The sequence below is a fragment of the Corylus avellana genome, chromosome 1, assembly GCF_965113065.1.
Source record: "Corylus avellana chromosome 1, dhCorAvel1.hap1.2, whole genome shotgun sequence".
Taxonomy (NCBI): domain Eukaryota; kingdom Viridiplantae; phylum Streptophyta; class Magnoliopsida; order Fagales; family Betulaceae; genus Corylus; species Corylus avellana.
The window spans coordinates 21,573,428-21,682,872 of NC_142490.1; the positions used below are offsets into that span (position 1 = coordinate 21,573,428).

Here is a 109,445-nt window from a genome sequence, read left to right on the forward strand (position 1 = left end):
GTATTTGAATTTGGATAATTTGGTTTTAACAAATAGTTATTACTTCGTACTTGTTCGTAATTATCAGATTTTTTGTGTAATTACAGAAAGTTGGCCAATGTCGTTTTTTCCAATGGTATGACGAAGAAACTTGTGCTCGCGGAAGGGAGGTCCTACCTGCGTTGTATAAACAAGTTCATTCCCTGAAATGTGAAGTGTCATTACTTAGGGGACAACTAAAGATCCAAACATATTTGTTGGTGATTTGTGTACTGTTGATTTGTCTAAGGTTGATGGGGCATTGAGGCATGAGAATGAGGCAATTAGATTATTATCAGTGGAATAGACTATCTATTTTGTTGTTGTCAAGGATATTGTTTACTGAGCTATGTTGTCCACGTGGATATATGGTTATGGCTTCTATGTAACAATTATGTAAAAATCCAGATTGTTCGTAATTATCAGGTTGGCTGATTACTTTTTTGGAACAACTATTTCCATGCATTAGTTTTATTTGTATGCGGCGATTTATGATTATTTGTATGTTGCTCTTAAGTCTGAAATATTGAACCCTACAGTAGAATTTGCAGACAGAATTAATTTTATCCGTCCACTAATACAATCTGGAATTGGTAATTGCCATGACGAAATTCCAAAATATAATTCAATATACAACAGTGCACGTTTAATGCTTCATGAACAACATTGAATTTTACAAGCACATAAAGTCCCAAAATGAATCCCCCAATTGTTTTTTATATTACAAACATAAAACAAAAAAAGCCGACATATCACTTGATTATGAAATAGGTATACGGGAAAAAGGCAAAATCAAGAGATCTTGTAAGTGATAAATGTGATCATTGTGTGGCACCACTTCCTCGGCTTCTTAGTACACGTGTAGCCCTACGTGTACTACCATGATGTGATGATTCCGCTGCTGCTTCCGCCTGTGGTTCATGTTGGGATTCAAAGAATGCGTTAACAAAAATAATAATTAAGACAAATACCAACATATAAAAAAAAAAAAAAAACCGGAAATCATTGTGAATATTACAAATTAAGCACAAGTATATGAGTTTTTTAAGTGCAAAAAAAAAGCACAGACTAATTTACTAAATTACAACACCAATTTCAGCAAACTTTTAGATACTAGGGGCAGCTATGGAATCATCGGGAAATAAGAGTTTTCTTAATAAAAAAAAAAAAAACTTGAATTTTACCTGTGACTGAGTAGCCCTACGTGTACGTACACTTGGCTGTGATGACCCGGGGGCTTCTACCTCTGCCTGTCGTTCATGTTGGGATCCAAAAAATGCGTTAAAAAAAAAAAGGGGGGGGGGGGGGGGAATGATCGTGAAATAAGAGTTTTCTTAATCACAAAAAAAACTTGGATTTTACCTGTGACTGAGTAGCCCTACGTGTACGTACACTTGGCTGTGATGACCCGGGGGCCTCTACCTCTGCCTGTCGTTCATGTTGGGATCCAAAAAATGCGTTAAAAAAAAGGAAAAGATTATGACGCATTTCCAAATAATTATTATATTACTTCTACAAACACTTCTTTAAATAGACAATTTTCTAATAGAAATCAAAGATTAAAGCACCCTCCTTAACCTTAAACTTAAAGCACCCTCCCAAACTTCCAGCTTAGAGTTAGCTCCCATCACTTATTGATTATATTTTTTTGATAAGTAGAGTTAGCTTCTATTATAGTATCATCAATGTTTTCTGAAAAAATGCATACACCATCGGACCTTATCCTAAATAGCTATACTGAGTTCATCCATTACATAAGCAAAGACAAAATCACATCTCAATAACCAGTTTCTATTATAGTAAACTTAGCTTTTTTTGATAACAAGGATTATTGCTGGAGATGCAGAGCAAAATTAAAAGTTACAAGCCAACAACAGGACAAACCAATATTAAGTTATACCTTTTGGTTTTTCCTCATTTTAGAATGACAAGTAATATATATATTTTTCATTTTTTTGACAGCCGTAGAATTGAAGAACTTGGTGACAATATTGGGAATTAATGATGTGGGACACTTGTATGGTGATGACTTAGGACAATCCATTTGTAGTGCCCCAGAATTTTCAAAGCTATTTAAATAGATTATTCTGATGTTATTTTAATATCCATTGTAGCTAAGGATTTTAATTCTTGGGAAATTTATGAGAGTGGTAATTAGAGAATGGTAATTGGTGAAATAATAGGATAGTAAATATGTAGCACCTCAGATTTTGAAAGTCTTATTTTAGAGATATTAATTTGATGCTATGATTATGTTCATATTAGGCAATGATGTTAATTCTTGAGAAATTTATGATATTGTATGAATGGTAATTGGAAATTGGTAGGTAGAATAGTAAGTGGTAGGTGGAATAGTAAGTGGTAGGTGAAATAGTAAGTGGTAGGTAGAATAGTAAGTGGTAGGTGGAATAGTAGGTGGTAGGTGAAATAGTAAGTGGTAGGTAGAATAGTAAGTGGTAGGTGGAATAGTAGGTGGTAGGTGAAATAGTAAGTAGTAGGTAGAATAGTGAGTGGTAGGTGGAATAGTAGGTAGTAGGTGAAATAGTAAAATGAGGGTATAATTGTAAATTGAAGGTAGAATAGTGTTTGATTTTCTCCTATAAATAGAACTCTTCTCCTTCACAATTTTCACAACTCATCTCCTCTCCCATCTCTTGCATATATATTCTTCCTTCTTCCGCTTTTTACTCGGTCTTTCTTCTTTCTAAGAGTATTTACTCAAAACAGAGAGAGAAAGGGCGAGACCAAGCGCTACAAGAAAGAAAGAACACAAGAGATAGCGGACTTTAGAAATTAGTTTCAAAAGATATACTAGTGGTGTTAGTCATATTGGAGCAACTGGATTCCTTCATACCACTTTTAGCTTCAGTCTAGAGGTAAGTAAATTCACTACCCCTTCTAAAATTACTTCATGTCATGCTATTTATATATTCTTGTATTAAATTGTAAATGATTATTTTATTTACGTATTATGAAGTTATGTTGCATGCATGAAGGATTTCTAAAAGAATTATCTAGAAAGTTTCTATTTGTTTAAATGCTTTCTAAGCACAACAAGTTTATATTTGGAAAAGTCTTCCATTTTGAGAAAAGAAAGTTGAGAAATGATGATGATTATAAGAAAGAAAAATGATGATAAACCCTCCTACATGTTGCCCTAAGATGCATCAAAAGAAGTACAAAGAAAAGTACAAGAAATGAGATAAATGTTTATGAAATGAGGGCACATGTATGGAGGAGAGTATTTTTGGCCCCAAGATAAGATAAGATGAGAGTTCGGTACCGATACTCGGATGGAGGCGAAACCACTGAAGGAGGCTATGCCAGAAGGTGGTATTCCATCAACAGACCGTTGAGTGCACCAAGAAAAAGAGTTAATTGACGGTCGGGCATGGCTGAGGCCACAGTTCAGTGCCATGGTCACAAGGACCCGCAACCCTCGTACACAGGGGTAATAGTGTACATGGGCCTTATTATGAGAAAATGATACTATATTTTCAACGATGATATGCTATGATGATTTACAGAGATGATTTATAAAGATTATTTATAATGATGCATTATGATGATGATTTATAAAGATGATGTACAACGATGATCTATTACTAGATGTAATAGTATGTATATGTTACGGGAGATGCAACCGTACATACAGATATTATTATGGCTAGAATTATATTTATTTGCGAAAACGATTTTCAAAACTGAGAACAAGGAGTAAAACTATTTATGGTTATGGATTTTACTTGCTGGGCCCCCTTTGGGCTCATTCAGTTTTATTTCTTGTTTTCAGGTAGAAAGGATGCTGGAATAGGAGGCCGGAATGGGGTGGGAATAATTATTAATTTTCAAAGTCTTTTCATATAAGTTATTGTAACGATATGATATTCCGCAACTAAAGTTTAATGTTTTCTAATTTCGCTTGTAATAAAATCTCTTGAATAATGTTTTATACATTTTTCGTATCCTTTAAAATCAAGTACTCTGATAGACCTTATAGATCTTTGCAAGAACTTTTGTTGTAAAAGAAGAAAAGTGGCAAACTCAGCCTTAACGGGCTGGGGATGTTACAATTTTGGTATCAGAGCAAAGGTTATAAGGTTCTGGCAGACTTTTCAAAAAAAAAAAAAAAAAAAAAAAAAAAAAAAAATTTGGGGGGTTAATGAGAAGCCACATTCCGGCCAAATAGAGTATGTGTTTTTGAGTGGTCTCTAATATATGATGCATGAGCATTTTCTAATGGTTAATTTTTTTGTTAAAAATCATCTTAGTGTGATTAATCTGGATGATTTTATTATTGTGATCATGTTAATGACGGAGATGAATTTTTATTTTATAGATAGGTTGTGATCTATAGTATCTGCCTATTTGGATTTGCGGCAGTTTTCTAGAGTATCGATTGATAAGGGTATATTTTAAGGTGTCTCGAGGATTTAGAAAAGATTATTGATCATGATTTAAAAATCGTATGATGATTTTATAGATTTAGGTTGCGAGATGATTTGTGAAATTAACTTGTTGATAAAATGGTTTTATTGATTTAGGTTGTGAAACAAATTGTGTAAGTGACTTGGTAACGAATGATCTTATGGATGTCGGTTGTGAAAAGATTCTTGAACTGAATTAATGGTATAAGAGTTTATATGAGTTTTTTTTTTTTTTTTTTGTAATGGCTAAGGTTTAGTTGATGACAATAATGATACTATGATTGATGTTATAATATATGGATTGATGAATAAGGATTACGTAGTGGCATGAAGTGAATGCCTAAGTATTGCAGAGATAAATGCAAATGAGGGATACCCTAGAATCTATAAGATATTTTGATATATAAAGTCATGGTTTAAGGATTTTGATATTTTCAAATGATTGTGATGACTTTAAGGTACAATTCATGAAATCTTTGAGGTGATCCTTAGAATTTGAGGTGTTAGGTTTTCTGTAATTGAGGTAAATTATATTGAAGTGATGCTTAAAGTTTTGAGGATGAATTGATGCTCCTAGGTTGTGGATAATATTTAAATTTTGAGGCATTAGTGGATATGAAATTATGAGAAATTTTAGTTACATGCCAAAGCTTTTGATATAATTTTCTTTTACTAAGTAAAGATAATGGATTATTATTCTTGAGGTAAATTGAAGCATAAATGTAAGAGTTGAAAGACAATATGATACAGTGATATAATATAGTGACATGATCTAAATTTCTCTTATAAGATATATGTTCAATGATATTAAAGTATTTTAGAGGTTGATAACATGTGATGGTGCATACTTAGATGTTTTATTGAGTGATTAACTTGCTAAACAGATTGTTTGTTTAAAGGAAGTTATTACAATGACAGAATGATTTCATAATGAATATTAAATGAGTACTGAATGATTACGAAAAGAAATGTTTGGAGAACAAGCTCCTTATATTATTACATACCAGTGTCCAAAAAAAAAAAAAAAAAAAAAAAAAAAAAAAAGAGAATTTGTTGCATAAAGAGACACGTGGTAATGATGAGCAGATGATTCCTCAGAGCTGCTCCAGAAAAATTATTTCTGCATAGAGAAAACCTAGTATGAGCAGAATCGTATATATTTATATATTTGAATTATCAAAGGGAATATTTATTTCTAATGAGGTACCTGACTAGAGCGTATGCGGAGAGACTTGCAACACCCCTGAACATCGACCAGAAGTTTATCGTACCGTCGCTGGAGATGTTTGGTATTCTTCTCCATTTCTAGCATCTTTGGTCCCATGTATTCCGCATAAGATAACACCATCTTTTTCAGCTGAGCATTCTCCTGCTTCAAATCTATGTGTTTTCGTTTGTAGTATTTGAGCAGTCGCTGTAAGACCCCGATTTGGTTTCTTGAGACTTTCAGCTTTTTAGCTCTGGCACTCAAACGTCGTGCCAAGTCAGAAACTAAAGCAGCATCTTGGATACTGAACGCCAGTGAATCGTTAATAGCCTCAATATCCGATCTATCAGCTAACAATGTCTGATCCCGTGGAATTACGAAACCTTTGGCCACCGCTACAGCAGTAGAATCGTGGAGCATGACAGAATCGTGAATAGTAATAGGACGATTGTCAAAGGCAAAAGTTGGCTGCCATACATCAGGATTTGTAGCAAGTTCATTAGGGTGTGCAATAGGTACGACGGGATGTATAGTAGGCACTTCAGGGGGAACAATAGGCACATCCGGTTGCACGTCAGGCATAACAATGGGTTGTGCTGCAGGAGCAACATTCAAATCGAGGTTGTTAACGGATGATGATGATGCTCCCATATTTAGGAGAGTAAGGAAAAATAGTTGAGAATACGAAGAAATTTGGGAGAGATGAAGTATTGAAAAGAGACTGAGCGTCAGAAACTGAAGAGATTTTTTTTGAAGTTTCTGGAAGCAGCCGACGAGTGGCTTTAAATGAATTTTTCACTTCAGGTGAAATAAACAGTAAACGACAAAGCGTTAGGCGACCTCGGGCCGCGATGGAAACTTTGTCAAAAGATCCCGTGAAAGTAGGATCTTGTCTCCTGTCATAATTCGACTGAGCTCATTTTTCAAACCCACTGTTCAATCAACGACTTCGGATACCATGCGTGGGCAACTGAATGAAATGTCATGCCAACGCGCACCACGCGCTCGTTCGTTATCCAGAAACCCTTCATATAAATTCACACATCTTTCTCCATTGCAACGCATGCCTTCTGATCATACCCCTTCACCTGAAATCTTCTGTTAATAGCCTTCCATACAATGAAAGCTCGACTGTTCTCCTAGTTGAGCGTATCCTCAAGAGAAAAATACAGCATCACAACATGATTCACAAACCCAACACCTTATACTCTCAGTGGTAAACCATTGAAGCAAGATTATCCTTGATCATGCCTCTCAGGATAAGCATCTCTCTTTTCTTCATGTCTCCATACATGACAGAAGAGAGAGAGCTTCCGATGTGGGTATTTTGATAGTCTCAGAAGGAGTCACATGCACATCAGGTCCTGAAATGCTTATCAAATCTTTTTTTCTGGAAAACAACAGGACTATCAGTCTCTCTTTTTCTCTTCTTGACCTTGCAAGACCCAAGAGAGAGAGATTTTAGCATGTGTACTTTGGAACTTCCAGCTTGAAAACTTACCCATATCTTGCTTTGCTTGCTGATCAATTTAATTTCTAGAGCGTAGCAAGGCACCACATGTATTAGTCAAGAATGGATGAGAATCTTGCATTTCGAATTGAGTTGGACTAATAATTTCAAGTTTCTTTTGCTGAGTTACGAGTTATCAAGTAAAGATGTAGTACAGAGAGATTTTGCTGATATTGTAACATCGACGCAAGATTTGGGATGAGAAAATAGAAACGGTTGTGTATTTAGAATGAATTGAATTATGATGTCACTTCTGAGGTATATTCATGTAATGATGTTTGAATGTTGGTGCTATTTACTTTTACAGGTATATGATGGTGAGAAGTTAATAATTATTAGAGCATCATATTAAATTTCGTATGCATGATTTGGAATACTGAGATACTAAAGAGAATATAGGCAGGAATGATTTTTACACCTTTTTGATGAAATTGATTAAATTAGATCGAGAAAATTATTGCAGGCTTGAAATGAGGACTATGATGTTTGGAGGTATAAACTATTGATCACATGATTTATTAATTTGATGTTTAAACCTTGATTGTAGACTGTTGATGAATAACTCGATTGTTGTTATTGAGGTTGGAAAGAAACAATGGAAAAGATTTTGAGGTATGATTTTAGTGTGAACTGATGAATGATTGCAGAAATCGTGACTTTAGACTGTGAATAAGATTTACTCCTAGTAGAAGGAGATAAAATTTCAATATGATAAAAGAGAGTAGGCTTTGATGAAGGATTAAAAGGATTATTTAAATCTGAATCCCTCAACTTAAAGATTGGACGATAATATTATAGGTTTTAATTTCGAGGACGAAATTCTAATAAGGAGGGAAGATTGTAGTGCCCCAGAATTTTCAAAGCTATTTAAATAGATTATTCTGATGTTATTTTAATATCCATTGTAGCTAAGGATTTTAATTCTTGGGAAATTTATGAGAGTGGTAATTAGAGAATGGTAATTGGTGAAATAATAGGATAGTAAATATGTAGCACCTCAGATTTTGAAAGTCTTATTTTAGAGATATTAATTTGATGCTATGATTATGTTCATATTAGGCAATGATGTTAATTCTTGAGAAATTTATGATATTGTATGAATGGTAATTGGAAATTGGTAGGTAGAATAGTAAGTGGTAGGTGGAATAGTAAGTGGTAGGTGAAATAGTAAGTGGTAGGTAGAATAGTAAGTGGTAGGTGGAATAGTAGGTGGTAGGTGAAATAGTAAGTGGTAGGTAGAATAGTAAGTGGTAGGTGGAATAGTAGGTGGTAGGTGAAATAGTAAGTAGTAGGTAGAATAGTGAGTGGTAGGTGGAATAGTAGGTAGTAGGTGAAATAGTAAAATGAGGGTATAATTGTAAATTGAAGGTAGAATAGTGTTTGATTTTCTCCTATAAATAGAACTCTTCTCCTTCACAATTTTCACAACTCATCTCCTCTCCCATCTCTTGCATATATATTCTTCCTTCTTCCGCTTTTTACTCGGTCTTTCTTCTTTCTAAGAGTATTTACTCAAAACAGAGAGAGAAAGGGCGAGACCAAGCGCTACAAGAAAGAAAGAACACAAGAGATAGCGGACTTTAGAAATTAGTTTCAAAAGATATACTAGTGGTGTTAGTCATATTGGAGCAACTGGATTCCTTCATACCACTTTTAGCTTCAGTCTAGAGGTAAGTAAATTCACTACCCCTTCTAAAATTACTTCATGTCATGCTATTTATATATTCTTGTATTAAATTGTAAATGATTATTTTATTTACGTATTATGAAGTTATGTTGCATGCATGAAGGATTTCTAAAAGAATTATCTAGAAAGTTTCTATTTGTTTAAATGCTTTCTAAGCACAACAAGTTTATATTTGGAAAAGTCTTCCATTTTGAGAAAAGAAAGTTGAGAAATGATGATGATTATAAGAAAGAAAAATGATGATAAACCCTCCTACATGTTGCCCTAAGATGCATCAAAAGAAGTACAAAGAAAAGTACAAGAAATGAGATAAATGTTTATGAAATGAGGGCACATGTATGGAGGAGAGTATTTTTGGCCCCAAGATAAGATAAGATGAGAGTTCGGTACCGATACTCGGATGGAGGCGAAACCACTGAAGGAGGCTATGCCAGAAGGTGGTATTCCATCAACAGACCGTTGAGTGCACCAAGAAAAAGAGTTAATTGACGGTCGGGCATGGCTGAGGCCACAGTTCAGTGCCATGGTCACAAGGACCCGCAACCCTCGTACACAGGGGTAATAGTGTACATGGGCCTTATTATGAGAAAATGATACTATATTTTCAACGATGATATGCTATGATGATTTACAGAGATGATTTATAAAGATTATTTATAATGATGCATTATGATGATGATTTATAAAGATGATGTACAACGATGATCTATTACTAGATGTAATAGTATGTATATGTTACGGGAGATGCAACCGTACATACAGATATTATTATGGCTAGAATTATATTTATTTGCGAAAACGATTTTCAAAACTGAGAACAAGGAGTAAAACTATTTATGGTTATGGATTTTACTTGCTGGGCCCCCTTTGGGCTCATTCAGTTTTATTTCTTGTTTTCAGGTAGAAAGGATGCTGGAATAGGAGGCCGGAATGGGGTGGGAATAATTATTAATTTTCAAAGTCTTTTCATATAAGTTATTGTAACGATATGATATTCCGCAACTAAAGTTTAATGTTTTCTAATTTCGCTTGTAATAAAATCTCTTGAATAATGTTTTATACATTTTTCGTATCCTTTAAAATCAAGTACTCTGATAGACCTTATAGATCTTTGCAAGAACTTTTGTTGTAAAAGAAGAAAAGTGGCAAACTCAGCCTTAACGGGCTGGGGATGTTACACCATTGGTCGCCACATACACTTTACAATGCTGCAGCTCAAAGCAGCTTATTGAATGCACTTCACACTAACCCAAATTCGAGGTTAATTTAATTGAAATATACCATAATCTCAACCAGAATTGTGAATAGTACCCACCACCAATTTTAGCAAACTTTCATATGTTAGTGAGCAGCTATGGAATCATCAGGAAATAAGAGTTTTCTTAATAAAAAAAAAAAACTTGAATTTTACCTGTGACTGAGTAGCCCTACGTGTACGTACACTTGGCTGTGATGGTCCGTGGGCTTCTGCTTCTGGGTGGGGTTGAGCTTGTGATCCCTACAATAATTTAACCAAACATTCAGACAAATACCAACAATAATTATTATATTACTTGTACAATAATAATTAAGTTAACAAATTTTGGAATATGAACCTTATGTTGTAAAATGTATTTGTTTTACCTGTGCTTGAGTAGCATCTTTTTTCGGCTTATATTTCTTCGGTTTCCACCTCTTCCGGTCTGGGTTCAAAGGTAAATGACAACCTTTATAATTATGCCCTAAACCCCCACAATTTCCACATTTAACAATATATCCACTACGGGTTAGCTTGTAGGGGTTAGTTGGCTCATCCACAGCCTTTCGCCTACTAATCTTTGGTCGACCAGGAGCCCTTCTAATGATAGGTGGCTGGATTTCATCGCATGGATCATCAGCTGGCCATGTCTGTGGACCTTCCATGCCATACACTCGAGCTGCATATCCTTGCATATACTTGTCCATCTTGTAATAATCATCCAAATAATCCTCTGGTTTTTGTTTATGCATGTAAATTGCAGCACAAGCATGTGAGCAAGGGATCCCACTCACCTGCCATCGTCCACATGTGCATGTGCGATGATCTAACCGGACTAAACGCCGTGGCTCGTATATCTCCTCGATCTCAAACTCCAACTCATTCTGCCACCGACTAATACAATTCCTTGCACCACTTTTTGACCTCTCCAATTTTTTCTGGATCTTTGGGCATATTGTGTAGTGCGTCGACCGGATTCCATTCCTTTTCTGCTGGAATCGTGCCATTATTTGCAGACGAATTTCTTCAAGCATAGTCAGTATAGGCTTAATCCTAGCTTCCTTAATCCACGCGTTGAAGCTCTCGGCCAAGTTGTTTAATAACATATCACTTTTGGTTTGGCAGTTGAAAGCATGTCTGGACCATGATGCCTTCGGTACACCACTAAGGTAATCGTGTGCACCTTTATCCATTGACAATATATTCTGCATGTGATGGTCAAACGCATAAACATTGGCTGCACGTGCAGCCCCCCACAACTCATCCTTCATAGCTTTCCCGGTGTAGCCTTTCGCTTTGAGGTTCGCATGTAGATGCCGAACACAAAAGCGATGCTCAGCATGTGGCAACACAGCCTCAACTGCAATTCCAAGCCCCTACACACATAAATTTATGTTAAATTATATGGAACAACATAAAGGAATAAAAGGAATAAAATAACACAATAAGAACATAAATAGTATTTTACACTAAATACCTTCTGTCTGTCAGACATTATAGTCCAACCAAGTCCGCCTTCTGGCCCGCATAAGTCCTCCAATAAAATGGCAATGAACCACTGCCATGAATCTCTTGTCTCTGCCTCGGCCACAGCAATTGCAATGGGGAACATGTCGTCGTTGCCTATGGCACACAACAATTGCCCCCCATATTCCCCCTTTAGATGACAAGCATCTAAACAAATTATGGGCCGACAACCATGTCTGAACCCCTTCTTACATGCATCAAGACAAATATACATCCGCTGAAAGAATACTCCATCTCTGTGTACAAAAGCACTACTACCAGAGTTCGTGCTGAGTATTGCCATTGCGTATCTCCGTGTGAGGCGATATTGCTTAGAGTGCCTACCAAAAACTTGATGCAATGCCTCCTTCTTCGCTCTATAGCAACGGTCAATAGGAACATCGATGTTAAGGTCTCTCTTCACCCTCTGTTTCAATGCATATGGTGTCCACGTGGGGTCATCCTTGAAGTCCCTCTTATAAGCACGAACAAGATACTCAACATCGCATCTGGAGTTTTCGTACTGATTACCACAAATATGAACCGGGTAGTACGTCTTAATTTGAAAAGAAGTCCTGGTAGCATCAGTAGAGGCATGAATCCTCCATGAGCAATGGTCTAATTTACAGACTGCACTCACCCTACTCGTGTCATTGTGCTTGTAGTTGTAATCAAACCCTTTCTGCACAGCATGCGTCTTCAGTGCCATCTTGAAGGAACTTGAATCTGCAAATTGATCCCCAAGCTCAAACGTCACTGGAATCTTCAAGTCATGTTTCAGATTGAACTGTCTATACCGCTTCCTTTTTTTTCCAACCTCGGCAGCATCACTTTCTTGCAAACTTGCAAGACCATCACTTTCATCATCAGATTCCTCTTCCCCAAAATCGGCTCCTTTATCACCTATGTTAATGTCAACTTTTTCCCACCATTTGGACGTCCCATCATTCTCTTTATTGACCTCAGCAGCATCATAGAAAAGGTCCTCATCCTCGCCATCGGTTGCTTCGAAGTCAGTCAACAACTCCTTGATAACTTCATCAATATCCTCTTCCACTTTCTTCTTCCGTGGCCTACCACCACGTCCACTTTTTTTTTTACCAGTTTTGGGCACGGTGTCCGCACCAACATTCTGATTGTCTTCCTCGTCCTGCAAAACCGGTTGAGCAACCCGTCTTCTTCTTCTTCTACGTACTGAAAAATATATACAAATAAATTAAAATAAAAAACCTAAAACAAAAGAATCAACTAATAAAAACCATAAATAATTGTGACAACATAAGAGTCCAACTCAATTGCAATTTCTATGTACCTCCTCGGCTGGTGGTCGGTTGCCCGCTTGGTTTCTTGGATGGCGTAACAGAACGGGCAGCCTTAGTTTTAACTCGGGGGCTTTTGAAATGTTTTGATTGAGAATGTCCACCTTCTCCACCTTGTCCTTGTACATCTCCATCTTCACATGCAGCATTAGGTATGTCCTCCATCCCTAAAAGAAACAATCAAATTTGTTGTTAGTCATTCAGGAAGGGAAGGCTAAGTGCTCTCATGATATATTATTTGAAAAAACAATTAAGTTAACAAATAAGAAATAAGTATACTACCTTCAGCACGGGGTATTTCATCCACCCCGTCACCTTCTCCATCTCCATCATGAAGGGGAGGCCTAGGTATCTCACCCACCCCGCCACCACCTTCTGCATCTCCATCATGACGGGGAGCCCTAGGTATCTCACCCACCCCGCCACCACCTTCTCCATCTCCGTCATGCTGGGCAGTATTAGGTATCTCACCCACCCCGCTACCACCTTCTCCATGTTGTCCTTCAACAGCTTCAAGAAATAAATGCTCATCTACTATTATAGCACTGTCCACCATATGTTCAACGTATAAATGAACATCTTGTGCTCTGTACTCATCCATAATATTTACAAAATCTACAACGTCTGCATCACTATTTAAAGATATCACTTGATTATGTGGACCATCACCGACATTATACCAACATCTAACGTCGCTCATGTATCCTAAGTCACGAACCAACTCTTTGACTTCCCACATACTAAAATAGTCAACATCATAGCCTTTCACTTCATGGACGTCGCCACCAACGTAGTTAAATGGGGTATGGGTCATTGTTCCACCGTGGTGCATGATTATATTAACAGCCATATCTGTAAACATATAAACGAGTGTAAGAAAAAATATAAAAGAGTGTAAGAAAAAATATTTGTCAATACAAGAAAACACAAAAAACAATAATATCTATCTATTGCATGAAATGAAATGATTTAATGAGATATATATATATATATATATATATATATATATATATATATATATATATATATATATATATCATTAAAAATTATACATGCATGTTTTGGACTCAAGATGCCCAACTTAAGCTGATTTTGGAAGTTAGGTTGACATAGTTGGCAACCATTCAATTGGGAAAAAAGGACAAAACATAATAGTAATAATAAACATATACTTTTGCACATGCATGTTATAGGTGCAAAGTGCACTTTTCGCTCATTGTTATATGTGGAAAGATCAACAAATGCATACAATACATGTAAAAAATTTCTCTTTCTATAAAAACCATTAACCTATTCAATGCCTTAAATTATGCAAAAAATCATCAATATACGTAAAAGAGGCAGGTTTAAGTTACATTTGCTACTTAATAACTTTCCATAGGATCACTATTTTGCCAAAGTCACCATTACATTATATTAATATACATGTCCATCATGCTTGCTAAATATTAAGAGAATGAGAGATTAGAAACTGTCTAATCTGGAAATGTTATGGAAATGTTAAAGATAAAGTTTCTTTAAAAAGAATTTTAAACAAGCTTATAAATAAATAAGTTTTAGATTATAGTAAATCCCACCAGATTGACATGAAATTTACCATGCACAATAGCATGGAGGGCATGTAATCCAAGAAAGTAGTTGAATATAGGTACAATTATATACACTTGTGAGCGTGAGAGATTAAATCTCATATTGGAAAGCTATCACAAGAGGATATAGACAATTTATCCTAGAAGACAGCTCATGAGATAATAAAACCTTCTGTTTAAGGCAAAATGTGGTTGAGCTAACTACTAAAGGAAAAAAATTTTAAATATAAAGAACAGTATATATATATATATATATACCATCTTCAAATTACTATTTCATTATCAATGCCTCATCCAAATTAAATCCCATATTAAAATAACAGATAAATTAAACACCAAATTTGACTTCTACAAATTCAGAACATCAATCCCCTTCTAGAATGAGCACGGTGAGTTGTATATTGAGCAAGTTGAGTTGTACATTAAATGGAAGGAAATTAAGCCCCACAGAAAAAAATTGATAGAATCCTTTCTGCCTAACACGACAAAATCCCCCTTGACCAAACCTGCCAGTGCACGAAACAACAACTGTCTCATTCCAGGACCACAACCAAGGTGGACCACACCCACGGCCAATCAACACTAATATTGGCTCAAAAGTGCAATATTCGACAGATGTTGGACAAAAAACAAGTTGCGGATGGGGACAGATGTTGGACAAAAAACAGGTTGGGGATGGGGTTTCGACCAAATGCTTCCAACACAACAAAAAAATTCAAAAAACAACTATTAAAGGCTTCCATTTCAGTCAATCAACAAAACCCACAAAGAAATTTCGGAAAATACCTTCGTCGAAACCAGATTTTTTCCGATTCAAAATATTGTGATTTGACGGAAACCTAGCCGGAAAAGTGACGCCGAAATGGGTGATTTAACCGGTGGGTACTGTCGCCGGTGGCCTCTGTCGCCGGTGGTTCTGTCTCCGGTGGGTCCTGTCGCCGGCGGGGTCTGCGTCGGTGGCGTCTGCGTCGGTGGGTTGCCGCTTGAGGTGTATCGGGAGGCTGGTATTGTGACCGTATGAAACTTGAGGGTTTCAAAAAAGAAGCCCTCAAGTTTAAGCCAAACTCACCGTTTTGGATGGTCCAAAACGGTGAGTTTTATATCCTACGTGTCCAATGTGAACACGTAGGATACAAAATTCTACTGAGGTGGACTTAAGTAAAACGGTGCGTTTAACTCAAATAACGGAAGTTAACAAAAATTAACGGTAAGGAGTTTTTAAGTAGTCTCGAGTGACCCAGGGATTAAATTTCCGAAAAAAAAAATACCCAGGGAGTTTTTAAAAAAAGCGCGTTTACCTAAGGATTTTAGATATGATTTCCCAAATAAAAAATATAAGAGACAATGTTATTCGGAGAGATGTTGGGAATTTGCCAAATAAATGACCCGGCCCATCAAAGTAACAGGGGCCACCAAAAAAGGCAGTTAGCATAGACATGTTAGAAATAAAGATGTGGGAATTGCAGGGAAAAATAAACGTAGAATATAAACAAAATGGGAAGTAAATGAAATCTGGTCAGTAATGCGATTGTGACTATCTCTTAGATAAATATTGCCTCCCACTTGTATTAGAAGTTTTGCAAAAAGAAATCAACACAATCTTATCCTCAGGATACAATACTACTTGATGTAGTGTGCAGATTGCAAACTTTGAACACTATCCCGAGCAAAAAATGTTTTTGTAATAGCTCTTAATAATTGAGAGAAGAAGAGAGAGAAAATAAAATTATCTGTAAAATAATAAACTGCTAAAAAATTTTTATATATATTCGCAGAAGCACTTTATATAAGTTGAAATACCAGTTACAGATTATTTTAAAATCTAATGTTGAAAAAGCAAAACAAGATAATAGGATAAATAGTTATTTATTTAAAATAAATGACTATTTAAACATGATAATAGGAGATCAGTTATTTAGTTGAAATTCAAAATAATCATGAAATAATAATAAATAAGGAATTTTATTTATTTCATGATTGCGAGACAGAAGAAAGCTAGGAACGTGGAGGTATCTAATAGAAGTAGGGGTAGATAGATTAACCATTTATCGTCTACCGACTGCGACCGAACTAACATTAACTGCATATCTCCAGAAGTTGGTCGGTAATCGGTTAAAGATTCTTATGCCGAAGTCGGTTCGGTTCAGTTAATCAGTATAATTATTTTTTTATCGGTTAATCGATTAGCCGATAAGAAATTTTTTTTTTTGGTAGAACATATGTATGGTGGACTCTTTTTGTATTAATTGATGGGCCAATTTAAAAACATTTATGTTCAATAAGCTATTTTAGCCCAAAAAAGCAATTTGGGCCCCAAAACAATAAATTTTTAGCACAATGAAAAAAACTCACGATTAACCGATTAATCGAACTGTTATTAACCAATTAACTGTTTTAACCGAAATTTTTAGAATGATTTATTATTGAAATATTATTGTTTAAATAACTAATAAGTTCGATTAATTATTAAAAATAGGTTTACCTATACCGTTATAACTAATACCTACCCTTGAACAGAAGCCTCTTGGTCTCTAGGCACATGGATGAAGAAAGGCAGCAATGGAGAGTAAATTTTATATAGAGAGCCTTTTGTGCCACGAATTAGAAGGTGATGCCTAAGCCAATTTTACCAGTCTTATGTTTAGAAAAAAAACCTTGCTGCACCGGATTATACCAGGTTTGAGAAAAAAAAAAAAAAAACTTCAAAAATTAATTTTTTTGAAAAACAAATTAGAAGAGTGGTGGCTGCCGGTTGTGGGCGCGGCCCTTAGGCGAGGGATGACTTGCTTAGCCACCCCCTGAGGTTGGAAAAACCCTAGGTTTTTCCCCCTCCTCCCTCCCCGTTTTCGTCCTTCTTGGTTTCTTCAATCCCTTGTTCTTTAGTTTTTTTTGGTCTTGGGTTTTTCTTTGTAGGTTGCTGCTCATCTGTCACTTGCTAATTAATTGAAGTACGTAATAAAGATATTGAATAAAGCAATGGATTAATAAGATACGAATACAAGGAAATAACAAGACTTGATTACAAGGAAATAAGATGAAAATACAGGAAAATAGCCAGACATGAATACAGATAAATAAGTTGGCTATTCGAGGTGCCAGCCTCCAAGTACACACAAGATAATTCTTCTTCAGTAGTTAAACCCCACTCCACTTCCATCTTAAATAGAATAAGAGATATATGGTGAGAATAACTGCCACATCTCTTCCACGTCTCCCAACAGATCACCCACCACTTTTCTTAGCATAACTACCCACTAAGGCTTAACAATAGACGTGCAACCTTATCTCTTCATTATACTGGAGTGGCACATGGCAGGGGCTCCTGACAATTCCCCCCTTCTTTGAGAACCTTGTCCACAAGGTGAGGAAACAAATTTCTGAGCTGCTGTAGCTCCTCCCAAGTCGCACTATCGGCATCCATGGCTGTCCAACGCACCAATACTTCAGTCACCGCCTGATTTCCCTTCCGTTTTAGACGACGTTGGAGGATTTGCTCGGGCTTTGAATGAGGAATTCCACTTGAACTTATCGGAGGAAGGGATATCTGAACTAATGTAGTTCCGCCCAGCTTCTTCTTCAAACATGAGACATGGAACACGGGATGGAGCTTGGCGTCAGGCAGAAGAGCAAGGCGATACGCAACTTTCCCAATCCTGTTTGTAATTTCAAAGGGTCCATAGTAACGGGATGCCAGCTTGAGATTCTTCTTGTTGACAAGGGAGTGTTGTCGATAGGGCTGGAGGCGAAGGTAAACCCAGTCACCCACTGCGAATTCTCGTTTAGTACGATGCCGATCAGCATAAAATTTCATACGATTCTGGGCTGTGGTAATATTTTCTCTGAGAAGGGAGATGATCTGGTCTCTAGTACGGAGGGTCTCCTCAACAGCTGGAACGCGGGTGGTTCCTGGTGTGAAGTGAGCGAGGCGTGGGGGAGGACACCCATAGACCGCTTCATATGGACTGGTACGAGTGGAGCTATGTTGGCTGCTATTGTACCACCATTTAGCAAGTGGTAGCCATTTCGCCCATTCCTTCGGTTGTTGACTGCAGAAACATCTGAGGTAATTCTCCAAGCATTTGTTGACCACTTCGGATTGGCCATCCGTTTGGAGATGGTAGGCAGAGCTGAATTTGAGTTGTGTTCCTTGCAACCGGAAAAGCTCATTCCATAAGTGACTGGTGAAGATGGGGTCCCTATCTGTAACAATTGAGGATGGCATGCCATGCAATTTAAAAATGTTGTTGAGAAATTCCTGAGCGACAGTGGCAGTTGAATAGGGGTGCACCAGGGGCAGAAAATGGGCGTAGGAGAGTCGGTCGACCACTGTCATGATGGCATGCTTGCCGTGGAATGTAGGAAGGCCCTCAATGAAATCCATGCTAATATCATCCCAAATCCGATGAGGAATTGGTAAGGGTTGCAATAATCCTGCAGGTAATATATTTTCCCCTTTGTTCCTTTGACATGTATCACATTCTCTCACGAACTTCTTCACATCTTGTTTAAGCCCTGACAAAAAAAAATCTCGCTTCACTCTATGCAAGGTCTTGTGAAACCCCGAGTGTCCTGCTACTGGGCTGCAGTGGAGATGTTGCAGAATTTGCCCTTTGATTGCGACCTGGTCTCCAATAAAAATCCTTCCTCTATAAAACAAGACTCCATTGCACAAAGTATATTTGTCTGATAGAACTCCGTGGTTGAGTTGTGTCAAGATTTTCTGGGTTTTGATATCAGATGCATAGCTGGACTTCAATTCATCTATCCAAGTTGCTATAGGAGTAGAGATAGCAGTAATACTTCCCTGGTCTGTGGAATTGTCAGTGAGCTCAACTTCCCGTCTAGAGAGGGCATCGGCTACCTTGTTCTCTTGTCCTTTTTTGTATTCCACCAGCATGTCATACCCTAGAAGTTTGGAAATCCACCGTTGCTGCATTGGAGTCCCTATTCTTTGCTCCAGGAGATGTTTGAGGCTTTGCTGGTCTGTCTTTACTTTAAAGGCTTGGCCAAGGATATATGGTCTCCACTTCTTGACTACGTACACCAAGGCCAGTAGTTCATTCTCATATGTTGATAGGTGCAGCGTCCTTCCTTTCAAGGCTTGACTCATGTAGGCTATAGGTCTCCCTTCTTGCATAAGAACAGCCCCAATCCCAGTTCCAGAGGCATCACATTCAATAACAAATTGTTTAGAGAAGTCAGGAAGGGCTAGGACAGGGGGTTGAGTGACTGCTTGTTTAAGTTCGTCAAAGGCTTTTTGTCCTGCTTTACTCCACTGGAAGCAGTTTTTCTTAAGCAGGGCAGTGAGTGGGGAAGCAATTTGGCCATAGCCTTTGATAAATTTTCTATAGTACCCCGTTAAACCCAAGAATCCTCTAAGAGATCTTATAGTCTTAGGTATGGGCCAATTAACCATTGATTCTAGTTTGGCTGGCTCAGCTCGTACTCCTTCCCAAGATATGATATGCCCCAAGTAATCTACCTCCGTACACCCAAACTTACACTTTGAGGCTTTAGCATAGAACTCATGTTTCTTTAAGGTTTCCAAAGTAGTCCTAAGATGTTCTAAATGATCAGCCCAGTTTTTACTGTAAACTAAGATGTCATCAAAGAAAACTAGATGAATTTTCTCAAGAAAGGTCGAAATATATCATTCATACAACTTTGGAAAGTGGCTGGGGCATTTGTGAGTCCAAAGGGCATCACTAGGAATTCATAGTGACCCTGGTGAGTTCTAAATGCTGTTTTGGGAATATCTGATGGGTAGACTCTAATTTGGTGATATCCTGCCCTTAAATATAGCTTAGAGTAGATTGCAGCCCCTTGTAATTCATCTAACAACTCATCCACCACCGGGATAGGGCATTTAGCCTTCACAGTATCCTGATTCAAAGCCCGATAATCAACACAGAACCGCCAACTTCCATCAGTCTTTCGTACTAGGAGTACGGGGGATGAAAAAGGAATTTGGCTGGGTCGGATCACTCCAGTTTCTAAAATCTCTTCCACCAATTTCTCTATTTCTTGCTTTTGAAAATAGGGGTACCTATAGGGTCGAACTGAAATAGGTTTCCCCTCTTCTTTAAGGACAATTCTGTGGTCATGGTTCCTAGAGGGTGGTAAGCCTTTAGGTTCCGAAAAAATATTGCCATATTGGAGGAGTAACCTCTGCAGTTGAGGAGGTGACGGACCAGGGGAAGGGGTGGTCGGAGCTTCAGCAGTTAATAATTGGAGAATGACTCCTCGGGCTCTAGAAGTGGTTAATTTATGGGCCTTTTTATCCATTACTATGGAGTTTCCAGAAGGAGACATCCCTACCAACTCCCTTTCTTTCCCATCTATTGTAAATTTCATATTGAGCAACCCAAAATCCCAAAGAATTGGCCCTAAAGTTCTCAACATTCTACACCTAACACCACATCACAACCTCCCAATGGTAATACTAGAAAATCAGTTACATACCTTTGACTTTGCATGTGGAGTGTCACAGTAGAACAATATCTTGTACTCCGCAATTTCTCCCCATTTGCCACCATAACCGTAAAAGGCCTTCAAATTTATACTGTTAGTTGACCCATTTGAAGCACCCTAGGGTCTAGGAAGTTGTGGGTAAACCCTGAGTCAATTAAAATCACCACCCAATGTCTGCTCACACGTCCCTGCAACCTCATTGTTTTTGGAGAAGGTGTGCCAGTAATTGCACTCAAGGAAATTTGGGCTTGTTCCCCTTTAATTGTTGTTGGCTCCTCTTCCTTAGTTGTTCTCAGATGCTGCATTTCCTGCTGATCTAAGGGCTGTCCAGCTGCCTCCTCCTCTTGGATCTTCCCTTATCCTGGGTCCCATAATGTATTATCTTAAATACAGTTGCTTTCAACCTCGGCATTGATGGGATGGATTCCACTTCTCATTACAATAGTAGCACAATCCCTTAGTTCTTCGTTCCTTCATTTGGGTGGGAGTGATTCGTTGAATAGGTAGGTTTCCCTTAGTAGGTTCAGGTGCGGGTTTAGCTAAGGGAAAATTTCCATTTCCCCGGTCAGCCCCCATGCCCTTATCTACTCTTGGACCCCTTCTAGTCATCATGTACTCCTCTTGTAGCTTTGTCACATACTCCTCTTGTATCTTTGCCAACCCAAAAGCCGTAATTAAAGTATTAGGCCTTAATAAACGGACTGGGTATCTTATGTCACCCCTAAGCCCACTAAGGAAACAACTAAGTTTATAGGACTCAGCTAAGCCCCTAAGCCGATTGGAAAGTGCCTCAAACTGAGACTTATAGGCAGTCACTGTGGAAGTTTGCCTAAGGCGACTAAGGGACTCCATCGAATCATCATAGGCAGTTGGCCCAAATCGGGTGTTTAAAGCCTGTGTAAAGGCCTCCCAACTTGTCATTCCTCCTGATGTTTCAAAATCTTGGAACCATGTCAACGCATCGCCGTCCATATGGTAAGAGGCAATTAAAATCCGTTGTAAGGGATTAGTATTGTTGAAGGAAAAATACTGATTTGCCTTGTAGATCCAAGTGTTTAGGATCCTCCCCCCCAAACCTAGGAAAATCAAAACATTTGAACTTGGTTTGACTTCCATTGTATGGTTCCCCGTTGTTGTCTTCTTCGTGTCCTCCACTAGTTTCCGCTTCAAGTTGTTTCCCTTGAGTGCGAAGAAGTATCTCCATGCCAGTTGTGATTGACTCTAATATCTGGAATATCTGATCATTAACCTTCTGTTGGTCTTCTATTTGACGTTGCTGCCTATCTTGGTAAGCTTGTTGTCTTTCTTGAACTTGTCGAAGATTAGCCATTGTCTCATTTAACTGTGCGTAGCACGTGCCCTCTGCCATGCCAAGAACGCTGCTCTGATACCAATTGTCACATGCTAATTAATTGAAGTACGTAATAAAGAGATTGAATAAAGCAATGGATTAATAAGATATGAATACAAGGAAATAACAAGACTTGATTACAAGGAAATAAGATGAAAATACAGAAAAATAACCAAACATGAATACAAATAAATAAGTTGGCTATTCGAGGTGCTAGCCTCCAAGTACTCAAACCCCACTCCACTTCCTTCTTAAATAGAATAAGAGATATATGGTGAGAATAACTGCCACATCTCTTCCCACATCTCTTCCACGTCTCCCAACATATCACCCACCACTTCTCTTAGCATAACTACCCACTAAGGCTTAACAATAGACGTGCAACCTTATCTCTTCATTATACTGGAGTGGCACGTGGCAGGGGCTCCTGACATTATCTTCGTCGCCGATCTTCGGGTTCCTCTTCATCGCCACCGTTCAACCTCGCATCCCGCTGTCCCCCCCAACAGTCACCTAGCCCCAGCCCGTTGCCCTGCACTAGCCCGTTTTCCCAGGCCGTCGAACCGTCCCAGCCTGTCACCCAGCCACAACCCGTTCGTCCGCCCAGATCCAACCTTCGCTGCCGTCTGGGCTTTAGATCAAGATTCCTCTTATCCGATCTTCTCCCCCCGTCGTTCCAACGACCAATCACGCCACCCCGCCCTCCCTTGCGGTTGCGCAAGCCATCCCTCGCCCAAGGGGTGGCCGTGCTGCCACCGGCCCAAAACCCACTTGAAACTGTTGTGGCCCGCCTCAAAACTCGATTCTAATGCCTGAAAACCCGTTTCTAATGCCTCAAAACTCGTTTTTGGATTCAAAATTAAAACGTAGAGGTGAAAAGTTAACATTTTAGATATTTTATAACCCTAAAGGCCGGAAAAAGTTAACCCTATAGGGTCTGGTCGTGACCCGCCACCTAGCCAACCTCTCTCTCATCCGGATTCAAGGTTTTTTCATTAATTAATTGTTTTATTTTTTATCTCAATAATATAATCTGGTGTGGTTGTATGCTGATGTGTCAGGTGATGAATGGTGACACAAAAGAACATTTTGTGCGACCTCCTTATTTAAGTTATTTTCTTTTATATATCTAATTAACTTCGCAATTTTAAAAAAAAAAATTGCTGCCCCTACAGTCGCCAAATTCCCGCCAAAACATAGGCAAACACCGTTAGTTTCGCGCCAAAACTAAAGAAATACAACCTTAGTGTCTAGGGTGGAAAGAAGATTGCCACAACTGTCCATTGCTCCATTTCTCTCTCTCTCTCTCTCTCTCTCTCTCTGAGGCAGAATGGATGTCAGCGAGGAACTGAGGGCGGCTCACAAGCGAGAGTTCTTGGAGTTCTTGGATCAAGATGTGCGTGCGTCTCTCTCTCTCTCTCTCTTTCTCTCATTTTGGATGGTGATGATGATGATGTCTCTCTCTCTCTCTCTCTCTCTCTCTCTCATTTTGGATGGTGATGATGATGATGCAGGTAGGGAAAGGTATATACATGGACGAGATCAGGGCCATGATAAACCACAAGCACCGCCGCCTTATCGTCAACATCTCCGATCTACACTCCTTTCGCAACTTGGGCACCAGGTTGCTCTTGAAAGAGTTTATTTCTTCTATATCCTTAACAGCTCTGCTTCCTATTTATCACTTTGTTGTTTTTTTTTTGTTGGTTACTGAAATTGGGCAAAAAAAATTGCCTCAATTAGGTTAAAATTGGCTTACAATTACGCCCAAAATCAGTTAAGAAAATTTTTCTCTATCGGTGCTTTAAAGGTTTTAACGGGTCTTAGTTTTGAGAGATTCGAGGCTTTTGCAGACAAATGGAGCACTACTAATCGCTGTTTGGTTGCCGAGAAAGCTAATTTGAATCATCTGTTTTGTGCTACTTTTTTTGTCAGGGGTGAATGACTTGTATCGGCTAAAAAAAGTGTAATGGGGGGATCCGTTTGTATTGGATGATATGGATTTTGCACTATCCTGGACACTAATTTGATTTTCTATGTTTCGTGTTTTTTCTCAGTAACCAAACAACTGCGCTAACCCTTGTTTTGGGTCCCTGAGAAAAGTTTTTGAAAAAGAAATAGAAATTTGACCGTTTATTTATTTTGAAAATCATCAGAACTGTGTAAATTCGGAGTCAACATCTGAGAGTACAGTAGCTGAGTGAGGGCTGTTTGGACTTGTTGGGTCTTAAGTTGTTAAGACCCAAATGCTCAAAATTATATTTTTCCTTGTTTTGAATTTTGATTTCTTTTCCTTGTTTCTGATATTCAGGATTCTCAAGAGTCCAAGTGAGTACATGCAATCCTTCTGCGATGCGGTCACAGACGCTGCTAAAGGTATTGATCCCAAGTACTTGAAGGAAGGAGAGCAAGTTCTTGTGGGGTTTGAAGGCCCTTTCGTATCTCGCCGTATCACACCAAGAGAACTTCTTTCTGAATTCATTGGCTCCATGGTCTGCGTTGAGGGCATTGTCACGAAATGTACTTTGTTCTTGTAACTTTTCTGTATTTTCATGTGTGTTACTTACTCTTCATGTGGTATATGATGTTGGACTTTGAAATTTAGATAGTTTCTCACAATTGCTTTGACGATAATTCTAGATTAGCATAAATCTAATCTGGTAAGTTACTGATTTCTAGGTTCTCTTGTAAGGCCAAAGGTTGTAAAAAGTGTTCACTTTTGCCCCACAACTGGAAACTTTACGAGTCGTGAATATCGAGACATTGCATCTAATATTGGTTTGCCCACTGGGTCTGTGTATCCTACAAGGGTAATGTCAAATCTTTCGATTTTGTAATTTTGTATGCTGTTACCGGAGTAGCGCTTTTCCTAATTGAAAATTTTGCCTCAGGATGAAAAAGGCAACTTATTGGTGACTGAGTACGGATTGTGCAAATACAAAGATCATCAAACCTTGGCAATGCAAGAAGTACCAGAGAATTCTGCACCTGGTCAGCTTCCACGAACACTGGATATCATAGTTGAGGATGATCTGGTTGATTCATGCAAGCCTGGAGACCGTGTGGCTATAGTAGGGATATATAAAGCTCTTCCTGGTAAAAGCAAGGGAGGTGTAAATGGAGTATTCAGGTATCTTGTGTGTACTAACATTATTTCCTTGTTCCTCTTATAGCATGATGTTTTCAAGTTTGAGAGCTTGATTTACTGATCCTGTTATGTAGGACTGTTCTCATAGCTAACAATGTTTCTCTGCTCAACAAAGAGGCGAATGCACCAATCTATAGTCCTGAAGACTTAAAAAATATTAAAAAAGTAGCTGAGAGAGATGATTCATTTGACCTACTGGGTAATTCACTTGCACCCTCTATATATGGACATTCATGGATAAAGAAAGCAGTGATTTTATTGATGCTCAGTGGAGTGGAAAAAAACCTAAAGAATGGTACCCACTTACGAGGGTGAGTTGTAAATTTTTCTCTGACATTCTATTGGCATTATATGTAACTTTTATTGTACCCTTCCCTTCTGCGATTCTCCTATTTGCTGTATCTAGGGCCATAACTTGATGCCCTGGCATAATAATTGAATATTGAATATTACTAAACCAATGGATTGTTTCTTTTAGTGACATTAACATGATGATGGTTGGTGATCCTTCTGTTGCTAAGTCTCAACTTCTAAGAGCAATTATGAATATTGCACCCCTGGCCATATCAACTACTGGTCGGGGTTCTTCTGGTGTTGGCTTGACCGCTGCGGTTACTTCAGATCAAGAAACAGGTGAAGCATCTAACGTGCTCTAGCATTTAGCATTATATGGTACTTTTTTTTTTTCCTCCAGCCAAATAGTGATTTACCAGTGGCTGTTATCAGGAGAAAGAAGGCTAGAAGCTGGTGCAATGGTTCTTGCTGATCGAGGTGTTGTCTGCATTGATGAATTTGACAAGATGAATGATCAAGATCGTGTTGCTATACATGAAGTTATGGAGCAGCAGACTGTAACTATTGCCAAAGCTGGTATTCATGCATCACTGAATGCTCGATGCAGTGTGGTGGCTGCCGCAAATCCCATATATGGAACTGTAAGTGTTACATTTGGTTGTAATTGTAGCACACTGTTATCCACAATGCTTGGCATTGATGCCTCTAGTTGATTAACTTGATTTTGTGCTGCTTACTGAATGGTTGTACAGTATGATCGCTCATTGACGCCAACGAAGAATATTGGACTCCCAGACTCTTTGCTTTCTCGTTTTGATTTACTGTTTATAGTATTGGACCAAATGGATCCTGATATTGATCGTCAAATCACAGAGCATGTCTTGCGCATGCACCGCTTTCGTTCTGCAATTGATGGAGGTGTGTTAACAATACCCTCATGCTTAGAAGATTAGTGACCTCTAAGAATATGCTTGATTGAGGAGTTAAAATTGCAGGTGAAGCAACACTTGATGGGAGCTCAAGATATGGAAGAGAAGATGAAGCTGATTCTGACTCTGTCTTTGTCAAGTACAACCGAATGCTACATGGGAAGAAAACAGAAAGGGGTCGAAAGCGTGATACCCTTACCATCAAGTTTCTTAAAAAGTACATTCATTATGCAAAGCATAGGATACAGCCTGACCTGACTGATGAGGTCATGATGCTTTATTCATTCATTTATTCCACCTTATTGTAATGTGGCTACCCCAAGACTGCTTCTAACAATTTTTGTCCACAGGCATCTGAACATATTGCAACAGCATATGCAGAGCTTAGAAATGCTGGTTCAAATTCAAAGGTTAGTACATTGTAATCTATTGACAAACATATAAGACAGCTAATGGTATGGTTTTTCTCTTCCATTGACAAGCATATTGGGCAATTGATTATATGGTTTTTCTCCTTATTAATTCATATGGTGGTTGCTTTCTCTAGACCAGTGGGACACTTCCTATCACTGCAAGAACCTTGGAAACCATAATACGTCTCTCAACTGCTCATGCCAAATTGAAGCTGAGCAGAAAGGTAGCTGGCTCTATCTCCCTTTTAATGTCTCTTGTCATTCATGTGATAATATACTGGGATCGTGTTCATTATACCCCCTTTATGTTTCCAGAAACAATTTGAGTTTAATCATTAAACCTTTGAAGGCATATCTTAAAGAATGAAGAAGTAAAGACATGTTCAGAGGTCTTATTTGTATTGACCGTTAGGCTTGCTTTTGGCTTATTCTATCAACTCTTATTTTATTCAAAATCTTAATCGTTTTTTTGGCACTTAGTTGAGTTATACATATTCCATTCTTTTTCTGCTTGTTCACCACACTTCAGGATTATTTTATTTATATCTTTTGGCAGGTTTCAAAGTCTGATGTTGAAGCTGCCCTTAAAGTTCTGAATTTTGCAATATATCATACGGAACTGAATGAAATGGAGGAGCGTGAGCAAGAAAGGGAATTGGAGAGAAAACGTAGAGCTGACCATCATCCCAGTGGAAATGATAGCCATCATCTTGGAAAAAGAAATAGACCTGACAGTGGCACTTCTGACAAAGAAGCGTGAGTCATAGACTGTATCTTCTTCATATATATTGAATGTAGATATTGCTTAGAAAAATTGCTGTCTACTCGCACAAAAATCTTCGGCATTTGGCATCTACTGAAGTGCAAGTTCATTTATTTATATATGTGAATGTGTATACTAGTAGATATACTTGTATATATAACTAAATCGTACACTTGTAAAGACACTCATTTGAATATGCCACTTCTGAACTAATTTCTTTTCTCTTTAATTACTTTCCACTGTTTCAAGTATGGCCAAGTTCTTTATTCCCAATTTGTGCATCTGAAGCTTAAAGCAACCAAGGCCAGTAGTTCAGTGTATGTAGTTGGAATGACACCTGTAATGTGTTGATGTAGTCCAACCATTCTTTGTTTCACCTCTTCATTGAATATGTACACTTTCTCTTTGAATTGTTTGATGGATCTCATTGTGTTGAGTTGAGTCTGTTTTCCTTAAGACTCCTAACATGGTGGCCATCATTTTGATTTCATATTTTTCTATGTGAAGTGTAGTATACTCAACAAATTAGGTCAACTACATTGAGTTTTAATGATTTGAAACTTTTATGGGGCAATGAAGTTTTTTCAGGATGAATGTATTAATTCTTCTTTCAGTTTCCTTCATTGTAGCATTGGTAGTCTGACCAATTTTACATCATATAATTGACCTTTTCCATTCTATTTCTTTTCCCCTCTTTGGTTGTTTTGCTTAGTCCAACAACGGATGCTATGGAAGTTGATGACCCTCCTGCAACCCAGTCTGCATTTTCCCAGGAAAGGTTGGTGTCTAGCAATCATTTCCAGTAGCAAATGTTTTACTTTCTTGTTTATCCGTTTTGCTGAGGTTTATATATTTCTGATGGTAGCTCTTCCTTTCCCCTGTCCTCTTGCAGAATAGAAGCATTTAATTCTTTATTTGGTCAGCATATGAGGGCCAACCGCTTGGATCTCATATCCATTGCAGATATAGAGAATGTCGTTAACTCTGTAGCAGATGCCCGTTATTCAAGGGCAGAGATCGTATCCTTGTTAGAGGTACAGTTTTTTAATATACTTATTAGAATGAAATTATAGATGCATCTGGTAACCCTGCCCATCTTTAGATTTCAGATAAAGAATACAAGTGAGTGTAAAAAGGTTCATTTCCACATTGAATAGATATCACAAGTATGGATGGTTAAGCTTAAGCTTTTGGTTAAGCCACTCATAAGATTAAGCTTTTGGTTAAGCTGTGTTGTAACAGGTTTTACTGTGGTCTCACTAGTAGATCCCCCCCTAGATATCCATCTCCGCGGTATAAAGTGTTAATTTCCGTTAATAAATCTTTTAATGTTTTTGAGCTATAACATCTGATGTTGGCTGGTGCCTATGGCCAGATTTCTTAATTTGTACATTGAATGGCATAGATAACTGCTAAGTAACTTTCTTCACTTGTTCAGAAACTTCAAGATGATAACAGAGTGATGATAGCTGACGGAATGGTGCATATGATATCATAAATTGTAATAAGACCAACCTCAACTCCAAAATTCAGGCAGGTATGTGGTCATATTTTGCTAAATAATCATGTAATGCTGCTGAGATTGATCAGCTTCAATATCTCTTTAAAGTTGAATCATTTTCCTTGAATACACAAGATTTCGATATGCTTATTTTTCCTCAAGCTTCATTTAATACATTTTGCATATATTTTGCTAGTTAATCCTATACATTTTGCCTGAAATGGAGGGAATATTTGACCCTGATGGTGTCATTTGGTAGGAATAGGATTGTCCCACAATGCCAAATAAATGTGATATATTTTTTAAAACATATAGCATACTTGATTGTTAAATAATGAATTTCAGGGAGAGTGGAATTGGGCTGCATGGTGAACACTTCTAGAGGATAAACATGGCATGCAAGGGATTCGTATGAAGAGCTTACACATCAGATCTCCTAAGGTGTTAGAGCTGTGTGTCAAACTGAAACGTTAGAATGTAGTTTTTTCATAGATTTTGGCAGTGGAACTTCTTTGTAATTTTATTTTTTTATTTTATGATTTATGAAGTTATAATGTCTATATTTGAAATTAATGAGAAAAATTGGTACTTTTCCATGCACGCAATGTCTTAGGCGGATAAAGTTTTTGTTTTTGCTTTTGTTTTTTGTTTTTGTTTTATTTATTTATTTATTTATTTTTTTCTAAATTGGGTTGTAGGAAATTTTTATTAAACATGTGTCCAAAACGTACATGATTCTTACATTTAATGTGATTTTTCCAACTCAGTTTAGAAGAAAATTTTGTCCGTGCAAAAAATGTAGCTGAAAGTCTGTAATGTGGTGAAGGTTGCTTGTAAGCTATAAAATCCAAAATGCTTCTTCTAAGCATATTATAATGTGCTTAATACTAGCATGACAAAGGCCCTCGCTTGCAATTTGTTTTTTTGTGTTGTGTTTTGTTTGGTCCCCTTTCCTTTTCCTCAATTTGAATAAAAAAATATAAAAAATAAAAAACCATTAGTAGCAAAAGAAACCCTTCATCTCTATGCTTATGTGGGGCGTGTTTTTTTGGTTCGTAAGGCAAGTATTTCTTACATTAATGGTTTTTTTTTTTTTTTGACATATCTACATAAGGGAAGGCGAAAGAGGGATTCGAACTAGTGACTTTTGCTTCATTAGGCGTGGTTCACAGCTGATTGAACTATTTCTTAGAGACGATACATTAATGCTTTCTAAGTTGCACTTTGAATGCATATATTCTGAGAACCCACCATTTCAAGAGAGAAAACAATGCTATACAAGTGCCAAAGCTAGATAATAGTGTTGGTGCAAATTGACAACAACTTTTTTCTGATTCCAAAAGTTAAATAATAGTAATCAATCACAAGCTCAATAGTAATTTTAAAATTACATTAATTTTTGAGTGACAAAAAAATAAAAATAAAAAACAAAAAACAAGAGAACCTTCTAACATTATTCATGCACATCGGCTGTAGAAGGGATAACGACTATTATCACAAAAGTTAGGGCTATGGACCAATTCATATGGCCAATACTTGATGCATGTATGCATGCCCTAATAACACTAACAGGCAAATGAGTTTTTGAGTAAATAGCTCTTATATTTGATCTGATGATGATCAATACTATTTATATAAAATTGTCTTTGAAATTAAAAAGAAAATAAATAAAAGGGTTTTGTCTCTATTTCTTTATTTGAAAAACTGGGGGCAAAGCCAAATCTTTCCAAAAATACATCTTGGAGTATGAATGCAGGAGGCTAAATGCACAGCTGGTGCATCAATCTGTGAGAGGTGTCCCTATTATCCTGGGAATAACATAAATAAGCAAACAAAAAGCCAGCCACAATAACTTATTTTTCATCTACTTATTTTCCTTTTCCTCTTTTTTTTTTTTTTTTTTTTTTTTTTAAATATTGAGAAAACTTTACAAAATTCATTTGAACTTTCACACGTTTTAACATTACCCTTTCAATATTAAAAAAACTCTCAATTTAAGACATTGAATTTTCAATTTTTTTCAGTGTTTTCACCTGTTAGAATTTTTTGTTAAATCTGATAAAAAATTATGAAATACCCATATTTTTTATTATAAAAAAAAAATTTAAAAAGATTCATAAATTGGTAATGATTTAACTGAATTTGTAAAAATACCTGAATATTTGTAATTTTTTATTAAAAAAATTAATATTTAAGAATTTTTACAAGATTTAACGAAATATTTTAACCAAGAGTAGAGATGCAAAAAATTGAAAATATAATATCATAAATTGAGAATTTTTAAACATTAAAATTCTAAAACACCTAAAAATTTATTGGAATTTTGTAAAGTTTCCTTGGATATTTATTATGGTCATGTAAACTTGGTTGAGTTATGATTACGTGGCAGTGTGAGAGCCCATTAGTTTTAGTCGAAGCAGAAGAAATCAGAAAGCAATGGCCACTACTCCTTTCATCATCAGGGCCTCTCCCCTGAGTTTCTGCACTCTACACTCCAATAGACCCCTCTCTTCCCTTCCCTTCTCCACACCCAACTCCAAATCTTTTTCCCGCCTCAGTTCCACAAAGGTAACACAAACACACGCGCACACACACACACACACACACACACAAAGACCAAAATCCACACTTTGGTTGTCTAGGAAATGTGAGAAAAGAAAAGAAAACATTTCAGTGATTTCACTATTGGGTTATCATTTTCTTTTTCTTTTCCCGTGGTTTCTTAGCAACCAAATGGAGGGGTGAAATGGGTTCTGTGAAATTTATTTTTTTGCTTCTTATAACTTTTCATTGTTATGCCTGCCAATCATTGATGTTAGATGGAAGGTACCGAAATCACAGAGGAAGTGGCCGAGCAACCAGGACCCAATGCGAATGCGAATGCGAAAAAGAAAATATTTGTTGCTGGAGCGACCGGGAGTACTGGGAAAAGAATTGTTGAGCAGCTGCTGGCGAAGGGTTTTCAGGTTAAAGCCGGGGTTCGTGACGTGGACAAGGCCAAAACCACGCTTTCCCATGACAACCCGGCTCTTCAAATTGTTAGTTTTCTTGGTTGTTTAGAGTGCAAGCATTAACTAGACAGTGAAAATTCAATTGGGTTTTTGTTAATTCTTGATACTATTTTGCGTTTCGCCAAGTTTTTTGAGAGATGTGTTGTGGGTTTTTTGTTTTGCAGGTCAAAGCGGATGTAACTGAGGGTTCTGATAGGTTGGCCGAAGTTGTTGGGGATGATACAGAAGCTGTGATATGTGCAACTGGCTTTCGGCCAGGGTGGGATTTGTTTGCTCCCTGGAAGGTCAGTTAATTTTGTGCCTATGGAATTGATATATCTATCCTCATCTGGGGTTTTGTAGCCAGTTTCATGTTTATATTATTCCATTTGTTCACATTATATTTATCTTTAATCATCTACAGGCTGCTTGTGTCTGTACATGTTAAATCATAATCAGCTCTTGTTAATTGTCCTTCACAATGCCTTAAGAAAGGAATTTGATATTTATAATTAGCTGGCGTGACACTATATCATTGCTGTCACTAAAGATTGCTTGTCTGGGCTAACAAGGTTTTCAGGTGCTATTTTCAGCTTTCATCTTGAGTTTGAACTGCATATATATTTTATATATGCGTGTATCTTTCTTGTTTCTTTGCCAGCTGGTGCTTACTGACAGATTTTTTTATCCATCTGCATTCTTTGTATTATCTCAAAGCATGTTGACAACGGAAATTATGTCTTGGTGTCAAACAAACTGCCTCAAATCAGAGATGATTTAGAGTTTGATGTTTTGTTGAAGCAGAGAAAGGGATATAAATACTTGTTTAATTGATTTAGGATTATTCTCTGTGGAATTCTAATGGTATTCTAATGTATGGGGAACTTCTTGACACGAAATCTCTTTTAGACTCGCTTAGATGCAGTGGTTACTATTTGTACTGGAGTCCTACATGATTATAATGTACCCCAAACGGATGTCAGAGAAAAGGGCCTAAGGATGAATATTGGAAGAAATATTGACTCAGCATGTGATATGTTGTTAAACTGAATCGAAATAAATTGATAAGTTTGTCTGTTTTATAAAATGGTAAGTTCAGTTTTGGATGTAAAATCACAAAGAATTCATGATGCCCTTGAAAAAGACATTAAGTCAAGCTGCAAATATTTCAGTACAAGTGCTAGTCCTACGACACCAAACATGCTTCTAGCTCTTTGATAGGAATACCACTTTTCTCCACAATTGAAGTGTATTTTTCGTGATGTTACATAAGCACGAGGCTAGCGGTGCTCCTTCTTATTATTCAAAAATGAAAGGCAAAGAACACTATTTCCACCTTCAAGATTTCTAACTTTCAGCCAGAGTAGCACATTATTTGTGATAATCAATAACTGGAAAGTTGTTGTGTATAGGAGGATATGACAGCCATAATGACAAGGAACTCTAGGTTACTTTATCGATTCAGTGGAGCAGTAGGATAATAAGTACTTGTCAATTTGTGAATATATATGTATGCTAAAAGTAACTTTTTCAGCAGTTTCTAGTTTACAAACGGGGTATCACTTGCCAATATATTGTCTTATGTCAAGATCTTATCTCATGTCAACAACTCAGCAAAACCTTAGTCCCAACAACATGGATTTGTTGGTGTCTTATTTTCCAGGCAGCTTTATCTAGACGGAATCCTCCATGAATCCTTGCAATTGCATTTGACTGCCTCAAACTGTATCCACTCCTTTTGGTGCCTTCAACTTGAAAATCAAATTATTTGTTACCACTGCATTAGTAGGCTTTTCTTGCACTTGGCAGTTACAGTCTATAAAATGTGTCATTTAGTTATGTATTTTCTACTCATAGAATGGTAGGACATACTTACTCATCTAATATGTGTTTCAAGTTCAAGTAAATTGTTATTCCTTGGCATTTATTGGGATTCTCGTCGCTTGGATTTGTGTATACACTTTGGACACCTTAAAAAGACATAGGATTCCATGATCTTCTACTTGAGCAAAGTTTTATGTTTGCAGAAATGTCTTCAAATTCATTGTTGTAATCTTTTCTCAAATTAGTGCATCTTTACATGTTTGTGTATACAAGTTACAGTGTAACAGCTCTCTAGTGTTAAATTTACTGTTGTGATGAGTGTTAAATACATAGCGATAATCACTATAATGCTGAATGAAAGTTCAGGGATTCAATCCTCCTTTGTACTTAATATTTCTGGAAGTCCTTTATGGTGCCTTCGATAATTGATGAGAATATGCATCTGTTTCTTTTTGGCGCTCTTAGGTAATTTAAATGTTGCTTTCTGAAAAATATGCTGCTGTTACAGGTTGATAATTTTGGCACAGTAAACCTTGTTGAAGCATGCCGCAAAAGAAGTGTAAATAGATTCATACTTGTCAGTTCAATTTTAGTCAATGGAGCTGCCATGGGTCAGATACTTAATCCAGCTTACATCTTTCTCAATGTCTTTGGACTCACCTTAATAGCAAAGCTTCAGGCAGAGCAACACATCCGGAAATCTGGTATAAACTACACAATAATAAGGCCTGGTGGATTGAGAAATGAACCCCCTACAGGAAATATCGTTATGGAGCCAGAGGTAATGGCATACGTTGTGAAACTTGAAAACATTTTTGCTACTCTGTCATCTGCTAAAAATTCAGTTGCTTCTTGGTTTCTCTCTCTCTCCTTTGTAGGATACTCTTTATGAAGGTACCATATCCAGAGATTTGGTTGCAGAAGTTGCTGTTGAGGCATTAGTCCATCCTGAAGCATCTTATAAAGTTGTAGAGATAGTTTCTCGTGCTGATGCCCCTAAGCGCTCATATGAGGATCTTTTTGGTTCCATTAAGCAACGGTGAGTTCTAAGTTCAAGAACATTGTATTAGCAGAGTACTATTCTGATTTCTTGCTTTCTGGCGGCAGGTATATGTTTGTCTATTTTCCCTGTTTATACTTACCTTATCTTCATGATATGAACACAATGTTGTTATACTTGATGAAATATATCTAATGTTGCATAAAATAATTGTTTTTGCTCTATTCTCCTTTTTTTGAAGTAAAACAAAATAATTAACACAATAATTATGATTTCGGGGCCATTGGCACAACTCAAGTAAATGATCATTTCCATCTTTCTTCCTGAAAAGAAGCCAGGGAAATCAGTATGGACAGATCATGTGATATGGGGAAGATACTAGATCAATATTAACAAGGTAGGGCTTGGAAAGTTAATAGAGATTGAAATGCATGGTTTCCAACATTTGAGTAAGGTTAATTACTTCAAAATAATAATGAGAATTGATGAATTCCACATCTTCAAAGCCCAAGACCCTTAAACAAAACTCATTCCAGATCCCAATAAAGAAATTGAACACCCCAATAAAGATTTTGACTATTAATGGAAAAACACCAAAAAGAAAATGAAACTTAGAAGAACCAAGCAACTAGCGAAGCCATGGCGGCTGCAAATGCAGCCGGAACACCCAACACCGCTCCGGCGCTTTCCATTGTTGGTGACGGTGCAATTCCCCCGACATCTTCAAGTGCAGCTGTGGCTCTGAAAGTAACAAAAGCCAGAAGAACCACACTGTAGATGGTCAAAGCCATGGTCACCCTGCAACTTGCCATTTCCCACTAGTTTCTTAAGCAATTAAGAACAAGTAGGAGTAACTTGAAGGAAATTGTAGAAGCAGGTGTTTGAGTTTTCAGTGAGGGAAAATGAGAGTCCAAATGGTCCTTTATAGGAAGGATTTGTGGAGATGATAAGAATCTAACACCTATTTATGTTTGTTTAACCACAAGCAACATCATTTTAAGGTGGTGGGCTTTCATTATAATTATGACTGGCAGTATACCCCGTACCAGCCTGGACCAACTGTGCAACCAAAGAAGACTCACTTTCCAGGCAAGTTTTGCTAATTATCTTGGAAGTTTACCAGCTTGTGATGTTTATTTTGGGAATATTTTTTGGTTGAGTTGGTGATATCATTCACAGCGAGAAACAGTTCTAGCTATGAGATGTTTATTTTGGGAATATTTTTTGGTTGAGATGGTGATATCATTCACAGCTAGAAATGTTTCTAGCTATGATCTCCCCCAAAGGCGACGTAAATGTCAATGTTCAAACATCTCTAATTTTTATTTCAATCGCTATGTTTAAGGACATTTGCAAAATGTCACTATTCGAACGTTACTAATTCAATCGGTGACTTTTTTGGGCTTAAAATGTCACCTTCCACATGTCCATATTTTGAAACAAATTTGTCGTGTAATGACATTTCAAAATTTACTCGATAAAACTTTTGGGAGATTAATAGGAATTCTTTTCAAAAAAAGAAAAAATTATTTCTGAAAAGAGAACTTTTATTCGTCTTTCTTTTGTTTTTTCTCTATACAATTTTTTAAAGAATTAGTCGTTGGATCTATAGGACCCACATTCAGGAGTTATTTTTATTTTCCCTTTTATTAACAAACTCCTTAAAGAGAATTTAATTTAAATTTGCATACAACTAAAGCCAAACAAGTGGTGCTAGCAAATAGTAGTAGTAAATTAAATTAATAAATTATCCAAATTACACCTGGCCATGTAACTTATATTAATAAAAAATCTCTCCAATAAAAAATCATTTTTATCTTTTCTCCTTTAAATAAAAAAATTACTCTCTCTCTCTCTCTATAGTTTGGTTGCTCCATTTACTCCAATTGTGCCTTCAATGCTACTGCTTGCTATTGATTCATTGAATGACACTTGAAACTTATGAAACTTGAAATGGTCTATTGAATTCTAACAAACCTGCAATAAATTAGAAAAATAAATAAATTGCAATAATATGACTGTTATTGAATTAAACTTGCTATTGAGTGCTTGGTATTGAATGCTTATTTTTTATTTTTAAATATGCCCGTTAGAAAAAATATAAAATTTTGAAGAATATGACCGTATATATATATATATATATATATATATATATATATATATGAATTTTTAAAAATACGACCATCAAAAAAAAAAAAAAAGATAAATATTGAAAAATATGAAAATGGATAACTAAAATATTGAGCCGGATGTAGGTGCTTTTGAAAAAGTGAAAAATATTTTATAAATGACATTTTAGACTTTAAACCTATAACATAGGTGATGTTAGTGGGAATAAAATCCTCTCCATAACAAATACTGAATAATTATTAGGATTTAAAAAAAAAAAAATCATTCTAACAGTCATTTCATTAATGCGATAAAACTTGAGCGCTAACTTTAGCTAATACAATGTCATTGATATATTTATGGGCTTCCTCCATATGAACTTATTCGTTCATAAGAGAAAGTGCTTATGTTGCTAGTCTATGCGCTACTCTATTCGCCTCATTTTTAACATGAGGCATCTCCCACTTGTACGTGTAAGCGATTCAACATCATTCTAGCATCGTTAATTAATTGGCCATATCTGCACCAATTCTTATATGCTTCCTCAATATTTGCGCTACCTGAAGTCCGTCTCTTTCCAACTCCACCTTTTGTAGTCTCAAGCTTTTCCATTTTTAGATCATATTTTTAATCTCTTCATGATCTCGTTATGATCATATTTTTTTAATTTAAAAAAAAAAAAAAAAAAAAAAAAATTTCCTCAAAGTATTTGTTTCTTCTTTTTCCTCCATGATTCTTTTAAAGCACCTCTACATCTATAGAATTAAATAAAAATAAATAAATAAATAAAAAACTCTACATCTATAGTTAAGAAAATGAAGGGTCCAGATTCAAAAGCAGTTTGTTTAAGGCAAACGACGTCGTGGCATTTTAACAAAAACGTGAGGAAACGAACTCTCCAGTTAAGGTATAAGTTTGCTTTTTTGTTTTTCCCCGGTAAAAATTCTGCGTCGTTTGCCTTAAATAAATTGGTATTGAATCTGGACCGTCTATTTTCTTTGCATGATTTGTCCAGTTTTTTTCCTTTAAATCGAAAATAGAAAAATGTTTGAATCGCTAAACGTACGTATAATATACGTATGATTATGAAGCTCCATTTCTCTCTAATGGAGCACAAGTCAGATTCCCGAAGAAGAAAGGCTGCGGCGGCGGCGCGGCCTCTGAGAGAGATAGAGGTGCTGATAATCTCGGCCCAGGGCCTCAACAACGTGAAGCACGTGACCAGGATGAGGCCCTACGCGGTGGTCTACGTCGACAAGGACCACGTGGCGAAGACCCACGTGGCCGAGCACGGCGGAACCGACCCCACATGGAACGAGGTCGTGAAGGTTAAGTTCAAGGAGGGTTTGCCGGAAAGTGACGTCATGGCGGCTCTGAACGTGGACATATATGCGCGCGGCCACGTGCGGGAGAAGCCGGTAGGGAGCGCTAGGGTGTTGCTGTGCGATGTGCTGAAGGGAGGGGACCCGTGTGAGCCGTTGGATAATCCGATCCAGTGCATCACGGTGCAGGTGTGGAGGCCCTCCGGTAGGCCCCATGGGCTTCTCAACTTGTGGGTCCCGCCGACTGGTATGTTCTTGATGAGGAGGCCGGAGTCTCTGTCTTTCAGCGTCAAGGAAGCGGCGGATGAGTAGGCGGTGGAACGCGAAGAGCTGCCAGAGGATTTCTAGTTTTTTTGTTTTTGGTTTTTGGTTTTGTGCATGTTGGACACGTGTGAGTGTACGTGTGTCTCTTGTTTAGGTAGCATATATTATACGTAGTTGTTTTTCAGTAGTTTGGTGAATGTCTTTTCCTTGCAGCATAGGTAGAGATAAACACTCAATGACTCGAGGGATTTAAATTGTCATGTATTCTAGTAAGAAAATAAAATAGCATATATATAGCGGAATTAAAATTATAAGAAATGTTGGGAATAGTTCGAATAAATAGCCTAGCCCATCGAAGTAACTGGTATAGCTAAAGAATGTTGTTAAACTAGGCAAAGTTTTGTAAATAGAACAAATTACAGACCAGCAAAGGACGAAAATGGGCATGATTGTCTTGAGATCTTTCAACTTCTCGAGATCCTTCAACCCTATACAGGGGACAGGGCCAACTCAATGTATTAGGGGGCCTTAGGCGAAATTTTGAAGTTTGACCTTTTTTTTTTTTTTTTTTTAATATTTAAATATTAATTACATCATATTTATTTTAATAATATTATTTTATTTTTATAATATTATTATTATTATTATTTTCATTCTCATTGTTGTTTCATAACTTTTAAGTTTAACTTTTAACTAATTGCCCAAAAAAATTGATGTGGCATGTTTATTTTTTTGGGTTAATTGGTCTTATTTTACAATTGGCTTATTATATTGGGACCTTATTTTAAAAGCCTTAAATTTTTATGGGAAAAAATTTTGGGCCTTACTAACTGGGGGCCCTAGGCGACCGCCTCAGTGGCCTAGCTATTGAGCCGGCCCTGACAGGAGACACAAACAAGAGTATGACCCTCAAAATACACTTCAACCATCCTCGAACCCCAACTGGGTGAGTTCAATCTTGATCGTGAACAATAAGATCCAAAAAGCATATAGTCAAATATCATAGTGATAAATTCAATTTAGAAATTTTTATGTATCTAGAAAAGCTGAAATTTGATATTTTCAATAGAGAAGTGCTACACATATTCTAAAGTGTTTACTTCTAATTAATTGCTTACTTTCTAACATAATAGTGAAAAATCATTATTGGATGAAATAACAAATAAAAGTAAATAGAGCATCTAATCATAATTTTTATTGCCACATCTTAGAAATATGTATAGCATTTTTTGTTTTAATACGTGAATCATGGTGAGCGTACGTGATTGACTTGTGGCTAAGATTTCATTATATATAATTTATAACACACACTAACAACAAGGACTCTGTGGCCCAATGGATAAGGCGCTGGTCTACGGAACCAGAGATTCTGGGTTCGATCCCCAGCAGAGTCGTTTCAACTTTTGCCAGAAATTTTTCATCATATAATATTTAGTAATACGTTAAATATTATTCTTACGGAGACTACACACATCAGTCAGGATGGCCGAGTGGTCTAAGGCGCCAGACTCAAGTTCTGGTCCTCTAACGAGGGCGTGGGTTCAAATCCCACTTCTGACAAATCTTTATTTTTGGTTTTCCAGGTTGTTGCTCGGCGTATTGTAATGTTCAAAAGGAATTATTGCTTCAGTTAATAGAGATGTTGTAATCTCCCCTATCCCCCCATTCTCTACTTTTGAATAAAATTTTAGAAATAAAATAAATTTGATTATTTCAAATATGGAGAAGATCTTCCTCGAAAATCCATTTGATTAATTCTTGAACGAATTTCTCAAAACTCCAACTCATCAACAAGTTACAAGAGTACTGCATGTGGATGTGTTTATCTTCATTTCCTTTCAGATTTGGCTAAAGGGTGATGATAACCGAGAATTCATACTATAAAACACTGTAATGTACACAAGTAAAAAACAAATTGAAAAATATACACAGAAGATTTGATGGAGTGAATTCCATAAAAAAATCTACTTTTCACCATAAAATGAACGTGAAGGGCCCATGAAACTGCCACATGCTTGAGCTGGTAAAGTCTAGAGCAACTAACAAAAACATCTGATCATGTCTGTGCAGCTTTGAGGTTCTCCAGCCGTTTCTTTAAATACGCCTGTTTCAGTTTCTCACGACGAGCTGCTGCTTGCTCTTGCCTGCGCAGTTTAAGCTCAGAAGCCTTTTCTCTCGCTTGATTTGCCTCTTCATGAACTTCCCTGAAGGAAACCACAATCACACAATAATCATGTCATGTCATGTCAAATAACGCAATGGGACTCAGGAAATACACAAACAAAAACATCATCTTTAATTAGTAAGTGAACATTTCTCAGCTGTTCCATTTACACACAATTCTTTAGCTTTTTTTATGACAGGCCTAAAATCCATGTGAGTTCAACTACATCCCACAAAAGCCTTTTATCTTTACCATGAGACAAAGATCATAGTACCTATTTACAAAGTCAATTAAGATATATATATATATTGTTTTGTCGGATAAGGTTCAATCCGAAGTCAGATAGTTTCAAGTCAAAGTTGATCTACAGCAATAATAGAAGGGTTTAGTATCAAAAGTTCAAAAAAGTGTCAGCATAAGAAACTTCTGATTAGCATTGACTGCTGAACCTACGCCAATCCTGACTTATCAGCCGCAGTAATGCAATTTAGATGAGTAAAAAATAGCAACCACAACCAAAACGCAGGCCAAGTGTTTAAGAGCCCAAGGTTGTTATGAATAGTAACAGGCACTGGGAAAACAGTAATAATGCAATCAGATTATCTACAGAATATACAAACAATGTTGATTTCTAATTAGGGGAAACTACCTTTTGCCCCCATTAACTATAATGCCTTGATACTTTTCCCCTCATGAACTGCCAACTGCACTACTTTGCCCCCATGAACTACCATTTTGTGCTCAAAACTCCCTTCCGCCAGTCAAAACCATTAACTCAGATGGTCAATCCGTCACTTTGCGTCACTTTTCCCCCATGAACTACAACGCATTGTCACTTTGCCCCCATGAACTAGAACGCATTGTTACTTTTGACTGTCTGAGTTAACGGCTTTAACTGATGGAAGGAGGTTTTGGACACAAAATGGTAGTTTATGGGAGCAACATAGTACAATTGACAGTTTATGAGGGAAAAGTGCCAAGGCGTTGTAGTTCATGGGGGCAAAATGTAGTTTCCCCTTCTAATTATCTACACAACATATAGTCTCTTGTTTGGAACCAAATATGACAACATATTGAGAATACCAGGAGAAACTATGAAATGTCAATAGCCGCTAAGTGATTAATACATTGTACTGCATGTTATAGACCTGAACAAATGAACTGCATCAGATTATTGACCAAAGTAAATTATACAGCCAAAGGCCTTGCCCTAATCAACAATTGCCAACTAAATCAAATCTTAGACATTACTAGGAATATTACAACACAACAAAATCTATGTACCATACCAGAAAGAACTAAAACGCGTACCTCACAAAGCGCTTGTGTTCATCATTGTTGAGTGTTCCAGCAGTCCGCCCCAGCCCCAAAGGTTTTGTATTAAACAAGAAAGAGGCATTATTCTCACCATCTTCACTCTCTGGCGGCACCGTGGCAGAAGTATCTTGGTCCTGAGGGGGCTGTGATTCATCCTGCACATTGTTCTTGCGGAAGAAATCCACACAATACTTCTCCTTATCTTCTTCATCCGATAGCTCTCCCCTAACTAGCTTATCATATAATTGGGCCTTCCTCTCTAATGCCGCATAGCTGGCTGATCCATCTTTAACTGCTTTCAGCTCAAGTTTGTCCCTGGATTTCGGTGCAAAACAGAATTCAACTTAGTGGCAGGCCAAATTAGAGTCCAGAGGCAATTATATTTTTTCTTACGAGGGACAAAATATGAGACTGAAATATTTAAAAAGGCAACATTGGCTTTTACTGAAATTGCCATGGCACGTGGGAATCGGACACTTCTTGCATTGAAAGTTTGGCATGCTGGACACTTGAGGACACAACGTTAAAGCCATTGATTGTCTACAGTCATTCGGAAACTAATAGAAAAAAGTGCCTTCACTCACTCGAAAACAGAAAAGTGAAGAACTATAAGGTGTTATATGTTTTTGTAACGAAAAGTTTCATAATTCATTTACCCTCAAGTACCCTAATGAATGCAAACAGACACTCAAACATTGACAAATGTAAATGTTCAATAATATTATTGTGCTCATGTCCTCATCTCTAAATCTTGGAAGTTATCGTGTCCGGAAGAGTATATTACATCCAGGCATGGAAAGAGAAAGTGGGAGAGTCAATCATGATCAACTGAAAACGTAAAACTAGAAACCCTTTATTGGAAGATGATCTTTAACAGTATTTACCCAATCAAAACATAGAAGATTCCTGTAACAGCTGCAATATGTGATATTAGATAAGCCTCTAATCATGTTTTCTTAGTCCCTCCACCCACAGAACAAATCCTTTTCTAAGACTACTGTAAATAAACCAATCAGTCAGCAACCCAAGTAATCCATGACAATACCACCAGAACCTACGGGTGAAGCAATTGAATTTTGTAATCACATAACATAAAATCAACACAAAAGGTGATATAGGAGTGGTCGCCAGGAACCCAATCACTTTGAAATCAACCTGCCGAACCACATTAAAGACGATTTTTTTTCTTTTCTTTTCTTTGAGAACTTTGAAACTTCAGAGCAACAACCTTCGATTATTCGATACCATGTATGTTAACTTTGTTGTAATCTTTAGATTACGTAGCAAAGACACAGAAACAAACCCAAAACGGAAACCCAAAACAACATTTGCCAACAAAATCAATCTCAAAACTTCAATTCAATTGTAGAAGAAGGGTAAAAGAGAAAAGCGAGAAAGAAGAGAAGGGTACTTGTGGGCGCGGGCTTCGACGCCGGAGTTCTTGACGGAGAAGGAGTTGGAGATCTTGGTGGGCTTGGCGCGGTGGAAGGAGAGGGCGTCGGGGTCCTTGGTCTTCTTGGACTCCTCCTGGGACTTGTAGAGATGGGCCTTCAGCTCCATGATGGAGGAGGCCCCGACGCCCTCTATGGCCCTGTGCTTCTTCGGCATTATCGACGACTCCGTTAGCCATCCCAGCGACTCCACCACCCTCCTCTTCGTCTCCTCCTCTCCCATCTCTCTCTCTCTCTCTCTCTCTCTCGCGTGATAGGGAAGGGAATTTGGCTTGCTCAAGTTGGGGGCGGTGGAGGACATGGGCTGGGCCAGTCGTGTGAATGGCCCCGCCCATCATCGTCGTTTTTATTTCTTTTTCTTAAGGAGGGTAAAAATGCGAATAATTTGTTTTCAAATGAATCATTTAAAAGCTTTCTTTTTTTTTCTTTTTCTTTTTTTTTTTTTAACTTTAAAAGTTTTATTTTTCAACGCAATTCAAAAAATTCTCTTAATAAATTATTTGTTCCCACCAATTTTGAGCTTAGAAAAAGCCTAAAGTTTGGTAACATTTTGTATAAAACAAAATTGAACTAGAACACCCTTAAAGTTTATATTATAGCAAGGAGAGAGAGAATTTTAAAAACTCCATAAAGATTGATTGGATTGAGATTTCCTATAATTCTCTTTAAATTTGAGATTCTCAAATGAAAGCCCCTACTATGTGGTCGGTGCATAAAATTGGTGTTTTGCAGCATCTACTCATGTGATGACACATCACCAAGTGCATTTCAACAAAATAAGATCAAAACACTAGATAACAGCAAACCCAAAATCAAACGACTGTTCCCGCGCATTAGCAAACCCATAACCAAACCACTGGCGCCAACCAACAAAACCCAAATCATTGATGCCGGCGTGACCCACTGCTAGGTACTGCCAGACTCAGTCGTGGGCCACCAACTCTGGCCCATTTTTTTGCGAAACCCAACCTCAAAATCAAATTTTAATTCCTCAAAACTTATTTTTGGATTCAAAACTAAATCTTAGAAGGGAAGGTTAACCCTTTAGAGATTTTATCATCCTAAAGGGATTCACCAGAGAGGGAAGCCGCCTGCTGTGACCCAGCCGTGGGTCACTACTAGCATTTCAGCAGACCTAGCCACCTGGGTGGCTAGGTCTGGCCGACCGTGGGCTTGGCGTGACCCACAGCCAGTGTTTCAGTAGACCCACAGGTCTTTTTGTCTCTCTCTTTGAGCTCCAGCTTCTCTTGTGCTTCTTTCTCTCTCTCATAGCTCTCTATGTTAAATGACAAGGATAAGGAAGAAAAAGAAGAAATGGGAGAAGAGTTGTCGGCAGATGGGTAAGGATAAGGAAGAAGAAGAAACTCTTCAAAATCTAGTGTTTTAGGTTGTAGGTTAGTTTTGTGCATTTTTTGTGCTTTAGGTGATGTGTCAATCTCCTATTGGGGTTGCAAAAGACCACTTTTGCAGCCCGACCACATAGGAGGTTTTCCCTTCTCCAATTCATAAATTTCAATTGTTTATCTTATCTAAAATAAATCATATTTCAGCATTTAATGAAAAAATTTAATGAGGAATCCACCATCAAGGAATTTAATAAAACATGTTTCCTCATTAAATGCTAAAATATGGCTTATTTTAGACGTTTAGATGAGATGAATAATTGAAATTTATGAATTGAGAATCTCGAATTTAAAGAGAATTCTAAGAGATCTCAATCCAAATTTTGAGAGAGACGGGAGAAGAGAAAATCGTCTTAAATTGTTGTGCACTGGACTATATATACTTTCAATTTAATAGTTTCAACTTTCAATGTATGTTCATTAACATACATTTAATTTCGAAACCAACAGAAAATAAATGCTAATTCAACAATCATTAAAATATGACAATTCGATATTAACACACACTTAGAGTTTGTTTGTCATTGCGTTTGAGAAATAATGTTTTTAAGTTAAAAATACTTTTAGTAAAAACTTTATTTTTAAGCTTTTGACAAAAGTGTGTATTGGACATTTTTATGCTTTTTGGACCCTTAAAAGCATTTTTAATTTTTTCTACCAAACGAGTACTTTTTTCTTCAAACAGACTTTATGAGTGTTAAAAGCATTTTTAGACCTCTCAAACGCAATTTCAAACAAACCCTTAATCTTGATCTCTAGATTAAGTTTATAATTAACAATTTTTTAATTATAACCGTTAGATCATAATTGTTAGTAACAATTACTTAATTTCAATTGTTAGATTAAACTTGATTTAATCTTACAGTTAACTTTACTAACGGTCAAATAAATTCAACCGTTGGATCTACCTAGGAAGCAAATTACAATCAAAATTCAAATTTAAGTGCCAAGTGCACCATCAAGGCGTCACTAGCGCCCATTGTCACGCACACACAAATGCATATACCCAAGTATTGCTTTAAAGTAATAGCTTAGTGTGAGTTAGACGCTATGAATGACTCACTCAATTTCTCTTCGTGAGTATCTCCTCTTCCAAATCTCTTTAAATACCTTCAATTGTAAAATATTCTCAAACCAACATATATACATAATTATACTAATTTTGAAAACTCTTTTAAGATTAAAAATGGTAGATAAATGAATAATGTTACACTTATTCTTACTTTTTCATGTTTATTTCTCCACACTTTGGTGACTTTTAAAACCAGCATGGGATATAAGATGGATCTTTATAAAATTTTAATTCAATAATGGTCTTAAAAATTAACAATTATAATTGCTGAAAGTAGTATTCATGCTTTTATGAATGAAATATTGTGTGATTGAATAAAAAAGAAAAGAGAATAATAAATGATTTTTAAAACTTATTGGGGATTCCTAATTACTTTGCGTGTTGTGCAACTAAATAATCATAATCTGTAAGCTATCATTATTCTTCTATCACTGTTAATGACTTAAAATGAGAACTAAGTACTTTTTTTAATTGCAATTTGTACTCAAGTGGGCATGGGAGCCCATCTAACATTATTATCTCTATTTTATTTGAAAATGATATATTTATTTTATGATTAGAGACAAATTTAGTGCATTTAATTATATACATAACATACATAATACATAATGTACATTATTTAAAAAGACGTGTTACTAACTTTAATAAGGCTTTGGCCCCTCGATCTGCCTGCTTGGATGTGAACTAAACTTTGGTCCAGACCTTTGGGTCGTGGATGTGATTTTGGTCCAGGCCTTTGAGTTGTGGACGTGAACTTTATCCTGACTTTTGGGTCAAGGAGGAATTTGAGCTACCTATGCATTGGATTGTGTCTGTCTTATGTAGATCTGTTATCTCAACTGAAAACTAGTCATAGGTTAGCGGAGGTTTTAGGTGATGATTGTATCTTTGTAGCTTCGGCTATAATTTGCATTTTCAGGGCTTTGTGCTCCTGCAATGTAAGAGCTTTATGCTCGTGATTATTATCAATGAAATTGAAATGTTTTTCTTTCAAAAAAAAAAAAAAAACTTTAAATCTAAATCTTGACCATAAAATAGATAAAGGATAAAATGCTACTCTTTTCTTTTCTGGTTCCTCACCCATTTCCTTTTGACGCATGGTAGCACCGGCATTGACCTAACAAGGACAGTTTAATCTTGATACGTGACTCCTACTCTATGCGTTTCTTCCTGCTCTAATTATAGGTCTCGTCATTACATCATCTTGGTTTCACTTGCGATAGTTCAATGTTCGAGGTGGGTATAGAGAGATTTGGCTTACATGCTGTTATTAAAATAACAACATGTATGTTGTAATTTAATCAACGGTCAAAATTGAATTTTTCAAAATCTATTTTCATTTTCTTTCTCATATTAAATGCTTCTAAAAGTAAGTCAACTTTAAAATTCAATCTTGACTGTTGATTCAACTACAACATACATGTTGTTATTAAAATAACAGCATGTAAGCCGGATCCGGTATAGAGGACGAGGTCGATTCCGGTGAGCAGTCAAGCAACACGAATGGTGGTGGTGGTGGTTATGGTTGAGGAGTAGCGTGGAGGGATGTGCGTGATAGTGGAGGGAGAGGAAGAGCGTGGAGTGGTGGTACCGGTCAGGTTTAGTGGGTGGAATTTGCTCCACCTACTAAGCGGCAGTTTCAACCTCTCATATCTTTGATTGAACTTGTGCCCAATATTTGATAGGTTATTGAGAAATGTAAAATATATATATATATATATATATATATATATATATATATTCTTATATTCTTACAGTCAAATTCTCTCAACTGACAGTTTTGTTTTGAAATAATATTATACGGTTAGGGTTAGTTGACTTATATTAACATAATATAAACTTAATACATAAAATTAATACGGCTAGTCTAATATAGAAAGACCCATAACATCAAAGATCTTTGAGTTCACTTTGATACCACATGGAATTAATTATAAATTAAGTAAAGCATAAGAATTGATTCATATTTTTTTCTTTAATTTATACTTTGTGTTTGGTTGTGGAGAATATGGAGAGGTAGGGAATGGGATTCTGTTTCTAAACTAGTTGATCACTTTTTAAACAGAGGTCGTGCAACGTTCATGGGCTCCTCTTCATGCTTCACGGCGTTTGTTGCCAAGCCCAACAGGTTTAGACGACGTTTGTTGCCCAGCTCTACATTGCCCAAACGTGCAATTTTATTGAAAATTGACATTTAAAGTGTCAAAGTATAGTTTAATCGGCTGTAAAGATGTGAACGTTAATTTGTCTTCTCCTTCCTTTTGAAATTATTATTTTTTAAATTGCATATTTTAAAATTAATCTCACCCGTTAATTTTATAAATAAGTAGGTTCGTACGATACACAGTAACTTACGCAGAAGCTTCTGAAATTCCCTCGCGAACCCAACGCGCGACTTCCTCTTTTCTTTACTTTTTCTTTTTGTGGGCCCTCACCCATGGCCTTTCGGCACAGGGGCATTGATCCAGCAACGTCTGTATGCATTTCTTGCATCACACTCTATATGGGTTTCTTGGTTCCCTAATTCTAGATCTCGCAGTTATTACATGCTCTTGGTTTAATCAGTGACCGTTACGAGTTTGCTCCCGAGATCCAATGGAGAGAGGAGGTGGGTACGGAGGACGAGGACGAGGCAGAGACGGAGGGGGTGGAGGTGGAAGAGGAAGAGGGAGAGGAGGAGGAGGAAGAGGAGGAGGAGGAAGAGGGAGGGGAGGAGGAGATTATCAGCAGCAGCAGCAGCAGCAGCAATGGAGGGATTCGAGGCAAGGTGGTTTCCAAGGATGGGAGCAACAACGATCAGGGGATAGTGGCTTCGATGCGGGTCCTCGGAGGAGTCAATGGGTGGGTGATTCCGGTGACGGGTCGAGCAGCACAAGTGGTGGTGGTGGTTATGGTCGAGGAGGAGCGTGGAGGGAAGGGCGTGGTGGTGGTGGTGGAGGAGGAGGAGGAGGAGGAGGAGGAGGAGGCGGAGGAGGGAGAGGGGGAGCGTGGAGTGGTACCAGTCAGGTTCAGTGGATGGAATCTGCTCCACCTATTCAGCATCAGCGGGTGGGTGATTCCGGTGACGGGTCGAGCAACACGAGTGGTGGTGGTGGTAGTTATGGTCGAGGAGGAGCGTGGAGGGAAGGGCGTGGTGGTGGTGGTGGTGGTGGAGAAGGTGGAGGGAGAGGGGGAGCGTGGAGTGGTACCAGTCAGGTTAAGCGGGTGGAATCTGCTCCACCTATTTGGCAGCAGCGGATATCTCCGCCTGAACCTGTGCCCGGTATTTGATCTATTTCTAAATTTAATTTATACTTTCTGTTTGGTAGCTGAGAATATGGAGAGGGAAAGGAATTGGGATTCTGTTTTTGAACTAAATGATCACTTTTTATGCTTTCGGTTGAGTTGACCAGTATAATTGGCAACGGTTAGATTATGATGAGTATATGAAACTGGGAAGAAAATCTAGGAAAATTGTGGTGGTAAAATTGGTTGTTTCATTAGTATATCCATAAATAGGCTTTGCGTTTGTCTATGAAACTTCTTGGGAATAAATGGCCTTGAAGATTAGTAGCAAGTGTATGATGATGGGCGTTTCACAATTTCTGGTTATGATAGTTTTTATTTTTTATTTTTTATTTTTATTTATTGGTATGATAGTATTTATGAAGATTAGCAGCAAGCTTATGATAATGGCGTTTCACAATTTTCAGGTTATAGTATTATTAATGAAGATTGGAATCAAATTCCAATACTTTTATGGGGTTGGTCTTATTTTTCTCTGTAACTGTTTCTAGAATCCATTACTGAACTGATTGCATTTGAAGTGCCTCATTTGTTTTCTTATTTGAAGTTATGCAAAAGATAGAAAGAAGTATAGAAGGTGAAGTTAGTGATATTAATCCATGTGGAGGGGGCGCTTTACACGGGTCCGACCCGATAGGGGTGGGTAGACGAAGTGGCCCTGCCTTGGAAGGGTTTCTCGTCATAAAAAAAAGTGATACTAGTATTCAATTGAGTTTTTTTGCAAGTTATGAATATGAATTATTAATTAAAGCGGCATATTTCAAACTGGGAAAATTTCCATTTACTATGTGTTTTTGGTTTTTGGATATAATAGATTTAATTTATCTTATCAAAATATCATTGTAATAATCCATTTGTCAAGGTGTCACTTTGGTTGCGCTAGAAATTTATTTATTATTTTTGGTTTTAATATATTTTTTAATATGTCAGATGACTCACAGTCATCATAGTTTCGTTAAGATTGACTTCCTTTAAAACCCAAGAAGGCATAGCTACGTTTAGATTAGATTTTTAGTAAAAAAATAACTTAAATTTTCAGCAACAAAAATAGCTATACTTGCAACAATTTGTACTAGTTATATTTCTAGTATTTGGGCCACTATTTGTTTTCTATATAGAATTTAGGTAATATAAATATTCGATTATCAACCCATTCTTCATTTTTATGGATTGTTATCAAGCTGAAGTACAATAGAATTGTCTCTAAACTTAGGAGGAAATGATTGGAATTGTGGAACCTACACTGTGGTAAGACATATTCATCTGTTCTTTAATTACTAAAAGTGCTTGTAAAATTGGAAAATAAAATTAATGGAAGTTGCTAATTTATGGGTGCAATGCTAGGTTCTTTCTTTTCTTACCATTCTGCATCTGTGCTAAACAACTTGATTTCAAAAGTTGTCCTTGTGCCCTTAATTTTTTTTTTGTTCAAGCACTTATCAGCATATATTATACTGTCTTCTTTTTGTATTGACAGAAAAAATGTAAATACAAAAACTCATTTGAATTTCTTGATCTTTTGTATCTGCCTATGCATTCTGTTGCAGAGAATAGAGCCATTTGAATTCAATATTTTCAGCAGCCATAGTGATTAATGAAACTTTTTTCTTCTCAGATCCTATTGTTCCAAAATTGCAATCGTTGAAACTTTCAGAAGAGTTGACTCTTCCATCTGGTCCTCCAGAAGATTCAGATAGAATTCTCCCTGTGAAACGACCTGATGAAGGTGGCACAGTTCATATTAGAACTGCCACACTTCGTGTTAATCATTTTCCTGTCAAATTCAGTCCAGAGACTATTATAATGCACTACGATGTTAATGTGAAACCTGAGGGGGGTCGGCCTGTGAAAATTTCCAAATCAAGTCTGTCTATTATCAGAAATAAATTATCTTCTGATGATCCTGATCGATTTCCCTTGTCAAGGACTGCATATGATGGTGAGAAGAATATTTTTAGTGCAGTATCATTGCCCACTGGAAAATTTAATGTGGAAGTCCCTGAAGGAGAAGACATGAAGGGGGGTCAATATGTAGTTACCATAAAGCGTGTGAATGAGCTCAAGTTGGGCAAGTTGAATGATTACTTGAGTGGGTATCTCTTGTCAATCCCCCGTGATATATTACAAGGAATGGATCTTGTCATGAAGGAAAATCCAGCTAGGCACATGATCTCTACCGGTCGGAATTTTTTCCCCAGAGAATCTGGGGAAGAAGATTATCTTGGATGGGGCATCACAGCATCTAAAGGGTTTCAACATAGCCTAAAGCCCACCTCCCAGGGTCTAGCCATGTGTCTAGACTACTCTGTTTTGGCATTTCGAAAACGAATGCCAGTTATAGATTTCCTCACGGAGCATATTTATGGTTTTGATATAAATAATTTCCGAAGGTTTAGGAGAGAAGTAGATGCTACGCTGAAAGGGTTGAAAGTGAGTGTGACTCACCGTAGGACAAAACAGAGGTACACCATTGTGGGGTTAACGAAGGATAATACACGACAAATATCATTCACTGTAGATGATCCAGAGGGCCAAAATCAACCAAGGCAAGTCAGGATTGTAGACCATTTCAGGGAGAAATATGAAAAGGATATTATGTACAAGGATATTCCCTGCTTGGATTTCAAAGGAAATAAGAAAAACTTTGTACCAATGGAGTTTTGCATCTTAGCTGAGGGGCAAGTGTATCCGAAGGAGCAGTTGGAGCATTTGGATAGAAATGCAGGCGTGATGTTAAAGAACATTTCACTACCAAACCCGAAGCTTAGGGAGAATCAGATATGCAGCATGGTACGCTCAGAAGGTGGACCTTGTGGGTATGTGAATATGAAACTTCAGTCTTTTTTTTTTTTTTTTTTTTTCTCTCGATAATATGAAATTATTCTGTAGAACTTTCATTGTTTCATTCCTGGATTTTTCCCAGTCAGTGTTTCATGAAACAACACATTAGGGTGCATGAGTGCTTTTAGTATTTGTAGGTGTTGCCTCGCTTACAGCAAAGACAATTGTTTTGCTATTAATGGTTTATTGATTCTTATGGAAACACTTGAAATTAGATGCTAAAACATTACAATAATATTGCACTTCAATGTTTGTCGAGAAAATTGAGTGAATTGTCTGTAGCCTACTAATTTTATAGTTAACCCATGAAAGCAAATACATAGATGGTTACTTGGTTTTTATGCTGTGACACGAACTTAAAATTCTTGGTTTTTGTATAAATCTCCTGCCAGCCACCTCTAATGATTATTAAGCAATGCACATCATCAACATTTTTTTTTTTTTTTTTGACATTGATGCCGTCATTGTACTATTTGGGTTTGGCTTGTATAATGAGTGTAAGTTCGAGTTTCTTTGAACTATTTTTTTATTTTTATATATATATATATATATATATATATATATATATATATATATAAGTAATTGAAAATTCATTAAAAGAGAAAATGCGCAACCCAAGTACACAAGAGTTTCATAGAACTAAATATTTAGGCACGCTTGGTCCTCTGATTAAAGCCCCCAGTGAAATTAGCTATTCCATTCGTTTGGTTACTTTATTATTCACGGGAATAGCTAGTCCGCATGAATAACTATCCTTAAAATGCAGAATACTTATTCCTCCCAAAAAGGAGAGAAATAACAATTCATTTCTTAATGGAATAGCACACTAATTAATATTTACACAAAAGCCCTCCAGGTATGTCTCTCTTCCCTCTTCCAAGGTATGTCTCTCTTCCCTCTTCCAAGTATATTTCTCTCTTTCTCTCTCATATTTCGTCTCACTCTCTCTCTCTATTCGGCTTTTTTTCTCTCTTTGTGTCTGGTCTATTACTGGGCTTTAATTCATGAAGAACCTGATTCTCTGAACACAAGGATTGAATTATTTTTCCTCCTTTTTTTCCACAATCTCTTTGCTAAGCTTTTTGTCTCAGCAGTTTTTATTTTCCCAAGCTCTAATTTATCTCTCTTTAGCCAAAAAAAAAAAAAAATTATCTTGGACCCGTTTTATTTTCTATCTTCAGAAGAAATTCAAAATCCTGAAAATAGAGTGAAATCAAAAAAGGAAAATATCTGAATTTGGATCCATAAAAATGTAAACTAGAATTGTATTATAAGGTTGTTTTAGGAAATTCAATTATAATATGATTTCATTCACAAACATATTACACTGTACCAAATAGTAAAATACATATTCAGGGTTATATTCTAGTGTTACGACCAAACTAATGCACATGAATAGCTATTCATTTTTTCAGTGGAATAACCATTCTATGTACTAAACGTGCCCTTAGTTGTAATGGAGTTATTAAGGGCATGTTGTGATTAAATAGCTGGCAAACCAATAAATTTTGGATGGATAAACCTTTCATTTCATGTGTCTTGTTTATTTGGGTGTTGATAGTTGGATATAGATGAGCTTCAGATAATTTCCAATTGAGTATGACATAGGTATCCTAAGAATGTTTTTCTCATCCCCCCCCCAAATATTATTTGACATGGATTGTTGTACATTTATGATTGGATCAAATTACTAATGCAGATTTTGCAATGTTGGTGATTAAGATTTTTGACTTTTTTTTTTGTGCAAATTTGGTTTTGTTATTGGCAGTGGAGGCTTGGCTAAAAATTTTGGAATAGCAGTAAACACAAACATGACAACAGTTAAAGGGCGTGTTATTGGGCCACCTGAGTTGAAGGTAGGTGCTTCGAATGGCAAAGTGATTAAGATAACAGTTGACAAAGAGAAATGCCAATGGAACCTTGTTGGAAAAGCAGTGGTGGAAGGCAAAAGAATTGACCGGTGGGGTGTTATTGACTTCAGCTCCTTTGATAGAAACGGACTAGATCCTAATAGTTTCATTCCAAAGCTTATTAATCGGTGCAAAAATTTGGGGATCTACATGGAAGAGCCTCTCATATATAAGTGCACTAAAATGGACAAATTCTCTAGAGTTGAGATTTTGCGTGAACTACTTGAAAGCGCTAATGAGGAGGCTTATAAGTTTAGCGGAGGCCATTTACAAATTCTTCTTTGTGTGATGTCTCGGAGGGATAATGGTTACAAATATCTCAAGTGGATCTCTGAGACCCAAGTTGGCGTAGTGACACAATGTTGTCTATCCACCCCTGCCAACAAAGCGAATGACCAGTATCTTGCAAATCTTGCGATCAAGATAAATGCCAAGCTTGGAGGCAGCAATGTAGAGCTTAATGACTCACTCCCCCTCTTTGAGAGCAAAGGCCATGTTATGTTCTTGGGGGCCGATGTCAATCATCCTAGTCCTCGGAACATTACAAGTCCATCCATAGCAGCTGTTGTTGCAACCATGAATTGGCCTGCTGCAAATCGCTATGCAGCACGTGTCCGCCCACAAGCCCATCGAAAGGAGAGAATTTTAAATTTTGGGGACATGTGTTTGGAACTTGTTGAATCTTATGCTCGATTAAATAATGTCAGGCCAGATAAGATTGTTGTCTTTCGTGATGGAGTAAGTGAGAGCCAATTTGATATGGTTCTCAATGAGGAGTTACTTGATTTGAAGAGGGCGCTCCAAACTGTGAAGTACTCTCCCACCATAACGATTATAGTAGCCCAAAAGCGACACCAAACTCGTCTCTTTCCAGAAAGCGCGAGGGATGGAGGTCCTACGGGCAATGTGTCTCCAGGCACAGTTGTGGACTCAAAAATAGTTCATCCATTTGAGTTTGATTTCTATCTTTGCAGCCATTATGGAAGCCTTGGGACGAGTAAGCCCACACATTACCATGTCTTGTGGGACGAGCATGGGTTCAGTTCTGACCAATTGCAGAAGCTCATATACAACATGTGCTTCACTTTTGCTCGATGCACTAAACCTGTATCGCTAGTTCCGCCAGTGTACTATGCTGACCTTGTTGCTTATAGAGGGCGATTCTACCACGATGCACTGATGGAGGGGCAATTTGGAGGCTCAGCAGCATCATCCTCATCAGTATCCTCATCTCGGTTGTCAACTGAATCGTTTGATCCAAATTTCTTCAAGTTGCACACTAGCCTGGAAGACAACATGTTTTTTGTTTGAAAGCCCCTCCTTGCCTATGGGACCTATTAAGGGAGTTTGTGTGTGAATCTAATGGTTTGTTAGTCGCAACATGTCATTTCTTGTTCTTGGGTTTCCTTTAAAGAACCTCCTATGTGAACTATTATAGGAGTTGGTGTGTCAATCTATTTGGTTTTAAGTCTCAGTCTGTATTTCCTCTAAAGAAACAGGATTTGTGGAAGCCATGTGATTTCGAGGAATGATTTGCTTATGTTTTGAGTCTTTTATCTGCCATCTCTGTGTTCTCTCTTAGTGTAAAGGTTTATGCAGGGGGACTGTTCTGCTTTTGTATGAGCCACACATTGAGTTAATGTATATGAATTTTATTTGGATTTTAAATGTTTTTTCTGTTTTAAAATCGTAACCCTAATCATAAAGAAGGCTACCATGCGTAATATGTAGAACCCACAAATGTTGGATATGTTGAATCATGTAATCAAACTTAGAGTTCTTAATTAGATATAAAACAATACAATTTAAGAATAAAAAAAAATTAAAAAAAAAATGTTGGTCCAGGTCACAGCTCCCATATTAGAAATCTAGTTAAAAAAATTCTCTATTTTTTTCTCCAAACTGGATTGGAGGAATTCTTTTTTATCTAATCTATAAAAGTGCGTGTGTTCATTTTTTTTAATAACGTGTGAGATGCATATGAGTTTTTAATAAAATTTATTCCAACTTTATCCCTACTATTAAAAAAACATGTATATCTTACATGTTTAAAGGATACATGTCACTTTTATAAACTAAGTTTAAAGAAATTCCTCCAACTTCAACCCAATTTGGAGGAAAACTTTGTCCTAAAATTTATAAGTTCAGATTGTGATTCCTGATTAGTGCCCTCAAATTAATACTAATTTTTATTAAAAAAAATTAATACTAATTTGCACTCTTAGAATCCATGCTTTGAAAGTTACGAGATTAACTAATTAATTAATATTTTGGGTTTGTTTGTTTGTTTTTTTCTCTTATATAAATTCACGTGACAACATTATTAAATTCTTGGAGGTTAAAGCTGAATTCAAGCCAAAGCAGCCAATCAAAAGAAGGAGCAGCTGAGCCTTATCTTTGTAGATTCTCGCCCAATCAGTGCCGTAGGATTGAGAAATACATTGAACACCTCGGCATCAACAAAAGATTACCAAAACAATGCAAGGGTCTTTTCGTAATTTAAAGTCCCACCATCATCTCCAGCTTCCTTAAAACAATCAGCAGGCTGCAAGGGGCCTCTTCCTGCCCTTGCACTCCAGACTAAAAACCTTTGCATACCATATTCAATGGCTTCACATGATCATCATACCCATGACCATGGCCATCACACCCATGACCATGACCACCACCACCATCATCATAATGACCATGACCATGACCATGATCACCAGCATCATGATCATGATCATACTCATGGGGATTCAACAGCAAAGTCATGGGTGGGCCCTGATGGGAAGGTGTACCATAGTCATGATGGACTGGCACCACACTCACATGAACCCATATACTCCCCAGGCTACTTCAGCAGAAGAGCTCCACCACTTGTCACCAGGGATTTCAAGGAGAGAGCCTTCACTATCGGCATTGGTGGCCCAGTTGGTACTGGGTAACTTCTATTTCCCTTTGATATTCTGTTTTTTTTGCTTACTTGACATTTGTTGCATCTATATTAGTTTTTTTCTTGCTTCAAAGACTGATAAATCATTGATTCTAATGCTACTTTGTGAACTTTTAGTTTCTGGGTTCTTTTATAAGTTCATGTTTATTATGATATTGAAGTTTATCATTAAGATCCAACCTCATATGGGGATAATTTCCTTGGAGGAGTGCATTGCGTTTCTTAACAGAGTTGTGTGTTTTGCTTGGGCATCTACTTTGGGTAAAATCGTTAACTGCTGATATAAGACACAATGTTGCCCTGATTGAATGGTGTTGCGTGTGTAAAATAGTTGTGAGCGTGTTGGCCATTTGCTGCTTCGTTGCCCTTTCGGGAGGGAACTACGGTCCTTTGTGTTTAATATGTTTACCGGGACAGGGCCATAAAAGGAAGCCTTTTCAGTTTTATATGGTATTGTTTGCGCTAAAGAAGCTTTTGTTGTGGTTCACTTAGAGCTTACTGGTGGATATAATAAGTGGAAAGTAAGCTTTGCTAGAGAGGCTTATGATTGGGAGGTAGATATCTTTGTCTCGTTCTTCAAGGTGTCGTATTTTGTCAGAGTGAGACAGGAAGGTGTAGACAAGTTTTAGTGAGTTCCCCCCAAAAAAGGATTGTTCGATGTAAGATCATTTTCTCCTAGAATAGTGTTTGGCGGACTAAGGTTCTTTTGAGGGTAGCCTTTTTTACTTGGTAGGTGGCCCTAGGAAAGATTCTTACCATAGATAATCTTAGGAAACAACATATTAGTGTGGTTGATAGGTGTTGTATGTGTAAATGGAATAGGGAGTCTACGGACTATCTTCTATTCCATTGTGAGGTTGTCAGTGCCTTGTAGAAAGTTTTCTTCAGTCGATTTGGGCTGTTTGTAACGACTCAGGGAAAAACGCTAGCCACATTTGCGCTATAATTCCAAAATGACTAGTCAATTTAGAGTTTCCCTAAAATTAATTGTAAACCCAGTTTCACCTAGTAAGTAAGCAATGTGAGACTTAACACCCATATGTGTCTTTATAAACCACCCATTCTATGTGAACTACTCATCTTTCCAATATGGGACCAGAGTATTATAAACTCCCCTTCTTAAACCCCTGACGTCTCGCCAAGGTCATGTCATGTGATGCTCCAGTACCACATATTGTTATTAGGTAGCTCTGATATCATTTGTAACGTCTTAAGGTAAAGCTTTTGCCACATTTGTGCTATCATCCCAAAAATACTAGTTAATTTGGAGCTTTCCTATAATCACTTATAAAGCCAAGTTTTACCTAATAAGTAAGCAATGTAGGACTTAGCACCCATGAGTATTTTTATAAACCACTCACCATATGTATGCTACTCATCTTCCTAATATAGAACCCGAGTGTTAAAGTCTTGGATTGTGCCTAGACAAGTAGTCGATTTGCATGCTTGTTTGTGAGATGCTAACTATACTCGGAGTGCTATTGCACTGGAAGATGGTTTTGTGTCTTTTGTGGTGTTTATGGAGGGAAATGAATGACATAAATTTTGAGGACCGTGAGAGGACATTGGAAGAGATTAAGTCTTATTTCTTCAAAACTTGATACTTTTGGACAACTGCTTTTGATTCTTTTTTTGTGATTAGTTTTCATGATTTCATTGTTCTTTTTTCTCATTCTAGCAAAGTGTTTTCTCTTGTATATTTCGTAATACTTGGGGTACCTTACACTTTTAATGATATTTCAATATATATATATATATATATATATATATATATATATATATATATATATATATATATGGGGTTCAGTGGTGATGCCAAAGTCACTAATAGATGTGTAACTTGGATGGAAAGGTTGCTCTATTTGGAATGTGGTTTCTCTTTTCCTTATGTGGACTATTTGGAGAGGGAGAGAGAGAAGCAAAGGTGCAGTGTTGAGAAGTCGTTTGTTGAAGAGTTAAAATCATATGGGTCAGTGTGTGGTGTAAGCTGGTGTTTGTTGGAACAAGTAGCCATCTTGGTAACTCATAATATATTTTCTTCCTCAATTCATCAAGAAGAGTCGTACTCCTGTCCCTCAATTTTTTTCTGGATGTGTTAAAATGTGTGAAAAGTTTGGCATTCACAAGCAACTTGAATACTGTCAACATCTTTATTTAGTCATTTTGGATAGCAAATTATCTTTCAGGCTGAAGGTATTCTTGCACTAGCTGTTGTGTACTTGCATATGATTTTGTGCTTTTGGTCATTTCTTGTTATTATCAATTTTGGCATATTTGCCTCATATGTATTGTTCTCTTGAAATGTAAATATGGATAACTAAAAGAAAAATAGAGATGTTTTCTTTGTGCTGCCTTCTGATAGGATTCTTCTTTCCTCCCCCCAAAATTCAAATTTCGTGGTTTGGTTCCACTTTTATTTCATGTATGTACTTTCAATTCTAGCCTGAATCACACACAGTAAACAGGTGCTGATGGAATGCTGCTTCATGTCATACAGGAAAACAGCTTTAATGCTGGCTCTATGCAAATTCTTGCGGGACAAGTACAGTCTTGCTGCAGTAAGTAGAATTTCTGACAATTTTGAAATTTTTTTCATCATGAGTTTATGTGTTCCTCCTGGAAAATTGCCCCTCATTTTGAGCCATTAAAAAAAAAAAAAAAAAGTTAAAACAAAAATACAGCTTTTCTAAGCTGCTTTAGCTCTTTGCTTATTGTAACCAAACCCATTAACAGCGAATGTGGAGCCAAAATTAAGAAAGAGAGAAGAAGGGGGAAAATGCAATATTTCCTTTGTTCATTGCAGTATGAAGAATCCTATATCTCTTAATAACATATGTCAACATATGACTCAACATATTTGATAACAATCTATTTTAGACTTTGAATAGCTGCTTCAAAGTATCTGCTAATTTCGTTTCTAAGGGTGTGAAGTTTCTCTTGTGCCTCATGTTTCAACCTTGCACAGTAGTTTATATTTTCAAAGACCTTGAAGCCTGTTAGGCCAGTATCTTGAGGCAAGCCAAGACTCTGTAGGCATAAAATAGAAGCACCTTGAGGCTTAACCTAGAGCTTCACATATTGAAGTTGTAGGCATGCTACAACTCATATAAAAGAGATCTGCATACATACTTTTAGTGGTGCACACCAGACAGAAATAGACTCAGTTCTCTTGATTTTCTTCTAGACACAATCATAGCAAATAGATGGATATATAATATTTGTTTGTATACCGATGTGAAAGCACCTCATATTTGTATGTAGATTTACTAATCCCAGCAATAAATCTTGATTTATTTAGACTCTTTCTTGGCTATTTTTACTTTCTAGATTTTTGTTTATTGCTTTGCACTTCCCTCTTTAGTATTTAACTTGTTATCATCTAATTCAGCCTTCTCTGAACATGGGTGTGCTAAAATAATATCCAATACGTTCTTCAAATTTTATATTCATAGACTCGCCATTGAAGCATACGGTGCAAGCAATATACCGGCTTTTCAAGGGTAACTTTGTGTACTTAGCATAGTGTGTCATTGACCTTGCTTAATTTTTACTAAACAGTCTTATTCATGCCCTGACTAATTACTAGATTGTCAATTCTTTGGAGATATCAAGCACCCCTGAAACACAATTCTCTATCAGCTTTCTCTTGCAATGATTTGCATTAAACTGTTTATTAAAACAGAAGAGAGTCAACACTTGTACCCAGGAATGTAAACCCATGCTTGAACCTAAGCATTTTCTGCACACAGCCGGTCAAGATCTTGTAATAACTTGAAGTGGGATATCCATACTTGCGTTATGATATAAAGATATTAAGAAACATGTAATTATTTCAGGTGACGAATGATATATTCACAAAAGAGGACGGTGAGTTCTTGGTGAAACATGGAGCACTTCCTGAGGAAAGGATACGTGCTGTGGAAACTGGGGGATGCCCACACGCTGCAATTCGTGAAGACATTAGCATTAATCTTGGCCCTCTTGAGGAGCTCTCTAACCTGTACAAAGCAGACATACTTCTTTGTGAATCAGGGGGAGGTACTTTTAGAGAAATGATTATTGTAGCAATAGTTTAATTTTAAACTGATCTGAACTGACATTAAAGTTGGTATGCCACAAGTTACTAATTTGAAATGATGGTCATATAGGAACCACTGAAACGGGATTTGGAATTAAGTGGCTTTAAAAATCAATTTTGGAAAATGCAGTTCAATTAATGCGGAAGATGGCAGTGATGACAATGTAAAGTTGTAAAAATAGGAATGGTTATATCAAACTGTGTTTGTGTGTTACCACTCTTCGGAATAAGTTTCAATGAGAAAAATGGTTCAATATTCACTTGAATTTGTGTTGGTGCAGATAATTTAGCCGCCAACTTCAGCAGAGAACTGGCTGACTATATCATCTATATAATTGATGTATCTGGTGGTGATAAAATTCCTCGGAAAGGTGGCCCCGGCATCACCCAAGCTGATCTCCTTGTAGGTTCTTTCTTAAAAATTCATAGCTGCTCCTTTGGTTGTGGCACTCACCTAATCTGTTCATTACCAATCTTGCTGACCAATTATAGATATAAAATACGCTGGGTGTCTGATGAAAATGAATTGACTGCATTGGGTTTCAGGTGATAAACAAGACCGACCTTGCCGCGGCAGTTGGCGCTGATTTGACCGTCATGGAGCGTGATGCACTTCGAATGCGTGATGGAGGGCCATTTGTCTTTGCTCAGGTTGGGTCGAGTCGACTTTTTACTTGGTTTGCTTATAATAAACATGATATGGGCATTAACTTTACTCTGAGCTATGGGAGTTGCAGAATTACATTAATCTCTTATGATCCTATAGAACTTGTTCAATTTGAAAATGTGATTTAGAAATAAAACAGAAAGCAAGAAAGATTACCAATCAAATTGTACATAGATTTGGCACTGTTACCTTTCAGATTGTTCATCTTGCCCTGCAAGAATGTTTTTTTGACAAGTTTTGTGGGTTTATCTTTCTCCCCTTCTCTTCCTCAAAGCACAGAGTTAGGGGAACAAATTATATGATATAATTGCCCCTTTTGTGCTTCAAATGTCAAAATTTGCCTTGTTCATGATGTATGTGATTTAAATATGCAGGTGAAACATGGGCTTGGTGTAGAGGAAATAACAAACCACATTTTACAGGGCTGGGAAGCAGCGACTGGGATGAAGCGTCGCTGACTTCCCTTTCTGGAAGTTGCTTCAGCTTATGTTTTGTATTAACGGCAACTCTTGTATTTGGGAACTTTTCAAATGTTTGTGTCACTGCATTTTGGAGTAACTATGGCTTCGTTTTCATGGTCTTTTCCGGAACTATGAGTATCTAAGTACTTGAATTCTGTAACACAGATCAATAGGGTTCATGTATGTTCCTGTTGCTTGATGTAGAAATCTATGATAAAATGCAGAAAATAAGAGAACATTGATATTTTATCGTGATTCGGCTTTAGAGGCCTACGTTCACCACACTAAGAAGAGCTTGATATTATTACATCCTTATTATTTATTTATTTATTATTATTATTTTTTTTTAGGTAAAGGATTACGACCTTATTGAGCGACTTATACTGATAGTACGGTAGTAATGCCTATCTATAGGCCCGCGAGAGTTATCTAGAGCAGTCGATCATTTGGTGTAACATTATGAGGTTGGTTGTTCGAGTCTCCTCAATTAAATGATACACGATTCTTATGGATGGAGTTGTGTATCCGGAGTTTACCTAGCAGGAACGGATCTTAAAGGGGCCATGCATTGAGTTCTTGCCACAATGCATGTAAAAATACAAAAATAATAACTCAAGTGTAGTATATTCATATAACTAGGCCCGTTAACTTTTCAAAGTTGCTTTCATTTCTGTGAACATAAATATGCTCCTGATCATTGTAAAGCTGGCAAAATTTGTCGCTCAGACTAGTTGAATTTTGGATTTTTCTCCAAACTTTAGACCCACATCCTGCCCCAAATGTTTTTTTTTGTATTTGTACTGATTTCTATATATTATTTTCAAGGGCGTGAGTTATTTGTTTTTTATTTTTTAAACGAAAATCTGTAACTTTCATTGATGAAATATCAAGAGCATAAAGCTTTTATAACACATAGTATAAAGCTCTGAAAAATCACAGTTAAATGCTATGAGGTTACAAAGTCATAAAAATGACTTCAAGCTTCTGTTAACCCATGTACAATTACAGTTAAGGAACATATCTACTTCGTGCTGACTAGATCTAGGACATGGGTAGCCTTTAAAAAAAAAAAAAAAAAAAAAAAAAGTAACTTCACTGAAGACCCCTTGGACCTATCCATCAGATTTTAAACGTCACATGACGTATATACCCTTGACTTTTTTATAAAATTTCAACTTTATCCTTAATTCCAAAACATTTTTTTATTAAAAAAAAAAATCAGGGATATTTTTGTCTTTTTTAGCATTTCTAAACCTAAATTTGACGGAGGGGTTCAAATTGAGAGCAATTAAAAGTTTAGGGAATTAAATTGAGAGATTTTAAAGTTTGGGGGGCCTTTGTCAAATCGGGTGTAAATTCAAGAGTTTTTAGTGAAATTACCCCAAAATTAAAACAACAAAAAAACTAAAAATCGGGTCGTGAGAGATAAATCCCCACACCGATCTACTCGTCGACTCGAAGGTTAGGAGACAATTCCATTCTCAACCCGAAGGTCAGGATGAAAAGAATAAACAATCAAAAAACAAAAAAGCCCCACAAGTAGTGGCAGAGGAGCATGTCATCATAGACATTCCCAAGAAAACACGCCTTGGTTGATGAAGACGATCAAATCTAAGGTTGAAGAAACTAGATATGGATTTAGATCTAGATCTACAAACTAAATCTAAAGCAACCTCGCCAAAAACGGAGATCAGAGGAGATCACAGAGAAGACACCGAGCACTACTACCAGGAAAGGAGGGAGGAGGGAAGATTTAGATCTCTTTCTTGGTGTTGCTTGAAGGAAAAGAGAAAGATAATTCTAGAGAGAAGGCAAAGCTTCTTTGCTAGTTCTATTTTATTTCCCATAAAAAGTCAACCTCAATCCGGCATGCGATACTTTAGAGAGTGCATATCTTGGAAGAAGAAGCATGTAAAGTATTAAAAATATTAATTAAATAATTAAATATATCATTTCTTATTAATATACCTTCAATTCAATACAGTGTTACATAAATATGCTTAATTACAAACTTCATAACATTCTCATACAAAGCACTACATAATCATCTATCTATCTCTTAATCCATATGCAAAAAAACACCCAATTCCCCCCTAATCACATCAAAGATATACAGCTGTAGGGGTCATATGAAAAAGAAAATCCTTGACATAGTTTTTTTTTTTTTCTTCTTTTCTAATTCAATCCTTGACATAGTTGGATGCACAGTTTGTACTCTACTTTTTGATGCATGCACTCCATTACCATTAGTGCAATCTTTTGCGAAATCACCTTCCACTACCATAAAGTGCAGACATCAAAAAACAAAGTTCAAATGAGCAAAACCTAAAAGAAAAAAAGGTAATAAAGAATCCCATATCAGTCAAACAAATTCTGAAGTGCATTGACCTTCCCACATGGTTCGAGGAACAACTCCTTTTGGTTGAGCCTTTCAGGAATCTCTCGACTGGGAAGTGTGATGGGTACATTGCCTAAAATCACACCTTGCTTTTGCAGATACTCCCATTTGTCTTGCAAGAGGTATAAGAAAGCAATGACAGAGACCTCTGCTGTGAAAAGTATAGTCCAAAGGGTTGCACTTCTTGATGTTTTCTTGATGTACACATTTATGCCTGTGTAGATGTTTATGATCACACCCAGAGAAATTACTGTCCCAAGCATCCAATGCACAAAGTACCACAAGCTCCTTTCTTTCCTTCCCCTGCAAAAGAAGAGGGAATATGTACTTTTACATAAATAAAGAAAATCTTGCAATAATCAAAAACTAGTTCAACTGTGAGAAATTTGAATGGGATTACCTTTTAGGCCTGAAAAATCCGACCAAGGCTTGCACCCATATAGCACCATAAAGAGCTAGACCTAGTATTTGGTGGCTGTTATTGAATGCATTATCAAATTTTTTGATCGACATGATAGCTCCAGCTGTGCCAAGAAGCACTGAAAATGTCTGTTAGATGGAGAACTGGTTAGAATTTAGCACTTAGGGAGACACAAGGTAAAAAGAAGGACACTAGTGGAAGAACTTGAAAGGTTTTCTCCTTATTTAATTCATGAGGTAACTTCACTTTAAACCCCTGAATTATCAAGCGATTTGAGAAGCCCCCAAAATTCAAAACCTCTCAATTTGAATCCCTGAACTTTTAATTGCAGTCAATTTGAACCATTCCATTAGATTTAGCAGTTAACTTCTCTAATTTACCTCCTAAGAATTTTATAAAAAAAATCAGGGATATATACGTCATTATCTCACTTTTAACATTTAAAATTTAGCTGTTAACTTCCCTAATTTACCCCCTAAGAATTTTATAAAAAAAATCAGGGATATATACGTCATTATCTCACTTTTAACGTTTAAAATCTTACGGATATGTTCAAATTGATTGCAATTGAAAGTTTAGGGGTTGAAATTGAGAGGTATTGAAGTTTTGGAGGACTTCTCAAATCGCTTGGTAATTCAGGGGTGTAAAGTGAAGTTACCCCTTAATTCATTAGAATCTTCAAAAACAAGTGACTTTTTCATATCTCACAGCCGATATGAAGCTATCCTATATATGACCGTAGTAGTTTACTTAGTTTTTACATAAATGATGGTAATTTTTTTCAAACTGAATAATAGAGAAAACAAGTAAATTAAGAGAAGAATTTCATAATCACTCACTCTCTTTCTGATATTCAAGTAAATTTAGTTAAAGCAGTTTAACATAATTGTTTCCATACCGTGGACTTCAAAAAGGTATAGTCTTTTAAAAAAATTGTGAGAACATCATTAAAGTTAAAGTAACTTATGATGATGTTGTGAACAAAGATCAAAGCTTGAATCATTACATTTTGTAGCTCTGAATTGGATTCTTTGTTCATATTAAACAAATAAGAAGATATATATATATATATATATATATATATATATATAATGGTTCACATAGATACACTACTTTTCTTTCATTTCAATTTTTCGATCATGAACATTTAGGAAGAGCTTACCTGCAAAATAGCATGGAGATAGAAAATGACTTTGACCCTCATGGATCCAGTTTCTTCTCTACTAGACATTCTGATAATAAGTATCCCAATAGGCATTAAGAACCCCAGTGAAACCCACAGGAGAATCCCATGAATTGTAACATCATGTGTCATCTGAGGACTAAGCTGCAAAAGGTGACTAAATAACAGTTAACCCTGATGCTTTCTAGATACTAAAAGCTGATGATAAAACTAAGAATATTGCCATATGGCTGTCATATAATTGGGATGACGGGGTAGTGAAAATCGGCTGGTTTTTATTGCCAGGCTATCCTAGTTCTATGGCATTCATATAGCAATCTACTAATAGCATTTTTCTAAAACTAATACACAAATAACATGACAAACTTAGTTTGCCGTTGGTTAATAAAATCTTTCTTAAAACTTTTCAGAAGATAAAAGAGGAAGAAGAAGAACTTGAAGAAGAAGAAGAAGAAGAAACATTTACCTTGTTAAAGCTAATGCTGGATTGATTGGATTGATTCACATCATCATGGGATGAACAGCCAACCAAGGGTAGAAGAACAACATAGTATGCAGGGATGGAGAAAGGTGCTAGCTTGTGAATATTTTTCATGATTCTTCAATCTCCAAGCAAAACAAGAATATAATCATAAACCTGGCTACTTATATGCTAATGTTCTCTCTCCTTCTCTAGGCTCCACCTTTCCTTCATTCTTTATGAAAGGTAGATGCTTTATGATATAGTTTATTTCAGAGGCAATGAGAGCTTTCAAATAGAGTTAACACAAAACTATTTGTGTTAACTCTTCCAGAAAATGCAATTTTTTACTCTACAAAGAAACAAATGTGGTATATAATACCATGCAGTTTTAGCTATGAGCCTCTGCCTTTTATAAGCATCGACAATATATGGTGGTTTGTGTGAATGAGAAGACTGGAATTTATAAATTTAACCCAAAAATAAACAAAAAACAAAAACAGATGGGAGGGTATGACAAATTTCAACGATGTGGGGTTAACATGGGCAGGCTTTTGTCTACATAAAGGAGAAGGTGGGATTGAAAACAGAAAAGGGTCAAAATTCTAATGGATGAGGTCTTGAGAGAAGTGATAAGGATAGAAAGGTGATTTGTATTTCCTAAATTAAGAGATTTACTTTTACTCTGATTTAAGGGATTTGTTTATATTTGAAAATATTCAAATCACTTGTAAAACTCTATTTATAGAGTATTGTATACCATTAAATCAAGGAAAGATGTAGCTAAAAAGCTTTAACATGTGGATATAGACTATAGACTGAACCACCTGAAATCTCTATCTTTCTCTCTTTTTTTTTATCTCTTTGATTTGTTATGTGATTTTATAAGAAGATCGCGTTGTGGATGCATGGTGGACATGGTAGCATGCTCCCACGACATATTTTAAAACATTTACTTCATGATTTTATTGTCAAGGGAAGAAATAATTATTTCATCCAAAGATGATGAGCTTGGTTGACATTATGGTGATGTTGAGATAGATATCTTTCAATGATGATCATGAGGTATATTTCAACTGCCTTCTCATATGTCAAGGCAAGGCCTAGTGTCGGTTCCTATAAATAATTACTAGCTTAGTGTCATGTGTCAAGTTCGAGTCGTGACGAAACACGAATATAAGACTATATAAGTCAACTCAAATCTGACTCAATTAATTAAATACGCTGGATTCATCAACTCTAACCTGCTAATTTCACATTAAGTTCATGTTGAATTTGCAGATCGTGTCAAAAATTATATATATCGAATTTTCTTGTGCTTTAGTTGCTACTACTAATTAAATACGTTAGATCCATCAACTCTAACCCGCTAATTTCACATTAAGTTTATGTTGAATTCGTAGATCGTGTCAAAAATTATATATATCGAATTTTCTTTTGCTTTAGTTGCTACTACTAGCACATGGAATTTTTCAATTATTTAAACACGAACCACCGACCCACCCTGGCCTAACATAATGAGGTCCATGACTAATTAACCTCCCTGTCCTAACATAATGAGATATATGACTTATTCATCTTTTGTTTCAGCTAAGATATCACCAAAATCCAGTGGATGTATTAAAGCACCCCATGACAAATGGGAACAAAATGTCAAATTTCTTTACTCTTGAGCCACGTGTTGCTATTTAAGCTCACTTTTTTCAGCCTAAACTTGTGCAGAAAGAGAGACCGCCGAGACGCTCTCGAGTTTTAATTATTTTGTAACTCACATAATAAGTAACAAGTAAATTGTCACGTTAGTCTGTAAGGAACTTACTGTGACAACATTCCAAACACTATATCCAAATCTCCAGTCAAAAATGTTAAGAGAAATGCTATGGTTTCTCTTAGCATTCTCCGTGGACATTTTTTATAAAAAATATGAGGGATTAGTGAGGTAATTTTTTTATTTTTTTATTTTTGCTTTTTTAAAAAATTATATCCACATATGATCAAGAAAACACCAGGATGCATGAATTGTAGCATTCCTCAAATGTTAAATCGTAGGTCTTAGAAGAATCATATATATATATATATATATATATATATATATATATATATATATAAATCTCCTTTTTTTAAGTTTGAAATCTCAAGAGGTATAATAGTTCTTATAGAAGGATAGTAATAATCCCTTATCACTAGTGATAAATTATTATTGAAGCTTTAATATACATAAAATGGTAAATCAAATGACTATAAACTTTCAGTCAGTAGCATGCACTCAAGTAAGGACATTGTGAGAAAGGAAGAAAGAGTGGGGAGGGGGAGGGGGAGGTGGTGAATAATATGGTAAACAGGGTTAACAAACACGAAATTAGCGGATTAATGTTGAAAAGTATCCTCCGTTTAATTAAATAAATTTGGTGATGATTGATTTATATAATTTTATATATACTTATGCATCAATACAATCGAACCCAAAATACAAACACAAATTGTCACCCCCTAATGATAGATGGTGCACCCTCCTCCCGAATGTGACTAGCCGATGGAGGGGATTGTCCACATATACTGAATTTTATGCTTGAGGATTGTAGTATTTGCTTTACTGCTAAAAGAAAAGTTATAATCATATCCACAAGCCCCATGTAGGGTTCAGTTAATCATCAATTTTTTTTTTTTTTATTAATTCTTCCACCATGAGTCTATGACAATATGTTGGTCATGATCATTTATTTCCCTTCTTGGAGCTAAAAAGAAAAGAAAGGGACCAATCCTCCTCAAATACATTCCTTGAAAAGAAACTGATACATGATTAATCTCAAAGAAAGGCCAAAAAAAAACAGAAAGAGAAATTATTGCAGAGGATTAAGGATATGATTTTTCCCCAACACCAAATTATATGATGATATTGTTTGTTGTGGTTAAGTTGAGATAATAAGAACTTGAGACCAAAAAGAGGTATATTATTAATTTCAATTCAAGGATGAATTAGGGGATCCGGGGAAGATATATGCCCCTGGCCTCTTCTGATTTTGAATTTAGTGCATAATTTGAAAAGAGAATAGGGGTCATGGCCTAACCCCTCTGGGCTCTGGTTACGTCTCTGTTTAATTTAAAATAATAATAATAATAATTACGTTAAATTTTTTTTAAAATTTTTTTGACATGTCAGTCCACATACGGGGAGGGAAAATCGATCTAGTGCTCTTGAGGCCACTTCACGAGACGTAATCTCCAACCGATTGAGCTATCTCTTGGAAATAATTAGGTTAAAGTTATCTTTACAATTATTTGTTTGCTTATATAGTCACCCCATTTAAGCGGCGGAAATGAAAACCAAAAAAAAAAAAGAGATTGAAATGATTAAAAAGGTGCAGATTCTTCAACCCTTTTTCTTTGTTTTAAGATTAGCTGATCTTAGATTTAGAGGTCCTCAAACCTAGATGGTAAAACATCTTTTTGATAATAATAATAATGCATGCACTATGTAGGAGGAGGGATCCACTGCATGGAGATAGCAATGATTACGATGCCATCATGTTGAAAGGAGCAATTTGAAAAAACGAACAAAAGAGAGATCATCAGAGATTCGGTAGGGAGTCGATGTCAAGCTTTTCAATGCTAAAAATGTATCTCTATTCTCTAATCTCTACTCTAGGGTTCATGTGCGTACATGATGCATCATATCACTGTGTATAACGTGAGCACATAGTTACCAAACCGTCAAACTTTGGAATATATATATATATATATCATGTACGCACATGAACCCTAGAGTAGAGATTAGAGAATAGAGATACAAACACACTCATTTTATGTCGGTTGACGTTGTGCATTTTAAGTTACTTTTCTTTTGTTCTTTTAAGTGGCTGACAAAAAAAGGCACTTAAAGCATATAAAGTCAACTGATATGAAATAAGTGTAAACAACAGTATTTATTTTCTTTTATTTTTTCTTTTTCTTTTTATGAGCCAATAAGGAAAGGGGTACAAAAGAGTCTTTCTCAATCCAGATGGAAGAAAGAATAGGTGACTGAGTGAGAATGCTTCTAATCACAAAGTTTAATTTGCACTCCCAAAAACTTTGCAAGTTTTGCAAGTTAACGTTAATATCAGAAATAATAGAAGCAAAATTCTAGTATTTGAAAAGAGACGGTTACTGAATGGCAAGGACAATGTTGATTGCATCTCCTTGTAGCAAAAGCGAGTAAATTCCAAGAGAGGACACAGTTTGAGAGGCTAAAATAGCAGGTTGAGCTTCATTGATTGCAGTTTTAATAGTGGAGAGACGTTTGGTTGTAGCGTGAATAATTTTACCATTAAAGTCGCTAAGAAGTCATTCTTAACCGCCACATCAAAGTTAGACTTGGCGGTGCTTGGGAGTGGAGGAGACCAAAGAGAGACCGATAGTCATTCCAAGCAAGTTTATGGACCTTCATTGAGTTGGAAATCTGATGAAGAGATTGATTGGGAATGGGCTGGACTTTATCATGCACTAAACGATTCCTTACAAACCAGATGTGATCCATTGTAATTGCTTGTTGAAGTTGAAATCACCTAGTGTCCACCTTAGTTATAGACAAATGTTGAGAGGGGTTCAGTAGCACGATCACCAATTGAGAAATAGGAATGTTGCTCAAAGTTTCTGAGTAGAATGGCCAAGGGGAGCTTCTCCATATGATTCTAGCCAAAGAACATTCAAGAGATGGTTTCTTGAACATTCTAGCCACACAAAAAAAAAAAAAAAAAAAAAAGATTTTTCAACAACAGCCCTTACTTTCAACAAACCTTTCCAAGAAGCAGAGGTGTTGAGAAAATCACAGCCCTCTTTCAAATATTTTCCTGCAAGAGGCACCACCCTTGCTTGAAGATAGAAATGCATCTCTTTTTATTGGATTTTCTCATTTTGGGCTAAAAATCTGAAGAAGCTTCAACAAATCCATTTCCTTTGGCCACATAGGAAGCCAGCAAAGATAAAGCTTAGTGAACAGTGTCAATTTATTCATCCAAAAAACAAAAGAACAGTGCCAGTTTGATTTTTTAAACATTTTTTAAGGTTTTTTTCACATTGATCAAAGATTTGGAATAATCCAAACCAGTTCAATTACAACAAATAACCACGGTTTTAGTCTTATAAATACAAGAATGTTCGTATAACATCTGGCATTCTCCTGAACTCATATCACTATCAATCTTCATGGAGAGTCGACATCTAATAGGTAGTAAAACAAGAACATAATGAACCAAAACCAGAATACTGAGGGTTCAGCTCAACTATCATTTCAAAGCAAAATTATAAAGAAAACATAACAAATATTCAAAACCACAAATATGATAAACTCCAACTCTTTGGTTTGCTAAGATTCTCAAAATGAAATAACGATCACAGATAGGAAGGTCTCTACTAAAATGATTCAAAATTTGACCTGTCTTTAACACTTCGGAGTTCATTCCTCAAATGGCAAAGTTACATAAACAAATTGGGTCTCGTTGCTTTGTAAGTGGTCTTCAGCTTCCTGCTTGGTGGCCTAACCTTCTTGAACACCAATGGGAATTTGATTTTGGAGTTGTGGAACTGCTTAGTGCTCTCCCTCTTGCAAAGCTTTGCAGGGATGGTGGCAGTCTTGATAATTTGAATGCACGGAAACCTGACTCTGTGTCGAGATGCCATCTCAGTGTACATCTGCTCGACAGCCCCATTTAAAGTCGTATCACGGTACTCCTTGTACATGTTGTGATAACCAGTTCGGCTTTGATACCTCAACCAAATACCATAGTTCTTGATCTTGGTGGGGTTTTTCTCAAAAATCTACAAAATCCAAGTGATATATTCAATTACATTCAGAAAGGAAAGGGTTGTCAAAAATCTGCAATATTCTCAACTTCAACCTACATTTGGATATTGGCGGAGTTCTAACTAGGTTTTTTTTCATATACAATTTCGAAACATCAATAATGCTCATGCTTTCACTCCAAATATTTATAATACGTAATACAAAAGAGATAAAGAGTAAAAAAAAAAGAACAAGAAATTATCACCAAAAAAAACAAATCACAAGGACAGTATTAAATCCAGATAAAAATATGTTTTCACCACAGCAATTTCAAGCTTGTGAATCTTGTTACTGCAATCACATGCCACAGAAACAAACTACCTACTCTTGATTCAACAAATTTACATAATTAGAATCCCTGGCTGACGGTTCAAATTTATGGTTGTGGCAATTATATGAAAAACTATATATCATACACAAAAAACAAGCTGCTATATGGACATAAGCTAAAGGACTGAAAACTATACAGCATAGAGATCTTCACAAATACCGGCAAAACTTAAAATTTCATAAGAACAAAAACTAAAGGAAATTGTCCATCTAGGAAAGTAACAGAAAATAGAAAGTTACTTTCGAAATTTAAATTCTAATCACAGACACAAGAGGCAACCTAGTAGTCAAGTTGAAAGCATAGGCTTCAGAGAGTGGGAGATTCGCTGATTAGTTGCTATATTAAATTCAGTCAACTGAAAGCATGATGATGGTAGAAATGACAGAGGAACAATGTATGAAGACAACCTACAAAGCTCTAGTACCAGGCTAAAATCATTTGAAAAGATTTTCAGAAGATATTGGTAAATTAACAGATAACAGCAAAAGACTATATCGTGCAAGTAGTTAATAACGGATTAGAAATTTATTCTTTTTCGTCAAATTAATCTAACCCTCATTTTCTTCAACCATCCATTAAAAAAAAACTCAAGCATATAAATCGTATGGTTGTAGCCACTGCCAGAGTCCTAATACGTTGGAATACAAAGAATTCAAAGTAACTGTCCTGATTTAGTCATTGAACGACAGAACTACAGCTAGTTTACAATGCACTAATTTTAATTGAACACCCCAGCCCTCAACGTAATAGCAAAAGGAAGAAAAAAAAAGGTATCAAATACCAACATTAACAAATTACAGATAACACCTACCACTGTCACCAGAGGAAACCTCAAACATTAGTTAACACATTAACACAGAAAATAATTTATACTCTTGCACAGTAAATTTTCATCATAACCACGAACCATAATAAAGATTTCCATATCATTAAAAAATCCACACAAACATGAAGAACATTGTTCCTTCATTAAAATGGAGGGAAGCTTATACAAATTACAATTACCTAGAAATTATCCGACAAACAATCTTTGACAAGAACGAAATTATACTAAGAGAAATGAGACAATATACCTCATTAATGGCAAGCACTTGACCATTGCTCTTTTTGACCTTCTTCAGCTTCCTCAGAAAATACCTAATCCACACCAACCAAACGACAATAAAACAAAATTAATCAACCAAAATAAATACAAACCCAGATCTCAATTCCCAAAAACAATTAACTTGAACCAAAAAAAAAACCCAAACATCTAGACCAAATCACTCACCAAAACTTGGACTTGGCGCGAACCTCGTTCGTGGCCCAGAGCTTCATCCGGTAAATCTTCGGGTGTTCATCAGATTCAGTTGGCAGAGCCCTCCCAACGACTTGATATTGGTGAAACTGCACCTCCAAACCATAACACCATTAGCAAAAGCCCAAACCCTAAAACCCTAATCCTCTATTATGCTTCAGAGAAAATGAAAAACCCCCATCTCCAATCATGCTTTATTTGGTCTCAATCACATTAAAAAAAAAGTATTAGAAATTACGCGAAGAGGTTTTCAGTTTCGTTTCTTTGATTTTCCCATAAACCAAAATGCAAACATAATGTAAACACTAGACTTAGAGACTAAAAGTAGAGATTTCCAGTGGATCTGAGAGATAGGTTCGTAGGCTTACCCTGAAAGTAACCATCTTTGAAGCTCCGCCTCTCTCCCTCTCTCGCTCTGCGTCTCTCTCTGTAAGAGCAGTAGAAGAAGGGTTTTCTTTTGCTTATATAGGACCCCTGAGGAAAACCCTAATATGTAGAGAACTGTTAAAGCGACACGTGGGTGACAAAGTTCACTGACCGCAAATAAGTTGTTCGCGCGTGGGCTGCCTGCCAGCCCTGTCCCATTGAAGTGGGCTTTTTTGTTTGGGCTAGGCAGAGTGCTGAGCCCATTGATATAAAAAAAAATAAAAAATAAAATAAAAATCGACATAATATTTTCAAATCCATATTTATCAGAAACAACCTAAAATTGAGTTTTTACTTTTTAGCACTAAAAGATTATTTATAAAAACAAAAATAATTTATTATTTGAATTTTTCATACTGATTATTTTTATTTTTTACTACATGTTTTTATTCATGTACATACATAAAAATTATTATATAGATTGGATTTTATTATAATTTATGAAGGGGCAAGACTAAAATTTTTGGTGTGGGGGACAAAATTAAAAATAACACTTTTTTTAGGGTAAATAATTAATTTTTAAGGGTCTGAAATCATAAAGCTATTTTCTTATATTTTTTCTGTTTATTTTCTCTAATCGTACATTTTCTTGAATGAGAGTTGGTCTAGAAATCAACTCACTATTGATATAAGATCTACAAGCCGGGTACGGTTTTTTTTTTTTTTTTTTTTTGGAGGAAAAAAAAAAAACTACAGAGAATTACATTTACATACTAATAATCATTACCCATTTTTTAACAATTAAAATAATCTTTGAATTTCACTTTATTTGCTTCCAATAATCATATATTAAGAATAAAGTTTTATTTCAAATTGAATTGAAAACTTAATTTATTAAGATGACATTGATACGATTTTTCGAAGAAAACCGTCTTTTAGTGGCAATACATTGTCGTGATTTTTATAATTATTGTAGGCCTATGTCCACGTTTCGAACTATACCCAAAGCGTTCGCCGGCCATATAATGTTACATACTTAACTCCTATCTTACTTTCATACAACTGGGTTGATGTGACGGTGCATATAAACTATCGGATAACTAATAGGCCCGGCCACATCAACCCAACTGCATGAGAATAAGATGAAAGTTGAGTAATTAAAATTACACCGGATAATAAATGAATTCGATACTATTTGACATAAAATATTTTGAGGGGGACAGTAACATGCCAACCCGAAAAATATTACAATATTAATGGAATAAGAATAACATTACACTTGAATATAAAAAAATACAGCATTTCCTATAATTTCCATGAAACTTTCAACATTTGGCAATCTACTAAATAGGCATTCACTATCAATTCAGAAGAATGCCTGGAATACGTACATATATAGGAGTTGGAACAACCTCCAGGCAAAATTACATACACAAGCAATTGTTCTTTTACATACAGGTATTTTTCTACATTCGATTTTGTAGTCCCATCTTAATCTCACCAATGATGAGTCCCCCTTGTTACGCCAAGCAGAACAGCAATCCCAGCTAGAAAAGTCTGCACGTGTAAAAATAATTCTGTGAGTTATGTGCAAATTCAGGAAATAGCCGCTTCAAAGTGCATTCTCCCTAGATCTATTCAATACTAAGTAGCAGCCAAAAATAAATTTTGATGGCGAGGAATCTCTCCAAGACAAGGTTACTTCGTATACCCATCCTTATTGGGTAAACCTCGGACCCCTACAAAGCGCCCCTCCAAAGTAACAGCCAAAAATTTGTATCCATTTTTCATGATATTGTGCATAGACTAGATATATCGTGGCAGTATATGATCCGGTGTGGGCATGCTAATCGAGGCTAAAACTCCCGAATTAGAAATGCCTAGAAAATATCATATTTGTAAAATGAAACATATATGGACCTCTGGTCTAGCTCCATGGCACCTAACAGTACAATACTGATGCAAAGACTTCTGCAATAGCTGTTTCAGCATTTGGAAGTGCAAATGCTAGAACTTTGTCAATCCCAAATACAGTTTTCACCACCAGTACTAGAGATGATATCTATTGTTAATCATTAAAATTTGAAGTGGGGATACATTAGAAAAATAGTGTGAATAAAGGCAAGACATATATTCTCACTTCTCAGCCAGCCAAAAAAAGGAAGCAAAGATGTCAATCTCCACATAAAGGAGAAGGGAGGCCAATTCCCCAAATAAGAATTTATAACATATAAACCAGTGAAGAAACTAAAGAGTACAACCGGATTTACATAACATAAGCATATTATGTGTGGTTTGCGATGCAAGTGGTAAGAGAACTCAACAGCTATGTCTACTCGTAACCAAAACGTAGTAAATTTGTAGAACCTATATAGTATTTTGCAAGCAGCATTATGGCAGCAACTGACAACATTTATCATTAGCAAGGTTGTACCTAACTTTAAATGCACCAAAATGTGTATTTAGACCTTTTAGCGATTGTAGTTATCAATTATTATGTGGTAGCAGATAGATGAAATGTACACAACCAAAACATGGGGCATATTAACAAAATTACCTCATTTGATGGTTAGTAAGGGTCATGCGCATTGTAAACAGAAATTCATTTTTCAAGTCATGTCATTAGGAAGAATTAAATATCTTCACTATATGGGCATTATTTAGAAATAAGTTGTTAAATCATCACTTAATTCCAAAAACTTAAGCTAATAGAAAAGAGTGAATTTTATAATTTAACTAATATATTAACACTCCCTCTCACGTTGGATTCAAATTCCCCCTCGACAAAAGAGGCCAACACATAAAATATTTAACTTAAGAGAAAGGGGGGGGGGGGGGGGGGAGAGAGAGATTTAAATTATAGAATCAGGTTGAAACTCGAGACAATTTCTTTGATACCATGTTAAATCACCACATGTCCTTAAAGTTTAAGCTAATAGCAAAAAGCGAATTTAACCATTAGTGTGTGTATATAAAGTAGTTCCATGGAGTTCATTGATGATTGGAAATATGGTGCCTTGACAGAACCAAAGAATTGCCAGGGTGAATTTCTAGCCTAAAAAAGGCAGATGGACATTGTTGCAGATAGTTTCAAGCACACGTATGGAACAGGACAATCAGGCGCTCAAAGGAATGGCACAGTAAGACACTTATCCTGGGGATGAATCTCTCCACCCTAAAAACCGTCCTAATGGCATGTAGGCCAGCTAACGCACACATTCCCTTAAATAAGCATATTGCAACTGATGAAGACAAGAATAATGAGTTAGTAACAAACCCTCACCAGCACTCGATGAATCGTTACCATGCAGGTAACGGTCACTAAGATAGAATGATATAATTTTCTGAAAAAGTCATAGATAACAGGACCCTTCCAACATTCAGAGGCAAGTGTTATTCATCACCTAAACCATATATCTTACAAACAACCCACTGAATCTTTCATACTTATTTTAGTTTCTCTTCCTCTACTCAAACTAAAACTTTTTCTTAACCCTAACTGAATGATTTCTTGCTTCTGGTTTCCTGACTAACAATTCACATTATTTTCAAGTTAAATTCCAGACCCTAAATATTTCCAGAAGCAAGAATTCCCTTGCTTAATTACATGTACTGTAGTCAAATTAAGGACATTAAGCTTTCATTAAAAACCTTAAATCTCCATTCAATAGGCTGACCTTAAAGAGGTCAGGAAGCTATGTATTATTCCTGGCATGATGAGTAGATTATTAACCAGCAACTATTTTTGTCCACTGCCACACTACAGCAATAATCACAAGTTCAGAAAATACACATAAATTTCCCATTTGAAGATATACGGCTGGTCTCAAAAGATTTTTTCTTTTTTTTTGATGAGCAAGGTCTCAAACGATATATAACACCAGCAGAAAAGGTATTTGCAGAAGTCCATATCATTACATGGAATCATGAAATATGAAAGCAAAAAATGTAATTAGAGAACATTCTCTTGCAAGAGAAAAATGAGATACGGGACAACAAATATACTTACAGCTATTGTGCATGCAACATATCCAGGTTTTTCTCTGTAATCCACTCGTGCACAAAGTAGGACAAAAGTTCCAATATACCAGGGAATGCCACCAAGAAAGAAACCAATTATAAACCTTGCAAACAAAGTGAAGCAGTAATCATCAATTATAACCAATCAACAAAAAAATCATCAAATTACGGTATAACGATACACATTGACAAATAGAATAATATATAAGGACTGGCAGATGTAGGAAGGTTTTTTTTCTTCACAACTATAACCCTAATTAGATACATTTTTTAGGGTCAGAGATATTCAATTTGCCCTTTTTATTTATTTTTCCTAGGTGACTGAATATGTTATACTAGTACAACTTCATGGTTTTTGGAATTTGGCAATTATGATGGCAAATTTGACATCCTCTAGTCTCATGCAATGGAAAGTACCACGCAGCAAAGGCAAGCATCTGCCTTAGCTAAAGACACACAGTTTGGAGGTGACCCACAACATCTGACACCACAATGAGTGCAGGAGAGTGATTGAGCCACAGGCAACACTTCCAAGAAGTCAAATAAACATGACATAGTATAATTTATAGGGTAGGCTATATTGTCTGTAAAAGAAAGCTCAAAAGGCAATTGAAACATAGTAGAAAATTGCGTGACACAGACACCAATGAAGGCACAAAATCTATGATTTCCAAAGTTGTTCCGTGACCAACTCATTTGAGTATTTTATGATTCATCATTTGTATATGGCATCTACTATCAACATGCTATGCTCGATAAAATGCACATCCCTAATTCTTCTTCCAACAACCATTCAACTCATTACCACAGAGCAGCTGCCAGCTGGAAACTGCAAAAACTCTGTTCTTTTTTTCAAAACTACAATTGATATTGTTGTCCCTAAAACATAAACAAAGGAAAATGATTTGCCCCTAAAACATAAAAGAAGGGAAATGATGGAATCAAGAAATATACATGAAAGAACTTACAGGATCCAGCCCATACCACAACCACAGCAAGGAAGGCGGGGTTCTCTTACGGGTCTTCCCTCAACAACTGCATAACCTTGAATGACATAAAAAATAATATCGTGATAATGGAATATTAAGTCAAAAACTCTTAAAATTTTTCCCTCTTACTGGTCCATCTCCATATAATTTCCATATAGCATTTATGTGTTGCAATCATTTCAATATCGACAAGAACTTCAGATACATAACTGTCAACATTTATAGTTGATGCTGACATGCAAGTTAATGTCGAGGTTAAAAGCTTTAAATATAGGTATGCAGTATGAATTCAGAAAATACATAGAAAGATAGGTAAATATAATATATACATCATTTCCTCAAAAGCATAGAAATGAAGAAACTTATTCGTACAGCCATGGAAAAATGGTCTATTTGCTGATTTTTTGGTGTCATTCTCAATATGGTATTTAGAGCCTCTTGATTTGTGGAACCCAAATGCAAAATGTTAGAAGGTTGTTTTGTACCAAGTCTCAGATTAAAATCTGTCTAATTCAAGTCAATGGTTTAAGAGTCATAGGATTTCATATTCAGTGACAAAATGTAATTTTCAGCCAAAAAAAAAGAAGAAGATCTGCAGAGAATTTATTTTCAGAACCTGTAAGGAAACATAATAAGCTGAGCTGCTGAATTTAGGGTTTTCAAAAAGGTTTGCAAGAGCCTTTTTTTGCTTGGTAATAACTCAGACATCCAGTGGGATTTGTCTGCACGACATCACCTGCCACTTCATACTTATAGGAATAGAAGTGTCATTTGGGCCAACGAGCATTGTAGTAGTTTGTCAAATCTTTCAGAACAGTTTCATTTGTTTTTGGTTTTTTATTTTTCCTTTTAGTTTGTATATTAGGTGATTACCAAATTAGGAGTCTTAGTCTCGTCACACTAGGGAAAAGTCAAAAAGTCTTCAAATATACCCTTTCGTACTCAAAGAAAGAGGACTCTGATTAATGGAATTATAAGTCTTTTGCAGAAAGTTGTCGCATAGATTTCATTGCCTTTTTCATCATCTTCTCCTTTCTCTATTTTTTTCTTGTCTCCTAGTTCTCTTTGCACACAAAAATAGCTCTCTCTCTCTCTCTCTCGCAAAACAACAGGAGATGTAATGATTACCGTATTAGGTACCCGCACTTTCAACTAATCAAACTCTCAGCCGCCATGATCTCTTTATATTGGGACATTCCACCCAAAAAGCACCGCAATTTAAGATCAAGGCATCCCATTTCACGCCTCTAAAATTAAAACTCACAAGAAAATAAAGGACTATCTATCCATTGTCTGCTCCCACACCTTATCCCATCTCAAATAATTGTCTCACTAACTGTTCCCCATTTAATAACTCATCATCAAACTCCATTATTTCCCCCGAAACAGCTATAACACAAATCAGGAAACTATCACAGAAACCTCTTTATTGATTAAAACAGGTTTGGCACACAACTTGTCGGACCCAGAGAAAACCTCACTCTAAATCAAAGCATTGCTGATTCTAATTTCACCTAAAGCTTCCAGTGCTATCATCTAAGCCCTCCAAACAGAAACTTCGTCAATAATTCAAACGTATTTCAATGTCATTTCCTCAGCTCACAAACACATCCTCAAAAACAGCAGTTTGATTTACAAAGCATAGAAACCTATGAATAATAAAATGAAATTCAAGCTATAAAATTTAAAAAAATAAAATGATTCAATAATAGCGCAATCAAAACCAATCACAAGCCAACGACACCGTTTAGTTGCTCAATCAAGCAAAAAAGCTTCTTCTTTTTTTCCGATCAAATATATTTAAACCTATATGAGCAATAATTCACGAAAATTCATGTGCATGTCATTCGGATATACCTTGAACGGTCTGGTATCCATAATGATGGTACCGGGAATCGGCGGAGGATCCTGGGGGAGGAACAGGCTGAGGGAAACCGACGACCGGCTGAGACGGTGGGTGCTGGGGAGGAGGGTAGTAGTTGGCGACACCTTGGAACGTTCCGTAGTGCAACTGGCTCCGCTGGTCGCCGGTGAGGCCTCTGCCCTTCCCGTCTTCGCTCATTTTTGTTCCGGATCGGAGTGAATTTCGGGTTAGGGTTTGGTTTCGACCTTTTCGCTCTCGTTCACCTCCGCGGTAACAAAATTTTCGCGGTAAAAGAGTTTATGGGTTTGTGTAGGTTCTGCGTCGAATGTTGTCTGGCGTGTTTTCCTGTGGATGTTATACAGCTGGAACAATTTGACCCGAGACCCGGAACTCGACTCGCAATTCTGTTGTTTGTTGGATTTGGATTTGGATTGGGTTTTGGTTTATATGTAATTTTTGTAAATCATATAATATAATAATAATAAATAGTTTTTGTCAATAAATTTTGAGTCCAAAAATATCAAATTAATAATAAATTTCATATTTTTTAAATTTTGATAAATACAATAAATTTAAAATTGGTTATATTATTTACGATTAACCCGGTTGGTGAGATACTTATGTGTGAAAATGTACTTGTATGTAAAATACAAGTGGCACATGTGGCCAAAGAGAAAATCATTTCATTCTATCCCTACAAAAAGAAAAGCCAGCAAAGATCCATATTCATAGGATCCTAAAACACTATTACAAAAGATTACACTGCCCTTAAAAAGATACTGTCCATAATAGATTTATATTGCAAAAGCTAGCGAGTGATTTTAGATTACCTGTTTATGTCATATTAAGAATGATATGGTTATTAAAATCATTATTTGATCAAAATTCAATAATGATCAATCAAAAGCTCAATAGTGATTTTAATAGCCACATCATTCTTAATAGGATACAAATAAGACACAAGTAAGCCACCTAGAATTACTCAAAGATAACACCTTTAAAAAATACATTCTTTTTTTTTATAAGAGTAATGATATTTCGAAAACAAATAATGCTGAAGTTATCCTTATATCCCTCTTGTACCCTTTCAAAACCGATATAACTTTTAAAATTATCAATTCATTAATAATTTATTACAAATTCAATGGTGATTTTAAAGTCACATCAGTTTTGGAGAGACACAATAGAGACATAAGGAGGACTTCTTACATTGTTCTTAGAATATTGCTACATTGCGTAGCAATGAAAATCTTTTTTTTTTTTTTTACAAGTGCTGATCCAATAGCTAATTTTCATTGTCATATCGTTACAGTTGTATGATAGTCGTATGGCTTCCAAAAAAAAAGAAAAATTAATAAATAATTTTCAATATCATGTCATCCTAGTTATACGTCAGTCACACAATAATCTACTAAATAACATTGCTAATACATGTTATGATCTATTGGGAATAAAAATATGAATAAAATTATATAGCATACTCTCATCTCATGACCATCTTATTGTGCTGAGTTATTGCTGGCGTGGCATTGTTAATTCACCTTTATCTTACATATAATTCAACTCATTTGAATCTCTCATTCAATCCAAGTCAAGTACAATCAAGTTCAATTTCTAATTCTAGAAGAGTCCAAAATAAAGTTTAATAGCTACTTTTTGTATTTTATTATCTCATTATCTTTCGTATGGTTATCATTATCATTGAATTTGAATTCATGTTGGTCTAGTTAAGAACCTAAAGTCATGATTAAAAGAATCATCCAGAAAAAAGTTGTTTTCAAACTTATCCAAATTAAAGTATTTATCACTTGTAGATTGCTAGCTTGCATGTCCTTATGTTGCACCCAATAAAGAGTGCTTAGGGTTTTATTTTATTTAAAATGGTAGGCATGAAAGATTAATTGTGATCGTTTTATTTTATTTAAAATGGTAGGCATGAAAGATTAATTGTGATCATCTTATTTGGATATGACCATAAGTAACATTTACGTAGTATAGAAGAGATTTAGACAATGAAAATTGCAGACACTTTATCAAATCTAACTAAGCTATAACTCGACCCAGTCCCACTTGAGCATAAAAAAAATTCAAAATAATTTACACTAATCAAGCATGAAGATTCATAATGCGAGATTCAAACTTATACCCTAATGTATGCCTAGGAAAAAAAAAAAAAAAAAAAACCGTGTCTTCTAGACGTGCAAAGTGGACCTTGAAGTCTTGATCCATCACAGATTCCCAAGAAAGACAAAATTCTGAGAGGTTTTGAGTGAGTGTAAATGTTTGACCAACCAAACCCAGGGGGAACTGAACTAAATCAAGCTTGAGTCCATATAGGATGGCCCATCACATAAAAAAAAAAAAAAAAAAATCTCTACCAACCAAATCCCAATTTAACCCACAGATTTTGTCATTTTCCATACATAGATCATCCCAGAAGTGCTTTCCAATTCTCTCCATCAATGTCAATGGGTCACAATGAGCAAAGAAAAAGATCAAGTAAAAAGGACACAGAAATGGTGTACACATTTTCTTTCTTACATTTTCAAATATACATTCTGTTGGCGGTAATAATCACTATTAAATTTAAATTTAATTATGAATTTATGATTTATTTAAAATTGAATAGTAATTTTTACCGCTATGTGAAAAAATATGTACTTACGAGTGTATTGGGATTGACATTATTGTACGGGATAATGAGGAAGTTGTTTTGGCTACTCGGAGCACTACAAAAAATTGTTTAGTAGAGCTTGTGGTAGCTGAAGCTTTGGTTGTTTGTCATATTGTGGAGTTTAGTAAGGAGATAGGCTTTTATGATGTAATTTTGGAGGGAGATGTCCTACTAATTGTCAGGGCGGTTAAAGCAAAGGGAAAGAATTGGATCAAAATTGGCCATTGAATTGATGGGATTAAAGAAGAATTGTGAGATTCGGGAGGATTGAACAAGTGAAGAGGGATTCGAGCTCATGAGCAACTCACTATTTAGCTAGAGAGGTTATACTGTGTGTTATAAATAAGGTTTGGGTTGAAAAAATCTTAATTTGTATCTATGGTATTGATTGGTGTTCTATCAATAAAAATGCAATCTATGAAAATAATAAACAGCGTAGAAATAAGAGTACGTATAATATTTTTACGTGAAACGGAGCCAACGAAGCCATATGTAATGTACACTTGGACCAATCACAGCACACCACGCTATCATGTTTGTGTCCTTCTCATCCATTTTCTTGAAACTGATTATCAATCATTTTCTCCCATGTTATAACATGGATAAAATGGTCACAACCCAACTGTCAATGAGCCAAAGTTATCCTCAATTGATGGAAAATAAAGCTATCCTGTTAAACAAACCCATACCATAACTTTAGTTTGAATAGTTGATTTAAATAAACAATTTAAAAATTGTTAGGTCAACTTGACCTAATAATACTTGATGTGAGTCTAATCCGTGACGGCAACGTGGGAACAGACAACTACGTTTGGCAAGGGGAGGTCCAGCACTGTAGCTGGAACGGCACTGTTCCAGCTATAGTGCAGAGTTGACATTTGGTCAGCTTTTTTTTTTTTTTCTTTTTAATAAAAAAAAAAAAAAAAAAAAAAAACAGAGGGAAAAGATGAGGTGGTTCCAGCCACCCCTTGGCCAAAATGGGGTGGCCGGACCACCCCATTTTTGGCCAAAGGGGTGGCTGGAGCCACCCCCTGGCCGATCTGGGGGTGGTCGAACCACCCCCGTGGCCAAGGGGGTGGTCCGGCCACCCCCTTGGCCCAAAAAAAAAAAAAAAAAAGGATCGGTGCATTTGGGGGTGGCCGGACCACCCCCAAGGGGCTGGGGGTGGTTTCGGCCACCCCATACGGCCGTATGGGGTGGTCCGAAACTACCCCAGCCCTTTGGGGGTGCTCCGGCCACCCCCAAATACACCCCTTCCTTTTTTTCTTTTTTCTTTTTTTGGGCCAAGGGGGTGGTCCGGCCACCCCCTCGGCCATGGGGGTGGTCGAACCACCCCCAGATCGGCCTGGGGGTGGCTCCAGCCACTCCATCGTTCTCCTCCCTCCTCTTTTTTTTTTTTTTTTTAAATATTTTGCTTTGAAAAAGAAAAAAAATTAAAAAAAAAAAAAAAAAAAAAAATTCAAGTGGTGTCAGACAGCACTGTAGCTTCCAGCTACAGTGCTGGACCTCCCCTTGCCAAACGTAGCTGACGACATCGAGGAAGCGAATGGCCCCAAATCCCAATGTTAACAACATTGGCCACGTAATCGAGGATTTCAAAAGTCAAAAAGAGTAATTCGATCATCACCAACTAGTCTTTGGAGGTAGCCTGCTTACCTCCGACGACAAAAGAAGGTGGTTTAGGCACTATGGCCGATGACACATCAATTTTTATTATTTATTTTAAATAAAGAAAACCCAAATTAAAACTAATGCAACCCATGCAATACTCCATGCATTGCCCGATATCTCAATCCCTACCAAGACAATTAAACAATGATTAAAAGAATGGTTATACTGCTGTCCATGTGATAAAGGAAGAAAGAGATAATATCATTGTAACATATAATATTGCTAGTGCTATCAGAAGAAAACAATTTCAATAATTAAAGAAATAAATGCAAATAAATAAATAAGCAAGCAAACAAAAAAGTGACATTGATAATCATTCTGAAATCAAATATAAAACTAACTTTTTCTTTTTTCTTTGAAAGCGATATTAAAATATTTCAAAACACTTATCAAATATAAACTTGGTTTTTCACCCGTCCTTGGTCTGATCCGGTTGAAAAGTATTTAGAGAATTGTAAAATGGACATAATTTTCTTCTTAACGGGTCGGAGAAAGTTTTTATAACTATGACTTTATAGACTTAATAACCGCTAAGACGATTAATCAGTTAGGGCGGTATAGTTGTGAGTAGCAGTAGTAGAGTAAGCAGAGGCGGTTAAATAACCGCTAACCGCCTACCTTTATATATATAAACACACATACACAATAATATAGCAAAACAATGTGATTTTGGCTTTTAATACCAAAATAACGTCGCCAAACATAAATTATAAAATCATCTAAAACATGCTTGGAAAATAGGTTCAAATTGGTCCTAAAAGGCCCATACTTAATCGATGGTAACCACCGTTACAACCTTATTTACAACTCAGTTCATAAAATTGATGTGTCTCTTAATACGTGATAAAAATAAATAAATAAAAAATTGATTTTTCCATGTTCAAAGAACGTACAACAATTTTATAAATTGAATTCAATAAAATTTCTTCAAAAAAGAATAGATCAAAATCTTTGACAAATATAAAAGAGTTTCTATAAAATTTATCTGTATACTTCTCATAACTTACTTAAAATTATTAACAATTTAAACAAATCTCGATCCCCAAAGACACGTCATGTGTATTTAGACAAAACTCTCAAAAAAAAAATTTTTCTTTTCGAATTATAAAAGATAAAACTCGTGCAGCCAATCAAATGGATGAAAGGCATGCATGCATTGGGAAATACAATATTAGCTGACAACAAATATTCGGATTCAATGACCCATCAGAAATAGACCGCCTTGAAATGGAGCACCCAACTAATCAAATTCCATTGTTATGCTACAAAACGCACACTTCACCCTATGTATAATCTTGTCCGACCCGGTTCAACTGCACTGCCCCATGGGCATTGGGCATGCCATGCAACAGATGAGTCCCCGCTGGAATGACACGTGTCACTCATGCATCCACTCTAATTTTCCCCGTATTTATTGCAACATTTTTGAAGGGACCAATAATTAATACTTACCTACACACACAAAAATAAATAAATAAATAAATAATAATAATACTTGAGCAACAGAGAAAATATTTTATTTTATAATATTTATTATGTGATAAGATAAATAATATTAAATCTAGATTATAAAATGTTTCTTTCTATTTTACTCAAAAAAATAAAAAAAAATAAAAAAATCCATCCTCAAGATGAACCTCATCCTGATTTCGGAACTTCTATAAAATAAGCTTTTCTCATTCAATTATATTCAACATGCACTCACAAAATGTATATATATATATATATATATATATTCAACATGCTGAAATTTACGTAGGATCTTAGGCCTTAGGGTCCACTAGAAAAGAAACAAAAAAATGAGGATCTACTAATATAAACTAGTTAATGTATTACGTCCTTCGATTAAGTGATAAGGGCAAGTGCCAAGCTGCGAAAGATTTCATTAGAATAAAAGGTTAAATAATAAAACACTCTATAGGGTTCGAACTTTTTTATTTTTTGTCCTATATGTGGTTTTAAGAAAAATTATAAAACTTTAAAATATTGGAAATAGAAAAAAGCTCAAGGGCCACTTCTACCCCTGTTTATAAGGAATTAGGATCGTTTTCAGTTCAAATTCAACTTATATCAGTTAGTTATATTTGAATGGTATTTTTGTCAACTTAAAAAATAAAAAGACAAAAATATCCTTAGGTTCCCTTTATAATAAGATTTGAATGGGAATCAACCCATTCTTCAAACATTAATAATTAGGAGAGGTTGGCTTTGGACTTAAAGGCCGGATTGGATTTCTCTAAGGGTGGGCAAATTAACCGTTACCGTTTAACCGGCCTTCTACCGGCTTCGACCGAACCGATATAAACCGTAGCCGATATGCCGATATCCTTATCGGTTAAAAAAAGTATACCGGAATTCGGTCCGGTCCGGTTAAGCGGTTCTTATCGGTTAACCGGTTAACCGATAAGAAACCGGATTTTTTTTTTATTATTATTATTATTTTTTTTTATTATAATGGTGTTGCCCATGACTTATTTTCCTTTTGCTAAGTGACTTTAATTAGTTAATACTTTGTTTATTATTCATTAATGAATTTTATTTTAATTTGGGTTTGGGTAGGTTTGATGTTTTTTTTTTAAGTGATGGCATTTGATGAGATTTCTTTGTCTTTGGTAAAAGCATTTTTCATTAACTAGTTTTGCTAATCTAATTAGCATTCATTGTGTTAATTAGTCCATTTGCTTTGGAAAAATGTATTTTATAATATTAAAAAAAAAAAAAAAAAAAATTGAAGTGGATCAATATAAAAAAGCTTCAATTTTTAGCCCAAAAAACAAATATTTGGGTCCCAACAAAAAGTATTTGGTCCCTAAAACAACTTATTTTTAATAAATTATTTTAGCCCAACAAAAAGTATTTGGGCTCTCAAAAGTCAAAAAAACTCATTTTTGGTTTTTGGCCCAACAAAATAAATCAATATAAAGCTATCGGTTAAATCGGTTAACCGGTTTAACCGGACCATTTAACCGTGTACCGTTTTAACCGAAATTATCGGTTAAAATTCTTATTGGTTCGGTATCGGTTAATAAACCGTTTAACCGAAAATTATCGGTTAATAACCGATAAGGTCCTTAACCGGACCGTTTTGACCGATACCCAGGCCTAGATTTCTCTTCACTTTTTTTATTTTTTATTTTTTTAAAAAGGGTTTATTCTAATAAGTTATAACAGTTGAAAACGTGTCTAGAATGATGAAAGATGGTCTAATCCAGCAAAAAAGGCAAACGGCGACAAAAAAAATGGCCAAAAGATACAGCAGGTGTGGTGGGTAGGTGGCCATGTCATGTGCGTGCGCGTGCGCTTGCGTTCGTGTGTAACGAATTGTAAACATCCTTTTTGCCACCGACAGGGACAACCGGACAAGGATACTTTGTATTTAACTTTAAATAGAAAATAAATATTTTACATAATAATATATTTCTTCTTTATTTCGTTTGATGAGGTGGACCAGGCGGTCACAATGTTACTTTTTTTTTTTTTTTTTTTTTTTTTTTTTTTTTTTTAAATAATGTCACAACATTAATTGATTATCCATTTATCCTAATGGGACTTTTTGTTTTTGTTTTTGTTTTTTTTTTTTTTTTTTTGTTACGAAATGGCCATTGATGAGCCTTTGTGTTATTTAGGGTGCGTTTGGGAGTGCATTTTTTAAAAAATAATTTACGATTTTAAACCAAATCGCAACTTTAGGGTGTTTGAGATTGCGATTTTAAAAACGCAAATTTTAAAATCGTAAAAAAATCTGCGATTTCCATAAGCTGATTAGAGGGTGCTTATTTGAAAAAGTGCGAATTTAAAACAAAATCACGATTTTTATTAAAAAGATATTTGGCGCAATAGTTACCTTTTTTAGAACGGGAATGAAAAAAATACCAACAATACCCACCTAAAATATATTAAAACCCTTCTTTTCTCTCTTTTTTTTCTTCATCATCTCTGTCTTGTTCATCCTTATTGGTAATTTGATTATGAAACCGCAATTATATGTTAATGTTATCCAAACACTCAATTGATAAAAAAAAGTACTTTAAGTATGTTTTACCAAACGCCTGTGCGATTTTAAAAACGCAATTTTTGAAGTCGCACTCCCAAAGGGGCCCTAAGAATTGGTAATACTGAGGTCATTTTCGCCCATTAAAAAAGAGTTACATGTTTTCAATGCCTATCGAAAATAATGTGATCGAAAACAAGTGAAACATCTTTTATTAATTTTGATATTTTATTTTGATTTTAAATGAATTGGCTAATATCTAATTAGTTATAGTAAATGGGTATTTTTGTCTTTTCACTTTTTGATGGGACAAAAATACCTCTCCACTATAAGATATTATCCAATTCATTTGAAATGGAGAGGAATCTTAATTCTCTTTAGGAGCCAGAGATTATGAGTTATAATAAATATCAACTTGATAAATATTAATTAAAGAAAACTACACTTATTTTCTTGATTCTATTACCTTCATTGTAATGTTTCATCACTCTTGTCCTTTTCGGTCCTTCTCCATCTTTCTTTTTCTAAAATTAATTATTGGATTGGCTTCACCTAGATGGATCCTACAAATTTAATTGTTGCTTTTTCTTTTTCTTTTTTAAATATATAGAGAAGGACAATAGTACATGTTGTAGCATTTCTCATTTTATTTTATTTTTAATTTGTTTCATGTACTCTATTAATCTACTACCATTTATGTTAATTTTTTTAATGTTAAATCCTAACATATGAAGGGTATAATAGGCATTTCATGAGTGGAAATTTGATAACATGACAACAAATTCAGGGAAAAAATAAAATAAAAGAAAGCAAAAGATCCAAAAAAAAAAAACAAAGAGAGACAAAAATAATTAAAAATAAATAAAAAATTGATATACAACTACCTACAGCCAGGCAGTGGGTCTAACCTGACCCACAACTAACCCATGTCTAGGATGTGGGTTCGCACGTTATGCTTGTTGTATGACTTTAACAAAAATTATAACAGAGGGGAGACATTGTTACCTTAATGATAGATTGGTAAGGTACATTAAATAAATTGAAAAATTAGAAAAACGTTAAAATAGGGTGATAGATTTAAGTGATTAAATATAGTTTTTCCGATTAATAATTAAAAACACATGAAGCAAAACATTCTATATTGAATAAGGACAAAGTTTTCTTCTAAACTGGGTTGGAAGAATTTTCTTCAATTTAGTTTATAAAAGTGACATTTGTCCTTTTTTTAAATAACATGTGAGATGCACATATGTTTTTAATAAAATTTATTTCAATCGTACTTGCCTACTTGGCTTCTCCACCCCATGACTAAAAGTTGCAAAGTTCACCGCCAATTTCAAACTTATCTTTCACAGAGATAGCAAAAGATATGGACGTGTGACCTTTCTCTTTATGAAGACTTAATTGTTTCTCTCAAATTATTCGGCGGAGACTTTTCCATTATATAAAGAAAAATACAACACATGGCATACATAAAGTCTTATGAGGTAGACGTTACAGGAAGACGAGTAGATGTGAAGCTCTTGGTTTCTTGTGTCCTTTACACTCTCCATCTAAAATTCACAACCACGGTCCACGACCCTAAAGATTTTGTCATTGATTACGTGTCATTTGTTAAAATTGTTAAAAAAAAAAAAACACTAACAAACTTGGTAAGCATAAAGTAATTGATATATGTAGTAATTTGAGGTTTAAATTAATTATTAATAATTTGAAATATGCCTTCCAAATAAATGGTCAAACCATTCAAATTTATTTAAACAAATTAAACTCCCACATAGTATTAGTATATTATCCAAATTGATAATATAATACTCATCCGATAACCATAAAGCAACTTGGTTTGACTTCTACCCACCAATCAAAAGCAATGAAATGAAACAGTCTTGTCAGAATCTAACAGCGCCCAAATTGCTTTAATCGAAGGTTCGGACATGGAGACAACTTTCTCCGTTTCTCGTGTCCTGACAAATGGCATGCGTGCATGGGGAGCCTATTCTAATTCCATTTGCATGGGCCCCACCAAATATACAAAGAATTTAAAAAATAAATAATTGTGATCTAAAAAGAGAGAAATCTTATTAATTTTTTTTTCTTTCCCACACCAACCTAATTATCCACCAATCACTAATCCACACAATTGTTTCAAAGAATCCTAACCGTCTCCATCGGCTCTGGACGCACAAAACTTGAAAAAATACAACACAAAAAGATAGGAAATTCCTGGACCAATCCACCCTTGAGCAACGTGGCAAACAACGAAATTACCATTCCCCCCTTCCCCACAAAATAAAGACCTAGATGGTGTTTACAAATGCTTAGAAAAATAGAAAAGTGAAAAGAAAATAATGTTCGGAGGGGCATTTTAGATATTTTCATCAGTCCAGTGAGAGATTCGGGTACTGTGCGCACCGTTTCGAGAGGAAAACCATGCAGTCGTCTTTGGGGCAAATGGTGGGGATGTAGGCGATCTCGTCGCAGCCGTCGGTACGGTGGCGTTTAAAGTCGAGCAACGTGGCGAACATCGCGATGAAAAGGACGAGGTGGTTCAAGGCGTACCTCTGACCCACGCACAGGTGGGCCCCGGCCCCGAAGGCCAGGAAGTTCCGCTTGAAAAGCCGGTCCTCCTGGCGCTCATCGGAGAATCTGTCCGGGTCGAACCGGTCCGGCTCTGAGAAACCCTGGAACGACGACTCGAACACCGAAGGGAACACGATCGTCCCCTTGGGGATCGTGTACGTCTCCGTCAGCGGGAAGTCCACCGCAGCAATATGAGGCACCATGGTCGCCGGAGCTCGGTACCTCACGACCTCACGCGCCACCGCATGCGTGTACTTCATCCGCCCAAGCTGGTCGGCGGTAATCAGAGAATCCGACTCCGGCGACCATATCGACTCAACCTCCTCCCGAACCTTCGCGAGCACCTCGGGATGCGAGTCGAGGAGGGTGACGGCCCAGAGCAGCGACGAGGTCGAAGCGTCCTGAGCCGCGAAGAGGAAATCGAAAAGGTAACTGCCGATCTCGAGGTCGCTGGTGTACTCCGGCGGCGGAGATCCGGCGGCAGTAGCATCCGCGAGCTCCCTCATCGTCTCCTGCATCCAGAAATCGATGAGGCACGAGGGTTCCTGCCGCCCCTTCTCCATCGTCGCTTTGCTCTGTTCCGCACAGACCGCCAGCGTCTTGACCAACCGGTCAACGCCGAGCCTCGCGTTCCGGAAGGCCGTACCGGGCAGGTCGACGGGCAGCGTCATGAGGCCGACGTTGAAGAGGTTGTAATCGAGCTTGAACCTTTCTCGGGCCTCTCGGCCCAAGTAAGGCCCAACAAAGACGGTCTGTGAAGTTTCCAGATTCATGTCACGTGCGAGAAATCTAAGCGCGATCGGCACATTCTTTCTCTGGGAGGCGAGCCCCTCCCAATGAATGAGGTGGCGGAGAATAATGATCTGCTGGAGCGAGGTGTAGGTGGAGAGAGCTCTGGGGGTGAAGTTGGGAGCGATCCGACGGCGGAGATCCTTGTGGTGCTGGCCCATCATGTAAATAAGATTGTGGTCGCCGAAGAGCTTTTTCCCGAACGGGTGGCCCACCAGGAGGAACCCGTCGGGGCGAACATTGGCGAAGACCCGGTGGGAGAGCTCGGTGTCGCGGATGAACAAAATGAACCTGCCGATGACGTAGTTGGCGGAGAAGCCGCCGGCGGATGAGGTGGCGAGCGCGGACTGGAGGTCCCAGAACTTGGTTGGGTGACGGACCAATGAGACGGCGTTGCCGAGGAAGGGGAAGACGAAGGCGGGGCCGGGAACACCCTTTTTTTTTTTCAAGTAAGAGATCTGCTCCAGGAGTAGAAGAATCACGAGGAAGGAAAAAAGGTAAGGGGCGAGAGAGGTTAAAATGGAGTTCATGACCTTTTTCCGTTGTCTTTTTTGGGTGGTGGTTAAATTAGTTGTATTTTGAGAACCAGAAGGGAAAGAGAAGAAAAGGAGAGGGAAATGCCGAAATAGGTGTATGTATATTGGGATATATATGTACAAAAATATATTTATAGGGGGGTTTGAGTTGTCAAAAAAGGAAGGCAAAAAGGGTCAGAACCCAATGGTATGAAATGGAGGAGGGAGGGAGGTGGAAGTACACCTCTGTGAGATAAGAAGAAAATAGGACGGCGGAGAGTGGTGGGACAGAAAGCCAGCTACGGAAGAAGATGAATGACGTGGAGGATTGAGTCTGCTGGGTGACAAGCAATCAAGCATTATTTATAGGCACATTTATTTCTTTTTTAATTTTTTTTAATTTTTTAATTTATACTTTTTCTTTTGTGTATATATATATATTATAATTTATATTTTTTTTTATGGGTAAATGTATAATAAGTCTTTAAATCAAAGCGTAAAATTAATAACAATCTCAATTTATTTATTATTTTTTTTTTTCAATTTTAACTCATTAGCTCAATCGAAAAGATGTCATAAATCCCTCTGTTATATTTCTCCTAATTTTCTAACGTCTGTCCATCCATTCCAAAACGAATCATTTTTCCCAGTGATAAAAAATGAATATACTAAAACAGAGGAAGTTCTCAAGCGATTAAATTGAAGGTTGTTTATGGAAAGATTAAGAGCCGGTACATTTGGTTGCGGCCATGGAACAAATGAGTGTTATATTTCATCACTCACAAATGGGGACATGGTTTGAGCAAATAGAGAAGGAGGTTTGTTTAATGGATCTGGGTTGGAGTTTCAAACTTGAAAAGTGTAAACTAATTTAAGATAATTGTTAATTGCACGTTAATATCTTATTACCTGATTTTATGTACAAGTTGATTTTTATGTGCGTTAGTAGCGTAGACACCTTTCTTTTTCTTTTTTTTTTTCTTTTTTTTACATGTTCACATAAGGAGGTTTGTTTAATGGATCTGAGTTGGAGTTTCAAACTTGAAAAAGTGTAAACTAATTTAAGATAATTGTTAATTGCACGTTGATATCTTATTACCTGATTTTATGTACAAGCTGATTTTATGTGCGTTAGTAGCATAGACACTTTTTTTTTTTTACATGTTCACATAAGGAGGTTTGTTTAATGGATTTGGGTTGGAGTTTCAAACTTGAAAAGTGTAAACTAATTTAAGATAATTGTTAATTGCACGTTGATATCTTATTACCTGATTTTATGTACAAGCTGATTTTATGTGCGTTAGTAGCGTAGACACCTTCATTTTTTATTTTTTTTACATGTTCACATAAGGAGGTTTGTTTAATGGATCTGGGTTGGAGTTTCAAACTTGAAAAGTGTAAACTAATTTAAGATAATTGTTAATTGCACGTTGATATCTTATTACCTGATTTTATGTACAAGCTGATTTTATGTGCGTTAGTAGCGTAGACACCTTTTTTTTTTTTTTTACATGTTCACGTAAGGGAAGAGGGAGGAGGGATTCGAATTAGTGACTTTCACTTCATTAGGCGTGGTCCGCAGCCAATTGAGCTACCCCTTAAAACTAGTGTAAACACTCTTGTATTGAAGTGCATAGACCAAACTAAGGGGCCATGAGGCCTTGGTGGATGAAGATTACCTAAAAATTAAGCCTCTTCCTCATCAAATATAGTCTCGACTACCCATTATTCATGTTTGGCCTCTTGAGGAGATATTTTAATTCCATCTCTAATGAAGCCTCTTCCTCATCAAATATAGTCTCGACTACCCATCATTCATGTTTGGCTCCTTGAAGAGAAATTTTAATTTCGTCTCTAATGAAATTGATGGTTACCAAACATGATAATCGGGTGTGACAGTGTAAGAGCCTATTTGAAATTGAGTTTGAAAAATAAAGCTTTTAAGTCAAAAAGAACTTTTGGACAAAAGCTTCATTTTTAAGTTTTTGTTAAAAGTGCGTTTTGGTCATTATTAGTTTTTTTGAACCCTTAAAAGCGCTTTTAATTTTTTTTACTAAACGAATACTTTTTTCTTCAAACAGACTTTTTGAGTATTAAAAGCACTTTCAGACTTCTCAAACGTGCCCTAAAGCGTATTTGGTGTAATCAATAATGAATAAGAGATTGTGCATTCAAAAATTAAGAAAAAGGTGGATTAATTATTGTGGGTTTAACTTCTTGTTCACGTCTTCCTAATCTCTAACAACCTCTACCATTAATGCATTTTAAGACCCCCAAGTAATGTCTGATTCTCAATCTTATACTCAATTAAGCACGTATCTAGGCACCGATTGATGGAGAAAAAATTAATGAAATTGGAAAAAATTTAAGAAGGAGGTCATGCAAAATGGATGCGGTGCTAAGCTTCCATATTTCTAACTCTCAAAGACAAGACACATAGCTAACTCTCAAAGACGTACACTCAAGACACGTAAAGTCAGTTTGATAAACAGTTTTTGTATGATTTCGGCACAACACTATTTATCCAACTTTTTCATTTTTTCAACATTCTCTTACTTTTTACATCACATCATCATTTTTATTACTATTTAAATAAAAAAATTACTACAAAATAAATTTTTTTCATTTTTCTATACCAAATATTCTTACTTTTTCACTTTTTGATATAAAAAAAAATCTTACTTTTTTTATTTTTTTATTTTTTTATATCAATCAATTTTTGTTACAGTATCGAACCGAAACCAAAATGAAATCGTTTACCGATAACTTTCTGGAACATTTGAAGTCATTATAGGCTATCTCAATAGAAGATGAGAACTCAAACTATATTACAGGACCACAAAGATTGCGAAAAATCTAAGTCAACAAGGTTTTCAAGAAATCAGACACTTTGGAGTTTTAACATGTTAAGCTTCCCGGAAACAACCAATTCAGTCGCTTGAGATCTTCCGATCCTATGTATTAGAACATAGAAGACGGCAAGAAGTGCTCTAGTATATGTGCGTACGTCAAGTAATCTACATGCTATATATGTCACTTTTTTTGGTTGATTAGTGAAAATGGATTACGCGATAGCTTTTTTTTTTTTTTTTTAATAATTAAATTTATTAATTATTATTTTATGATTTAATTTTAAAAAAAAAAAATAGAAAGGAGAAAGATTATATTTGTACTGAAATGACGTGAGTGCTTATGTGATGGTGCAATTTTGTGAAGAAAATTAGAAGAAGATTGACCAGTTTGAAAATTAATCTTGAATGTATCGTAGACTCAATAATCTTGAAATTCCATCACGTTTTTTTTTTTTTTTTTTTTTTCATCAAATTTATGTCATTTCCCAGCAATCCATCAACTTTGATTATTGTAGAAGATTAGACTGGATTGCTTTCTTTGAGTTCAAACATTCTTGATGACACTATTGGGAGTGGTTTCGGCTGTCCAATGGAGTGGCTTGGCCATCCCCATGACCGAAGGAGCCACTTCTTTTTAAAAAAAAAAAATTTTTTTGAAAAGATATATATTTTTTTATTTTTAAAAAATTTAATTAGGTGCCACATCATCAGTGATATTGTGGCCACTTATGCCAAGTGTCAAATTTTAATTTAATTGGTCCACATGAACTTTTGTTAAGTCAACTAACGATTAACCGATTGAATGACTAATTTAGTCAGTTATCAAAATTACAAGAACCTCCGATAATAAAAATCAAATCTTAAAAAATAATAATAATAATAAAAAAAAAACTAAAATAGTAGGCATTTAAACCTTTGAAGAATTCAACCATATCCCGTGATTGGGAGAATATGATGATTTGACTTTTTATGGCAGGAGGGGAATTGATAAGACAGTCTTGCCATATCTTTTATACCACATGTTTGAAAATTGAATAGTGCTGTCGTCATCATGTCTCTTTACAACTTCATCACTACGTTTACAATGAGATCATCTAAGAGATTAATAATTATGTCTAAGGATTAATCGGATATTAAACAAATTAAACCCAACATAAAATGAAAAGAAACAATTTTACATATAACAAATCAAACACATTATTTAGACGAGGTTTGGATCTTCATAAATAAGTCCTTGTTAGAAAGAAAAAAAAAAAGAAAAAAGAAGGGATTATTAGACCTAAATATCAAAATTTCTGGTCATCCATGCCATTAGGATGATGGTCGCAACAAAAGGCTAAACATAATGAGTGTGTTTGGCAAACAACACTGCACTGTTCATGTTTGGCGAGAAAAACAAAATGTGTGTAATAATTAGTATAGAAAAGTAAAAAAGTAATATTGAAAAATTGAAAAATTTTGTTTTGTAGTAATTTTTATTTGAATAATAGTAAAAAGTAAATGATATGATACAAAAAGTGAATTATGTGATATAAAAGTGAAAATATTTTGATCTTGATTTTTTTTTGAAATGAAATGAGTAATGTTGAGACAGTTTTCAACTCTGGTATCATTTGATTCTAAAGCCTGCTTGGAGCAAAAATGGATTAGTAGTGATAGACCGCGAAGTGGGAGGTGTGGCAATCGTGCTACCTCCGATGCCTAAGTTAGAATGTGAGTAGAAATAAGAGTAAATAGAATAATCAAGTAAGAATAACTGAGAATAGTCAAAAATAGAATTTACTGCCCTTTTGACATTGCAGACGTGTTCCTATTATAAATGGAGCTTGAGATTGAGAGTCCTCACAGGACTCTCACTTACTTTCCTCAGATATTGGTAACCACCCTTGGAAGGTGTGATTGAGTTTGTTAAGAGGATATCTCTCTCATAATAATCTCTATTGCATGATTTGCATGATGCTCCATTCATGTACTTGAACTCATTTCGATGAGATATGGTGTGTTATCCCCTCTCTAGTTTGTTGAGGGATAGTTGGGCTTCCTCGATTTGCTAGATATGCATTATATTGTAGCCAACCACTTGGTTTGGTGTGGATTGTGCTGTGGTGTGTGTGCTTTAGACACTTACATTCAGAGGCTTTGCAACGTGGATCTTCTATGGGTAGTGGGCTGAATTTTTCACACGTAGTGACTCTTTTATTTGGACATATTTTGTATCAACAAATAGTATTTGAAAATGTTGGTGTTATTTAACAAACAATGTCAATTAACTACGCATAACAAATTTAGCGTGTTGGTGGAAATATGTGTAGTTGTCATCGTATTCTACTTTTTTTAGATGGACTTTCCCAGGGAAATCAGTTTAGTGTAGCATTTCAAATCATCGAGAGGACGAAATTATGAAAGAAAAAACTTTTGACAAAAAGGGTATCTTTGAAAGTAGGAAAGGGCATGGTTGACGTGAAATATAAAATACATATAAAACTGCATGCAAATGATGCAATTGGTAGGGCTTCTATCTTGGTGGCAACTCTATAAGGTTTAAGGTTGATTTTTTTTTTTTTTTTTTGGTGCAAATAGTTTTTAGGGGTCACATCTGTAGGCAAAAACGGAGTCTTACCCGATCTGTATGGAAGCGATGTTTTGCACAGGTCCAAAATTTGCCCAGCAAAAGTAATTAGAGACGAAAGAACTCTCCATAAAAAAGATTTCCAAAAGATTTCCAAGAGGATGGTTTGGCGATTTTAAATGAACAATAAAAGAAATTGACCATTGTATTGGGTCGAAATCCCCAAAATTCCCCTCCCCCTTTTGTGGGCACATGTAAAAAAAAAAAAAAAAAAAAAAAAAAATCCCCAAAATCCCCCCACCCCCCGACCAAAGCCCCCATGGCCATTTCATTTCATCACCAGCCTCCAAAATATAAAATCCAAATCCAAAAAAGAAATTCTATGTGGTGATTCGTTGTAATCATTGTACTGTGTTACGATAAATCCTCTTCTTCCTCCTCTTTTTCTTCTTAATTCTCTTAATCATTATATTGTGTTATCTGTTAGTGAAAAAGTTTTGATATCTTAATTCCCTGTAGGTAGCCGGGAAAGACGTAAAAAGTGGCAGATTGAAAAAAAATTCTTCTAACTTGGAAAACTCTTTCTTCCAAACTAGGTTAGAGAAATTTCTTTCGACCTAATTTATAAAGTAACATAAGAACGTATGTCACTTTTATAAAATTAAGTTGGAAAAAAATTCTTAGAGAAATTTTTATCTTTTTTTAAAATGTGTTTCTCAATAAAAATATATTAATTAATTATTAGTCACGTTTCAGGAAACGAAAGTTATTAACCAATTGTCAACTTCTTGCTCGGTTATTAAAACGAGGGAGGAGAATTATTTTTATATGTTAAAGTAATCCTTTTTTTTTTTTTTTTCTTTTTTAATTTGCATATGTAAAAGATGTTGGTTTTATTTTGGCTGTAGTTGTTGTTATTATATGTTGTAATAGATGTGGGTACGTCATGCAATCTGCATTGCTATGTCACGTTTTTGGTTGATTAGTGAACACTGAAAATGGATTACACGATAGCTTTTTTTTTTTTTAATAATTAAAATATTTTATTTTTTTTAATATTAGGATTTAATTAAAAAAAAATAGAAAAGAGAAACATTATATTTGTAATGAAATGACGTGAGCACTTATGTGATGGTGCAATTATGTGAAGACAATTAGGAGAAGAAGATTGACCAGTTTGAAAATTAATCTATAGCCGTCATTGAATGTTAACGTTCGTACACAATTAGTAATAGAAACTATATGCTACGCCCAATTTATGTCATTTCCATCATCTTTGATTATTGTAGAAGATTAGACTGGATTCCTCTTGCACTCCATGCTCTCTTTCCGTGATCTTTTTTTCTCAAATTCTTTTTGGAATATTCCCATGCTGAAGGGGATTCTCTTGTGGTAATCTTTGTTCTTCAACACCCCAACATTGTTAAAGGCTGGAAGATTGCAAATGTCATTGCTGATTCCATCTCTCTCATCTCAGCCTCCTCCACTTGGGAGGCTTGAAAAAGTGCTAACTTCTGCACTCATTATGTAGCGTATTGGGCAGCGGCTAGAGCTCACTCTGACTACATTCTCACCTATTTTCCTTCATCTTCTTCCATTCCCATTTGTAGTGGAAAAGATGCACTTCCCCTTTAATTTATGTTTTCTGTTTTTCTTTTTCTTTCTTGTTGTAGTTTGTTGTTTTCTCTGGCTTTTATGGAAAGTTTGTTTAAAAAAAAAAAAAAAAAGATTAGACTGGATTGCTTTCTTTGAGTTGAAAACTGACTTTTTTGGTGGTCAAAGTCCATGACCTTTTTCATGAATTGGGTTCCAATTGCCAAATTCACAACATTATCAATGAATGATGAAGTTGAATTGATTTCGTCTTTCAATATATTTAGCTTTAGAAGTGCTAACGAGTAAAACAAATGAACCCAAAATTTTTTTCAAACTGTTCCACTCTCTCTCTCCTTCTTCCACTCTCCACAATATATTTAACATATGTTAGAATATTTGATATTATTTACTTTATTATGTTTCTTTACATATTCTAGGGTTTAGTTTAGGGTTTCTTACACCCTACTTCTTCTCTATTTATAAATAGAGAGCTATGTAAATAGATTATCAATATAGAAAAGATGTAATCCTATATGCTTCCGCTTTCTCTCTTCTCTCTCTCCTTCTTCTACTCTCCACAATATATTCTCTAGTATATTTAACATGATACCAGAGTAAGGGTTTTTAAATTAAAAAAATGCAATTCTCTTTCCTTTGTCTGTCACTCAGGGTCTGCCATGCCAATTTTAAAAATTTTCTAAGTTTATTTGTTTGGCTCCCTAACACTTTCCATTTAGCTTAGATACTTAAAAAAAATATTGTTTTTTCAAGATTTAATTTTGCTTTATTTTTTTTTTCATAAAAAACTTTAAAGTAAATTTAAAACACGTATACTGTAATATGTAGGAAAATAACTTCTATTGGGTCATAGCACAAATCAATACTTTTGTGCACTCCAATACAAGCTTGACAAATCAGCATGGTACAACTTAAAATAAAAACAAAAAACAAAAACAAAAACAAAAACACCAAATCTTTCCTCCTCATTCCCTCCTAAACGTTAAAAAAAAAAATTTTAAAAAAAAATTGTCTTTTATTCTCTTCATCTTCATCTACCCACCACTGCCGGCCAGTCCAGACGATAATACTGTCCAACCCAGACCAAACAGCCCGCAACTGGAATTTGAGAATCACTAAGGAAGACAAGTATATATATATATATATATAAGAGGACACAAAAGTATTAATTTGTATCATAACCTTATAAAAATTATTCTCATACTGTATTATTTTGACTGTGTCTAAGCCAAATCTACATACATGTTACAAATTAAAACATATCCCACAATTCAAGGAGTAATTATGTGGCATTTAAGGAATTCAACCACATCCCATGATTGGGAGAATATAATAATTTGACTTTTTATGGCTGGAGGGGGATTAATGTTTTAGTCATGCCATTTATAATTTATACCACATGTTTGAAAATTGAATAGTGCTGCTGTCATCATGACTCTTTGCAACTTCATCATCTACGTTAACAATGAGATCATCTAAGAGATTAATAATTATGTCTAAGGATTAATCGGATATTAAACAAATTCATACAATGAAAATAAATAATTTTACATATAACAAATCAAACACATTATTTAGAAGAGGTTTGGATCTTCATAAATAAGTCCTTGTTAAAAAAAAAAAAAAAAAAAGGGGGATTATTAGACCTTACAACGTCATCAAGATGGGATAGTTGTGTGGTTTCTTTCATTTTTATTTTTTAAAGTGAACCTCAAAAATTAATTATTTCTCCAATTTTTTTTTTTTTAATGCTAATTTTGACCTAAATATCAAAATTTTTGTTCATCCATGCCATCAGGATGATCGTCGCAACAAAAGGCTAAACATAATGAGTGTGTTTGATAAATAACACTGCACTGTTCATGTTTAGTAGGAGAAAAAAATGAGTGTAATAATTAGTATAGAAAAGTAAAAAAGTAGTATTGAAAAATGGAAAAAATTTGTTTTGTAGTGATTTTTTTATTTGAATAGTAGTAAAAAGTAAATAATATGATATAAAAAGTGAATGATGTGATATAAAAGTGAAAATGTTTTGTTGATTTTTTTGGGGAATGAAATGAATAGTGTTGAGACAGTTGTCCAGTAGTAACAGACCGCGAAGTGGGGGTGTGGCGGTCATGTTACCTCCGATGCCTAAATTAGAATGTGAGTAGAAATAAGAGTAAATATAATAATCAAATAAGAATAACTGAGAATAGTTAAGGATAGAATTTACTGCCCTTTTGACATTGCGGTATGTGTTTTTTTTATAGATGGAGCTTGAGAGTGAGAGTCCTCACAGGACTCTCACTTACTTTTCTCAAATATTGGTAACCACTCTTAGAAAATGGGATTGAGTTTGTTGAGAGGATATATGTCTCATAATAATCTCTGGGAGGCTACATGATGCCCCCTTCATGTACCTTGACTCATTTCGATGAGATCTGGTGTGTTATCCCTTATCTAGTTTGTTGAGGGATAGTTGGGCTTCCTTGATTTGCTAGATATGCATGATATTGTAGCCAACCGCTTGGTTTGGTGTGAATCATGCTGTAGTGTGTGAGCTTTAGACACTTACACTCAGAGGCTTTGCAATGTGGATCCTCTATGGGGTAGTGACCCTTTAATTGGGCCTTAAGAGATATTTTATATCAACAAATAGTGTTTGAGAATGTTGGTGTTGTTTAACAAACAAGGCAAATTAAGTGCACATGACAAATTTAAAGCGTTGGTGGAAATATGTATAGTTGGCAATTTCGTATTCTACTTTTTTTAGATGGACTTTCCAAGGGAAGTCAATTTAGTGCAGCATTTCAAATCATCAAGAGGACGAAATTATGAAAGAAAAAACTTTTGACAGTAAGGGTATCTTTGAACGTAGGAAAGGACATGGTTGACGTGAAGTATAATATACATATAAAACTATAATATACATATAAAACTGCATGCAATTGGTAGGGCGTTTATCTTGATGGCAACTCTATTAGGTTTAAGGTTAAAATTTTTTTGGCGCAAATAGTTTTTAGGGGTCACATCCATTTCGCACAGGTCTGAAATTTGCTCGGCAAAGGTAGGTAGAGACGAAGAAACTTTCCATAAAAAGATTTTAAATGGATGTTCAATCATTCTAAACTAACTATAAGAGTGGTCGACCCACTCCCTATTCTCCCTTTAACCAAGAAGATAGTTTGGCCAATTTAAATGAACAATCCAAGAAATTGACTATTGCATTGGATCTAAATCCCCAAAATCCATTGTTCCCTCCCCCGACCCAAGCCCTCATGGTCATTTCATTTCCTCACCAGTCTCCAAAATATAAAATCCAAATCCAAAAAGAAATTCTACATGGTGATTCGATTTAATCCTCTTCTTCCTCCTCTTCGTCATCATCTTTTTCTTCTTAATTCTATTAATCATTATATTGTGTTATTTGCTAGTGAAAAAGTTTTGATATCTAAATTACGTGTAGGTATAGTGTCAACAACAGCAGGGAAAGACGTAAAAAGTGGCAGATAAAAAACTATGGTCACAGGCAGATTTGAAGTGGTAAAGAGAAAATTTGGACCAGGAAAATCAGGTTGGCTTTGATAATATATAAATTCTCACATTAATAGGAAACAATCAAAAACAATGTCCATCCAATAGTAAACAGGAAGGTGGAACCGAGCTTACTTGAAAGAAACACGAAAAAAATTTACACTTATCAACCACCCAGAACACAAAAATTAGGATAATGCACCATCATCAATTTTAAATAGTGTAATCTGTCGAGCCAGAAAGCATAATTTTGAGAAAGTTATATAAAAATTGTTTCCAAATGAGCTGAAAATAAATATTTGGCGAATCACATAGAGACCGGGACTACAAATGAGTTTCAAAATTGGCTAATTTTCCAAGGTCCGGCAATTCAATTGGAAAACACAAACTATTGCAAGAACAAAAACAGCTCTGACTGGATAATAATAGCAAAAGCTCACAGCCGTCTCCCTCGTCTACCACCCTTCCTACGAGTGCTATCACTGGGAATTGGAGTGACATCCTCTGAAACATAAGTTCAAGGTCAAAATTAAATCGCCATTAATACACGAGAAAACAGGTTCAAGGCATAGTTTCGAAACAATGTAAACCTCAAGCTGCATTGCATAAAAGACATGCACTCCTCTAAGATTATATGTTGAATTAATTCCTTAAACATTATGTGAAGTTAAATCTTCTAACAAACCCTAATTTTAAAGCTATGCTGTTGGATGACGGAAATGGATACCAATTTGAAATTGTGAAAATTGCATTCTTGGGAATAAGAGGCTTACCTATACGTCCAATTTTCATTCCAGAACGAGCAAGTGCGCGGAGAGCAGACTGTGCCCCAGGACCAGGTGTTTTTGTCTTGTTACCGCCAGTGGCACGGAGCTTGATGTGCAGCGCAGTAATGCCAAGTTCCTGCTTTTTAAATATTTAAACTTAGTAAAGTGACTTTGCAGTCGAAGATAACCATAATGTTTCATAATGATGAATGAGAGAATGACTACAAAAGCAAAGTCCCATCTCAAAAAAAAAAAAAAAAAAAAAAAAAAAAAGGTTCAAATGATCCATACAGCAAAAAAATATTTGGATTTCAAATCAACCTGAAAATGGAACATTTTAATCGAAATTAACGAATAAATAAAGCTTTCTAAAAGAGACATCAACAGCATGAGTGCTCAGTTCCCAACACTAAAGCAATCTAATCAAAGTTAGTTTCAGCTTAGAAGATCAGTTTGAGAGAATATATAGAGAGAAGAGATATACCTTGCATCTCTGAGCAACATCCTGAGCTGCAAGCATGGCAGCATATGGTGAAGACTCATCTCTGTCAGCTTTCACCTTCATCCCACCTGTATTTAGATTACATTAACAAGCTACGAAGCAGTTGCTCAATCCACAATATGTAAACTATTACACATTCAGGCATCCTAGATTCTATCACAGGAATGAAGGATCCCAGATTTCTTAAACACATAAGGAGAAATATAGAAGGAACTCGCTAAAAATCAGGTTTTATAGAAAAGAACTCCCATAATTAGGAGATGGCTTAGACTTCTACTAGTTAGATAATCAGTTATGATATACATTATTGTTGACAGCCCAAAGTTTTAAAAAAGAACTTTTGGATTATATGTCTGTGAAGTAAAAACAAAAATATATACAAAAAATATCCATGCTGCCCCATCTACCAATTACCAACCAATAGGCATACATAAATTCTCAGGAAGGATAAATACATATAACATATCCCATAGTATAACTATAAGATGTAAGGTCCATGATATTTGAACACAACTAATGGCCTCCACACAAAAAAAAACAAAATAGAAAGTGATACACATAATATTTAGCATAAAGAAAGGTTTTAATTTCCTTACCTGTAATTCGAACAAGTGTTTCACCACCTGAGAGATCAGTCACATGCTGCAGATCAACCAAAAGTACACTTTCAGTCAGACTCCTAGGAATTTTAAATTTTAAAAAAACCGAACAAACAAATTATACTTACAATAAATGTGTCATTAAATGACGCAAAAATGTGGGCAACACCAAAAACTTGTTCTCCTTCTCTTACAGAAGGTCCAAGGGTCACATTTTCTTCCTTTGGCTCCCTAGTCTTCCTCCTCGACTAGTACCCATCAACATAAAAACATATAAAACTAAAGAGAGTCAGAAACCATGCAATCTTGCAAGTCTGACAATAGCTCTTTTCTTTATACATAATATGAAGGATTTAATAGGTAAAATGTACAGCACAATCTATCTTGCACCGCTGAAACTCTTGCAGTCAAGAGCTGGTACTGTGCCCTAATTCAATGTAAGCAGCTGTGTTAACTTACTGCCTGACAATACTTGAGCCAGCCAGCTCGGCCAGCTGCAAGACAATAACTCATGTAAATCAAATTAACATGTTCTGTAGCTATTCTGATGCTGAAGCATAAGGTCAAAGCATGGGGATACAAAAGACACAACCAATCCACTTGAATTACACTTGACATAACTAAATTGCATCAGTCGAACAGCTTGAGCATATTCAAAACTTCAATAAACAAGACAAGGCATGGCTCATGAACAAGAGCAGCAAGAAAAGCTTCAATCGAACCAGTCAATCTTCAGACCCGAAAAATAAAAAAGGTAAATTGACTCTAACTTTTTCTACATGTTAATACTGGCATAAGATACAAGGCTGAGAGATGTTTTGTATCGTTGCTAATAACCAAACTTTACCTACAAAAGCCCCCAGAAAGTAACCTACATGCATAACATGTTAGGCAATTCCATCTAATAAACACCTTACAAACATTCTGTTAAAGAAATGTAAAAGGGTACTTCTCTAAGGAATTTGCAAAAGCCATTGCTTTTGAAATCTATACTTCACATGCCTGAAACAAACTTATTGAAGTGACCTATACAGATTGTACATTGCTTTTCAGTCAGTAGATAAATACTACATGTTGTAAGAAAGAACCTATACATAATACATAAAAAAGAGGAATTCACAAACATTTCAATTGATTACCTACGCGTACGCAGATCTTTACCATATAGGAAATAAAACTCATTCTTCTTAAAATTATTATTTTTAAAAAAATAAAAATAAAGCATTTGCATCGTATTCATATTGCTTTACTTTCAAAAAAATAATAATTTCAACGCCCAAATCACACCAAAGTTACAAACAGATTCAAATCCTCTTAAAGAATTTTTCTCTTATCGTGCACAATTTAAAGGCCATAAGACTAAAAAACATCATAAATTTTGTAGATGGTATCTAAAATGCAAATCAATTTCCTAAACTATGCACAGAACCGACAATCTTCTAATCCTGAAAAAAAAAAAAAAAAAAAAAAAAAAAACCCAAAGCTTCTAGATCTGAAATGAAACAAAATTTAAACCGCAACCCTAAGAGGTTTCACTTGCAATTGAAAGCGTATGTAGAGAAAGAGGACTCGAAAGTAAACGACGTGGTACAGAATAAGAGAATTGGGGGAGAGCCGATATCGCATTCGATCTTAGTTTACCATGGCTTCCAAGTGATGAGATTAAGAGCTCTAGGGTTTCTGAGGAGGCTCTGACGCTTCTTTCAGCTGCAAAAGCCCTAAAGAGAAGAAGAGTGAGAAAGGTTGTCACAGCGTCGTTTTATATGAGAAGATGCGCTAGGGTTTTGCCACGACGAAAGCGAGTGAAGAGTGGGATTTACAGAAATGTCCTTCGATTTCCTTTATATTAATATGCTACCTTTGGTATTGGGATTAACGTGAAATAACACTTCTATTCATTTTGTGGATCCGGATCCTCTCGGTCCATTTTATTTTGTGGATTCAGACTTTTCTAGCTATAATTTTTAAAAAGAAATTTTAGGATCATAAATAGAATACATGTTTTACTAATAAAAAAAAGAATAAAATATTATTTAAATTTTTTTTTAAAATTAAATAAATAATGGGGCTGTTAGCCATCCCATCTTGACCATAAGAAATGACATGCCAACCCCATTTTAACCCAATGGCCAGTCAGGGGTGGCCGAACCATGCACCCCCATGGCCTACGGGGTGGTTCGGCCACCCTTGCAAAAGGAGGTGGCCAAATTACTCCCAATAGCCTGAGCCACTCCGGTTGAGCTTGAAGTTGGCTTTGGCAGCCCTTGGGGGTGGCCGAACCACCCCCATGGCAATGACAAACCCTATTATTATTATTATTATTATTATTATTTGATTTGGCCCTTGGGGGTGGCCGGCCACCTCCCCTAGGGCAAAAATGGGATGGTCGGCCCCACCATTATTTTTTTATTATTTTGTTTTTTTATTTTTTTTAAAGACTTTAAATAATAATTTTTTATTATTTTATTATAAGAACATGTGTCCTATTTGTGGTTCTAGAATTTCTTCTAAGAAATTTTTAATAGCCATGAAATTGATACTTTTTAGTCCATTTTGGACTGGAGAGGATCCGGATCCTCATTTTGTCAATTTATTATTCCTACAACAATTACTCTAGAGGAATTTCTACTATTTTCCTGTTGGAAATAGCACAACGATTTTTTTTAAAAAAAAATGGAATTGGAGAAATCACAATATAAGCAATTAAAAAAAAAGGGTGGGCTACCCAAATAAAAGCTTCAAAACAACTTGAAAAGAGTGTAATAAAGCCTAAAACTATTGCTTAAAAAAAAAAACCCAAAGCTGTTGTGAATTGGTCAAGAAGAAAAAATGACCCTACCCACTGAGAGAACTGATACCGCCACCTTTTGAGAACATTATTTAAACAGTAGATGCAACAAGTAAAAATATGTTCCACAACAAGAGAAGATGCACCGAAGAAGAATGAATCGGAGCTACAAAAGATAAGCATCACCATGGTACTAAAGACAGCGCAGCTAAGAGGCATACGAAGGGGCACAAATAAAACTATCATCGACACAAAAGCTCTCCATCTCTCTCCTTCCTACTCTCTCTCGTGGGTTTTTTTACTATTAGTCAGGATTATGTCCAATATGAATCTAATTTCGGGTATTCAAATGAATTTATGAACTCCATTATTTGATCTTCTTACAAAGATTTTGAATTGCTT

General features: G+C 35.9%; 12 protein-coding genes and 2 non-coding genes across 16 annotated transcripts; 7 read left to right on the forward strand and 7 right to left on the reverse strand.

The window, feature by feature from the left end:
• Positions 1-10,006: 10,006 nt before the first annotated feature.
• On the reverse strand, positions 10,007-11,887 carry LOC148588116 (uncharacterized). Its single transcript, XM_088514138.1, has 4 exons — positions 11,564-11,887; positions 10,473-11,462; positions 10,291-10,347; positions 10,007-10,057 (listed from the first exon to the last, which is right to left on the reverse strand). Exons 1-4 carry the CDS (start codon positions 11,825-11,827, stop codon positions 10,007-10,009), a joined length of 1,362 nt encoding a protein of 453 aa, XP_088370264.1. The 5' UTR covers positions 11,828-11,887.
• Positions 11,888-23,606: 11,719 nt separating this feature from the next.
• On the forward strand, positions 23,607-29,976 carry MCM3 (Minichromosome maintenance (MCM2/3/5) family protein). Of its 3 annotated transcripts, none has more exons than XM_059584301.2 (17): positions 23,607-23,718; positions 23,837-23,946; positions 24,634-24,842; positions 25,002-25,132; positions 25,214-25,452; positions 25,545-25,781; positions 25,949-26,103; positions 26,197-26,405; positions 26,517-26,682; positions 26,760-26,959; positions 27,044-27,103; positions 27,241-27,330; positions 27,663-27,862; positions 28,582-28,647; positions 28,762-28,903; positions 29,308-29,406; positions 29,716-29,976. In XM_059584301.2, the coding sequence occupies exons 1-16, from the start codon at positions 23,653-23,655 to the stop codon at positions 29,365-29,367; spliced, it is 2,340 nt and encodes a 779-aa protein (XP_059440284.2). In that variant the 5' UTR covers positions 23,607-23,652; the 3' UTR covers positions 29,368-29,406; positions 29,716-29,976. The 3 variants fall into 3 exon arrangements, with proteins under 3 accessions (XP_059440284.2, XP_059440285.2, XP_059440286.2); XM_059584302.2 differs by having other exon boundaries at positions 29,720-29,976; XM_059584303.2 differs by having other exon boundaries at positions 23,670-23,722.
• Positions 29,977-31,773: 1,797 nt separating this feature from the next.
• LOC132172985 (NAD(P)-binding Rossmann-fold superfamily protein) lies at positions 31,774-35,408 on the forward strand. Its single transcript, XM_059584551.2, has 5 exons — positions 31,774-31,938; positions 32,190-32,408; positions 32,546-32,665; positions 34,693-34,965; positions 35,063-35,408. Exons 1-5 carry the CDS (start codon positions 31,807-31,809, stop codon positions 35,225-35,227), a joined length of 909 nt encoding a protein of 302 aa, XP_059440534.1. The 5' UTR covers positions 31,774-31,806; the 3' UTR covers positions 35,228-35,408.
• Positions 35,409-38,399: 2,991 nt separating this feature from the next.
• Positions 38,400-38,927, forward strand: LOC148588117 (protein SRC2-like). Its single transcript, XM_088514144.1, has one exon. It carries the CDS (start codon positions 38,400-38,402, stop codon positions 38,925-38,927), a length of 528 nt encoding a protein of 175 aa, XP_088370270.1.
• Positions 38,928-40,200: 1,273 nt separating this feature from the next.
• TRNAR-ACG (transfer RNA arginine (anticodon ACG)) lies at positions 40,201-40,273 on the forward strand. The gene has a single exon. It is a non-coding gene; the product is annotated as a tRNA-Arg (tRNA).
• An 82-nt stretch (positions 40,274-40,355) lies between these two features.
• On the forward strand, positions 40,356-40,439 carry TRNAL-CAA (transfer RNA leucine (anticodon CAA)). The gene has a single exon. It is a non-coding gene; the product is annotated as a tRNA-Leu (tRNA).
• Positions 40,440-40,738: 299 nt separating this feature from the next.
• Positions 40,739-44,099, reverse strand: LOC132170905 (uncharacterized protein At4g18257). Its single transcript, XM_059582059.2, has 3 exons — positions 43,772-44,099; positions 42,355-42,675; positions 40,739-41,083 (listed from the first exon to the last, which is right to left on the reverse strand). The coding sequence occupies exons 1-3, from the start codon at positions 44,032-44,034 to the stop codon at positions 40,936-40,938; spliced, it is 732 nt and encodes a 243-aa protein (XP_059438042.2). The 5' UTR covers positions 44,035-44,099; the 3' UTR covers positions 40,739-40,935.
• A 4,616-nt stretch (positions 44,100-48,715) lies between these two features.
• Positions 48,716-55,876, forward strand: LOC132169444 (protein argonaute 2). Its single transcript, XM_088512410.1, has 5 exons — positions 48,716-49,164; positions 49,234-49,287; positions 49,414-49,548; positions 51,187-52,387; positions 54,181-55,876. Exons 1-5 carry the CDS (start codon positions 48,882-48,884, stop codon positions 55,631-55,633), a joined length of 3,126 nt encoding a protein of 1,041 aa, XP_088368536.1. The 5' UTR covers positions 48,716-48,881; the 3' UTR covers positions 55,634-55,876.
• A 977-nt stretch (positions 55,877-56,853) lies between these two features.
• On the forward strand, positions 56,854-62,719 carry UREG (urease accessory protein G). The gene is made up of 6 exons (XM_059581735.2): positions 56,854-57,248; positions 59,758-59,818; positions 61,097-61,298; positions 61,620-61,741; positions 61,885-61,989; positions 62,380-62,719. The coding sequence occupies exons 1-6, from the start codon at positions 56,929-56,931 to the stop codon at positions 62,461-62,463; spliced, it is 894 nt and encodes a 297-aa protein (XP_059437718.1). The 5' UTR covers positions 56,854-56,928; the 3' UTR covers positions 62,464-62,719.
• Positions 62,720-64,440: 1,721 nt separating this feature from the next.
• On the reverse strand, positions 64,441-67,270 carry LOC132172248 (Cytochrome b561/ferric reductase transmembrane protein family). The gene is made up of 4 exons (XM_059583718.2): positions 66,935-67,270; positions 66,448-66,612; positions 65,265-65,413; positions 64,441-65,167 (listed from the first exon to the last, which is right to left on the reverse strand). Exons 1-4 carry the CDS (start codon positions 67,061-67,063, stop codon positions 64,825-64,827), a joined length of 786 nt encoding a protein of 261 aa, XP_059439701.2. The 5' UTR covers positions 67,064-67,270; the 3' UTR covers positions 64,441-64,824.
• A 4,959-nt stretch (positions 67,271-72,229) lies between these two features.
• LOC132172644 (large ribosomal subunit protein eL20) lies at positions 72,230-74,834 on the reverse strand. The gene is made up of 4 exons (XM_059584177.2): positions 74,746-74,834; positions 74,351-74,466; positions 74,154-74,217; positions 72,230-72,724 (listed from the first exon to the last, which is right to left on the reverse strand). The coding sequence occupies exons 1-4, from the start codon at positions 74,758-74,760 to the stop codon at positions 72,383-72,385; spliced, it is 537 nt and encodes a 178-aa protein (XP_059440160.1). The 5' UTR covers positions 74,761-74,834; the 3' UTR covers positions 72,230-72,382.
• A 1,195-nt stretch (positions 74,835-76,029) lies between these two features.
• On the reverse strand, positions 76,030-81,954 carry LOC132168791 (large ribosomal subunit protein eL20z). Its single transcript, XM_088516411.1, has 4 exons — positions 81,610-81,954; positions 79,732-79,807; positions 78,753-78,867; positions 76,030-76,300 (listed from the first exon to the last, which is right to left on the reverse strand). The coding sequence occupies exons 1-4, from the start codon at positions 81,812-81,814 to the stop codon at positions 76,241-76,243; spliced, it is 456 nt and encodes a 151-aa protein (XP_088372537.1). The 5' UTR covers positions 81,815-81,954; the 3' UTR covers positions 76,030-76,240.
• Positions 81,955-91,969: 10,015 nt separating this feature from the next.
• On the reverse strand, positions 91,970-94,203 carry LOC132171142 (cytochrome P450 710A1-like). Its single transcript, XM_059582380.2, has one exon. It carries the CDS (start codon positions 93,849-93,851, stop codon positions 92,331-92,333), a length of 1,521 nt encoding a protein of 506 aa, XP_059438363.1. The 5' UTR covers positions 93,852-94,203; the 3' UTR covers positions 91,970-92,330.
• A 10,422-nt stretch (positions 94,204-104,625) lies between these two features.
• On the reverse strand, positions 104,626-108,007 carry LOC132172270 (small ribosomal subunit protein uS11x). Its single transcript, XM_059583745.2, has 6 exons — positions 107,897-108,007; positions 106,384-106,503; positions 106,253-106,298; positions 105,639-105,724; positions 105,161-105,290; positions 104,626-104,891 (listed from the first exon to the last, which is right to left on the reverse strand). The coding sequence occupies exons 1-6, from the start codon at positions 107,897-107,899 to the stop codon at positions 104,824-104,826; spliced, it is 453 nt and encodes a 150-aa protein (XP_059439728.1). The 5' UTR covers positions 107,900-108,007; the 3' UTR covers positions 104,626-104,823.
• Between the last annotated feature and the right edge of the window lie 1,438 nt (positions 108,008-109,445).

Coding starts and splice junctions, on each gene's coding strand:
- LOC132170905 (XM_059582059.2), bottom strand. CDS start 44,034: ATGGGAGAGGAGGAGACGAAGAGGAGGGTGGTGGAGTCGCTGGGATGG. Junction 42,676..43,771: donor GTCGAAGCCCGCGCCCACAA/GTACCCTTCTCT, acceptor ACCGAAATCCAG/GGACAAACTTGAGCTGAAAG. Junction 41,084..42,354: donor GAACACAAGCGCTTTGTGAG/GTACGCGTTTTA, acceptor GGTTTCCTTCAG/GGAAGTTCATGAAGAGGCAA.
- MCM3 (XM_059584301.2), top strand. CDS start 23,653: ATGGATGTCAGCGAGGAACTGAGGGCGGCTCACAAGCGAGAGTTCTTG. Junction 25,453..25,544: donor GGTGTAAATGGAGTATTCAG/GTATCTTGTGTG, acceptor CCTGTTATGTAG/GACTGTTCTCATAGCTAACA. Junction 26,406..26,516: donor CAAATCCCATATATGGAACT/GTAAGTGTTACA, acceptor ATGGTTGTACAG/TATGATCGCTCATTGACGCC.
- LOC132172644 (XM_059584177.2), bottom strand. Junction 74,218..74,350: donor CGCGCCAAGTCCAAGTTTTG/GTGAGTGATTTG, acceptor GGTGTGGATTAG/GTATTTTCTGAGGAAGCTGA. Junction 72,725..74,153: donor AAGTGCTTGCCATTAATGAG/GTATATTGTCTC, acceptor TGGATTTTGTAG/ATTTTTGAGAAAAACCCCAC.
- LOC132172248 (XM_059583718.2), bottom strand. CDS start 67,063: ATGAAAAATATTCACAAGCTAGCACCTTTCTCCATCCCTGCATACTAT. Junction 66,613..66,934: donor CCAGCATTAGCTTTAACAAG/GTAAATGTTTCT, acceptor CACCTTTTGCAG/CTTAGTCCTCAGATGACACA. Junction 65,168..65,264: donor GGATTTTTCAGGCCTAAAAG/GTAATCCCATTC, acceptor CTTCTTTTGCAG/GGGAAGGAAAGAAAGGAGCT.
- LOC132172985 (XM_059584551.2), top strand. CDS start 31,807: ATGGCCACTACTCCTTTCATCATCAGGGCCTCTCCCCTGAGTTTCTGC. Junction 31,939..32,189: donor CCCGCCTCAGTTCCACAAAG/GTAACACAAACA, acceptor CATTGATGTTAG/ATGGAAGGTACCGAAATCAC. Junction 34,966..35,062: donor ATATCGTTATGGAGCCAGAG/GTAATGGCATAC, acceptor TCTCCTTTGTAG/GATACTCTTTATGAAGGTAC.
- LOC132169444 (XM_088512410.1), top strand. CDS start 48,882: ATGGAGAGAGGAGGTGGGTACGGAGGACGAGGACGAGGCAGAGACGGA. Junction 49,288..49,413: donor GGGAGCGTGGAGTGGTACCA/GTCAGGTTCAGT, acceptor CGTGGAGGGAAG/GGCGTGGTGGTGGTGGTGGT. Junction 52,388..54,180: donor TCAGAAGGTGGACCTTGTGG/GTATGTGAATAT, acceptor TGTTATTGGCAG/TGGAGGCTTGGCTAAAAATT.
- LOC148588116 (XM_088514138.1), bottom strand. CDS start 11,827: ATGTATATTTGTCTTGATGCATGTAAGAAGGGGTTCAGACATGGTTGT. Junction 11,463..11,563: donor TAATGTCTGACAGACAGAAG/GTATTTAGTGTA, acceptor TTATGTGTGTAG/GGGCTTGGAATTGCAGTTGA. Junction 10,348..10,472: donor AAGATGCTACTCAAGCACAG/GTAAAACAAATA, acceptor AAATTATTGTAG/GGATCACAAGCTCAACCCCA.
- UREG (XM_059581735.2), top strand. CDS start 56,929: ATGGCTTCACATGATCATCATACCCATGACCATGGCCATCACACCCAT. Junction 57,249..59,757: donor GGTGGCCCAGTTGGTACTGG/GTAACTTCTATT, acceptor CATGTCATACAG/GAAAACAGCTTTAATGCTGG. Junction 61,742..61,884: donor TCACCCAAGCTGATCTCCTT/GTAGGTTCTTTC, acceptor ATTGGGTTTCAG/GTGATAAACAAGACCGACCT.
- LOC148588117 (XM_088514144.1), top strand. CDS start 38,400: ATGGAGCACAAGTCAGATTCCCGAAGAAGAAAGGCTGCGGCGGCGGCG.
- LOC132171142 (XM_059582380.2), bottom strand. CDS start 93,851: ATGAACTCCATTTTAACCTCTCTCGCCCCTTACCTTTTTTCCTTCCTC.
- LOC132172270 (XM_059583745.2), bottom strand. Junction 105,725..106,252: donor AACACTTGTTCGAATTACAG/GTAAGGAAATTA, acceptor ATCTAAATACAG/GTGGGATGAAGGTGAAAGCT. Junction 105,291..105,638: donor ATGTTGCTCAGAGATGCAAG/GTATATCTCTTC, acceptor TTTAAAAAGCAG/GAACTTGGCATTACTGCGCT.
- LOC132168791 (XM_088516411.1), bottom strand. CDS start 81,814: ATGAGCGAAGACGGGAAGGGCAGAGGCCTCACCGGCGACCAGCGGAGC. Junction 79,808..81,609: donor TGGATACCAGACCGTTCAAG/GTATATCCGAAT, acceptor ATGTCATTCAAG/GTTATGCAGTTGTTGAGGGA. Junction 78,868..79,731: donor TGTGGTATGGGCTGGATCCT/GTAAGTTCTTTC, acceptor TTTGTTTGCAAG/GTTTATAATTGGTTTCTTTC.